Genomic DNA, 133442 nt, shown 5'->3' on the forward strand with positions numbered 1-133442 from the left:
TTCTCTCTCTCTCTCGCTCTCTCTTTCTCTCGCTCTTTCTCTCGCTCTTTCTCTCTCTCTCTCACTCTGTCTCCCTCTTTTCCTCCCTAGCAAGTTTATCCAGGTGCAACTTTTCTTGCCAAACCCCTCGTAAAAATCTCTGCAACGCTTGTTCAAGTGCTACCTCACCCAAGCTGTTCCTCCACAGCAATTACGCCAAAACAGTTAATGTTGTTCAATGTGACGCACACTATATATACAAAAGTATGTGTACACCCCTTCAAATTAGTGGATTCGGCTATTTCAGCCACACCCATTGCTGACAGGTGTGTAAAATTGAACACACAGCAATGCAATCTCCAAAGACAAACATTGGCAGTAGAATGGACTTACTGAAGAGGTCAGTGACATTCAACGTGGCACCATCATAGGATGCCACCTTTCCAACAAGTCAGTTTGTCAAATTTCTGCACCGCTAGAGCTGCCCCGGTCAACTGTAAGTGCTGTTATTGTGAAGAAGAAACATCTAGGAGCAACAACAGCTCAGCTGCGAAGTGGTAGGCCACAGAAGCTCACAGAACGGGGACCGCCGAGCTCGCTGCCAGGAACACTACCTGCCCGAATGCATAGTGCCAACTGTAAAGTTTGGTGGAGGAGGAACAATGGTCTGGGGCTAATGGTCTAGTTCCAGTGAAAGGAAATCTTAACGCAACAGCATACAATGACATTCTAGACGATTGTCACAACTTCCACCGAAGTCGGCTCCTCTCCTTGTTCGGGCGGTGTTCGGCGGTCGACGTCACCAGCTTTCTAGCCATCGCCGCTCCATTTTTCATGTATCCATTTGTTTTGTCTTGTTCCCTGCACACCTGGTTTTCATTCCCCAATCAATTCATATGTATTTATTCCTCTGTTTCCCATCATGTCTTTGTGTAAGATTGTTTTGTGTTACATTTATTTTGATATTGTGGATATTGTTACGTGCATTCTTTTTTTTCTATGTTCCGTGTTTTGGGCACATTTTATGTTACTTTGTGCTGGCATTTTGACCGGAATAAAAAGTGCGCCTGTTCACTACACTCTGCTCTCCTGCACCTGACTTCACCTCCAATACACAATCCTAACAACGATTCTGTGCTTCCAACTTTGTGGCAACAGTTTGGGGAAGGGCCTTTCCTGTTTCAGCATGACAATGCCCCAGTGCACAAAGCGAGGTAGATACAGAAATGGTTTGTCGAGATCGGTGTGGAAGAACTTGACTAGCCTGCACAGAACCCTGACCTCAATCCCATCGAACACCTTAGGGATGAATTGGAATGCCGATTGCGAGCCAGGTCTAATCGCCCTACATCAGTGCCCGACCTCACTAATGCTCTTGTGGCTGAATGGAAGCAAGTCCACGCAGCAATTTTCCAACATCTAGTGGAAAGCCTTCCCAGAAGAGTGGAGGCTGTTATAGCAGCAAAGGGGGGACCAACTCCATATTAATGCCCATGATTTTGGAATGAGATGTTCGACGATACTTTTGGTCACGTAGTGTATTTATATCACAGGAGGTAGGTGGCACCTTAATTGTGGAGGACGTGCTCGTGGTAATGCCTGGAGCCGAATCAGTGGAATGGTATCAAATACATAATTCACATGGTTTCCATGTGTTTGATGCCATTCCATTCGCTCCATTCCAGCCATTATTATGAGCCGTCCTCCCCTCAGCAGCGTCCTGTGATTCATATCTTGCCAGTTTTCTGTATTTCAGATCCAAGGAACATCCTTCTACTCAGAGCACCCAGCCGTGAGTGAGAGCAGTGTTCTTCAGGTGGCACACAGAGAACGCTGGCCACCGACCATTACCTAATACCCCAAGTCTACACCTGTGAAACGCATTAACTTGACCCAACACTGAAACTAGGTGGTGTTCTTTTTGTCTTCGTTATGTCTGACAGTGGCGGGACAGCTAAAGCCATTTGAAGGCAATGCTATAACCATCGGTTCAAAAGGGATCATTCAAGCAAAGCCACAACTATTATGGGCCTACTATTCATATCTTCACATGAAGCCATCAGAATTTCCATACTGTATGTAATATGATTGCTCTCCGTTTTAAAAGCTACAGAATGGGCCTTTGTTGGGCAGATCTCATATTCTTGCAATGTTCCAGTCTCTAATGGGCAATTACACTAGGCCTGGTCATTTATTTATTTCATATCATTGCTACCATGGCAATGACGTGTTCATTAATACTAGCATGCTGTCGTTTACCATTTTGATCTCTGTTCCTAAGCTGCTGCTTCACAAAGGAAAATGAGAGGGTCTTCAATGAAAACATGTATCATGGGCATGGAAATAAACAACACCATCAAGGCGGCAATTTTCTGTGCATTAAGTTTAGCCGTCAATTTGGAAAGATACGGTCCATAGCATTGGTTCCTCCTGGCCAAATCCAACATGCTGCGCTATGTAGATGATAATGGTAAATGGTAGCCGTGTTGGCGCCATTGGCCAAGCTGGTTAATCTAACAGACAGTTAGTGTAATAGGTTAGGAGCCAGACTTGGGGTAGAACAACAGAAGCGAGACCAGCACAAGCAAACAGGCCATGCCAAAGGGGAGCTGCTCAGTGTCTGAGAGAGAGAAGCCATCTTAGCAGCGCTGCTCATTGTCACTTTGTGACTCAACCTTTATACTCAACCAAAGCCCTTGTGACTCCAGAAACTTTTATTCTACAAAATCTGTCTTTGACGTGAACATAGACAATCAGACTGAGGAGAAGACTGCATTGAATGATGGTGAATAATAAGTTACCCATGTGTCTGCCACAGAGTTCAAAGGACATAGATTCTAAAGCATGCTGTACTTGAATCCCTGGCCTTTGAGAGGACAAATCATTTCCACAGAGGTGAATATTTCTAGCAAAATACTTTCTAGATGTCTACATGTCCAGAGCGCTTATTCATGTTTTTTGATTGAATATGTTCTGTTAAGCTATTAGTCGCTATTGTTCCATTCCTCTTTGACAATAAGAAAGAAGTATAGTTGAAGTCAGAAGTTCACATACACTTAGGTTGGAGTCATTAAAACTCATTTTTCAACCACTACACAAATTTCTTGTTAACAAACTATAGTTTTGGCAAGTCGGTTAGGACATCTACTCATTTTTCCAACAATTGTTTTCAGACAGATTATTTCACTTATAATTTACTATATCACAATTCCAGTGGGTCAGAAGTTTATATACACGAAGTTGACTGTGCCTTTAACTTTTTATGGCTGCAGGGGCAGTATTGAGTAGCTTGGATGAAAGGTGCACAGAGGTGCCCAGAGTAAACGGCCTGCTCCTCAGTCATAGTTGCTAATATATGCATATTATTATTAGTATTGGATAGGAAACACTCTGAAGTTTCTAAAACTGTTTGAATTATGTCTGTGAGTATAACAGAACTAATATGGCAGGCAAAAACCTGAGAAGTTCCACTTCATGTTTGGATTTTTTCTGAGGCTGCTAGATTTTCAACCAAGCTCCCATTGAAATTACAGCGAGATATGGATGAGTTTTCACTTCCTACGGCTTCCACGAGATGTCAACAGTCAATAGAACTTTGTCTGATGACTCTAATATGAAGGGGGGCCGAAGGAGACAGGAATGATTCACCACTGCCATGAGGTGACCACGCATTGAACACGCGCGTTCATGTGAGAGGCAGCTCCGTTCCATCGCTCAACTGAAGTCAATGTATTTCTCCGGTTGGAACGTTATTCAAGATGTATGTTAACAACATTCTAAAGATTGATTCAGTACATCGTTTGACATGTTTCTACTGACTGTTACGGAACTTTTGGACATTTCGTCACGTTATAGTGGACGCGCTTTGTGACTTTGGAATTGTTTACCAAACGCTCTAACCAAAGTAGCTATTTGGACATAAATAACGGACATGATCAAACAAATCAAGCATTTATTGTGGACCTGGGATTCCTAGGACTGCATTCTGATGAAGTTCATCAAAGGTAAGGAAACATTTATCATGTATTTTCTGGTTTCTGTTGAGTCCAACATGGCGGCTAATTTGGCTATTGTTCTGAGCTCCGTCTCAGATTATTGCATGGTTTATTTTTCCATAAAGTTTTTTTGAAATCTGACACAGCGGTTGCATTAAGGAGAGGTATATCTATAATTCCATGTGTATAACTTGTATTATCATCTACATTTATGATGAGTATTTCTGTTGAAACAATGTGGCTATGCACTATCACTGGATGTTTTTGGAACTAGTGAATGTAACGCGCCAATGTAAACTCAGATTTTTTGATATAAATATAAACTTTATCAAACAAAACATGCATGCATTGTGTAACATGAAGTCCTATGAGTGTCATCTGATGAAGATAATCAAAGGTTAGTGATTAATTTTATTAATGGAAAAATGGCTGTGCTTATTGTGGTTTTGTGGTGACCTAACATAATCGTTTGTAGTGCTTTCGCTGAAAAGCATATTTGAAATCGGACACTTTGGTGGGATTGACAACAAGATTACCTTTAAAATGATATAAGACACATGAATGTCTGAGGAATTTTAATTATGAGATTTCTCTTGTTTGAATTTGGCGCCCTGCACTTTCACTGGCTGTTGTCATATCATCCTGGTGACGGGATTGCAGCCATAAGAAGTTAAGGAGAGGTATGTCTATAATTCCATGTGTATAACTTGTATTATCATCTACATTTATGATGAGTATTTCTGTTGAAACGATGTGGCTATGCAAAATCACTTGATGTTTTTGGAACTAGTGAATGTAACGCGCCAATGTAAACTCCGATTTTTTGATATAAATATGAACTTCATCAAACAAAACATGCATTTATTGTGTAACATGAAGTCCTATGTCATCTGATGAAGATCATCAAAGGTTAGTGATTAATTTTATCTCTATTTCTGCTTTTTGTGACTGCTTTCTTTCGCTGGAAAAATGGCTGTGCTTATTGTGGTTTGGTGGTGACCTAACATAATCGTTTGTAGTGCTTTCGCTGAAAAGTATATTTGAAATCGGACACTTTGGTGGGATTAACAACAATATTACCTTTAAAATTATATAAGAAACATGTATGTCTGAGGAATTTTAATTATGAGATTTCTGTTGTTTGAATTTGGCGCCCTGCACTTTCACTGGCTGTTGTCATATCGATCCCGTTAGCGGGATTGCAGCCATAATTAAACAGCTTGGAAAATTCCAGAAAATGTCATGGCTTCAGAAGCTTCTGATAGGCTAATTGACATAATTTGATCAATTGGAGATATACCTGTGGATGTATTTCGAGGCCTACCTTCAAACTCAGTGCCTCTTTGCTTGACATCATGGGAAAATCAAAAGAAATCAGCCAAGACCTCAGAAAAAAAATTGTTGACCTCCACAAGTCTGGTTCATCCTTGGGAGCAATTTCCAAACGCCTGAAGGTACCACATTCATCTGTACAAACAATAATACGCAAGTATAAACACCATGGGACCATGCAGCCGTCATACCCCTCAGGAAGGAGACGCGTTCTGTCTCCTAGAGATGAACGTACTTTGGTACAAAAAGTGCAAATCAATCCCAGAACAACAGCAAAGGACCTTGTGACAATGCTGGAGGAAACAGGTACAAAGTATCTATATCCACAGTAAAAACGAGTCCTATATCGACATAACCTGAAAAAGCCGCTCAGCAAGGAAGAAGCCACTGCTCCAAAACCACCATAAAAAAGCCAGACTACGGTTTGCAACTCCACATGGGGACAAAGATCGTACTTTTTGGAGAAACGTCCTCTTGTCTGATGAAACAAAAATATAACTGTTTGGCCATAATTACCATCGTTATGTTAGGAGGAAAAAGGGGGAGGCTTGCAAGCCGAAGAACACCATCCCAACCATGACGCATGGGGGTGGCAGCATCATGTTGTGGGGGTGCTTTGCTGCAGGAGGAACTGGTGCACTTCACAAACTAGATGGCATCATGAGGAAGGACAATTATGTGGATATATTGTAGCAACATCTCAAAACATCAGTCAGGAAGTTAAAGCTTGTCGCAAATGGGTCTTCCAAATAGACAATGACCCCAAGCATACTTCCAAAGTTGAGGCAAAATGGCTTAAGGACAACAAAGTCAAGGTATTGCAGTGGCCATCACAAAGCCCTTACCTCAATCCCATAGAAAATGTGTGGGCTGTCACGTCTTCCACCGAAGTCGGTTCCTCTCCTTGTTCGGGCGGCGCTCGCCGGTCTTCTAGCCATCGCCGATCCACTTTTCATTTTCCATTGGTTTTGTCTTTGTTTCCCACACACCTGCTTTTCATTTCCCTATTACTGGTCATGTATTTAACCCTCTGTTTCCCCCGTGTCTTTGTGTGATAGTTTGTTGTTCCGGGTCGATACGTTTCCGGCTGTTTTTTTCCGGGTGCTGTTTTCACCCGTGCTTTGTGGCAACCGTTATTGTTCGCACATTGGTATTGGTACTTTGTGCTATTTCTTAAGTAAAGTGCGTTGTTCACTCATCTCTGCTCTCCTGCGCCTGACTTCATGCACCAGCTACACCCACCGCCTGACAGAATCACACACCCAGAAACGTCATGGAGTCAGCAGGAGCAGGTACCCCTGTTATTGGGGTCGAGGAGCGTGTCTAGGAGCAAGCGATGATGCTCCATCATCTCGGCGCCACCATGGACCACGTCCTACAGACAATGGATCGCTGGGAGAGAAAGGGAGGTCCTCCAGCGCCTCCGCCAGCTCAACCAAGGTCTCCACTACTCGCCCCTCTTTCACTTGGTCCCAGTGGGATTCGTCTTGCCCTCCCTAGAGAGTATGATGGGACGGCTGCACAATGTCAGGTCTTCCTATTACAGCTGGAGCTCTACCTAGCAACCATCCACCCGGCGCCTTCGGACCGAGAGAGGGTGTCCGCCCTCGTCTCATGCCTCTCAGGGAGAGCCCTGGAGTGGGCCAACGCCATGTGGGGAGAAGGAGATGCGGCGCTGGACCACTTCGAAGATTTCACCCGCCGCTTCCGGGCAGTTTTCGATCACCCGCCTGAGGGTAGAGCGGCGGGTGAACGTCTCGTACATCTGAGGCAAGGGACGAGGAGCGCCCAGGAGTTTACTCTGGACTTGCGGACCCTGGCCACTTGCGTGGGATGGAACGACAGGGCCCTGATCGACCACTATCGTTGCAGTTTGCACGAGGACGTCCGTCGGGAGTTGGCTTGCAGGGACACCACCCTCACTTTCGACCAGCTGGAGGACCTGTCCATTCGGTTGGATAACCTGCTGGCTACCGCGGACGTCCAGATCGAGGTCTGTCGTTCCATCCCCAAGCACCACCGCTCCGACGCCCATGGAGCTGGGAGGTGTTGCGCTTAGGGAGACCGGAGGAGGTTCCGTTTCATGCACCATCTGTGGCCGCAGAGGGCACACTGCCGGTCGGTGCTGGGGAGGTTCCTCTGGGAGTTGAGGCAGCAGGCAGGGCACACTCGCGTCACCCCAGGTGAGCCGGCACCATGCTCACCCAGAGCTCTCTGTTGCCCACATGTTTTTGAACATTACTTTTCCTGAGTTTTCCCCGCATTCCCAGCATAAGGCGCTCGTCGATTCAGGCGCAGCTGGGAATTTCATTGACAGATCATTTGCCCATAAATTAGGGATCCCCATTATTCCAGTGGATATGCCCTTCCCAGTTCACGCCCTAGACAGTCGACCATTAGGGTCCGTTTTGATTAGGAAGGTCACCGCGCCCCTGGTCACGAGAGTGCTCGGGGAGGTGTCTAGGGGTTTCCGTTGGTGCTACTACGGTGGAAAGTCCAGACCAGGTCTCCACCGTGCGCATTCCCCCTGAATATGCCGATTTGGCTCTCGATTTGGCTCTCGCCTTCTGTAAGAAGAACGTGACTCAATTACCACCCCCATCGAAAGTGGGATTGTGCGATAAATCTCCTGGTAGATGCCGCACTTCCCAGGAGTCACGTGTATCCCCTGTCACAAGCGGAGACGGCGGCTATGGAGACATATGTCTCAGAATCCCTGCGTCAGGGGTACATTCGGTCTTCCACTTCACCCGCCTCCTCGAGTTTCTTTTTTGTGAAGAAGGAGGGAGGTCTGCGCCCGTGTATTGACTATCGAGGTCTAAATCAAATCACGGTGAGGTACAGTTACCCGCTACCTCTCATCGCCACAGCGGTTGAGTCAATGCACGGGGCGTGCTTCTTCACCAAACTAGATCTCAGGAGTGCTTACAACCTGGTGCGTATCCGGGAGGGAGACGAGTGGAAGACAGCATTCAGTACCACCTCAGGGCATTATGAGTATCTCGTCATGCCGTACGGGTTGATGAATGTTCCATCAGTTTTCCAAGCCTTTGTAGACAAGATTTTCAGGGACCTGCACGGGCAGGGTGTAGGACATTGAGCAGACGTTACGTACAGAGCCCGCTCCCCTCCAGTGTCCAGCTGGGCGTCTGTATGTTCCGTCTGCTGTCTGCGACCGGCTAATCTATTGGGCCCACACGTCACCCTCCTCTGGTCATCCTGGTATCAGTCGGACGGTGCGCTGTCTTAGTGGGATGTACTGGTGGCCCACTTTGGCTAAGGACGTGAGCGTTTATGTTTCCTCCTGCTCAGTGTGCGCTCAGTGCAAGTCTCCTAGGCACCTGCCCAGAGGTAAGTTACAACCCTTACCCGTTCCACAACGGCTGTGGTCGCACCTGTCGGTGGATTTCTTGACCGATCTTCTTCCCTCACAGGGTAACACCACGATCCTGGTCGTTGTGGATAGTTTTTCTAAGTCCTGTCCTCTCCTCCCTTTGCCCGGTCTCCCTACGGACCTACAGACTGCGGAGGCCCTGTTTACACACGTCTTCCGATACTACGGGGTGCCTGAGGATATAGTGTCTGATCGGGGTCCCCAGTTCACGTATAGGGTCTGGAGGGCGTTCATGGAACGTCTGGGGGTCTCGGTCAGCCTTACCTCGGGTTTTCACCCCAAGAGTAACGGGCAGGTGGAGAGAGTGAACCAGGATGTGGGTAGCGACCTGAACAACAAAGAAAACTATACTACACACTTATATACCTCGTTAATGTGTAGTACTTACTATAGAATGGTGTAGTATACTGTAGAATACCATAGTAAATACTACAGTTTAATATAGACAACAAAAACATTACAGTAAATACTACAGTAATGTCATCAAAAACACTACAGTAATTACTTTAGTATATACTACAGTGTTTTCGTACTACAGTATTTATACCAAAGTAAACTGTGAAAACTACAGTATAACGACAGTATTCACAACAATATTGACGACAGTAGGGTGGATATGGTGGGTGGAAATGGTTTCATGGCTGGTCTGACTGTTTGAATTAATGTGTCTGAAATGGGCATCGTCTGCTAACGCTCTGACATGGTGTTGCTCTGCCCCCCCCCCCCCCCCCCCCCCGGTATACCCACTGCAAACCCTCCTCCTCCTTCTCCCTGTGCCATGGCACCCATGATACTCAGCCCCTCAGGCTATGTACTGTCTCACTGGTGGAGGGTGGCTAGACTGACATCTGAGAACATGACAGAACCAAGTGTGTCTTGCTCTCGTCAAACAAAGAAACAAAAGAAAGACACCTACTGTAAACTTATTTCAGCTGTCACAGCTACTGGAACAACTTGATTTACACCTAGCATTAAATAAGTAAGGAGGTGGATGAAATGTCTGTTTTCTACTGGCCAGAGTAGGAATGATCCAATGATACAGCAGCTCACGGGAAGGGCTTGGAAATTCACATGTAGAACGTTTGGTCAGAATTGATGTTGAAATTCCACAGAGAGTATTTTCTATTGTAAGAACCCGTAGGTTCTGACTGTAGTTGTAGAATGAGCACTATCCTGCTGAGCCTCTGTTTCTGACAAGCTGTCGTCGGGCAGAGCGGCTCAGCTCGCAGCCCAGCTCAGCCTAAACCTGGCCCAGACTGTCCAGGCCTCTGGACCACACATCCACACATCAGCCCTTTATTCTTCCTTCCACTGGGGTAATGGAAACTACGGCGCGGTGTGGAGGGGGAGGATGTGGCCGTGGGCCCTGGGCCCCATCGTGGTTGGCACCCCCCTAACACCACTACACCGAGAGGTCTGGGCAGGCAGGCCACACTGAAAGAATTACAGTGGAAACACTGCAGCGCCCATGCTGCATGCCTTCAAATGGAAGGAAATCCTGGACATGTAGAGCCCATTAGAAAAATACTTGAGGTTTTAGAGAAATTGGGATAACCTCGGCCCTGGGTAATGCCATGCTGTTTATTAAAAAATTAAGCGGGGTCCATATGGAAACCATCGCAGACTTCATGCACAAACCAATCAAAAGGGCTGCTCTCCCTGCTAATAAGGGTGACCATGACGTTTTTATAATGTTATCCTACTGTGCGGCTTGGTAATGACTGAATGACGGGGATATTTTATCCGTGAACGCACAGGGGGGTCCTGCTGGTATTGTTAGAGCAGAAAAGACATTTGGGGTGAGATGTTTTGCCTTTGAATTATCAGCCCAACAAGTGGAAGGTACTTTTTACTAGTTGGTTAGCAAACTTGTTTTCAAAACTCCACTGCAAGCTTGTTTAATGAAGACAGGAATATCAGCCAGGCTGTCTAATTTGGAAGCATCTAAAAACCTTAGACAAGGTTCAATTGAGGCCAACAATTAGTTATATATTTTTTAGAAATGCAGTATGTAAGGGGCATTTCTAAAAGCTGGACCTGTTTTATTTGAGCATGAGCACTGACTGACATTACATGTCCGTTGTATAGTATGTGTTTTGACTTGTATGCTGTGGCCACTGTTTCCACAATCTTTGGCTCAATCGCCTTTTGCCAGCTCTTGGCCCTTTTACCACACTCATACAAAGCTCTGTAGCCCTGATAATCACACCTTACTTCGCAAAGCGCTACTCTGTGAGCTATGCAAACAAACCCTTAAACACACTTGGCTGGGCTGCTACAGGAGATAGGCTCTAATCCCTGTAGTGTAGGCCTTGTTAACCTGAAACACTGCTATAAATTACCTTTATTTATCTGACCCGATCCTCCACCGTGAAGCAAATTTTGAGGGGGAAGGGATGGGGGACAGGTTGTCTTGATGTTATCTGTCTGGGTGTGGGTCTGGGTGTAGGTGCTATCGGCCTTGGTCCATGTGAAGACTGGCTCCCTGTGTTTCCTTTGCCTCCGTGTGTAGTCAGGGTATTCATTAGAAACTGTTTGTCCTCTATCTGAGATGGGCGCCAAGCCCAGTGTTGCTGTCAAAGTCCTGGCTGGTCTGTGTGTCTAAACTATAGTACGTCATCTCACCACGGCTACTATCACAGCACAGTGGCACAGACAAAAACAGGAAATCCATCCAAGACCTCAGGTGCAATCTATAGAATGGATCATTTCTGCAGAAGTATAAAAACAAGGTCTTACAAAGATGTGAAATAGTTGGATTTGTCTTACGGCTTGGCACATTTCTTCCCTGTATCATCATGACATATGAAAAACATTTGTCACCAAAGGCCCAGCCTAAGACTGTGTGAGAACACATCTCACATTATCATGGCTGGTGTCCGAGGGCCCCACTATGGCATCAGGCACTGGGATCTGATGTTTGTCCCTCTTAGAGACATCACCATGGGCATCCCCCCATCAGAGCCACTTGTGAAATGTGTCTGTTTGAGAAGGAGCGACTGCAGCATCTGGCACAGTGATATTGCTGCCAAAGGCCTCTTCCATGTGTCACAAGGGGTCAGGGGTCATTACGTCAGACTCCCTGAGGGTTAGTGATAGGACCTCAGAAGATGACTTCAGAGACTGTGTCTTTGCTAGCGAAAATGTAAGATGTAGATTGTATTGTTTGCCTCATATTATATTCTACCTGGCTATGATAAAAATGTGAAGCTATAATATGGACAGTGTTTGATCGTGTATGACCTTACTGATGTCCTGTTTCTTTTTCAATAACATCCATGAAGACCAGATAAAAATCTAATTTTTGCTAAACAAATCAAATTTTATGTCAATACTGAGAGGAAATGTAAAGGATTGGGGTACGAATAAAAGTCCATAAAGGCTATACACTCATTCTACAGTGCCTTTGAATTTACTTTTAAAACACGAGTTTGGCTCATGCGCTGAGCTATGCATGCCTAGTTTGTTAATTTAGCCTAGCAGATGCACTCATATTCCCATGCCCTGATCACAGTCAACACAAATCTATTTTGTAACATCATGGAATAAAATATAATCAATTAGAAAATTATAGATTCCCTAAGGAAAAGTTACAAGTGCATATACAGTAGGCCTACCCGATGATATGTGACTTGTGTTAAACAACAAATGGCTTTTTCTCTAATTCATTGATGATCAGATACTTCAGTTGTAACTGGTTCTGTTGAGCTCAATTTTTACAGTTGATAGACAACTTTATCACTGTTCCAAACTTAGATTATCCTCTTTTTTAACAAAAGCCTGTACGTCTCTGGTGCTGCAGCATGCGCTCATTCGTTGTCATGCTCTGTTGTGGGATTAAAAAAGATTCTGCTTGTCTCCAGTCATGTGAAATGACATAGAATTGCATGAAATGCATTTATAAAAGGACATTTTTGTCTAGGACCGCAAAAAAGATAGATTCATGCAGTGCTTTTATTAAATTGGAAATCTTTTCACCCCTACCCTTGTCGGCGGTGTTATCACGATCGTTATAAGGAGTGGACCAAGATGCAGCGTGGTATGTTTCCATCCTTTTACTTGGAAGAGAAAACTTAAAGCACAAAACAATCAAGCGAATAAACAAAACTAGACACTACATGCAGTGCAGAACGCAACTACACACAAACATAGTCAAGATCCCACAAATATAATGGGGAAATGGCTACCTAAATATGATCCCCAATCAGAGACAACGATAAACAGCTGCCTCTGATTGGGAACCATATCAGGCCAACATAGATATACAATTCCCCTAGATAACTCACTCTTAATCACACCCCGACCCAACCAACATAGAGAATAAACAGCTCTCTATGGTCAGGGCGTGACAGGTGTTCTGCGAATCCAACACCTTCTGGCTACTTTGTCACTTAATGTTTACAAAACAAAGACCTGTTTCTAAAACTCCATATCTGGTCTGTGCTAGGAGTGAGGGTAAGCATGTTCATTGCTATCCACTTTATGTTTTAATGATTGTTTTGGGTATAGGGGAGGATCACTTGTTTTTTTTCAAGTGTTCAAGGAGGGTCGAATAAAAATATATTTTACTCCAGGTGTCCCTCATTATAAATAACGTACAGTCCCTTACTGAGTGGAAATGTAAAGGATTGGGGTACGAATAAAAATCCAATAAAATGAAACCATAGAGAATAATTTCTACTGGAACCACATAAGAGTTAATAAAGAGCTAAATCTCTTTTGGTTTTCAAAAAAAGATCCAGAATTCATATTTTGTGGGAACAGTTTTCCAAGGAAGCATTTTGAAGATGAGGTAAGACATTTGGTAGTGCTTGTTGCTAGATTCAAAGCAGAAATGTTTCAGTTTCTCATCTTGAAAATCTAAAATTGGCAATGCAGTTGACTACATTAATTATCAACTAGCAACGTCCCCCTGTGGGTTTCTCCACTTTGAAGATTCCTCCACATCAGAGAGCAGATTTAACCATTCAGCAGACGAACAATCCCATGATCTGATCACAATGCCACACGCTGTCTGATGGCAAAGAGAGATAATAGCATAAAAACAAAACCGCTTCATGGGAAAAATCCAGAGGAAGAAATGTGGCCAACTTGTCCGACTCTTCTCCAGTGATTGGAACAGATTTTTTTCCTCCTTTGCTCTGAGACAGAGCGCTGTTCTAATCCTCTGCTCCCATTGTTAGGCCGTGTGTGGGACTTGTATAGGGAAATGACTTTTTGATGGCGGTGGTGGGGACAGTGAGCTTTGCCAGAGAAGGTTTCAGAAGTTAACGGGCCGGTTTCTATGTTGACGTAAAATCTTGGCTGGAACACCAGGCTGCTGACTATAAGGGTTATCTATTTCAGTGGTTTTAAAGATTATGTCTTAAAGGAAAAAGGAGAAAGCACAATATCAAGAGCTAGTGAGATTGTTAAAAGGAAAAGGTTTAACCAAGACTTACACACGATGTAATTCTCATACATCTAAAGCTGATTTATGTTGGCAGAAAAGAATGGTTTGGAATCATCTGTAAGCTGTAATCATTTCAGTATCAAGGCCTATTCTCAGTGTCCATTTCAACAAGAGTTCAAGTGCTAAAAGAAACTACTTGTTTTGAATTGTACAGTCAAATAGAAACTGTTGGTCCATATAATAATGTCATCATAACCTAATGTAACCTGATGACGTCCGTTTACCCAACACTCTCCTTACCGTACAGAGGCAGGGAAAAGGAAGGCGAGAGCAGCATGGTCAGTCTGGGCTGAGCCACACGGCTCTTTTTATTTCATAGAGTGCGTAAACACTGAGGCTGAACTTAACAATGCTGAGAAGGATTCAGACAGGACAGGCAGGCAGGCAGGCAGGCCTCAGGCACACTGGCTGGACAGTCAACAGCCATGGGACCTGAAGTGTGTGTGTGTGTGTGTGTGTGTGTGTGTGTGTGTGTGTGTGTGTGTGTGTGTGTGTGTGTGTGTGTGTGTGTGTGTGTGTGTGTGTGTGTGTGTGTGTGTGTGTGTGTGTGTGTGTGTGTGTGTGTGTGTGTGTGTGTGTGCAGTGGGTATTGTGGGGCATAGGGTGACCCTGTCTTTCCCAGACATGTTATGGGGGCAATAAGGGGAGGGGGTATCGGTCTTCAGCCAATCTCACACCTATCTTAATTAATCACTAATTGTCATTGTGGAGTATGAAATGATCAGACAGTGGAGGCAGAGAAAGAAGAAGCAACACGGGTGTGTGTGTGTGAGATCTGCTGCACCAGAAAGAGAGTGAGTCCCACCAGCTAGCTACAGCCAGGTCAGATAACTGCTATGTCGTTGGCCTTTGCGCTGATAATCCTGCAATGACTGGCATTTCCCCACCACCTCACCTCAACCTTCTCACACTTGTCAGCTGTGGCCACCAGCAGGCTGATAGGGCCTGTCAATTAGCAGATAATGGTAGGAGGGACTGGATGTCAGAGCGGCCGGGGATCCCGGCAGAGATACATCAGACATTCGTCTCTTTACCCTGGGCTATGATGTTTTGTTAGTGAAGAAGCTCTGAGGGGGAAAACAGCCGTGAGGACTGAGGAAACTTGACAAAGACTGGCACATTAGTTAGGGGCTCCCTATAGCTCCTCTTAATTCAAAGAGACATCGCAGCCCAACTCTCTATGAGGACATCAACGAGACCAGAGAGATGTCGGCCGATGAAGGCATGAGACAATATGCCCAGCATAAACTCCAGAATTAGGACCGGCCAGGTTGACATTTTGAAAAACGTCCTGTCAACACAACCTGTCAGTCTTTCTTATGCATCGTTTCAGGAAGCTGCTGCAAACGTCATTCAAATTGTCCAAAATTGCAGCAACGTCAGTGCTGTCATTCACTCTCCAAAATTACTCACCAAAATCACCAAAATTATGAAATTAACTCTTCTTCTAGGACACAATATCCTCAGGGGTTACATTTCGGTATTACCTCTGTATGGTTGTGGTTAGGGTTATGGTTAGGGTTAAAACAGAAAAACTATACAAACTACTGTACTAGAAATGTGAGAAAATGTCTTTAGTCGTCCTCTCAAACAAAATTCTTGACTTTGAGATGTACTCTGGCTGAACATTCTCAGTCATATTAAGTGAGCTGACCAAAGTCACAGATGTACTCTGGCTAAACATTCTCAGTCATATTAAGTGAGCTGACCAAAGTCACAGATGTACTCTGGCTAAACATTCTCAGTCATATTAAGTGAGCTGACCAAAGTCACAGTTAGGTGTCTTTGACAACATTGTTCTGCAAAGATGCTTTGCCTCTTCCCCAATCACTATTTCATAACAGCCTTATCAACTTAAAAATAACACTAATTACCTTTTTCTTTGGGCAACGGAGACAAATAGTCCCCTGGAGATGATTAGTCATGTCAACACACATCACTTCAACCTGAGTGAGACTGAGCCATGTTTAACATTACCTTTAAATTCAATCCAGACTACCAGAACTGGCAGAACTGCTTATTGGACTGCCAACACCAGTAACTTATGATCAGCAAAAAAAAATTAAGGAGTTTTGCAGAAATATTAATGTCACATTCAATCAGTAATAATTAGGGGTAGAGGTATTAGTGCTTTGAGCTTTGGGAAAAGCAGGATATACCTTATTAAAAATGTGCCACGTCTTTGGCTGTCTTGGCTGTGATATCCCCCCAATTCACTATGCTCCTCCTGCACTAGTTTTGTCAATGCCACTTTACAAAACAGCAATGTCTCCCTCTAGAGGTATGCATGTAACATAACAGTCTACATATTGCCCTCCGCATCACACATACACATAGCATATTACAGATAGTTGGCATGTAGCTTTTCAATAGTAAAACATTTCATATGATACTTATTTAAACAGTGTACCCTAGACACTGTGCTGACAGAGGCTGTACCCTACACATGATTTGGTCCTCTGTTTAAATAAGTATCATAAGAAAAGTTTTACTATTGAAAAGCTTCCAGGCCTTTAATGAGTAACAGTGAAGTACAAGCTGATGATAAACTTCCTATTTGCACAGGCAGAAAAGGCCATCAGAATAGTGTATTCACACCTTGCCACCTTTATAGCTAACACCATTAATATTTGTATTACATTATAAAAACGAACAAGTTGTACAAGACATGGCAAACACATGATTTAAAACTATACATCATTGGGGAATCGACATCATGGGTTCATTGGGTTGAATTGGTGCATGGGTGCATTGCAAAATGTGACATCAGCTATAACTGGCCTAGAGCAGCATGTGTAAATGTAGCCAGGTCTGCAGCGAGTTTTCTGCTCAGGTAAGCCAGTAATACATGCTCTCTAAACAGAACAGGTCAAATAACGACAGTGAATAAATAAATCATTAAACATCCCTATGAACTACATTTGTTCTTGGTTTACTTCCCAGTAAACAACAGTTTGGTGGAGTAAGACAGTTGAACTGAGCTCATGACACATTTATAACCTATATTCTTCAATATTCAATGGCTATATATCATTATCTTTAAAAACCAAAAATGGACGTAGATTGCCCCTTTAAACGACATGTTGCCATGTTTTAAATTAGGAAAAACAAAACAAGATTATTGTTCATCCTAAATACACTAGTCCTGAGTGGCTCAGTAAGCAATGATGACGCTAAAATACGAACTAATAGATCTGCTTTAAAAAACGTGGTTGAACGAGATGCAGGCTATGTTAGCTGCTATTGTTCATTTATTGGTGGTTATTTCATTTTTAAATGAACAGTTTTTTATAACTGTATTTTCTTTCTGCTTTAATTTTTGAATTTCTGTAATTTCTGTTATTCAGGGCTCTTGGTCTCAGTATGACTCCCTGATCAAATAAAGGTTAAAATAAATACAATTAAAGTAAATCTGAGGTTCCAAAAATATTCCTGGCTGCTCTACCTGAATATTGTACTTCTGACAAACAATTCTTAAAAATTCTCTGCCGTCTTTTGATCTCATCAATCATTATTCTCTTGTCTGTGTTCTGTTATGCATGGGCTGGGAAATGTGGGTTAGAATTTAAATTTCAGTGCCCTTATCACAGTTTAATTATTCCTGGTATTACAGTCTAAAAAGTATTGCACTTACCCAGTATTACACTTGAATAATGTACGATAGGATTGGTTAGGTTTAGGAGTTATGGATAGGGTTACTCCTGTAAGTAACATTGTAACACATTGTAGCAATGAGTAATTACAACACTGCTATCTTCTCATGTCCTAATGTATTTGGACAGTTGCCTAACATTTGTGTGATGCACCAGTTGGCGGCAGAGACCTTATGTGTGTATTATATCTCTCAGACACTACAGAGAGTCACTTACAGACAGTCCCCTACACCAGGGTTTCCCAACTCCATTCCTCCAGTACCCCTACCAGTAAACATTGTTGTTGCCCCAAACAAGCACACCTGATTCTACTTGTCAACTAATCATCAGGCCATCAATGAGTTGAATCAGGTGAGTTTGTCTGGGGCTACAACAAAAATGTTTGCTGTTGGGGGTACTCGTGAACTGGTGTTGGGAAACACTGACCTACACACCGACGCATCATTCTATACATTGGAAGATGTTTACCACTGCTACTCTTTGGAAATACCGACACAAAGCAAACAGCAGCAGCATAAAACCCCCATAGCAATACAGAAATGAGCACTACATGTTGATATGTGAATTATCATTAGTGAAGACTGACCCCTTTATTGATCCTCCCCACTACATTTGCATGCTAGTCATACAGTGGAGGCTGGTGAGATGAGCTATAGGAGGATGGGCTCATTATAATAGAATGGAATAAATGGAACGGAGTCAAACATGAGGTTTCCATATGGTTGATGTGTTTGATACCATTCCATTAATTCCATTCCAGCCATTACAATAAGCCCGTCCTCCTATAGCTCCTCCCATCAGCCTCCTCTGTCCTCACAGTGAGCTACTGACTGGAGCCATTCTCTGCTTGACAAAGTTAAGTGCTAGGAGTAGAAAAAATACCCTTGGTTTTGAGCTGAAGTTACCTGAACCATTTTCCCTGTCAAGTGGTTCCAGTTAAAAATGCATTACCCTCATGTCTGCCGTATATAGTCACATGAGAACATTTTCGTTGAGGAGGAGAAGACCAACTACGAGAGACTGAGGTGGGGGTTACATGTTTAACAGGAGATCATCCTAGACAATGAGTTTTGCCGGACCATGTTATTATCACAGAATATGAGAATGACTACAAGAGGTAGACCTGTCTAAGGCAGGAGGATGATGAGGTCGCTGGTTTGTGGCACGGAGTCTTGATCAGTTATGACAATGTTCAGTGTTGAATCTGAAGCGAGAAGACATTATCATTCATTGTGAAAAAGGTCTCATGCTTTGAGTTGTTGCAGACTCTGGCCCTTATCTTCAAGACATTTCTCTTTGACACAAAACTATGATAAATACACCTACTGTACATTAAACAAAGCCATAGGTTTGCTGTCCACTAGTTCTTGTGTTCAAACTTAGTCTGTCAATCAGGCAAATTACCAGTTATCTTCGTTTTGAGGCAAGTATTGGACAGACAGTCTTTAACTGCAGTGCTGTTTCGTCATTTGGTGTGGAGCTTCCAACATTTCCGTGAGGAATGTGTCAACGGGTGTATCCCCTATCAGTTTGAAGAAGAACAGGTGCTCCAGAAACTTGAGGCCAATGGAACGTAGGGCTGGCAATCGAAGTAACAGTTTGGCAAATCTGTAAAAGACAAGAACATGTAAAGAGTGACTATGATGATAACAAAACTATTATACATCTGGATGAAATGACATATGTCACTAAGTACCGTAGAAGTAGGTTCATCAAATATTTGGTGATGACCAAACAATGACCAGTACCTTCCTGGTTGGTCGGGGTATTTGTGTTTACAGTATGCCTCCAGTGAAGCATACACCCCTTCTCTGAGAGTCTCAACCTCCCCTGGGTTTGACAAGCCTTTGGAGTCTACACATATGGAAACAAAACAGAACGTGTTATTGGTGACAAGGAAACCAACTCTGTGTTCCATATCACTTTTAGACCAACACACAACACACATTAAAACTCCTGTGTAATAGAAATGTCTGCCCAGGAGAGGGCAGTAGTAAACTACTTAACACTGTACTGGTCCAACCCAAACAATGGTTAACTTTCCAAACTGATATTAGCTTTAAGGTTCTGTTGTCAATAAGCACACTGAGCGTGTAGCGTTTGAGGTCAATGACGTGGACTTTGAAGGCAAATATTATCAGACTTATGAACAGTCTTATGTACAGAGAAACCAGCAAGAAAATTTAAACTGAAGATGTTCGTTTGACAATGGCCTATAAATGAATTCTTCACAGCAACTAAACGGAGTTAATATAGGCTTCTGCTTCTATTAATCCAAACCATTTGAGGTGTAAGTCATTGAGATCAAGTCTTAAGTACCGAACTGAATACAGTATATTAGAAAACGGTTGCCTTTCACACACACATACTAATGATGGCCTATACAGTGCATTCGGAAAGTATTCAGACCCCATTACTTTTCCCACATTGTTACGTGACAGCCTTATTCTAAAATGGATTAACTCACCAATCTACACACAACACCCTATAATGACATAGCAAAAATGTTATTTTTTTTATTTAATTTGTGTAAATTTATAAGAAATAATCAACTTAAATATCCCATTTACATAAGTATTCAGACCCTTTACTCAGTACTTTTTTGAAGCACCTTTGGCAGCGATTACAGCCTCGAGTATTCTTGGGTATGACGCTACAAGCTTGGCACAACTGTATTTGGGGAGTTTCTCCCATTCTTCTCTGCAGATCCTCTTAAGCTCTGTCAGGTTGGATGGGGAGCGTCACTGCACAGCTATTTTCAGGTCTCTCCAGAGATGATCGATCGATTTCAAGTCCGGGCTCTGGCTGGGCCACTCAAGGGCATTCAGAGACTTGTCCCGAAGCCACTCCTGCGTTGTCTTGGCTGTGTGCTTAGGGTAGTTGTCCTGTTGGAAGGTGAACCTTCGCCCCAGTCTGAGGTCCTGAGCGCTCTGGAGCAGATTTTCATCAAGTATCTCTGTACTTTGCTCCGTTCATCTTTCCCACGATCCTAACTAGTCTCCCAGTCCCTGCAGCTGGAAAAACATCCCCACAGCATGATGCTGCCACCACCATGCTTCCCCGTAGGGATGGTGCCAGGTTTCCTACAGACGTGACACTTGGCATTCAGGCCAAAGAGTTCAATCTTGGTTTCATCAGACCAGAGAATCTTGTTTCTCATGGTTTGAGAGTCCTTTAGGTACCTTTTGGCAAACTCACAAGCGGGCTGTCATGTGCCTTTTACTGAGGAGTGGCTTCCATCTGGCCACTCTACCATAAAGGCCCGATTGGTGGAGTGCTGCAACGATGGTTGTCCTTCTGGAAGGTTCTCCCATCTCCACAGAGGAACTCTGGTGCTCTGTCAGAGTGACCATCGAGTTCTTGGTCACCTCCCTGACCAAGGCCTTTCTCCCCCGATTGCTCAGTTTGGCCGGATGGCCAGCTCTAAGAAGAGTCTTGGTGGTTCCAAACTTCTTCCATTTAAGAATGATGGAGGTCGCTGTGTTCGTGGGGACCTCCAATGCTGCAGAAATGTTTTGGTACCCTTTCCCAGATGTGTGCCTCGACACAATCCTGTCTCGGAGCTCTACGGACAATTCCTTCAACCTAATCACTTAGTTTTTGCTCTGACATGCACTGGCAACTCTGGGACCTTATATAGACAGGTGTGTGCCTTTCCAAATCATGTCCAATCAATTGAATTTACCAAAGGTGGACTCCAATCAAGTTGTAGAAACTTGATTGTAGATGATCAATGGAAACAGTACCTGAGTTCAATTTCGAGTCTCATATCAAATTGTCTGAATACTTATGTAAATATGGTATTTCTTTATTTTTAATACATTTGCAACAATGTCTAAAAACCTGCTTTCAGTTTGTCATTATGGGGTATTGTGTGTAGATTGAAGAGGAAAAACAGTTGTTAAATCCATTTCAGAATAAGGCTGTAACGTAACAAAATGTGGAAAAAGTCAAGGGATCTGAATACTTCCCGAATGCACTGTATTGTTGATAGTTTAGGAGGAAAGCAAAACATTAAAATGGTTCAGGCTTTACATAACACACTACATTTGGAAAGTAGGCCATCAAAATCTATTCCTCTTAACAACCTGATTAAAATGTGTTAAACAGAGACCAGGCATTAACTTCATATAACACACACACACACACACACACACACACACACACACACACACACACACACACACACACACACACACACACACACACACACACACACACACACACACACACACACACACACACACACACACACACACACACACACACACACGAGGCTACTGGATTTGTATTAGAGAGCCTGGTTTATACTAGGATGTTGGTGTGGTGAATTAACATTAAATATAACCTTGCTCTATTCACCTCATTTTATATAGGTCTTTATATATTTTATATAGTGCTCTGTAACACAAGTCATACTGTCTTCAAATTCCTCCTCTTCACATTTACAAATGAATATGCATTGAACAGGTATATACTATATCAGTATTACTACTGTATGTAAACAACACAAAGCAACCTTGACTAAGAATAGGCTTGAAATAACAGTCTTTGTCCCATTCATGTACAGTACAGCTTGATGAGTTGCTATCCGGGATGGAGTGTGTGATGTACAGTAGACCTACCTGGGTTGAAGAGAACGATGGCTCGAAGGCACCCTAACTCAGACTTGTCCATCTGCATGTCTCGCATTTTAGACACCAGCTCAGTCAGCACTCTGTGCAAGTAAAACAAGCTACTTTAATATACTGACAACATTCCTCTGATAGCCTTGGATGTATCGCTGTTTAGAATTCATGGCCCCAACAACTCTTCAGAGACAAAATATTCATAGATTAATTCATCACTCTGCAAGCATCACAAATGCACAAAATGTTGCATGTCAGATGAAATCTGAGGGAAATATTCATGATCCTACATCAAACCTTCTCAAAAGATTTGGATTCGAAAGCATGCAAGCATAATTAGGCCAGATTTTGTGATAATAAGGCAATGAGCAATGAGCATGTAATGAGCTTGAAAAACCCATGGAATATTTATCAGGAATTTTGAGTAAAATTGGGTTTGTTAACAGTTACACTTTAAATCTTACTTTAACTGTAATTATATGATAGTACTCAATCCACTATGAGGTAGATTATTCAAGTATCCAATGGTACCAATGAATGGACTAACTGTGATGATGAGGATCTGTGAGCCAGGCTGTTAGTGTTTACCTGTCAAAGATGGCCCCCACCCCTGCACTGTGGGCGCTGTTGCGATGCACTTGGAGTCCGTTTGCCAGCAGAATGCTGTCGTTCACAGTGATGGAGCGATGGGAGAAAGAAGCTATGAGGAGCTCATTCCACCCTGAGGGGTAGAGAGGGACACCTCTAACTGGGTCGTATTCATTAAGGCATGCAATGGGAAACGTTACAAAACATTTTCCAATGGAAAATGTAAATGAGCATTTCTTGTTGGATAAGTTCAAACATCCCCTCCTTGTTCAGGTCCGTTTGGAGCCTAATGAATATGGCCTTGGTAAATGGTGGGACATCAAGTAAAAGGCGAGTAAATCCCAGTTGTCAGAGCTGCTCAGTTTGGATAAATTATTTCCCCTTACAGGTTTGACCACAGCAGATGAGATCAGACGATACCTGCTCTTAGGAGGATGACCTGGTCGTCCAGGGCCAGCTCTGAGAAGTGGGGGATCATCTTGGCCCACTCCACCAAGGTAAATAGCTGCTTGTCTGTTGCCTGGCATATATTGGTCACAGGGTCATTGGGCTGGGGAGACAGAGTGGAAGTCAGGGGGTCAAGAGTTCATCAGAGACCTGAGCTGGAGGGATACAATGAGCTTGAGTTAAATATGGCCTCTACCAAGGGGACTTTTCTGTGGTGGTTTCTAAAGCAAATTTGAAGAACATTCAGCTTGTGTCTCAGCTATACCTCCCCCCTAGGCAGTTAGCATAAGATGGGGGAATGAGGTTGTTTTGCCAGTATGTGATATACAGTGTATGCTAATATATAGTCATAGAGTCTATATAGTAAGTGATCAGTAATACGTTATATAGTGTGCAGTGAACTCACTGAGTTGGTGGGCACGCCCAGGCTCCCCTTGATGTATGTCTTGGTCTTTGGCTCCACGGCGAGCTCTGCCTCCTCTATCCTCTCCACAGACATGTCCTCATTAGCACAACCTAACGAGTCCGCCTCACTCTCGCGCCTCTCCTTAGCTCTCTGGCGCTCATCCTGCACAGCTGGGGTGAAAGCATTGAATGTAGCTTCTGTTATAGCCAGCCCCATAAAACACTGTCCAGGGCCATCTCAGAGAAGTGGGGAATGCTCTTAGCCTACTCCACCAAGGTGAAGATCTCCTTTTATAGCATGACATTTGATATGAATGGTCTCATGAAGAGTTTATGAAGGGTTCAGTAAGCTTTAAAAGTTATATTTTGTTTACAGAGGAACCAAAGTGTTAATCAGTGGTGGCTCAGTATATGAAACTATTGGCTAAGATCCAATTAAACATCAAACATTATAAACAGTACAATAAGCAGGGAAAGCGTCCGTATTCCAAAACGAGAGATAATTTCTTCACCAGCCATGCCCTGAGGGTAGATACAGGAACTGTGCTGACAGACGCTGAACCCCAGACACCGTGGTAACAGATGCTGTATCCTAGACACTGCGGTGACAGAGGCTGTATCCTAGACACTGCGGTGACAGAGGCTGTATCCTAGACACTGCGGTGACAGAGGCTGTACCCTTGACACCACGGTGACAGAGGCTGTATCCTAGACACCGTGGTAACAAATGCTGTATCCTAGACACCGCGGTGACAGATGGTGTACCCTAGACGCTGTGCTGAAAGATGGTGTACCCTATAAAGTATGCTGTCTGTGTGTGTGTGTGTGTGTGTGTGTGTGTGTGTGTGTGTGTGTGTGTGTGTGTGTGTGTGTGTGTGTGTGTGTGTGTGTGTGTGTGTGTGTGTGTGTGTGTGTGTGTGTGTGTGTGTGTGTGTGTGTGTGTGTGTGTGTGTGTGTGTGTGTGTGTGTGTGTGTGTAAATGAGGGCCCAGTATAGGGCTGAGAGAACAACAAGCCCTTTTACTAGACACACACTGCCTTTGCGGTGGTGTCTAGTGTGGTGGGTTCCTATTCGGTAGCACAGCAGAGGAGTATCCTATGGAGAAAGCTAAATCTACTCAGGGTTTTCTAAAGCTAATTAGCTTCCGTTAGCTTCATAGTCCAAATCAAATCAAATCAAATTTTATTTGTCACATACACATGGTTAGCAGATGTTAATGCGAGTGTAGCGAAATGCTTGTGCTTCTAGTTCCGACAATGCAGTAATAACCAACAAGTAATCTAACCTAACAATTCCACAACTACTACCTTATACACACAAGTGTAAAGGGATAAAGAATATGTACATAAAGATATATGAATGAGTGATGGTACAGAAAGGCATAGGCAAGATGCAGTAGATGGTATAGAGTACAGTATATACATATGAGATGAGTAATGTAGGGTATGTAAACATAAAGTGGCATAGTTTAAAGTGGCTAGTGATACATGTATTACATAAAGATGGCAAGATGCAGTAGATGATATAGAGTACAGTATATACATATACATATGAGATGAGTAGGGTATGTAAACATTATATTAAGTGGCATTGTTTAAAGTGGCTAGTGGTAAATTTTTATATAATTTCCATCAATTCCCATTATTAAAGTGGCTGGAGTTGAGTCAGTATGTTGGCAGCGGCCGCTAAATGTTAGTGGTGGCTGTTTAACAGTCTGATGGCCTTGAGATAGAAGCTGTTTTTCAGTCTCTCGGTCCCTGCTTTGATGCACCTGTACTGACCTCGCCTTCTGGATGATAGCGGGGTGAACAGGCAGTGGCTTGGGTGGTTGTTGTCCTTGATGATCTTTATGGCCTTCCTGTGACATCGGGTGGTGTAGGTGTCCTGGAGGGCAGGTAGTTTGCCCCCGGTGATGCGTTGTGCAGACCTCACTACCCTCTGGAGAGCCTTACGGTTGTGGGCGGAGCAGTTGCCGTACCAGGCGGTGATACAGCCCGACAGGATGCTCTCGATTGTGCATCTGTAGAAGTTTGTGAGTGCTTTTGGTGACAAGCCGAATTTCTTTAGCCTCCTGAGGTTGAAGAGGCGCTGCTGCGCCTTCTTCACAACGCTGTCTGTGTGGGTGGACCAATTCAGTTTGTCCGTGATGTGTACACCGAGGAACTTAAAACGTTCCACCTTCTCCACTACTGTCCCGTCGATGTGGATAGGGGGGTGCTCCCTCTGCTGTTTCCTGAAGTCCACAATCATCTCCTTTGTTTTGTTGACGTTGAGTGTAAGGTTATTTTCCTGACACCACACTCCGAGGGCCCTCACCTCCTCCCTGTAGGCCGTCTCGTCGTTGTTGGTAATCAAGCCTACCACTGTAGTGTCATCCGCAAACTTGATGATTGAGTTGGAGGCGTGCATGGCCACTCAGTCGTGGGTGAACAGGGAGTACAGGAGAGGGCTCAGAACGCACCCTTGTGGGGCCCCAGTGTTGAGGATCAGCGGGGTGGAGATGTTGTTACCTACCCTCACCACCTGGGGGCGGCCCGTCAGGAAGTCCAGGACCCAGTTGCACAGGGCGGGGTCGAGACCCAGGGTCTCGAGCTTGATGACGAGTTTGGAGGGTACTATGGTGTTAAATGCTGAGCTGTAGTCGATGAACAGCATTCTCACATAGGTATTCCTCTTGTCCAGATGGGTTAGGGCAGTGTGCAGTGTGGTTGCGATTGCGTCGTCTGTGGACCTATTGGGTCGGTAAGCAAATTGGAGTGGGTCTAGGGTGTCCGGTAGGGTGGAGGTGATATGGTCCTTGACTAGTCTCTCAAAGCACTTCATGATGACGGAAGTGAGTGCTACGGGGCGGTAGTCGTTTAGCTCAGTTACCTTAGCTTTCTTGGGAACAGGAACAATGGTGGCCCTCTTGAAGCATGTGGGAACAGCAGACTGGGATAAGGATTGATTGAATATGTCCGTAAACACACCAGCCAGCTGGTCTGCGCATGCTCTGAGGACGCGGCTGGGAATGCCGTCTGGGCCTGCAGCCTTGCGAGGGTTAACACGTTTAAATGTTTTACTCACCTCGGATGCAGTGAAGGAGAGCCCGCAGGTTTTGGTAGCGTGTCTGGGAGCAAGACATCCTGGTCCGCGACGGGGCTGGTTTTCTTTTTGTAATCCGTGATTGACTGTAGACCCTGCCACATACCTCTTGTGTCTGAGCTGTTGAATTGCGACTCTATTTTGTCTCTATACTGGGACTTAGCTTGTTTGATTGCCTTGCGGAGAGAATAGCTACACTGTTTGTATTCGGTCATGTTTCCGGTCACCTTGCCCTGGTTAAAAGCAGTGGTTCGCGCTTTCAGTTTCACGCGAATGCTGCCGTCAATCCACGGTTTCTGGTTTGGGAATGTTTTAATCGTTGCTGTGGGTACGACATCGTCAATGCACTTTCTAATGAACTCGCTCACCGAATCAGCGTATTCGTCAATATTGTTGTTGGACGCAATGCGGAACATATTCCAATCCACGTGATCGAAGCAGTCTTGAAGCGTGGAATCAGATTGGTCGGACCAGCGTTGAACAGACCTGAGCGAGGGAGCTTGTTGTTTTAGTTTGTGTTTGTAGGCTGGAAGCAACAAAATGGAGTCGTGGTCAGCTTTTCCGAACGGAGGGCGGGGGAGGGCCTTATATGCATCGCGGAAGTTAGTATAACAATGATCCAAGGTTTTACCAGCCCTGGTAGCACAATCGATATGCTGATAGAATTTAGGGAGTTTTGTTTTCAGATTAGCCTTGTTAAAATCCCCAGCTACGATGAATGCAGCCTCAGGGTGTGTGGTTTCCAGTTTACAAAGAGTCAGATAAAGTTCGTTCAGGGCCATCGATGTGTCTGCTTGGGGGGGAATATATACGGCTGTGATTATAATCGAAGAGAATTCCCTTGGTATATAATGCGGTCGACATTTGATTGTGAGGAATTCTAGATCAGGTGAACAGAATGACTTGAGTTCCTGTATGTTGTTATGATCACACCACGTCTCGTTAATCATAAGGCATACACCCCCGCCCCTCTTCTTACCAGAAAGATGTATGTTTCTGTCGGCGCGATGCGTGAAGAAACCAGCTGGCTGCACCGACTCCGTTAGCGTCTCTTGAGTTAGCCATGTTTCCGTGAAGCAGAGAACGTTACAATCTCTGATGTCTCTCTGGAATGTTACCCTTGCTCGGATTTCATCAACCTTATTGTCAAGAGACTGGACATTGGCGAGTAGTATGCTAGGGAGTGGAGCGCGATGTGCCCGTCTCTGAAGCCTGACCAGGAGACCGCTACGTTTGCCCCTTTTACGGCGTCGCATAGGGTCGCCGGCTGGGATCAGATCCATTGTATTGGGTGGAAGGCAAAACACTGGATCCGTTTCAGGAAAGTCATATTCCTGGTTGTAACGGTGGTGAGTTGACGTTGCTCTTATATTCAGTAGTTCCTCCCGACTGTATGTAATGAAACCTAAGATTACCTGGGGTACCAATGTAAGGAATAACACATAAAAAAACAAAATACTGCATATTTTCCAAGGAACGCGAAGCGAGGCGGCCATCTCGGTCGGCGCCGGAATCTTGTCCAGCTCAAGCTTCATCCGTATGACGGTGGATATTGCTCATCCGCCTGCTGCGAACTCTAGCAGGCTTGTAACTGCGCGTGGCTAGTCGAATGCCGAACTCTTCATTGAGACAATGCTGAAACATCAATCCATGGGCAAGTCACTTTTTAAACATTTTTAACACACAAAAAAGCATTTGATTAATAAAATATTTAATCAGTCTTCTTCCTCAAATGAAGGGGATGATGTCGCAATCTTTGCGAGAGGGAGGGAATCTGATTTCATTGGTCCTCAACCTGTGGTTCAGACACTTCATTCAGGATAAATGGAGTTAGCCCTGAGTTAGCCTTCCCTGGATCAAGTTAGTTCTTAAGGATTCGTTGCCATAGACATCTACCTGACAAAAATGTACATGACTGGTTATCCCGAGTTGAACTCAGAGTTGACCAATGCTACCTCGCTAACTCCTCAAACCTGCTTCGTAGGATACACTTTTGGTTGGTACATTGTGGAGGAAGTCAGTCACGTGTGTTTGAGAGGGCACAGGGACAGTGGAGGAAGTCAGTCACGTGTGTTTGAGAGGGGACAGGGACAGTGGAGGAAGTCAGTCACGTGTGTTTGAGAGGGGACAGGGACAGTGGAGGAAGTCAGTCACGTGTGTTTACGAGGGGACAGGGACAGTGGAGGAAGTCAGTCACGTGTGTTTGAGAGGGGACAGGGACAGTGGAGGAAGTCAGTCACGTGTGTTTGAGAGGGGACAGGGACAGTGGAGGAAGTCAGTCACGTGTGTTTGAGAGGGGACAGGGACAGTGGAGGAAGTCAGTCACGTGTGTTTGAGAGGGGACAGGGACAGTGGAGGAAGTCAGTCACGTGTGTTTACGAGGGGACAGGGACAGTGGAGGAAGTCAGTCACGTGTGTTTGAGAGGGGACAGGGACAGTGGAGGAAGTCAGTCACGTGTGTTTGAGAGGGGACAGGGACAGTGGAGGAAGTCAGTCACGTGTGTTTGAGAGGGGACAGGGACAGTGGAGGAAGTCAGTCACGTGTGTTTGAGAGGGGACAGGGACAGTGGAGGAAGTCAGTCACGTGTGTTTGAGAGGGGACAGGGACAGTGGAGGAAGTCAGTCACGTGTGTTTGAGAGGGGACAGGGACAGTGGAGGAAGTCAGTCACGTGTGTTTGCGAGGGGACAGGGACAGTGGAGGAAGTCAGTCACGTGTGTTTGCGAGGGGACAGGGACAGTGGAGGAAGTCAGTCACTTGTGTTTGCGAGGGGACAGGGACAGTGCAGGAAGTCAGTCACGTGTGTTTGCGAGGGGACAGGGACAGTGGAGGAAGTCAGTCACGTGTGTTTGAGAGGGGACAGGGACAGTGGAGGAAGTCAGTCACGTGTGTTTGCGAGGGGACAGGGACAGTGCAGGAAGTCAGTCACGTGTGTTTGCGAGGGGACAGGGACAGTGGAGGAAGTCAGTCACGTGTGTTTGAGAGGGGACAGGGACAGTGGAGGAAGTCAGTCACGTGTGTTTGCGAGGGGACAGGGACAGTGCAGGAAGTCAGTCACGTGTGTTTGAGAGGGGACAGGGACAGTGGAGGAAGTCAGTCACGTGTGTTTGAGAGGGGACAGGGACAGTGGAGGAAGTCAGTCACGTGTGTTTGCGAGGGGACAGGGACAGTGGAGGAAGTCAGTCACGTGTGTTTGCGAGGGGACAGGGACAGTGGAGGAAGTCAGTCACGTGTGTTTGCGAGGGGACAGGGACAGTGGAGGAAGTCAGTCACGTGTGTTTGAGAGGGGACAGGGACAGTGGAGGAAGCAAAGCAGCACGCTGACGTTGGTTTCACATGAGTGTCTGTCTGTGCTCACTCTTTCAGGTAATTTCCTGGAGCATACCTTCTCTCTTCATGCCCATGGCCAGACACTTCTGGTAGCGGCAGTACTGACATCGGTTGCGTTGGCGCTTGTCAATCAGACAGTCCTTGTTGTCTCGACAGGTATACATCAGCTCTTTCCTCACTGTTCTCTTGAAGAAGCCCTTGCAACCTTCACAGCTATATACTCCATAGTGTTTACCTGCCAGAACAATACATACAACGGTTTAGTTCTTCCCTTCATGCTTGTACAGTAGAATGACAGTGATCCGCATTTTTAGATGAGGGACCCCCCAGCCTGTAGGGCCCTGTATTGGGGATCAGGGAGATGTTGTGGGGCTGTCGTGGGGACGTTTGGGGTGCTGACCTGAGGCGCGGTCTCCACAGATGGCACAGATGTGTTTGTTAAGGGAGAGACAGGTGCATGTGGGCTGAGCAGGAACCTTTAGCACTCTGTTTGGGCCCAGTGGGGGTTTGATGTCCTCTGTGCTGATAATGCTGCTGCCACTGGAGATCACTGGGAAGCTGAGCTAGAAACAAGCAACAAAGAGAAGAGACAAGAGGATTAGACTGTCAAAGTGGAGACAAAGACGCTCATCTCTCTCATTCTTCGCACACACACGCACACACACACACACACACACACACACACACACACACACACACACACACAGCTGACACGCAATCACACACAGTCTTGAGATCTTGTACCACAGTGATAGACAGACACCCTTTAGAGAAAACTGTGTTGTGGTGATTCACATTGCATTCCCACGTTGCCAACATCCTAATTTTAGACTGGAGAATATGTTTTTCTTATTTTGGCTGAGTCCAACCCTAACAGGTAGAAAGAACCACCACATACATAAAGCCAACTCAAATATTTGTAATGAGGGTTTATTCAGGCCTCCTCTTAGACCTTAGATGCCAAATATGAACATTTGTTTTCGGATGTCTTGGATTTTGGGGGAGAAGTTGGACATATTGAAGTGCTTTGTTAGTGCGTGGAAGGACCTTGTGAAGATGCTGGAGGATACAGGTACAAAAGTATCTATATCCACAGTAAAACGAGTCCTATATCGACATAACCTGAAAGGCCGCTCAGCAAGGAAGAAGCCACTGCTCCAAAACCGCCATAAAAAAAGCCAGATTACAGTTTTCAACTGCACATGGGGACAAAGATCGTACTTTTTGGAGAAATGTCCTCTGGTCTGATGAAACAAAAATATAACTTTTGGGCCATAATGACCATTGTTATGTTTGGAGGAAAAAGGGGGATGCTTGCAAGCCGAAGAACACCATCCCAACCGTGACGCACGGGAATGGCAGCATCATGTTGTGGGGGTGCATTGCTGCAGGAGGGACTGGTGCACTTCACAAAATAGATGGCATCATGAGGGAGGAAAATGATGTGGATATATTGTAGCAACATCTCAAGACATCAGTCAGGAAGTTAAAGCTTGGTAGCAAATAGGTCTTCCAAATGGACAATGACCCCAAGCATACTTCCAAAGTTATGGCAAAATGGCTCAAGGATAACAAAGTAAAGGTATTGGAGTGGCAATCACAAAGCCCTGACCTCAATCCTGTAGAAAATGTGTGGGCAGAACTGAAAAAGTGTGTGCGAACAAGGAGGCCCACAAACCTGACTCAGTTACACCAGCTCTGTCAGGAGGAATGGGCCAAATTTTACCCAACTTATTGTTGGAAGCTTGTGGAAGGCTACCCGAAACATTTGACCCAAGTTAAACAATTTAAAAGGCAATGCTACAAAATACTAATTGAGTGTATGTCAACTTCTGACCCACTGGGAATGTGATGAAATAAATAAAAGCTCAAATAAATCATTCTCTACAATTATTCTGACATTTCACATTATTAAAATAAAGTGGTAATCCTAACTTATCTAAAACAGGGAATTTTTACCAGGATTAAATCTCAGGAATTGTGAAAAACTGAGTTTAAATGTATTTGGCTAAGGTGTATGTAAACTTCCGACTTCAACTGTATTTATTTTTTCAATTATTAAAGCATATATAAATGATTCAACCATTTTCCATCCTGCAAATTAGGAATAAGCAAATGCTTTGATTTCTGGTCAAACAGATGGAAAAGGGGTCTTAGAAAAGTAGATTATGGTTTAGTTACAGTAGAGTAGAGTAGACAGTACAGTAGAGTAGACTCGAGAAGAGTACAGTTCAGTACAGTACAGCGGAGTAGGGTAGAGTAGAGTACAGTTCAGTAGAGTAGAGATGAGTACAGTAGAGTAGAGTTTTGTACAGTACGAGTAGACTAGTGTATAGTACAGTACGGTAGAGTAGATTATAGCATAGTTCAGTACCACAATGTAGAGTAGAGTACAGTACAGTACAGTAGACTAGAGTAGAGTAAAGCACTGTACTGTAGAGTACAGTAGAGTAGAGTACAGTAGAGTTCAGTAGACTAGAGTTCAGTCCAGTACAGTACTGTAGAGTATAGTTCAGTAATGTACAGTACAGTAGAGAAGACTAGAGTATTTTATTTTATTTTGTATTTAACCTTTTATTTACAGTACATTAAAGAAGACTAGAGTAAAGTACAGGAGAGTATAGTACAGTACTGTAGAGTAGAGTAGACTAGACTAAAGTACAGTAATATAGAGTAGAGTAGAGTGCAGTACTGTAGAGTACAGTAGAGTAGAGTAGAGTAAAGTACAGTACAGTGCAATAGAGTATAGTAGAGTAAAGTAAGGTAAAGTACAGTAGAGTAGACTAGAGTAGAGTAAAGTACAGTACTGTAGAGTACAGTAGAGTAGACCAGAGTACAGTACAGTGTAGTAGAGTACAGAACTGTAGAGTAGAGTACAGTACAGTACAGTAGAGTAGAGTTCAAAACAGTAAAGTTTAGTTCAGTAGAGTAAAGTACAGTACTGTAGAGTACAGTAGAGTAGACTAGAGTTCAATAAAAAACTATTTTTTTTATGTTACCTTTATTCAGAACGACACATTTTACCTTGTCAACTCAGGGATTCAATCCAGCAACCTTTCGGTTAATGGCCCAACGCTCTAACCACTAGGCTACCTGCCGCCCCACAAGATTAGAGTAGACTAGAGTTCAGTACAGTACAGTACAGTAGACTAGAGTTCAGTACTGTACAGTACAGTAGAGTAGACTAGCGTTAAGTGCAGTACAGTACAGTACAGTAGAGTTAAGTTAAATACAGTAGAGTAGAGTAGAGTTCAATACAGTAAAGAACAGTACCGTACTTTAAAGTATAGTTCAGTACAGTACAGTCCAGTACAGTAGACTAGAGTTAAGTACAGTACTGTACAGTACAGTAGAGTTCAGTTAAATACAGTACAGTAGAGCAGAGTTCTGCAGAGTACAGTACAGTAGAGTACAGTACAGTAGAGTATAGTACAGTAGAGTATAGTACAGTAGAGTAGAGTTTAGTACAGTAGAGTAGAGTTTAGTACAGTAGAGTAGAGTTCAAAACAGTAAAGAACAGTACTGTACCTTAGAGTACCTTAGAGTACAGTAGAGTAGAGTAGACTAGAGTTAAGTACAGTACAGTAGACTAGAGTTCAGTACAGTACAGTACAGTAGACTAGAGTTCAGTACAGTACAGTAGACTAGAGTTCAGTACTGTACAGTAGAGTAGAATAAAGTTCAGTACAGTACAGCAGACTAGAGTTAAGTACAGTACGGTAGACTAGAGTTCAGTACTGTACAGTAGAGTAGAATAGAGTTCAGTACATCACAGTACAGTAGAGCAGACTAGAGTTCAGTACAGTACAGTAGACTAGAGTTCAGTAGTGTACAATAGAACAGACTAGAGTTCAGTACAGTACAGTAGACTAGAGTTCAGTACTGTACAGTAGTGTAGAATAGAGTTAAGTACAGTACAGCAGAGCAGACTAGAGTTCAGTACAGTACAGTAGACTAGAGTTCAGTACTGTACAGTAGAGCAGACTAGAGTTAAGTACAGTACAGTAGACTAGAGTTCAGTACTGTACAGTAGCGTAGAATAGAGTTAAGTACAGTACAGTACAGTAGACTAGAGTTAAGTACAGTACAGTAGACTAGAGTTCAGTACAGTACAGTACAGTAGACTAGAGTTCAGTACTGTACAGTACAGTAGACTAGAGTTCAGTACTGTACAGTAGTGTAGAATAGAGTGCAGTACAGCACAGTACAGTAGAGCAGACTAGAGTTCAGTACAGTACAGTACAGTAGACTAGAGTTCAGTACAGTACAGTACAGTAGACTAGAGTTCAGTACAGTACAGTACAGTAGACTAGAGTTCAGTACAGTACAGTAGACTAGAGTTCAGTACAGCACAGTACAGTAGACTAAAGTTCAGTACTGTACAGTACAGTACAGTAGACTAGAGTTGAGTACAGTACAGTACAGTAGACTAGAGTTCAGTACTGTACAGTAGAGTAGAATAGAGTTCAGTACTGTACAGTAGTGTAGAATAGAGTTCAGTACAGCACAGTACAGTAGAGCAGACTAGAGGTCAGTACAGTACAGTAGACTAGAGTTCAGTACAGTACAGTACAGTAGACTAGAGTTCAGTACAGCACAGTACAGTACAGTAGACTAGAGTTCAGTACAGCACAGTACAGTACAGTAGACTAGAGTTCAGTACTGTACAGTAGAGTAGAATAGAGTTCAGTACTGTACAGTAGTGTAGAATAGAGTTCAGTACAGCACAGTACAGTAGACTAGAGTTCAGTACAGTACAGTAGACTAGAGTTCAGTACAGCACAGTACAGTACAGTAGACTAGAGTTCAGTACAGTACAGTACAGTAGACTAGAGTTCAGTACTGTACAGTACAGTAGACTAGAGTTCAGTACAGTACAGTACAGTAGACTAGAGTTCAGTACTGTACAGTAGAGTAGAATAGAGTTCAGTACTGTACAGTAGAGTAGAATAGAGTTCAGTACTGTACAGTAGTGTAGAATAGAGTTCAGTACAGCACAGTACAGTAGAGAGGACTAGAGTTCAGTACAGTACAGTACAGTAGACTAGAGTTCAGTACTGTACAGTAGAGCAGACTAGAGTTCAGTACTGTACAGTACAGTAGACTAGAGTTCAGTACTGTACAGTAGAGTAGAATAGAGTTCAGTACAGCACAGTACAGTAGAGCAGACTAGAGTTCAGTACAGTACAGTAGACTAGAGTTCAGTACTGTACAGTAGAGTAGACTAGCGTTAAGTACAGTACAGTACTGTAGAGTATTGTTCAGTAGAGTAGAGTTCAGTTATATACAGTACAGTAGAGTAGAGTTCAGTACAGTACAGTAGAGTGCAGTAGAGTAGAGTTCAGTACAGTAGAGTAGAGTTCAGTACAGTACAGTAGAGTGCAGTAGAGTAGAGTTCAGTACTGTACAGTCGAGTAGAGTTCAATACAGTAAAGAACAGTACTGTACTTTAAAGTAGAGTTCAGTACAGTACAGTAGACTAGAGTTAAGTACAGTACTGTACAGTACAGTAGAGTGTAGTTCAGTAGAGTACAGTAGAGTACAATATAATTGACTGTATTGTACTTTACTGTACTCTACTCTACTGTGCTGTACTGTGCTCTATGATGCTTTATTGTGATGTCCAAACCTGTGAAACATAGACATCTATGATTGGTACAGATTTGGTCCAGTCCATACCAACCAAATTTGGTCTTGTTTGGGGGCAGAGCTCATTAGAATAATAGCCAGTGTGTAGAATAATACCCAAACATGAAAAGGAGGATTCTACGTTTTTGTACCTTGTGTACCTATTCAGGATACATCACCATGAAGAGAATGACATCAATAATTATGCATTTCTGTTTAGCAGAGATCAGGGACCCATGATGTAATTCTGTTACCTTGAAATTACCCACAACCAACCACACATTTTTTTTTATAATGGAGTTGATTGTGACAACCAACCCCACATTCCATGTGACAACCAACCCCTGAGACAACCAACCCTGGTCTCCCCTACTGTACATACAGTACATTACATATATTGTTCCCCATTCCGGCATGGTCAGAGTGATGTCATCCAACTTTGACCTTAGAAGTTTATTTTAACAGTGACTGAGTTAGACCACGGTAACATAACCCATATACAGCCTGCAAAACATAACCCAACCCCTTTTATCCAGTTTGTCAAGGCCATTACTATATCATATTAATTTGCATACCACAAAACCTCTTGAGACCTTTTCAAATATAAAATGGGCAACCCTGGCATTTCTCAGTTTCACATAAAAGCACCCAGGCCTCAGCTTGTGGTTTGTGAAAAGGTTATCCTCACATTTGGCCGTCCTTTTACACAACGCACATGTTGCCATCCTGAATCCTTACAGACGAGCTTGTAAAGAGTTTCATTTGGCAACATTTGGTTTTACTGAATTTATAATGGAAACCTAGCAGGCCAGCCATACACCAAGTCAGCTCTTCTCAAGACCCCAACTAAGGAAGGAAAACCAAGTCCAAGGAGCAGGGGATTGAGTGTGGTGTCTGGGTGTTGTAGGTTGCGTTGGAGGCCTTACCTGCGGGCTGATGCCCATGCTGGAGGAGGTAGAGTGGTGTCCCGCTGGACGGCTGCTGACAGAAAAGGGCAAAGCCAGGCTGGTGATGGGTGAGCTCAGCGTGCAGATTGGTGAGTGTGGAGGGCCTGAGGAGCTCACAGAGGACGGGATGAGCAGAGATGGGTGCAAGGGGTGAGCACCCATTCCCCTATGGGCGTGTTGTGAGCTGAGCGATGGTGAGGACAGCTGACCGGAGGGGTCTGTGAGAGAGAGGGAGGACAGGAACAAGGTTGATGTACACCTGATACACACATCTCCAACATATTTTCATCAGTATCGCTAAATTCAAAGCAGCCCTCTTCGGGTGGACAAGCTGGTGAACCAACATTTAATGAATCATTATATTGTATAACAGACATGAATCCACTCACTTTATTTGATCCCATTAAAACACAGGGTTCAAATTGTTTCTGTATTTGAAATCTGGTCTGAAATGTATATTCAAAACCTTACATTGCTGATACGCAAGGGGGGAAATTAGCGTGAAGTGTGTCCTGAGCTGGTTGTGTTAAATCATTCTAAAGCCTTCTGTAGGATTTCCCTCCATATATCCAACAACAGAATAGGAGACTGCCCACTTCAACTAGCCTCCTGTACAGGATAGTATTACCTGCCACAGAAAGACTGAACTATGTGGAATGAGACACCTTCTGAGAAAAGTGGACAAGAGGACATGGACAGGGCTACACTTTCAACATTATATTATCTGTGTGGTGTAAAATGTTTGCAGTTTTTTTAATGATATCTGAGCGAGATTGACTAACAAAAATAATTCCCCCCCAAAAACTGTTTTAATAATAATATTAATTGGTTTATTTTATTGTATTTATCCGAGAGGCTTCAAAAGGATATCTGAGTGATACTGACAAACAAAATCAATGGGGGGCCCCCTGCCGGTAATTCGACCATGATAACAAGGTAGATAGATACTGTAACTGGCTCTACTATCAGTGACTGACATAACAAGAGGAAAAACTGATGATGCACAACCAAGTTTCGAAATTGCACCTTGTGGATTCTATTATTCCAACTCGGAACAGCAAGTTGAGACCACGACTGAGAACCCCCCCCTCAATTTAAACAAATGTTTATTTTATTTTATTTATCCGAGGGCCTTCAAAAGAGGGTCGTGGGCTGCCAGTTGCCCATCCCTGATGTTAAACATTCTTAAGCAGGATTTAGTGAAAGGCAAATCTATATGTGTGTGTAATCTTAAAACAATAAATTGACACATTTATTATACATACTCGCACTACAATGGCGTATCAATTTAGCCTGTAGTTAATAAAACTACCATTTGTACTGCAAAAACCAACCAGTCTAAACCTATTGAAATTCCAATCCATCAAATAGAAATGTCAACACCTCAATTCAAAGTTAATTTAATAGGCTTTGTTACATTTGTTAAATTCATGGCACAAATGCTATACACACCAACATAAAAAACATATGAGCTTTACAAAAACAATAAAACATGGGTAGACAAACAGCATAAATGTCATTTGTGTCAACATGAACTTTGGTCACATAAATCACTGTGTTAAGAGAGTTTACAAGCTAGAGTGTCCCTGGTCCTTTTTAGTAAGACTGTTATGTAACTGGTAGTGTCCTTCTGTGAGAATTCTGTGGTTGGTTTGAGTTGTCCAGCTTGGCATGGTGCCCATGTGTGACAGACAGGTTTGGGCTGGGTTTCCCACCCTCACTACATTCCCCAGTTATTCAGTGTGGGAGATGTGGAAGCTGGAATTGTGAGACCCTGTGAATGCCTGGCAGTGCAGCAACTGGATCCTATTCTCTATCTCTGTATTCATTCCCATATGGCACTGTCCTGGCTCTCTGCCAGCATCACAGCTGGCTTCAAATAGCATTGGTGTCCTTCTCAAATACTTCAACTGCGCTCAATTGCACTTGCGTGAATAAATTCAACCAATGGGAATGTCCCAGAAGTGCAAAGACTGCACATCTGGCACTTACAGGTAGGCTCAATCAAACACTCAACCAATTTGAAAAATAATAATACTATTTAAACTCAGGTCTGTCCAGCAAAGGCCTGCAATCAGCACTACTCTTAAGGCACAGGTAAAGAAAAATAAGTCATTACATACACCGGATAGGTGCAGTGAAATGTGTTGTTTTACAGGGTCAGCCATAGTAGTATGGCACCCCTGGAGAAATGATGGTTAAGTGCCTTGCTCAAGGGCACATCAAAAGATTTTTCACATTGGTTGTCTCGGATATTCGAAACAAACACCTTTTGGTTACTGGTCCAACGCTCTAACCACTAGGCTGCCAGGACATGCACACACAGGTAAACCTGGGTAGGCAAACAGAGAGTCAGGGTGGGAAGGCAATGGTGGCACCAACTGCAAGTGCAACCAAAACCTTCATAGAACTGCAACAGCTGTAACATATCTAATGACCCGTATTTGAGAGAAATTGCACTACAATACAGATTCAATGCTGTGACAGTCTAATACTACGTTCCTCTAACATTGATGTCATTAGAGATTCAGTATGATGTGGGCAGATGGATCCCATGGCAACTATGCATTCTGGATCACCAGTAAATATGATGTAGTCACTGAGTCCACAGATCTGACTTATTTAGTTATTTATGCCAAGTCTTGTTATTTTAATGTTAACACTGTGTTGAGGAATTTATGACTTCATTTCAATGTGTATCCAGGACTTGGGGCTATGGGCTATTCTAGGAGGGATGATGGGATGGAGGGAAGGAAGGAGAGTGCTGTCTTCTTTGTGTAGTAGTCTAGGCTGGGATTCAAACAAAACGTAATACGCTGACATCCCACTGGACTTGACTTTTAAAGTAGTGATGAGGGGAAAATCGATAAGGTTACATATTATTTTTGACGATATATCGTATCGTGTTGTTTTGACAATATCGCAATATTATTTGTGCGCTAGTTTGCTGTACCTGCACCAAAACTACAGTATTTTTCCTTTATAGCTTGTTCTCCATCTTCTTTTTAAATAGGGAGACAATTTGTTTTCAGCACTTTTATTTCCATTTAGTTTTTTGAATGGCTTCCCTCTGCAACAGACATATGGTGAGAAATATGTTTGGAACATCTAAACGCAATACATATTGAATTGTGAGAATCGCAATAGATATCGTATCGGTACCTAAGTACTGTGATAATATCGTATTGTGAGGTCCCTAGCAATTCCCAGCCCTATTTTAAAGGTGATTTCCCTGACGTGTGTGTTCAATAAGAAAATGCCTAAAGAAAGGATTCCATCCTCTCTCTCTCTCAGTGTACAGCATCTGAACATCTATCTCACGTGATGTCAAGAACATTTTAGTATTTTATTAGGATCCCCAGTAGCTGTTGCTGAAGCAGCACAAAAATATTAAAATCCACACTATGAGGTCGAAAGAACATTCTGAAATGGTGAAAATTATCATAATGCTATTTTTGTGTAAGAGCTGTTGGTATAAAAAATGCCTGGAATTTCAGCCTGTTTAGGTGGGATGGACATGTTGGCCCACATCATGCCATCACAATGTGATCTGATTATATTAGACCAATGACTGTTCGTCTGGGGAAGGGGTGGGCCCTCCTATCAACCAATCAGGGCTGTGTATGTAAAAATCTTCAAATTTGTTTCCTAATGACCACATGATAAGACTGGTCATTTAAAAGGCCAAAGGAGGCTCAGGGAAATAAATAGTTATTTTCATGAAACAAACACATACAAACACACACAGTGATTTATTACAATCACAAAGACTGCACGGGGGCTTTAATGATATGTTCCTAAAAAAACATTAATGGACCCAAAAGGAGTTGAATAAATGGGCATGGCAGAAATGTGTTTGGTGTAAAATGTTTGCAGTTTTTTTAATGATATCTGAACGAGATTGACTAACAAAAATAATTCCCCCCCAAAAACTGTTTTAATAATAATATTAATTGGTTTATTTTATTGTATTTATCCGAGAGCCTTCAAAAGGATATCTGAGTGATACTGACAAACAAAATCAATGGGGGGCCCCCTGCCGGTAATTCGACCATGATAACAAGGTAGATAGATACTGTAACTGGCTCTACTATCAGTGACTGACATAACAAGAGGAAAAACTGATGATGCACAACCAAGTTTCGAAATTGCACCTTGTGGATTCTATTATTCCAACTCGGAACAGCAAGTTGAGACCACGACTGAGAACCCCCCCCCCCCTGTTTATCCAAAATGTGTTTATCCAGAAATGTGGATAAACAAACTATTTCTTTGAATAATGTACTAAAAGGGAGAGATGGCAGCCAGTGAATGGTTTCGGAAAGAGATATCATTTCAGTGGAGAGATTGAGCTTAACTGTGACATGATTCGTCCCTAATGACTCCTGGGACTGAAAATAGGGAGGGACTACATGAACTTGTCCAATATGTTGCAAAACAGTAAAAAAAATAAAGATGTCTGATAGAGGTCGGATAGAGGTCTGATAAAGACCTGGGATAGATACAGTAGAGGCATCTCTCCAACAATACTCTGCTGTAAGCAGCACAGACAGACACTACTACATGAAACCTGACCCCCTGACATCACCATAGCAGTCTAAAGAGGGACATTGTACTGTAATTGTTGTTGTACCCACATAATCCAATAGAACATCTATTGTTATATGCCGCTTATACCACATAGACTTGCCTCAGTGTTTCCCCTTGGAAACATTAGTGTGGGGGTGGGGGTGGCAATGCTGCAGTTGTAGAGGCCCTCTTGGCCGCAGAGACAAAATGCTTCTGTTTTAAAGCTAATTTCCTGCAATTGTACACTTTTTGCCATGGGGCTGATAGAAAATGTGCAGTTTTAAACACATTTTACCATGGCTTATGCAGTGTTCTTATGGTATCTGAGTGACTCAAACATTATAACAAAATCAATGGGGGCCCAATGCCATGCAAATGTTTGAATTTTAGATTCTCCCTGACTGTCTAGTTGTTATTTTGGGGATTGTTAGTTCTCAAAGATTCTCTTATTTAAAAATATATAGGTCCACTATCTTTTCTACATACTGTATATCTGCATTTAGTCTTTTAAGTTTACACTGAAAACTATTTACCATCCCAAAAATGATATATAAACAAATAATAATAATGATGATTATTATTTATGTAACTTTTTGCAGTGGCGACCACGATTTAGCATTGGCAGTGAGCCTCTGCTAAATGCATATAGGGGAAACACTGTCTCACAAAATCACTTGTCTCCCTCTCCTGTAAAGATGTGTTTCTCTAAGAAGGCATGTAGAAAGCTATCCCCGCGCTGCCAGTCTGCTTTCACTATAGCCCAGGCAGCAGCAGTCATCATCAGGAAAACATAAGCCCTGTGCTGGGAAGAAACCCTCTTCCATTGGCTTCCTCTCCCATCCAATCATACAGTGCATTCGGAAAGTATTCAGACACCTTCACTTTTTCCAAATGTTGTTACATTACAGCCTTATTCTAAAATGTATTAAATCGTTTTTTGCCTCATCAATCTACACACAATACCTCATAATGAAGAAGCAAAAATATTTTTTCCCGAAATGTTTTGCAAATGTATAAAAAAAAGAAGTATTCAGACACTTCACTCAGGACTTTGTTGAAGCACTTTTGGCAGCGATTACAACCTTCAGTTTTCTTGGGTATGATGCTACAAGCTTGGCACACCTGTATTTGGGGAGTTTCTCAAATTTTTCTCTGCAGGTCCTCTCAAACTCTGTCAGATTGGATGGGAGTGTTGCTGCACAGCTATTTTCAGGTCTCTCCAGAGATGTTCGAATAGGTTCAAGTCCGAGCTCTGGCTGGGCCACTCAAGGACATTTAGAGACTTTTCCTGAAGCCACTCCTGCATTGTCCAGGCTGTGTGGTTAAGGTCGTTGTCCTGTTGGAATATTAACCTTCGCCCCAGTTTGAGGTCCTGAGCGCTCTGGAACAGATTTTCATCAAGGATCTCTCTGTAATTTGCTCCGTTCATCATTCCCTCAATCCTGACTAGTCTCCCAGTCCCTGTCGCTGAAAAACATCCCCACAGTATGATTCTGACACCACCATGCTTCACCATAGGGATGGTGCCAGGTTTCCTCCAGACGTGGCGCTTAGCATTCAGGCCAAAGAGTTCAATCTTGGTTTCCTCAAACCAGAGAATCTTGTTTCTCATGGTCTGAGAGTCCTTTAGGTGACTTTTGGCAAACTCCAAGCGGGCGGTCATGTGCCTTATACTGAGGAGTGGCTTCCTTATGGCCACTCTACCATAAAGGCATGATTGGTGGAGTGCTGCAGAGATGGTTGACTTTCCAGAAGGTTCTCCCATTTCCCCAGAGGAACTCTGGACCTCTGTCAGAGTGACCATCGGGTTATTGGTCACCTCCCCCGATTGCTCAGTTTGGCAGTGAGGTCAGCTATAGGAAGAGTCTTGATGGTTCCAAACTTCTTCCATTTAAGAATGATGGAGGCCACTGTGTTCTTGGGGACCTTCAATGCCAGACATTTTTTGGTACCATTCCCCAGATCTTTGCTTCGACACAATCCTATCTCGGAGCTCTACTGACAATTTTTTCAACCTCATAGCTTGGTTTTTGCTCTGACATGCTCTGTCAATTTCAAACAACCTGTTTTTGTTTTGTCATGATAGGGTATTATGTGTAGATTGATGAGGAAAATTGTTTATTTAATAAATTTTAGAATAAGGCTCTAATGTAACAAAATGTGGAAAAAGTCAAGGCGTCTGAATACTCCGAATGCACTGTAGGTCAGTCCTGATATTCCACAGGATAATCTCTTCCATTCGCCCATTCTGCTTTACCCAGTACTGAAACATTGCATTAAACCTTCTGGTTTGTGCAGACCTTTCTCATGTGCATGTGCATGTAATGTAGTCTCCCCTCCCCGGGGCTTTGTTTGGTTTCAGGAGACAAAAGTACTTCCAAGTTTGGATTGCTGCACTATTCTCAGTCTTCGGAGACAGAATCCTCTCCAGGCTATGTGTGAGACATGTCAACCCACCACATCACAGAGAAGTGTTAAAGTCATCTGCATGCCCTCTGGAGGTTCCCATCATCCTCTTGTCTATTCTGAACCGCAGATAGCATGTTATCATTGGGACTTTCCGTAGCAAATGAACACCTCAGGAACTTTAACAAGGCAATAGAAGCGATTCAGTTCTGTACAACCCGTTTAAACGCAGTTCAACAAACCAATGATTAGATTAAACTCTAATCAAGGCTCATGACTAGTTTTATCTGTTATTTAGATGTCAGATAAGTGTTTATGTTGATGAATATGTTTTACTGAATCAAAATTCTACCAGTTGCATATGATAGGTAGTCACTGGATTTTTTCACACACCAGATGGGAACTGTGAGGGCTGTGGAAGAGAACTCAGCTCAGGCTGTATTGTAACATCCCACTGGGAACAGATGTCAATTCAACATCTATTCCACGTTGGTTCAACATAATTTCATATAAATTGTGTGGAAAAACGTTGATTCAACTAGTGTGTGCCCTTTGGGATGTCGACATAGGAAAATATTATTTGCAGTTGACACAGTTTTCAGGCAAAGACAAAAGAAAATGTCCACCAAGAGGTTGAATATTAAAAATCAGGTGTCCTAAAAATATAAGGTAGTTGATACCACCACGCTTCACTAGAATACCCTGCCAGTCATGTTTTTTGTGTTGTTTTTCTGGAAAATTGTATTGATTTTGGTTTAACAGTGACTCAATTGTCAGTTCCATGTAAAGTAATTGAATGATTACGTTTCCAATCATGTTTACATTGTCACGCCCTGACCATAGTAAGCTGTTTTTCTCTGTGTTGGTTGGGGCGTGATAGTGACTAGGGTGGGTCATCTAGGTGTTTGTATGTCTATGTTGGCCTGATATGGTTCCCAATCAGAGACAGCTGTTTATCGTTGTCTCTGATTGGGGATCATATTTAGGTAGCCATTTTCCCCATTGTTAGTTGTGGGATCTTGTCTACAGTAAGTTGCCTTTGTGCACTCCAGTAGCTTCACGTTTAGTTTGTGCTTTTGTTGTTTTGTTTAGTGAGTTTCTCTTTATTAAAATGATGTGGAACTCTATGCACGCTGCGCCTTGGTCTCATCATTACAACGATCGTGACATACATACTGTTGTCATTATTAACCATGTACAATAAGAAACCAAAAATGCCCAATGCAGACACTATTTTACATTATATCATATACATGTATATAAAACAGTAACTGGTTGATACAGGTGAGACAAACAGAAATTGTATAGGTGATGCACAGGTGTGTTCCTGCTCGGGGGTTTATCACAGGTGATCCTGCTCGGGGGTTTATCACAGGTGTGTTCCTGCTAGGGGGTTTATCACAGGTGTGTTCCTGCTAGGGGGTTTATCACAGGTGTGTTCCTGCTAGGGGGTTTATCACAGGTGTGTTCCTGCTAGGTGGTTTATCACAGGTGTGTTCCTGCTAGGGGGTTTATCACAGGTGTGTTCCTGCTAGGGGGATTATCACAGGTATTTTCCTGCTAGGGGGATTATCACAGGTGTGTTCCTGCTAGGGGGTTTATCACAGGTGTGTTCCTTTACCTGTGGGTCTCCTGTGCTGGTGAAGTGGGCAAATGCCTGTGAAGCACAAGCATGCTGTGGGCGAGCCGCCCGTCTCCCCCGGACACCATCGCCGAGGAGGTGGGGCTATCGAGCACTGGCTCTTGAGGAAGCCTGTACGGGCATATCACATGGGAAAGGACTATTAAACCCACTGGATGAGGAATTCTCTTTAGAACACAGCAGAGCTCACATGCACAATGAAAACAGAAATCTCACAACAGCTGATGAGTCCTTGGATACATACCTTTATCAAGTGGAAGGTAGTTCAATCATGCATAAGCCAATTATATTTACATACATTGTACATACATTTCAAGTAACATACTTTAGTCCATACATTGAGAATAAAACAAGAACAAAGACCAGTGGGTGCAGTAAAACAAAACAAATAGATGAAAAAGGTAACCTTTTTTATAGGGATCTAGGGATTGGAAGCACTTCAAAGACGTTCTTATCAGTGATAGGTGTGCTACTGAAATGGCCTCTAGACACAAGGAAAACACTCAGTGGTGTAAAGTACTGTAAAGTACATATTCTGGTCTGAGGCCTAATTAGAAAGATGCAACAATGAGCATACCCATAAAAAATCTTTAAACAATTATCTTAAAAAAAATAAAAAAGTATCTTTGGCACAGTCAAGACGGAGTGCATACTGGTGATGCTGACAATGCAGCTCTTTGAATGTAATAGGTCATTCACCAGCTTTAAACCTCATGCTATACTATCTACACTTTTAGGCAAAAGGGTTCCCAAACGGTTCTTCGGCTGTCTCCATAGGATAACCCTTTTTGGTTCCAGGTTAAACCCTTTTTGGTTCCAGGTAGAACTATTTTGGGTTCCATGTAGAACCCTCTGGGGAAACGGTTTTACATGGAATCCAATAAAGTTCTTCCTGGAACCAAACGTGCTCTACTTGGAACCAAAAGGTGTTCTTCAAAGGGTTATTCTATGGGGACAGCCAACCATTTCAGTTCTAGATAGCACCTTTTTTCTAAGAGTGTACTGCCAAATTCTCTTGAATGACATTGGAGGCACTATATCCAAGCTGTGAAATCTGAGCTGATGCAGCATGAGAGAGAGTGGAAAAAATGGTGTGTGCGCGCGTGCCTATACCCCGTAGCATGTGATCCAGGCAGGGGAAGTTTTGACCCCAGGTTCAACTTCATGGTCAGGGTTTATTCCTCAACTCATTCTTCGAGTCAGCTCTGCTCTGAATAGCCCCGCCCTCTCTGCCTTTCTCAGGGCCCGACCCGTATACACAAGGCATCTCAGGGAAGGAGTGTTGATCTAGGATCAGGTTCCACCCTGTACATACTGTATAATCTTATTCATTATGATATAAAAGGCAAAACAGATCCTAGGTTTCGGCCATGCCTCACGTAACACACAAGTCTCTGAGACAATGTTCTCTCTCTGTTTTTTGCCAAACAACGTAATCAAATGAGTGAGATTTCATTTTTTTAAAGACACAAAGTTCCTTTGACATAGACTGAGACAAGGAATCATTTAATACACAGTGTCCAGACTTCCCTCTCTCCTGATCCTCTCATTAATGAATTTCATGGCCAAAACAATTCCCCTTCTACTGCCTTCTAGTACAATATTAGGGAGAAGCTGTTAGGTCATTTACAGTAATACAGCTCATTTACAGTTAATACATACTGTAGCAAAGCAGCTTATACCATTGGATAACAAATATGCCTCATGAGAGTATATCAATTTGACTCTCTTTGGTAATACGGAACAATAACAATAATTCTAAAACAGGAACACAAGCAATTGCACACACACACACACACACACACACACACACACACACACACACACACACACACACACACACACACACACACGCAGACACACAGTTGATTGGTGTACAGTGCGTATTCCCTGAGCCAGATTCCATCACAGGTTGAACCTCAGGTGCACCAGAAGAAATATTGAGCTCTGAGTTCATGATCGAATATCTTGACAAGGGATCTCAGAGCATACCCAATCACCACAGTAGTGCTTTCATCCTGAGGCCATTACAGAAGAACAGCCAGGTTAATATCTGTCGGCTGAGCCTGGCTGGTCCTCACTCACTTTTACCAGAGATGGAGAAAACCATCTAGTCTGTGCAGTCAGACACTGACAGAGGAATGCTCACTGCACTGATGTCAGACACATATTGTTATGCTGGTGAATGAGGACCCAAAAGCGACGTAATAGAAACAGAGTCTTTATTCCAGTATTAAACAAACAATGATTCTCCTGGATATTATCAAAGGTAAATCCAAAACAGGAAACTGAAATCCTCTCGTCAGTAGAGAGGAACGACTGGAGACGCGACCACAGACTGCAGGTCGCTTCAGGAAGGCACAGGCCGTAGCTGACATAGACACCTGCTCACACGCAGCATCTGAAGAAGGCAAAAACACGACAGGGCGGAACAAGGACACAGAACAGCAAACATCAAACAAGAATCCGACAAGGACAGAAGCGGAAAACAGAGGAAGAAATAGGGACTCTAATCAGAGGGCAAAATAGGGGACAGGTGTGAAAGAGTAAATGAGGTCGTTAGGAGAATGAGAAACAGCTGGGAGCAGGAACGGAACGATAGAGAGAGAGAGCGAGAGAGGGAGAGAGGGAGGGGGAGAGAGAGGGATAGAAAGAGGGAAAGAACCTAATAAGACCAGCAGAGGGAAGCACAGGGACAAGACATGATGATCAAAGACAAAACATGACAGTACCCCCCCACTCACCGAGCGCCTCCTGGCGCACTCGAGGAGGAACCCTGGCGGCAACGAAGGAAATCATCAATCAACGAACGGTCCAGCACGTCCCGAGATGGAACCCAACTCCTCTCCTCAGGACCGTAACCCTCCCAATCCACTAAGTACTGGTGACCACGTCCCCGAGAACGCATGTCCATGATCCTCCGTACCTTGTAAATAGGTGCGCCCTCGACAAGGACGGGGGGGGGGGAGGGAAGACGAACGGGGGCGCGAAGAAAAGGCTTGACACAGGAGACATGGAAGACAGGGTGGACGCGACGAAGATGTCGCGGAAGAAGCAGTCGCACAGCGACAGGATTGACGACCTGAGAGACACGGAACGGACCAATGAACCGCGGAGTCAACTTGCGAGAAGCTGTCGTAAGGGGAAGGTTACGAGTGGAAAGCCACACTCTCTGACCGCGACAATACCTAGGACTCTTAATCCTACGTTTATTGGCGGCTCTCACAGTCTGCGCCCTGTAACGGCAAAGTGCAGACCTGACCCTCCTCCAGGTGCGCTCACAACGTTGGACAAAAGCCTGAGCGGAGGGAACACTGGACTCGGCGAGCTGGGACGAGAACAGAGGAGGCTGGTACCCAAGACTACTCTGAAACGGAGATAGCCCGGTAGCAGACGAAGGAAGCGAGTTGTGAGCGTACTCAGCCCAGGGGAGCTGTTCTGCCCAAGACGCAGGGTTTCGAAACGAAAGGCTGCGTAATATGCGACCAATCGACTGATTGGCCCTTTCTGCTTGACCGTTAGACTGGGGATGAAACCCGGAAGAGAGACTGACGGAAGCACCAATCAAACGACAGAACTCCCTCCAAAACTGTGACGTGAATTGCGGGCCTCTGTCTGAAACGGCGTCTAACGGGAGGCCATGAATTCTGAACACATTCTCAATGATGATTTGTGCCGTCTCCTTAGCGGAAGGAAGCTTAGCGAGGGGAATGAAATGTGCCGCCTTAGAGAACCTATCGATAACCGTAAGAATCACTGTCTTCCCCGCAGACGAAGGCAGACCGGTAATAAAGTCTAAGGCGATGTGAGACCATGGTCGAGAAGGAATGGGAAGCGGTCTGAGACGACCGGCAGGAGGAGAGTTACCTGACTTAGTCTGCGCGCAGTCCGAACAAGCAGCCACGAAACGGCGCGTGTCCCGCTCCTGAGCAGGCCACCAAAACCGCTGGCGAATAGAAGCAAGCGTACCCCGAACGCCGGGGTGGCCAGCTAACTTGGCAGAATGAGCCCACTGAAGAACAGCCAGACGAGTAGAGACAGGAACGAACAGAAGGTTACTAGGACAAGCGCGCGGCGACGCAGTGTGAGTGAGTGCTTGCTTTACCTGTCTCTCAATTCCCCAGACAGTCAACCCGACAACACGCCCTTCAGGGAGAATCCCCTCGGGGTCGGTAGAAGCCACAGAAGAACTAAAGAGACGAGATAAGGCATCAGGCTTGGTGTTCTTATTTCCCGGGCGATAGGAAATCACGAACTCGAAACGAGCGAAAAACAACGCCCAACGAGCTTGACGTGCATTAAGTCGTTTGGCAGAACGGATGTACTCAAGGTTCTTATGGTCAGTCCAAACGACAAAAGGGACGGTCGCCCCCTCCAACCACTGTCGCCATTCGCCTATGGCTAAGCGGATGGCGAGCAGTTCGCGGTTACCCACATCATAGTTGCGTTCCGATGGCGACAGGCGATGAGAAAAGTAAGCGCAAGGATGGACCTTATCGTCAGAATGGAAGCGCTGGGACAGAATGGCTCCCACGCCCACCTCTGAAGCGTCAACCTCTACAATGAATTGTTTAGTGACGTCAGGAGTAACAAGGATAGGGGCGGATGTAAAACGCTTCTTGAGGAGATCAAAAGCTCCCTGGGCGGAACCGGACCACTTAAAGCAAGTCTTGACAGAAGTCAGAGCTGTGAGAGGGGCAGCCACTTGACCGAAATTACGAATGAAACGCCGATAGAAATTAGCGAAACCGAGAAAGCGCTGCAACTCGACACGTGACTTAGGAACGGGCCAATCGCTGACAGCCTGGACCTTAGCGGGATCCATCTGAATGCCTTCAGCGGAAATAACAGAACCGAGAAATGTGACAGAGGAGACATGAAAGGCGCACTTCTCAGCCTTCACGTAGAGACAATTCTCTAAAAGGCGCTGGAGTACACGTCGAACGTGCTGAACATGAATCTCGAGTGACGGTGAAAAAATCAGGATATCGTCAAGGTAAACGAAAACAAAGATGTTCAGCATGTCTCTCAGTACATCATTAACTAATGCCTGAAAGACAGCTGGAGCATTAGCGAGACCGAACGGCAGAACCCGGTATTCAAAATGCCCTAACGGAGTGTTAAACGCCGTTTTCCACTCGTCCCCCTCTCTGATGCGTACGAGATGGTAAGCGTTACGAAGGTCCAACTTAGTAAAGCACCTGGCTCCCTGCAGAATCTCGAAGGCTGACGACATAAGGGGAAGCGGATAACGATTCTTAACCGTTATGTCATTCAGCCCTCGATAATCCACGCAGGGGCGCAGAGTACCGTCCTTCTTCTTAACAAAGAAAAACCCCGCTCCGGCGGGAGAGGAAGAAGGCACCACGGTACCGGCGTCGAGAGAAACAGACAGATAATCCTCGAGAGCCTTACGTTCGGGAGCCGACAGAGAGTATAGTCTACCCCGAGGGGGAGTGGTCCCCGGAAGGAGATCAATACAACAATCATACGACCGGTGAGGAGGAAGAGAGTTGGCTCTGGACCGACTGAAGACCGTGCGTAGATCATGATATTCCTCCGGCACTCCTGTCAAATCACCAGGTTCCTCCTGAGTAGAGGGGACAGAAGAAACAGGAGGGATAGCAGACATTAAACACTTCACATGACAAGAAACGTTCCAGGATAGGATAGAATTACTAGACCAATTAATAGAAGGATTATGACATACTAGCCAGGGATGACCCAAAACAACAGGTGTAAAAGGTGAACGAAAAATCAAAAAGGAAATGGTCTCACTGTGGTTACCAGATACTGTGAGGGTTAAAGGTAGTGTCTCACATCTGATACTGGGGAGAAGACTACCATCTAAGGCGAACATGGGCGTGGGCTTCCCTAACTGTCTGAGAGGAATGTCATGTTTCCGAGCCCATGCTTCGTCCATAAAACAACCCTCAGCCCCAGAGTCTATCAAAGCACTGCAGGAAGCAGCCGAACCAGTCCAGCGTAGATGGACCGACAAGGTAGTACAGGATCTTGATGGAGAGACTTGAGTAGTAGCGCTCACCAGTAGCCCTCCGCTTACTGATGAGCTCTGGCTTTTACTGGACATGACATGACAAAATGTCCAGCAGAACCGCAATAGAGGCAAAGGCGGTTGGTGATTCTCCGTTCCCTCTCCTTAGTCGAGATGCGAATACCTCCCAGCTGCATGGGCTCAGTCTCTGAGCCGGTGGGAGGAGATGGTTGAGATGCGGAGAGGGGAAGCACCGTTAACGCGAGCTCTCTTCCACGAGCTCGGTGACGAAGATCTATCCGTCGTTCTATGCGGATGGCGAGTGCAATCAAAGAGTCCACGCTGGAAGGAACCTCCCGGGAGAGAATCTCATCCTTAACCTCAGCGTGAAGTCCCTCCAGAAAACGAGCGAGCAACGCCGGCTCGTTCCAGTCACTGGAGGCAGCAAGAGTGCGAAACTCTATAGAGTAATCCGTTATGGATCGATCACCTTGACATAGGGAAGCCAGGGCCCTGGAAGCCTCCTTCCCAAAAACTGAACGATCAAAAACCCGTATCATCTCCTCTTTAAAGTTCTGATAATCGTTAGAACACTCAGCCCTTGCCTCCCAGATAGCTGTGCCCCACTCCCGAGCCCGACCAGTAAGGAGTGATATGACGTAAGCGATCCGAGCTCTCTCTCTTGAGTACGTGTTGGGCTGGAGAGAGAACACAATATCACACTGGGTGAGAAAGGAGCGACACTCAGTGGGCTGCCCAGAGTAACATGGTGGGTTATTAACCCTAGGTTCCGGAGACTCGGAAGACCAGGAAGTAGCTGGTGGCACGAGACGAAGACTCTGAAACTGTCCAGAGAGATCGGAGACCTGAGCGGCCAGGGTCTCAACGGCATGACGAGCAGCAAACAATTCCTGCTCGTGTCTGCCGAGCATTGCTCCCTGGAACTCGACGGCAGTGTTGAGAGAATCCATAGTCGCTGGGTCCATCTTGGTCGGATTCTTCTGTTATGCTGGTGAATGAGGACCCAAAAGCGACGTAATAGAAACAGAGTCTTTATTCCAGTATTAAACAAACAATGATTCTCCTGGATATTATCAAAGGTAAATCCAAAACAGGAAACTGAAATCCTCTCGTCAGTAGAGAGGAACGACTGGAGACGCGACCACAGACTGCAGGTCGCTTCAGGAAGGCACAGGCCGTAGCTGACATAGACACCTGCTCACACGCAGCATCTGAAGAAGGCAAAAACACGACAGGGCGGAACAAGGACACAGAACAGCAAACATCAAACAAGAATCCGACAAGGACAGAAGCGGAAAACAGAGGAAGAAATAGGGACTCTAATCAGAGGGCAAAATAGGGGACAGGTGTGAAAGAGTAAATGAGGTCGTTAGGAGAATGAGAAACAGCTGGGAGCAGGAACGGAACGATAGAGAGAGAGAGCGAGAGAGGGAGAGAGGGAGGGGGAGAGAGAGGGATAGAAAGAGGGAAAGAACCTAATAAGACCAGCAGAGGGAAGCACAGGGACAAGACATGATGATCAAAGACAAAACATGACACATATATCACCTCAACTAGCTGTTCAACTGTCTCTTGTTTATAGGTTGACAATAAACGAGCAAAATGCAGTGAGCAATGAGCAAAATAATCCGAATATTGCAATTAATATTCAGGAAGGTGAGTTCCAATGTGAGTCCCCAATACTGCCACCTGCAATCCACTTGCAATATCATGTTCATGACATATATTGTGCAGTTTACCGGTAAACTTCATGACAAAATACACCCATAATAAAACAGAACTCAGATATCTTATTCAAGCTCTTATTTTGAAATGACCAGCAAACCATCCATCGTCTGTAGTTTGCCTCTGAGTATACTGTAGGCTACAGTGCAATGAGGAGCATGCTGCTGGTGCTGGCATTGTTTTTGTAGACGGACTAGCCTGGGACTTGGGGTTGTCTGTGAAACATTGACCTGAAGCAATTAAGTTCCCCTTTAAACCTCAACAAAATAAAAGGGACAGCTGCAGACCTTCACAATGGACCAAACTTCAACTTAGACACAGACCTGCCATGCTGTAAAACATAATTGTTCTCTTTAAATGGTGGGCTCTTGACTGACTAAATACGCCCTTCAACCTGGAAGGGCGTATTTAGTCAGTCAAGACCCCACCATTTAAAGAGAACAATTATGTTTAGCAACGACCATGGACTTGGGAGGATATGGACTAGGTGTGTGGCTTCCTTGTGGAAATCTAGCTAGGGCTCTCGCAGCCTGTAAAAATGAAATAGCTATAACATGGAGTCCACCTAGGAATGGTCTTCCATGTAGGCAACACTGTGAAAGATAAGCTCTGTCCAGTCAACTGGGAAGAGGGTTCAAGAAAAACATCTGACACACACAAACAGCTGAATTAATAGACATAAAAGAGAATAGTGGTGATGAAACAATATTGTACTTGTAGAATAAGTTCATATTTCTAGGGAAATAGTATAGCCTAGTGTATACTGTTTCTAAATTGATAGCAGAGGAGTGAACAACTCTCAACAGCAGCAACAACAACTTCTCACCCGAGCGTTCTGTCAAAAAGAAGTATCAGAATGCCAGTTAATAACCTTCCTAAATATTCTGAAATAAAAACAAGATATATATGTATATATCAAGCTAGAGATGTTTTTATTTTGTATTGTTGAGAATACATTATAACAGGGTACGTTTTTCTGAATGGATTATCTAAATAAAGTTAGCCTGAAAAAACGAAATGCTGAATGATCATTGCTGGCTTAAGCAATAATCAGTTTGCCAAATCTTCATATTCACACTCATATTCACGCGTTATTATTGCACGTCCTGGATTTAAATGTCTTCCTGCCGAGCATGTATTACTTAAACGTTTCAATGTGTCCTCTATGTTGTAATCATCATCAGCTGTTCATACCATAATGTATTACAAATTGGTTACAAAGTATCTCGCGTAAAAGTTTATCCTTGAACGATAATCGACTCGCCTATTAGGCTACTTTCTCTATGTCATGATGATGTCATGATGACTGATGTTTTCAAACATGCCACAACAACAGTGTTCGAGAAGTCTTTGCAATGGAAGGACCAGTGGCAATTACAAATTGTAATGTCACATTTTATATCGGATGAAACTTACCAAAAGAAAGGAATGGTTTGGTTTCCATGTTAGCTCATACCAGCGGATCTTCCCAACAGCAATACCGGCCTATCACAGATCAAGAAGCCAAACGTATGCTCTAGTGAAAGTGACAGTTCTAGCCTTGGTCGAAATCCAGCGATGTCACCGCCGACTTCGTGAAATCCGGACGTGAATTCAGATTCACAATACCTTCCGTTTACTGTGTTTTGTCCCACAACCATTGCTCGTGTGCTTACCACAACCTATGATGTGGACCCTCCAAGGGGGATTCCCAGTATGGCTTAAAGAATCAGCGACAGCCTATTGTGTAGACCTATTATTATGCCCCCATCCTTGAGCCCTAAATGCTGATTGGCAGAAAGCTGTTGTATATAAGACCTTGTACCACTGGTATGACCAAAGGTTTATTTTTACTGCTGTAATTAGGCTGGTAACCAGTTTATAATAGCAATAAGGCACCTCGGGGGTTTGTGGTATATTGCCAATATACCACGGTAAAGGGCTATGTCCAGGTACTCTGCGTTGCGTGGTGCATAAGAACACCCATTAGCGGTGGTATATTGGCCATATACCACAACCCCTCTGCCTTATTGCTTAATCATAGTACAATAACTTTATTTTCCTCTACACACAATATTGAGTAGGCTATTACATTCACATAGACCTAGTATATAACACATTTTACAATGATATTTAACTTTGAAAAAGGAAACAATTTTGCATTGTTGGTTTATATACCGTTGGCTAGTATATTATTTTAGAGATTATATGTTTTAAAAATGCTCAATGTTCAACAAACTTGGAGACAGCGTATACTTTCTTGGTGAAGTGTTTCCAGCGAATAGGAACGAGGAAAAGCATTTGGTAAAATAACAGGCTGAGGGCTGAGATAGTGAGATCTGAGCTTGACTGTTCAGACACCCTCCTCTCAGGGAAAAATGCCCCAGCAGAATGATGACTTTTCCTGTTGTGTTTAACTCTCTCCACAGAGACACCTAGCCAGCCAATCCATCAGCTGTTGGAGTCCGTGTTGAGTGGAGTGTGTTTTCGCAAAAAACAGATCAACTCCCTAACACCTACTCTGTGTCCAAAATGGCACCCTATTCCCCATATAGTGTGCTACTTTTAACCAGAGCCCTGGCAAAAAAAGACCAAATAAGTGTGCAATGCATTTCCTGTCACACATATCGGTATGTTCCAGATTAATATAATTACATTCATTATCTGATATGTTTGATCTCGTCTTAATGAATAGACCAAGAAATGTCATCCTGTTCCTTCTCACATTCTTAATATATACAAATATACACATGTTGTACAAAAAGACTGCCATAAATCTCCACACTTCCTTCCCCTGTCTCCCACTTCAAGGAAAACCCTCCCAGTGCACACACATCATTAAATTATCTTTCCCCCAGACCTGCACCTCTCCCTCCCTCCCTAGACCTGCTCCCCTCCCACCCTAGACCTACTCCCCTCCCACCCTCGACCCTAGACCTGCTCCACTCCCTCCCTTGCTCCTTCAGCCCTAGACCTGCTTCACTCCCTCCATCCATCACCCATAGACCTGCTCCCCTCCCTCCATCCATCACCCATAGACCTGCTCCACTCCCTCCATCCATCACCCATAGACCTGCTCCACTCCCTCCCTCCCCCCCTCACTTTCTAGACCTGCTCCTCTCCCTCCCTCCCTAGACCTGCTCCCTCCCTCCATCCATCACCCATAGACCTGCTCCACTCCCTCCCTCCCTCCCTCACTTTCTAGACCTGCTCCTCTCCCTCCCTCCCTAGACCTGCTCCCTCCCTCCATCCATCACCCATAGACCTGCTCCACTCCCTCCCTCCCTCCCTCACTTTCTAGACCTGCTCCACTCCCTCCCTCACTTCCTAGAAACGCTCCCCTCCCTCCCTCAACCCTAGACCTGCTCCACTGTCATATTGGATTGCTTGGAGAAGGAACAAGTCATAATTGTTCATTGCTGTCATAGTAGACAGCTTGGAGAAGGAACAAGTCATAATTGTTCATTTCTGTCATTGTAGACAGCTTGGAGAAGGAACAAGTCATAATTGTTCCTTGCTTGATGCAACAATGTTACACCTGGCATACCTTTCTTTATACTGATACTTATTGTTCCTCCAGAAGACGTCTAGAGGGGCCATCCTTCCAGCTGTCGTCTCGAGGATAATCCAGACGGTACACCCAGCATGAACTCCCAGGGAAAGCTGTAACTGGGGACATTGTATTGTTTACTTACAGATGTAGTAGCCTGAGAGACAACAAACACCCAGCGGTTATGCAGTAACATGAGCAATGGCTGATACATCCCAAAAACTACATCTGCTCGTTAATGCTTAGGGACATACACACACACGCGTGCACACACACAAATAGCCTACGCACACACACACACACACATACACACATACACAGACATGTTTTTGTTATGTGTCAGGACTTATTGGGTAGTAACAATGTATTCCCATTCAAAATCCTATTTTCCCAAACCCCTAACCCTAACCTTTACCCTAACCCTAACCCCAAACACTAAATCTATCCCTTAATTAAACCTAAAATAGCATTTTTAAATGTCGTGACTTTTTAAATACTTTTTCTTGTTTCATATCTTGTCAGGACATTTTTGTCGACAAGACAGGAAAACAAGTCCAGACACACATACACAATAACTATAGCCATCAGATAGTCGTCATCCGACTCAAATAGAGTTGTTCAAGCCAAGACATTCTCAAGATGTCAAACGTCAAGGTTAACAGAAGGACACCATAATGAACTCTGATCTGTTTCGCGTGTCTTTGTGATTGTCTCCACCCCCCTCCATGTGTCGCCCATCTTCCCCATTATCCCCTGTGTACTTATACCTGTGTTCTCTGTTAGTCTGTTGCCAGTTCGTCTTGTTTGTCAAGCTGAACCAGCGTTTGTCCTTTCAGCTCCTGTTTTTTCCCAGCTTCTCTTTTTCTCGCCCTCCTGGTTTTGACCCTCGCCTGTCCCGTCTCTGTACCCGCCTGCCTGACCACTCTGCCTGCCCCTGACCCTGAGCCTGCCCGCCGACCGGTACCCTTGCCCCTTCTCTGGATTATTGACCCCTGCCTGCCTTGACCTGTCTCTTGCCTGCCCCTTGGACTATTAAACCATTGTTTATTCAACATGTCTGCATCTGTGTCTTACCTTGATTCCTGATAGTACTTAGCAAACTCACAAATATGTCACACTCTATACAAGACTATGTAGATATACTACAAATACAGTACACCAGCAAACCATTCACAAGGAAAACACTAGCACAACAGTCTAAACTGAATGAAATGATTACTGATTTCCATATTTATACAAATGAACCATTCAATAAACGGACAAAGTCATACTACTCACCCCTTAGAGCTCAGAACACCTGCTGTATTGCCTCTACCACAAAGTGAATAGGGAGACACCAGAAGTAAGGATTGGTAACATCTTGAGCTTACTTTGTTATGGTCTCATCGCACATCTCCCTGCTGTCATGACTGTGTGTGTCCATCTCAGGCTACAGCGAGGCACCTCCGGAACATCACCGGCAGGCTAACTCCATGGTGTTTTTTTGTTGTTGGGTCACAGTCAAGTCAACTCTAAAGCAGGCACCCCACTGACATGAGGCCTGGAGTTGGCCTTTAGTGACCTGGCAGGGTGCTGTAAGCTCACCAGTGATGGAGACACAGAGCTAAAAAGGGAAAGGCCATGAGTAGTACTGTTCTGTTGTAGATGGCACTGTGAGACATTAGGAATTCAGGCATAATGGGTATCATTCTCCATAAAAATGAAGTAAACCTGCAAAATGTCTCGCTGCATCCAGGGTGTTCTAACAGAAAAATAACATACAGTTCCTTCGGAAAGTACTCAGACCCCTTGATTTTGTTACATTACAGCCTTATTTAAAAATGTATTAAATATTTTTTTTCTTCTCAGCAATCTACACACAATACCCCATAATGACTAAGTGAAAAAAGGGTTTTAGAATATTTGTATTAAAAATTAAAAACAAACTTATTTACAGAAGTATTCAGAACCTTTGCTTTGAGACTTTGCTTTGAGATATTGAGCTCAGGTGCATCCTGTTTCCATTGATCATCCTTGAGGTGTTTCTACAAATTAGAGTCCACCTGTAGTAAATTCAATTGATTGGACATGATTTGGAAAGGCACACACCTGTCTATATAAGGTCCCACAGTTGACAGTGCATGTCAAAGCCCTGTAGAGCCCTGAGTCAGGATTGTGTCAAGGCACAGATCTGGGGAAGGGTACCAAAACAATTCTGCAGCATTGGGGCCAACACAGTGGCCTCCATCATTCATAAACTGAAGAAGTTTGGAACCACCAAGACTCTTCCTAGAGCTGGCCGCCCGGCCAAACTGAGCAATCAGGGGAGAAAGGCTTTGGTCATGGAGGTGACCAAGAACCCGATAGCTCCAGAGTTCCTCTGTGGCGATGGGAGAACCTTTCAGAAGGACAACCATCTATGCAGAACTCCACCAATTAGGCCTTTATGGTAGCTTGGCCAGATGGAAGCCACTCCTCAGTAAAATACACATGATAATCCACTTGGAGTTTGCCAAAAGGCCCCTAAAGGATCTCAGACCATGATAAACAAGATTCTCTGGCCTGATGAAACCAAGATTGAACTCTTTGGATGTTTTTCAGCAGCAGGGACTGGGAGACTAGTCAGGATCGAGGGAAAGATGAACGGAGCAAAGTACAGACAGAGCCTTGATGGAAACCTGCTCCAGAGCGCTCAGACTGGGGCCAAGGTTCACCTTCCAACAGGATAATGACCCTGAGCACATAGCCAAGACAACACAGCAGTGGCTTCAGGACAAGTCTCTGAATGTCTGGCCCAGCCAGAGCACAGACTTGAACCCGATCGAACATCTCTGGAGAGACCTGAAAATAGCTGTGCAGTGACGCTCCCCATCCAACCTGACAGAGTTTGAGAGGATCTGCAGAGAAGAACTCAGGTGTACAGGTATGCCAAGCTTGTAGCATCATACCCAAGAAGACTTGAGGCTGTAAACGCTGACAAAGATACTTAAACAAAGTACAAAGTATGTAAACGTGATATTTCAGTTGTTTTTAAAAAATAAATTAGCAAAAAGTTCTAAACCTGTGCTTGCTTTGTCATTATGGGGTATTGTTTGTAAATTGATCAGGGTAAAAAACGATTTAATCCATTTTAGAATAAGGCTGTAATGTAACAAAATGTGGAAAAAGTCAAGGGGTCTGAATAATTTGGTTGTGTCTTGGCCAGGTCACTGTCTGACCTAACTTAGACCTTCTGGTCCAAAACATTTGGTTTGTGATTTTAGTTGAACTTGGGTTTTTGTTTTTGGTTAAGACATTAGTTATGTCCAGCAGGATTTTAGAAACAAGATTAATCTAATTTTCTACAGTGGGATGTAAAGTAGAGAAGAAACATTTTAAACAGCTTCCCCTCACTGTGTTAATGAAATACACATACACTACTGTTATTTGGACAGTGAAGCTAAAACTTTTAATTTGGCTCGATACTCCAGCAATTTGGATTTGAGATCAAATATTTTATGAGGTGACAGAACAGAATTTCACCTTTTATTTTAGGGTATTTTCATGCAAATCAGTTTTACCATTTAGAAATGAATGCATTTCATGTATCTAGTTCCCCTGTTTGAAGGTATCATAAGTATTTGGACGAATTCATTTAACTTTTAGTTTAGTATTTGAACCCATATTCGTTGCACCGAATGACTACATCAAGCTTGTGACTCTACAAACTTGTTGGATGCATTTGCAATTTGATTGTGTTTCAGATTATAATGTGCCCAATATAAATGAATGCTAAATAATGTATCTTTGGAGTCACTTTTATTGTAAATGGGGAATATAATGTTTCTGTACACTTCTACAATAATGTGGATGCTACTATGATTACGGATAATCATGAATGAATTGTAAATAATGATAAGGGACAAAGGTACAGATACACAAAGATCATGGCCCCAAAGCATGCTAACCTCTCACCATTAACACGGAGGTGAGTGTTTATTTTATTTTTTACTTTACATAGCAGGGGGAAATGTTAAAGGGAAAGTTCAGGATGTTACAGCTTGATAGATGGTTCCTCACCCTGAAAGTAATCTATGGGCCAGAAGAAACAGTAATACATGGTTTGGTTTTCTCTAAACAGACACTACAAACTTCAGTTAACTTTAGCCACCGGCTACCAATCAATGGGTGCATGTTCAGTTGCTACACTTCAAATGTAGTCCTACTGTACAGTCTAGTCTTGAAGTGGTTACTTCAGATATCCCCATTCTATTCCACCACAACCATACTACACAGTCATTTCACACATACTATCCTATGACGTCATCACACCGCCAGTTATGTCAGAACCAACCCTGTATGGCTTTCTGAACAAAATTAACCCCACTGTGACTCCTCTAATCCATTACTGTGAAATTCGTTAGTTGAGGAGCTATGTGCTGCTGACTGTGTCAACTCTGTCAGTGGCACTGTGCATAATTAAAGCTAGCTGAATGAAGGGGCGTTTCATTCCCTCTCCCTGCCTGCCGTAATCAGATGAATGTTTCCCTGTGATGATGAACGGCACACTGTGATGGAAGACTAGCCAGGCATTAATCCCTAGGGAGTTAAAGGCTTTAAGAGCCAAAATTTAGGCTTTTTATTTATTTTATTTCACCCTTATTTAACCAGGTAGGCAAGTTGAGTACAAGTTCTCATTTACAACTGTTACCTGGACAAGATAAAGCAAAGCAGTACGACACAAACAACAACACAGAGTTACACATGGAATAAACAAACACAGTCAATAATACAATAGGAAAAGTCTATATACAGTGTGTGCAAATGAGGTAGGATAAGGGAGGTAAGGCAATAAATAGGCCATTGTGGCGAAATAATTACAATATAGCAATTAAACACTGATAGATGTGCAGAAGATGAGTGTGCAAGTAGAGATACTGGGGTGCAAAGGAGCAAATTAAATAACAGTATGGGGATGAGGTAGTTGGATGGGCTATTTACAGATGGGCTATGTACAGGTGCAGTGATCTGTGAGCTGCTTTAATGTGATGTTCCGAAAGTTTTGTATAATTTCAGCCAGTAGTTTTGAATTTGGTGTTCACGAGCCAAAACGGGTCCCCAAACATTGTGCACAATCAAATAATATTACATTTTATTCATCACATGCGCCAAATACAACTGGTGTAGAATTTACAGTGAAATGCTTGCTCCAAACAATTGTGCACTACGTAGTCTGTTTCGTATGATATGTTAAGAATTCCAATTTGCACAATATGTTACGAATTTGTAAGTGTTTAAGATCCCTGACTGCGTCTTTAAGTTTCAAAGTCACCCCAGCCTTGAATAACACTGGACTTGCAACTTTCCTATAGCTATGCAGTCCATGATCACAGTTTCTGTCTTTTGGGGATATTAAATAATATTTTCTGGGTGATAAAATATGTTGTTATAGTCTTTTACACTCACTTTTTGAGCACAGACTAGTGCCCAAAACATTCCATTTAGGAATAGACCAACGAAGGCAGCAGTATCACTCGAAGGCTTTCAATGATACTATCCATTTATTTTTTTGGTATCCAATGATATCAGGCCATGACTACAGACACCCGTGTGTGTCTTTTGACACTATATAAACGAGTCACATCGCAGTGTTTGTCATTATACCCTGATGAAGACAGCCTGTCTGTTGAAACGTTGGACATTAGGGTATTACATTTTTGCATCTGAACTCCTAGTGTGCGGCTCTCCTTTATTTTTTTAAGTGTTCTAATCCGCTAGCCAGCACCTCGCCTAAATAGGTGTGTGTTTCTTTCGCCTCTAGCACTTTGGAGTCTATTCAAATATAAAAGCAGTGCGAACTGTCATAATGTCATAACTGTCATAATTGCAATTTCGCATTTGAAAACAGTTTAAAAATATTGTTTTTCCACACAGTCTTTTATATTTACATTTTGAAAATGTAATCCCTCCTTCTTCCCCTCTCTTGGATGTGTCTGTTTTAAACTGAGGATTTGCATACCTACCATATTCCTGCTGTTCTCTGTTTCCTGAATGTATGGAAAGAAGCATTATTCTGAGATGGAAATAGACAACGCCTCGGCTGGAGTTTCCCTGGTGGTTTGGATGAATGGATCTTTTTTCAGTGAGAGGAAACAACCAGGAGTAGCACTCAGTCGCTTTTCCTTTACTAACTTTTTTGTAAGATTCAAACCATCTAGAATAAACCTGAGAGAAAAACCAGATGTGGATCACAGATGTAGGATCTTCATTTGACCACTATTGTCACAGCGAAATAATCCTACAGCAACAGGATTTGAATGTTTATTCCTTAATGTTGTTTGATCGGTGGTTAGGCTATTAGCTTGGCCAAAAGTAGGCTACATGAAAAGTGCAGTACTGTTAATGTAACCATGTGTTAGTTTGGGTTTTCAGTGAATTGATCTTTATCACAAAGTTCATCTGCATTTCCTGTTTAGCAGGAAAATTGTCAGCAACAAAAGAGTAATCAAATCAAAATCTTACACCTGTAGGTTCAATCAACACATGGTAGGTGGAATTATCTAAAATATAGTGGAGCAGTGGTACATTCTGAAAACAGAAAACACATTTTGGTTCATTGCTTGCAGTTGTAGTCACTTTAAACCACTAGAGTAATAGGGATAGGAAAACCCACCATTCCTGGGGTCAGCTACTAGGCTGATCAAATACTCAGATTACTGAAAATTGATGGATGCTTGCCTTTCCTCTGATCCCAACAGTTTCATGGCCATATCAAATACACATGAACTCTCTTAATTCCCTTGGTTCAAGCTTCTGATGTTTAATTCTGCAAACGCACAACAATGCAATTTTCACAATACCGTGCTTACCCGAGCAGTGTTGTGCTGGCTCTGATCAATTGTTTTCACATGATCCTTTCTGGCACGGTTACAGCAACTATGGTGCTCGGATCGTCTCAGTGTGAAAAGCGTCAGTGACCAGCAGGTTGAACAAGCAGCTTTCTGCTTTCATACATTTTCCTAACTATCAATGCTAAACACATAATTACTTACATTTTTTGACTATAATTTTGCTATAAGTAGAGAAGCATTGTCAACTGTTGAAGTGTTTACATTTAAGAGGGGAGTAGACAGCGCTCAACCAACAAGAGTTGAGGTGCTGCCATAATCACAAGAAGATCAAGAAAAATAAGTCCATTGATGCCGGCCCAACCATCATGAAACAATGACTTGAATTGGCATGTCCGTAATCAATCACTTGAATTCGCATGTCCGTAATCAATGACTTGAATTGGCATGTCCGTAATCAATGACTTGAATCGGCATGTCCGTAATCAATGACTTGAATCGGCATGTCCGTAATCAATGACTTGAATTGGCATGTCCGTAATCAATGACTTGAATTTAATTAAATTTTATCTCAATAAATATGTTACATCATGGAGGTAATCAGGCCTGCTGGGATCATACTCTGCTGAGATGCAGCTAAGACTTGAAGTGACGTTTTACTTCCAGTTGGGAGAATTAACATAGCAGGTTAGGAGAATTAGGTTTGGAAAAGGGTCATGGTCAGGGTTAGCTAAAATGCTCTCCTAACCTGCTACGAAAAGTCACTTCCGGTCGTAGCTGTACTCCATCTAGTCACCACCACTGATTAAGACGCCAGTCCCTACTGTAGTGACAGGCAGTTCAATACTGAATGGACTTTGTTCTACAAATCCTTCATGAATCAACTGTACGTACCAATTAGTCTGCTGAATGAAATCAAAATCCTTGTCAGATGTAGCTAAATAAGGGTAGGATCCGAGAATATAAGAGTTTCCTTTATGCGAGAAATGCGTTATTGACATTGTTTGACAGTGGCAAATTAAAGTGGCCTCCAGAGTACATTGGTTGCTCAAGGGAAGGCATGCACACCACAAGAAGTGGTGGTGAGGTACAGGGGCGCAACTTTCACTAGGGACGGGGGGACATTCTACCCCCCCCCAACCACATTCTGAAATTGCATTTTTGTACCACCAGTTGTATCGTTGGAATGTGATACAAAACGAGGTAACGGTGTTCTTTAGGACCATGCGGACGCCTCCGAGCAGTCGGGTAGGATGTTTGGAGTGTTTATCCGACTAGATAAAAAATAATAATAAATAAAAAACAAAATTGCGCCCCTGGTGAGGTATACATATGATGCTGGCCAAGTTTGTGTTTGTTTATTTGTGTGGTGGCCTCCATGCCTGTTGGTGCCCTTATTTAAGTTGACATAAAAGCTGTGCCTGTTCCTAAGCGTCATTGCAGATGGTCAAGCCTCTCCGTCCATGGGGCAAGTCATTATTCCGGGGTTCTATGCGCATTGCATTTTTCAGACACTGTTTCACACATTATGAAACTGTCCTCCTGAAGCTGTGTATTGTTTTGCCTTCAGAACAGCATGTGTGTGTGTGCGCGTGTGTGTGTATGCTTGTGTGTCGGCGCGTGTGCATGCGTGTGCAGAGCCTTGACTTCAGCTTGATTAGCAGTGACAGCTCCTGTGGTTCCTGCCTGTTTGACTCATGTGTCTGAAGCCTGGGGCTGTGATTATCTCATGCCCGGCTACATGAAAGGCCTCTCCCTCCCAACAGTGTGAAACCAGACACTCCTGTAATCTACATCAACATCTAGATAGCCTGATTGGTACAGTAATCGCTCCATCCAATCCCTACCTCCTTTTCTCTCTACTGTTATTTCTGACTAGTCAATTCGATCTTGTCTAGATGAGTTAATTTGTTTTGTGTGTGTCGTGACAGACCAAAGTAGGAGAAAGTACAATGTGTTTGTCAAGTTGCAGTTTGCCATAATCAGCTTTTTCATATCCAGCCCTTTGTTGTCATTTAGCCTAAAATCGGGTAGACTTGAATATCCTGCAACTTGCAACTATTAGTAAATATGTGTTAATGTAAAACAATTACACCGAGTTATCATTGTATCTTCACAGTACAATACAATGTACCTTTCATCCATATGATAGACTGTCATTGCTGTAGTATTGAACTACAATGTAATGGTACTACCCACGCTTTTCCAACAGTGACGTTGATCCAGTGCATTTACCAAGTCCTACGCAGCATTACAGTAAAACCTGTAAAAGAGGCCCACGATAATCCCCTCACCTCATGTCCACTCTTTCCCAGCCCACACAACCTAACCTTGATACAGTATTAAGCTGTAAGTTATTTGAGTGGTGCCACAGTCTTGGAATAGGGCTCCAATAAAACAAAGAAAAGCAATTAGGGCTTGGGCATTACTGTAATCACATAGTGCCTGGGCTTGAACTGCTGCCCCAGCATAAAACCTGTTACAGATCCCTGGGAAATAGAGACGTGAAGTTCACAATAACACACCTGCATCATTTTTATAACCCTCCACATTGATACCTTTTCCACATGTTGCTGTGATTTCTAATTGCTGCTCGGGCTCCCAGAATGCTCTGCCTGCCTGCTGCCAACAGGTTTGGCTCTGTGCTCGCCACTACCTCCCTTCTTCTCACATGTTTTTTTCATGCCACTCATGTAACTCAAATAAACCATGAATGAACACCCTGCCTGGCTGTGTCTGAAATGGCACATTGTTCCCTATGCAGTATAGTGCACTACTTCTAACCAGGGCCCAAAGGTAGTGCCTTCTATAGGGCATGGTTCCCTAATAGGCGGCCGATGGGCCAAATTCCATTTTATTTGATACCCAGCTTTCTGAGAAAAAATTACTACATTTCATTGTTGGTCATAAAAGACTCCAAAATCGTCAATAAATCAGCTCATAGGTTATTTTAATTCAAGAAATCTGTTCCCAATCATTCCCATGCATTAATAGAGAGGCATAGGCCTATGTGATCGCATCCAAATTGAATCAATGTTTGAAATAATTATGTTTTTGTCAAATACTATATTCGTTCAGGATTCTTGCGCTCAAGGAAAAATCTGCCCACGGCTGAATGAAATTGGGGACCCTGGTATAGGGAATAGGGTTGCATCTCTTCACCTTCTCGCAGACCTGCCTGACCATCATTAATGTGGAAACCACGTTGGAACAGGACTCCACACACAAGCTGATTCCTAATTGAGCTGCACTCCGCCAGCCACGACTCTACTCATTAGGTTAGTATGTACAGTATGTAGAACATGCATGGGTTTGACAGTCAGCCAGAAGAGCACTTCAGTTGGGATATTATTTAAAAATATGTTTCACTTCTCCTTATTAATGAAGGCATGTTAAGTCCTCTGTTTCCTCCGTTTTTTGGCCTATGGTTTTGATGGCATCAGGAAAGAATGGATGAATTCAAGATGAGACAGGCAGCGTGTGAGGAAATGGATGTGCAAAGCTTTTTCCTATACTGTGTAGAAGAGGCTCTCCCACCTCTCTCCCTTTTTCTCCTCCCCCCACATCTCTCTCTCACTCACCCCTCTCTCTCTCTGTTTTTCCATTGAAACCTGATTTGCCAGACAAAAGAAAAAACTAAAACAAAAGAGAGAAAAGCCAAAGACAAGCTCATTTTAGACATTTGTATGCATTTAGAAGACCTTTCTGAAGAGGAAAATGTAAACTTTTTACATCAAATCAGTATCAAGAAACTGAAGAGGTTGTCTTCTTGTTAACCTAAGTTGTCCATTTGTTGTAAACAATGCATTAACCCATCATTTCAACAATGCATCCTCCTAATTTCACAGATGCATCCCATCTGCTACGGAATATCAGGAACTGATACTATGTTGAATACATACTGTACAGCTCAGGCTTTCAAAATACTTTTCATAATTTAAAGCTGTCCCAAACCGCACTGTGCTTGCTTGGATATTTTTCTTTCACGTAGTCCTTTCCAGCACAGTTTCAGCAAATGTGTCTGGATATATGAACAAAAGCATGTGGACACCCCTTCAAATTAGAGGATTCGGCTTTTTCAGCCACACCCGTTGCTGGCAGGTGTATAAAATCGAGCACACTTTATAGACAAACATTGGCAGTAGAATGGCCTTACTGAAGAGCTGTGACTTTCAACATGGCACTGTCACAGGATGCCACCTTTCCAACAAGTCACTGTGTCAAATTTCTGCCCTGCTATCGCTGTCCCGGTCAACTGTAAGTGCTGCTATTGAAAAGTGCAAATGTCTAGGAGTAACAACGGCTCACACAAGCTCATAGAACAGAACCGCAGAGTGCTGAAGCACATAGCAACACTCACTACCAAATTCCAAACTGTCTCTGGAAGCAACGTCAGCAGAATAACTGTTTGTCAGGAGCTTCGTGAAATGGGTTTCCATAGCCGAGCAGCCGCCCACAAGCCTACGATCAGAGTGGTGTGGAGTAAAGCTTGCCGCCATTGGACTCTGGAGCAGTGGAAACGCATTCTCTAGAGTGATGAATAACTCTTCACCATCTGGCAGTCCAACGAACAAATCTGGGTTTGGTGGATGCCAGGAGTACACTACCTGCCTGAATGCATAGTGCCAACTGTAAAGTTTGATGGAGGAGGAATAATGGTCTGGGGCTCTTAACGCTACAGCATACAATGACATTCTAGACGATTCTGTGCTTCCAACTTTGTGGCAACAGTTTGTGGAAGGCCATTTCCTGTTTCCTGTTTCAACATGACAATGCCCCTGTCCACAAAGCAAGGTCCATACAGAAAAAGGGTCTGTGAAGATCGGTGTGGAAGAACTTGACTAGCCTGCACAAAGCCCTGACCTCAACCACATCGAACACCTTAGAGATGAATTAGAATGCCGACCGCGAGCCAGGCCTAATCGCCCAACATCAGTGCTTTACCTCACTAATGCTCTTGTGGCTAAATGGAAGCAATTCCCTGCAGCAATGTTATAACGTCTTGTGGAAAGCCTTCCCAGAAGAGTGGAGGCTGTTATAGCAGCAAAAGTGGGACAAACTCCATAGTAATGCCTATGATTTTGGACAAGCAGGTGTCCACGTACTTTTGGTCATGTAGTGTGTGTCAAACAATTAGAAGATGCTGCTCTCTAGTGGAGACACAGAGTAGTGGAGACACAGCATACCTAACTGGCTGACCAAACAGGCCAATGTCTTAAACAACCAAAATTAAAATCATCTAACAAATCATGTACTTCTTGCAGAGAGAAACATAATATTTAGCCCTTTCAACATTACATTTTTCTCCAAGACATCTCCCAATCTCCATTCCATTCTGTCTCCCCCACCCCACCCCTACCTCATGACCCCTCCCCCCAACATATGATCCCCCTGAGTACAACATATCTACACATCATTACTGACACCTATTCACCACAAAAACCCTTATTTGACTAGCTACCTTCATAATCAAATTTTAGCCTTGTAAGGGAAATAACAATATTCACAGGCTTGCCGATCGTTAAACAATCTATCGTCATCCACTATTTATCCGTGCAGATGCCTGCCTCTCATTGATCATTCTCCTCCAATGGCTTTTCTCTAGGACAATGGTTTCCAACCTTTTTTGGTTACCGTACCACCAACCGAATGTTGCTCTGCTCTGGAGTACCTCTGAAGTATATTTTACCAGTAGGTCTACTGTCTAATGAGTCTTCTCAAGTACACCCTGTGGATAGCCAAGTACCCCCAGGAGTCCTAGTTCCCCTGGTTGGAAACCACTGATCTAGGACACAGCCACAGGATTGACCAGTAGGGCAGAAGTGGGCCCTAGTCAGTGTGATTCTGCTCAGCGACTCTCTCTCAAAATTGCAGCCAGAGTATGAGCAGCAGTGTAGCCACCGAGCACAGCCAGTGTGATGTCGTTCTGCTCCAGTCGGGGGTGCTGTTGCAGAGGTCTGAGCCGCAGCAGTGGATCAGCACCCCAGGTAGCTCCTGTTGTTGGCAGTGTCGAGACGTGGCACAACCACTGGTCAGCACGATGCCCAGGGCACCTGCAGTGATAACACGCATGCACATACACACACATACACATAATAAAGATGTACAGACAGTGAGAGATTCTGTAACTGAAAAAGACAAGTATTTGAGACAAGCAGGGGACACACTGAACTGAGGACTGGGCACTGAGGAGGGGAGATAGTGGATAGGTAGAAGGAGACGGGAGGGATGCTATAAGCATATTATGAGAGAGCAGCTGCCCGGACAGGGATGAGAGAGTTACTGTGCAGGATTAGACCTGGGGCTCAGGGAGCAATCCCCTCTAATCTCTCCAGCAATGCTTCCTGCTTAACACAGTCCAGGATTTATCATATCACAGCCCCTTACTTATCCATGACCCCAGGTCTCCCTGGAAAAATGTCAATCAGATGGGGGCTTTCTGGGTCACTGCAATCTTGTTATCATGGTCTATGTTATTGTCATTGACCCAGATTAAGATTTCTTGACCCAGAATAAGATTCCTTGACCCAGATTAAGATTCCTTTACCCAGATTAAGATTCCTTGACCCAGATTAAGATGATTTGACCCTGATTAAGACAGCTTGATTCAGATTAAGATTCCTTGACCCAGATTAAGATTCCTTGACCCAGATTGGGCCACTATGGCCTATTTATTGCCTTACCTCCCTAATCTTACTACATTTGCACACACTGTACATATACTTTTCTATTGTGTTATTGACTGTACGTTTGTTTATCCCATGTGTAACTCTGTGTTGTTTGTGTCGCACTGCTTTGCTCTATCTTGGCCAGGTCGCAGTTGTAAATGAGAACTTGTTCTCAACTGGCCTTCCTGGTTAAATAAAGGTGAAATAAAAATAAAAATAAAATAAGATTCCTTGACAGAGGAGAGCTATAGAATGTAATTCTTCTACTATTTTAACCCAGGTCTGGAACTCTATGCATGTAGGGTGTATCCTAAATGAACACGTGATAGTGAATGGCCGTGGGGTAAACCATATAAGGGTGAGGGAGAGGTCGGGGGGGAGAGGGTGAGGAGGAGTGTACTCACTGCTCTTTGTCCTAATGCAGAAGCGGTGCTTGAAGCCTTTGTGGGAATGGGAGCAAGTGATGACCTCTGGGCTGGAGCAGCCCACGTCCACGTACCTCTGGCCCTGGAGGATGTTACAGCCATAGCACTGCAGAGCCTCGCCTTCCACAACACACAAGGAACATTAGCACAACATTGTAATAACATGCTGCAAGAAAATAATCCTGAGTTCAGCAAGGATAACACTATCAATCCCCTTGTGAGAACATTTGAATTCATGGATTTCATGTTGCCTCACTCCTGTGTTGAATGTTTTATGACTCCAAACTGGACTGGGCTTCCCACTTCTTCTCATCATTAACATTAAGGCTGGGATAAAATGTTATAAATTATAGAAAGAAATAAGGTCAAGAGGAATGTTTTTTAACTCAACAAGCCTGAGGATGGTAGTGAGAAAGGTAAGCAACAGAAAAACTGCTGAAATTAGAAATAGGATGTAGCTCTGTGTAAATACTGTATTCACAATAAAAAAGCGGTATTGTTATATATAACATTATTTATATATAAAATATGACAGTCATAGAGCATACTTTTAAAGGAATTGTAACATCAATACTAAGATCAACGCAGCCTGTCTTATGTTCTCAATGCTGCTCATAGACATCTGCAACACATGCTAGTGTTCTGTCTGTAGGTCTTTCTGTCTGTCTTTCTATCTGTGTTTCTGTATCTCTCTCTCTCTCTTTTGCTCACACACACACACACACACACACACACACTCTACACACTCTAAACGCTCTACACACTTTCCGGTACACACTTACCATGTGAAAATATTAGAGGCAGTGTTAACAAACAGTACAGTCCAAATCCATATCCATGTACTAGCCCGGTTAGTGGAGTCATGGGTGCTGTCCTGTCAATGGTTAGACAGAACTGTGAGCTGAGTGGCGAGAGAGAGAGAGCGAGAGAGAGAAAAGGCCGCTGCTCACCCGTAATACCCTGGAGAGTAAGTCCCTCTAGTAAGTCTCTCTGGAAACTTAAGACATAAACCACTTCTCTCAGAAAAAACACACACACAAAAAAAAGTTCCATAAAAGTTCCAACGTACAGGTATACAGTTGAAGTCGGAAGTTTACATACACTTAGGTTGGAGTCATTAAATCTCGTTTTTCAACCACTCCACACATTCTTTGTTAACAAACTATAGTTTTGGCAAGTCAGTTAGGACATCTACTTTGTGCATGACACAAGTAATTTATCCAACAATTGTTTACAGACAGATTATTTCACTTATAATTCACTGTATAACAATTCCTGTGGGTCAGAAGTTTACATACACTAAGTTGACTGTGCCTTTAAGCAGCTTGGAAAGTTCCAGAAAATGATGGCATGGCTTTAGAAGCTTCTGATAGGCTAATTGACATAATTTGAGTTAATTAGAGGTGTACCTGTGGATGTATTTCAAGGCCTACCTTCAAACTCAGTGCCTCTTTGCTTGACATCATGGGGAAACCAAAAGATATCAGCCAAGACCTCAGATAAAAAATTGTAGACCTCCACAAGTCTGGTTCATCCTTGGGAGCCATTCCAAACGCCTGAAGGTATGACATTCATCTGTACAAACAATAATACGCAAGTATAAACACCATGAGACCACACAGCCATCATACAGCTCAGGAAGGAGACGCGTTCTGTCTCCTAGAGATGAACGTACTTTGGTGCGAAAAGTGCAAATCAATCCCAGAACAACAGCAAAGGACCTTGTGAAGATGCTGGAGGAAACAGGTACAAAAGTATCTATATCCACAGTAATATCGACATAACCTGAAAGGCCGCTCAGCAAGGAAGAAGCCACTGCTCCAAAACCGCCATAAAAAAGTCTGACTACGGTTTGCAACTGCACATGGGGACAAAGATTGTACTTTTTGGAGAAATGTCCTCTGGTCTGATGAAACAAAAATAGAACTGTTTGGCCATAATGACCATCGTTATGTTTGGAGGAAAAAGGAGGATGCTTGCAAGCCGAAGAACACCATCCCAACCGTGAAGCACGGGGGTGGCAGCATCATGTTGTGGGGGTGCTTTGCTGCAGGAGGGACTGGTGCACTTCACAGAATAGATGGCATCATGAGGGAGGAAAATTATGTGGATATATTGAAGCAACATCTGTAGACATCAGTCAGGAAGTTAAAGCTTGGTCGCAAATGGGTCTTCCAAATGGACAATGACCCCAAGCATACTTCCAAAGTTGTGGCAAAATGGCTTAAGGACAACAAAGTCAAGGTATTGGAGTGGCCATCACAAAGCCCTGACCTCAATCCTATAGAAAATTTGTGGGAAGAACTGAAACAGCGTGTGCGAGCAAGGAGGCCCACAAACCTGACTCAGTTACACCAGCTCTGTCAGGAGGAATGGGCCAAAATTCACTCAACTTATTGTGGGAAGCTTGTAGAAGGTTACCCAAAACATTTGACCAAGTTAAACAATTTAAAGGCAATGCTACCAAATACTAATTGAGTGTATGTAAACTTCTGACCCACTGGGAATGTGATGAAAGAAATTAAAGCTGAAATAAATCACTCTCTACTATTATTCTGACATTTAACATTCTTAAAATAAAGTGGTGATCCTAACTGACCTAAGACAGGGAATTTTTTTGCTAGGATTAAAAGTCAGGAATTGTGAAAAACTGAGTTTAAATGTATTTGGCTATGGTGTATGTAAACTTCCGACTTCAACTGTATATTACATTATAGCGGATACATTGGAAACTGGATACTTGAACTTGAAGCATACATGTGACCTAGAGACTACCAGCTATTTTGAAAATGTGGGAAACCAATCATATTCAAAAATGTGATACAAATGTTAAATTCCTCTACCATATAAAATATACAGTCAGAGCAAAAATGATTGGCACCCTTGATAAATAAAGAAATACTGTATGAAATAAATAATACAAATACTGTGCTTCTGTTGGGTCATTGTCCTGTTGAAAAACAAATTATGGTCCCACTAAGCCCAAACCAGATGGGATGGCGTATTGCTGCAAAATGCTGTGGTAGCCATGCTGGTTAAGTGGGCCTTGAATTCTAAATAAATCACAGACAGTGTCACCAGCAAAAAACAACACACCATAACACCTCCTCCTCCATGCTTCACGGTGGGAACCACTCATGTGGAGATCATCCGTTATTTTGATTTGTTTAACATTTTTTTGGTTACTACATAATTCCATATGTGTTATTTCATAGTTTTGATACCTTCACTATTATTATACAATGTAGAAAATAGTAAAAATAAAGAAAAACCCTTGAATGAGTAGATGCTCTAAAACTTTTGACCGGGAGTGCATTTTATAGTAGGTAAGGGGGTTATTTTCTGCATATAATTTCTATTTTCCATGCCAAACCCACCACCGGTGTGCGTTGCCAAAGAGCTCTATTTTCATGTCGTCTGACCATAGCACTGGTTCCAATCCAGGTGCCAATGCCATTTAGCAAACTCCAGGCATTTACATTTGTTGGATGACATAAACATAGAGCTCTTTGGCCACACACCAGAGGTGGGTTTGACATTGAAAAGAGGAATCATGTGAAGAAAATAAATTACTCAGGTGACATTCTTGAGATGTTGGCTTTGAGAGAGAAATGGAAACCAGAAGGCGAGGAATCGTTTCAGTAGGCAAACATCAATTAAAGGGAGTCTTTCCCTGACAGAAATGAGCTCCTATCTAATCTATATTTCACACAATAGCACTGCATGGGGTTTGAAATTCCCTCTTTAGATGTAGAGGTCAGGCTACTTCAGCACCACACTGAGACTGATCCTTGATGTGTCAGTTTTGTGTGATATGGAGGAGACAGGGATAGAGACAGAGACAAGGACAGGGAACTGTGGCAAGGACAGGGTCGGAGACAGGGGGCAGGGACAGTAGCAGGGACAGTAGCAGGGACAGTGGCAGAGGCAGAGAAAAGCACAGCGACAGAGGACAGGGAAAGAGGACAGGGGCAGAGGACACAGGACAGGGACAGGGACAGTGGCAGGAACAGAGGACAGGGAAAGTAGCAGGGACACAGGACAGGGAGAGGGACAGGGACCATTGAATCTACTCACTCATAAGTTGAAAACATTTTCTGAGCCTGTTTTTCCAACACGACTGAAAAGAAAACTTGAACTGCTGTGAAACTTTAGGACATGCTGCATCAGATTCTAGCCTTGTTCTGTTGCTGTCAAGAGTGAGAATGTCTGACACTGCCTGCTGTGAGCTCCTCTGTACAACACAACTTTGTTGTCCTAGTTTTCCTTCCTACCTCGTTCTAACTCCGGAAAGCAGATCCCTTGAAGAGCAGAATTACTGAGTCATCCTGTTGGGAAACATGACAAACAACAACACAAAGACAATAAGCTCTCTAAGTCTGCTCCTGCCTGCTCACTTAACACCACATGTTGGACTGTGTGAAAAGAACTCTGTTTAAAGCCCGCTCTTTAAACAGAGTGCCATACATATAAACATAACTCTTTAAACATGTAAAAATTACCGTTCCAACCATTTTTGTTTACAGGCAAATACCTTTCCAAGAGCTTTCTGTGGTGAAATGATACAGAATAAATGGAGGCAGTACCATCAACTGTCCAGAAGAGGTCAGATATGACATGTCTAAATTCGATGAGCTGTTTGTGGCTGCAGTGTTTTTTGACTAGCATCGGGCATATCCACACACACACACACACACACGCACACGCACACGCGCGCACGGGCACACACACACACGCACACACTTCTTCACTTCTGTGTTTGGCAAAGTGATGACTCAAAGGTGAAATCATCTGACTGCATACAAATCAGTTTTTCCCCCACATTGCCTCTGTTGTGTAATAGGACTATTCTATCACTAATTTAATTGTTATATTCATCACTTAGACGCTTGTACTACAATACATTGTACTTCGTTATAATATAATGTATTGTACTAACTTGTACTTAACGGTCAGTCATAATGTAAGTAACCTAATTTATGTTCCTCTAAATGCCTCTGTTAACCTACCGTCCGCAGTAATCATGTGTCTATGAACCTGAGTTATTTTTTTATTTTTTTTCACCTTTATTTAACCAGGTAGGCTAGTTGAGAACAAATTCTCATTTACAACTGCGACCTGGCCAAGATAAAGCAAAGCAGTGCAACAACACAGAGTTACACATGGAATAAACAAGCGTACAGTCATTATACTTTTAGCACTGAGAAGGTTTGCCCTAGTAGGAAGCTCACTGTGAACAATTCACCCTGCACTAGCGGCTCAATTATAAATATCACTGTCATGTCTACTTCTGATAAGCCTCCCGATAAAAAAGTGCTAAAAATAGCCCACATTAACAAATGTAGCCTAAGAAACAAGGTTTATGAAATCGATAACTTGCTAGAAACAGAAAGCATTCTTATACCGGCTATCTCTGAATATCACTTAGATAATTATTTTGATGATACTGTACAGTGGTAGCAATATATGTTTATAACATCTACAGAAGAGACAGAATTGCCACTGGATGAGGTATTGCTGTTTATATTTAGAGTCATATTCCTGTAAGCAAATGCTGTTGAAGTAATATGGCTACAGGTTCACCTGCCTCACCTAAAGCCTATACTTGTGGGAAGCTGCTATAGACCACCAAGTGTTAACAGTCAGTATTTGGATAATATTTGTGAAATGCTTGATAATGTATGTGATAGCAACAGAGAGGTATAATTTCTGGCTGACCTAAATATTGACAGGCTTTCATGAGAAAAAAAAGCTTCAAACTATAGCCAGCATCTCCAATCTGGTTCAGGTTATCATTCAACCTACCAGGGTATTTACAAACAGCACAGGATTGAAATCATCCACATGTATTGATCACATCTTTACTAATGCTGCAGAAATCTGCTGTAAAGCGGTATCCAAATCCATCGGATGTAGTGATCATACTATAGTAGCCATATCTAGGAAAACCATAGTTCCTAAGGCTGGGCCTAAAATGGTGTATAAGAGATCATAGATTAGGTTTTGTAGGGATTCCTATGTTGAAGATGTAAAGAATATTTGCTGGTCTGTTGTGTGTAATGAGGACAAACCAGACACTGCACTTGACACATTTATGAAATAAGAAGAAACTGTACTATGAAACAAAGATAAATGATATAAAGAATGATAGTAAAAAGTTTTGGAGCACCTTAAATTATATTTTGGCCAAAAAGGCAAACTCAATTCCGTGCTTTATTGAATCAGATGGCACATTCACTAAAAAACCCTTTAATATTTTTTTTATTGGAAAGATTAGTAAACTTAGACATGACATGTCAACAACAACTCTGAACCTACACATCTATTCATAACTGACCAAATTATGAAAGACAAGCATTGTAATTTTTTATCATGTAAAGCGAGTGTGGAAGAGGTGAAAAAATTATTGTTGTCTATCAACCATGACAAGCCACCTGGGTCTGACAACTTGGATAGAAAATTACTAGATTTCCACTCCTATTTTCTATCTCTTCAATCTAAGCCTACAGCAAAGTGTGTCCTCAGGCCTGGAGGGAAGCAAAAGTAATTCTGATACGCAATAATGGCAAAGCACCCTTTACTGGCTCAAACATTCAACCAACCAGCCTGCTACCAATTGTGTTTGACCAGATACAATGCTCTTTCACAGTAACCAAATTAACATCTGACTTTCAGCATGTTTATAGGGAAGGGCACTCACAAATGACTGATGATTGGCTGAAAGAAATTGATAATAAGAAGATTGAGTTTAACCTTAACCCTTTAACCTAACTCCTAAACTTAACCCTAACCTTATTCCTAACCCCTAATCTATAGCCTAGATCAGTGATTCACAAACTTTTAAAAGTTTAAACCCCTTCAAACATTCAACTTCCAGCTGCGTACCTCCTCTAGCACCAGATTCAGCACACTCTCAAATGTTGTTTCTGCCGTCATTGTAAGCCTGCCACACACACACTATGCGATACATTTATTAAACATAAGAACGAGTGTGAGTTTGTCACAACCCAGCTCGTGGGAAGTGACAAAGTGCTCTTATAGGACCAGGGCACAAATAATATAATAATCAATAATTTTGCTCTTTATTTAACTATCTTACATATAAAACCTTATTTGTATTAATATCCAAGGGGCAGGCAAGAGAATGGTCGTGGACAGGCAAAAAGATCATAACAAGGTCAGAGTCCAGGAGGTACAGAGTGGCTGGCAGGCTCGAGGTCAGGGCAGGCAGAATAGTCAGGCTGGCGGGTACAGAGTCAGGCAAGGTTCAAAACCGGGGGGGCTAGAAAAAGAGAGATAAGAAAAAGCAGGAGCGGGGGAAAAATACGGCGGTTGACTTGACAAGGAATAAATACACCAGGGAAAATAAGTGACACCTGAAGGGGGAGGAGACATTCACAAGGACAGGTGAAAGATCAGGGCGTGACAGTACCCCCCCCCCCCCCCTTCTAGGGACGCCACGTGGCGTCCTACCTGTGCACATACCTGGCTGACCGGGGTGTCGGCAGTGAAAATCGGCGATGAGGGACGGGTCCAGGATGTCTTTAGCAGGAACCCAGCACCTCTCCTCCGGGTCATAACCATCCCAGTCAACCAGGTACTGGAAACCCCTGCCACGTGGTCGAACCCTCAGGAGGCGTCTCACCATATACGCTGGCTGGCCGTCGATGACAGGGGGGAGGGATGGGCCTAGAAACAGAAGACATAGGACTGTGAGGCAAGGGCTTAATCCTGGGAACATGAAAAGTAGGCTGAACACGGAGGGTACGGGGCAACAGTAGGTGGACAGCAGTGGGACTAATGACTCTAGAAATGGGGAAAGGACCAATGAAACGGGGGGAAAGTTTGCGGGATTCTACCCGGAGGGGTAGGTCCCGAGTGGACAACCATACCCTCTGCCCAATACGATAGCGGGGAGCCAGAGTCCGGTGGCGGTCCGCTTGTCGACGATACCTGAAAGTGGTCTTGAGAAGAGCCGCCCGAGCTCTTTTCCAGGTACGCCGACAGCGGCGTACGAACATCTGGGCTGAAGGTATGTTGACCTCAACTTCTTGCTCTGGGAAGAGCGGAGGCTAATACCCCATGGAACATTCGAAGGGGGAGAGTCCAGTGGCCGAGCAGGGGAGAGTGTTCCTGGCATATTCTACCCAGACCAGATGCTAACTCCAGGTGGTGGGGTTACTGGCAACGAGACACCAGAGTGCCGTCTCCATGTCCTGATTGGCTCGCTCTGACTGGCTGTTGCATTGGGGATGAAACCCGGAGGACAGGCTGGCCCGGCGACCCGATAAGGGTACAGAACGCCTTCCAGAATCGGGATGAAAACTGAGGACCCCGATCTGAGACAATGTCGGCTGGGAGTCCATGGATTCGGAAGACGTGCTGCACCATGAGCTGGGCTGTCTCCTTGGCTGAAGGTAACTTAGGAAGAGGGATGAAATGGGCGGCCTTGGAGAACCTGTCAACCACCGTCAGGATGGTGGTGTTGCCATCTGACGGAGGAAGCCCAGTGACAAAATTCAGGGAAATATGGGACCAGGGGCGATGAGTAACAGGAAGTGGCTGAAGGAGGCCAGATGGAGCTTGCCGCGGAGTCTTGCTTTGAGCACATACCATGCATGCGGCAACTAAGGCCGAAACATCAGGAGCCATGGTGGGCCACCAGAAGCGTTGTCAGAGGAAAGCCAGGGTACGACGAGCACCAGGATGACAGGTAAGCCTGGAGGAAGGAGCCCATTCCAGGACTGAGGCCAAGCCGAATCAAGAACAAATATCAAGCCCCCCCCCCCCTCCCCCCAGGATCCTGCTGGGAATGTTGTGCTTTGTGGACCAGAGCCTCAATACACCAGACAACCGAAGCCGCCAAACATGAGGCAGGGAGCATGGTCTCTGATTCCGAGGGTGTGTCAGCGGAACTGTACAGGCGGGAAAGCACATCCCGCTTCACATTTTTGGACCCTAGGCGGTAGGAAATGGTGAAATTAAACCTGGTAAATATCAGGGCCCAACGGGCTTGCCTTGAGTTAAGGCGCTTGGCAGTGCAGAGGTATTCTAAATTCTTATGATCAGTCCAAACCCCAAAAATATTTTCCGCTCCTTCCAGCCAATGCCTCCACTCCTCCAGAGCCATCTTAACAGCTGGAGGCAGACGTTATGGGGAAGACTGCGCCACCTTTAGGCAGAGTGAATGGCAGAATGGGCTTCAACCGAGGATTGAACCCGTGGTCCAGTCAATATCAGGATTGTGCTTCTGGAGCAAAGAAAATCCCAAAACAACAGGTATTTGAGGAGACTCAATGAGGAGAAGCTGTATTGACTCACTGTGATTACCAGATATCCACAGATTAATGGGAATTGTGCTGTGCATGACAATGGAACGGCCGTCCAGTGCTCTGGCATCCATGGGAACGGAGAGGAGTTGAGTGGGAATACCTAGTTCCGATACCAGGGTAGCAGCCATGAAACTCTCATCAGCCCCAGAGTAAACGAGCACCTGAAGAGACTTTAACTGGTCTCCCCACAGCAGCATAACAGCAAAAGGGATATGGATAATAGGAATTAGAGGATTCCCAGTCTGGCTCACCAGTGTACTTGTACCTACTAATGATTTAGGTCTCTTCACAGGGCAGGTAGCTATGACATGCCCCGCAGCACCACAATACAGACAACTGTTGGAGCTTAGCCTATGTTCACTTGGCGATAATCTAGCTCTTCCCAGTTGCATAGGTTCCGGTGTAGCTGACTCACCCGTCGTCGGTGATTCGAGGGAGCTCGGGTGGCTTCAGATCCTCTCGGAAAAACAGTCTTCAGGGACATCCAGATTCCCTCGGAGGTGAGCGAGCCACAGCGGATGAATGAGTGTGACCTATGCCAGACCTCCTCTCACCCCTGTGTTCCCGTAGATGTCCATCAATCCTAATCGTGAGAGTGATGAGGGAATCGAGATCAACCAGTAATTCCCGAGCAGCTAGGTCATCTTTTATTACCTCTGATAATCCGTGGAGGAAGGTATCAAAAAGGGACTCCGGATTCCAGGCACTATCGTTGCTTAACGTACGAAATTCTACAGCGTAGTCTGCCACACTACGGGAGTCTTGGCATAATTCAAGAAGTTTTCGGGCCGCCTCTCTCCCGGATACCAGAGAATCGAACACCTTCCTCGCCTCTGCCAAGAAATCCTCTAGATGACGACAAATGGCGGATTGTTGCTCCCAAACTGCCATAGCCCAGGAGAGCACCCTTCCCGACATTAGCATAATAATATACGCTATCTTCAATCGGTCCGAAGGGAACGAAGATGGCTGTAGCTCAAAAATAAAGGAGCACTGAGAAAGAAAACCCCGGCAGGTTCCAGGATCCCCAGAATATCGCACCGGAGGAGGTAAGCGGGGTTCTCGGGGAGCCGGGGTAGGCTGTACAAACTCACCACTAATAGAAAAAAAGGTTACTGGGTGGTTGGGGGTTCTCAGAGGTGGCAGGCTGCCTATGAGCTAACTCCCTGATTTGCTCCATAATAGCCTTAAACCCTTGGTCGTGGCGTTCCGTCAGGGAATGAAGCCCTTCCAAAAGGTCCTGTAGTAGCTCCTCATGCCTCCCAATGGTGGCTCCCTGCAGGGAGACAGTGTGGCAGAGCTGGTTCAAGTCTGCTGGGTCTGTCATGGCCAGTTCGTACTATAAGGGCACAGGGCGAGACCCAGATGCAGACACGGAAGGCAGATGGTTTGAGTCTCTGATATGTATTAGTATCCAAGGGGCAGGCAAGAGAATGGTCGTGGACAGGCAAAAATATCATAACAAGGTCCAGGAGGTAGAGAGTGGCAGGCAGGCTCGAGGTCATGGCAGGCAGAATAGTCAGGCTGGCGGGTACAGAGTCAGGGCAGGTGAGGGTCAAAACCAGGGGAACTAGAAAAAGAGAAAAACAAGCTGGTTGACTTGACAAGACAAGATGAACTGGCACAGAGAGACAGGAAACACTGGGATAAATACACCGGGGGAAATAAGCGACACCTGGAGGGGGTGGAGACAATCACAAGGACAGGTGAAACATATGGACTGTTAGTGGAATTCCTGCGAGAGAGTAACTGTTAATGTGATTTCGCTGAACACTAGATGGTTTAATTTAATTTTTGGCAGTGAAACGAGGCTACTCAGGCGAGAAAAAAAACTCACCCAAATGTATAGCCCCGTTGGAAAATATAAATGTACTGTTTGAAAATGTGAAGAATATATATATATATATTTTTAACTCAAATTTTTATTTGGCGTATCCCCTATGACATTGCGTGTACCCCAGTTTGGGAATACCTGGCCTAGATAATGTTAGCCAGCTAACTAACATTAGCGATCTAGCCACCTAGCTAGAATTCGTAACATAATTAGTGACATATTGTACATTTTGCCAATTCGTGACATGTAATACGAATTGTAATTCATAACATATCATACAAAATGGTCGATGGACAACCACAAATGAATAAATACCATACATATCATACTAAATGGAGTGTCTTGGATTTACATACAGTATAATATGAAATGCTATGAGACCAGGTTGATGACATGCAGGTCAATCTCTCCTGGCTCAGGAGAGGAGAGGAGAAAGAGGAGTAGAGGAGAAATTGACTGCATCACTACTGGTCTTTGTGAGAGGTATTGACATGTTGAAAACACCAAGATGTCTGTTCAAACGACTAGAGCTTAGACACTCACACATTCCACACAAGACATGCCACCAGGGGTCCCTTCACAGTCGCCAAGTCTCCCGGAAACGCACAGTACTACACAGAGCCACGACTTCATGGAACTCTATTGCATATCAAGTAACTCATGCAGGCAGTAAAATCAGATTTTTTAAAAAAACAGATAAGACTACACCTTATGGAACAACGCAGACTGTGAGGAGACACACACACAGGCACACACACACGCTAGCACAAGCACTCTACACACACATGCACTGTGGTAATGTTGTATGGTGATATTGTATTTGTTGTGTTGTGGATAAGTAGTGGTGCAGTAATGTTATTTGATGTACTGATTTAGTTTTTAATTGTAGTTTTGTATGATGTGCCTTAATGTGTTTGGACCCCTGGAAGAGTACAGTAACTGCTGCCTTGGCAACAGCTAATGAGGATCCCTAATAAAATACTAAAATACGGGTAACTGTTCGGCTATACCAATGTGAAGGATTTAGCAAATATGCTAGATCAACACTTAAATGGCCTGATACAATCCGTATCGCCGAAGTATCGCGGAAGATCTGCCTAAAAATGTAAAGTTTTTTTCCAATTGATCCGACATATGGAGCATTTAGCGTGAAAGCAGTCTATGTGACCGCTGGAACATTGCATTTAATTGTCAATGATGTTATAAAGCGGATCTCCAGCGCTATGGAAGGAATAGAGCCCTTATACTCTGATATACTTTTTGAAAATGGGCCCAGGTCTGAGCCACTCATTCTCCTGGAGCCCTCTCCTCTCCTCTCTACTCTGCTCCTTTCATCTCCTCTCTTTCCCCTCTTCTCTCCTCTCCTCTATTACACCTCTCTCCTTTCCCCCCCTCTCCTCTCCTACAGATCTCCTCTCCTCTGCTCTCCTCAATACTGGAGTTGTTCTGTTGGTCAGCCATGCATGTTAATACACCTTATCTCTGGCATGGAGCCCAGTTGGTTGCCAAGAGTGTGCGCACGCCATCTGTAACACGAGGGCTATTATTTATATAATGGTTCTTGCTGCCACATTTTTTCATCAGAAATATTGATCCACACAAAAGTCAATGGCAAAGCGTTAGCCTATAGTGTACAGAGGAGCAGCTGCTCAATGCGCTGTTGATTGTGTCAGATCGGAGAGGGCCACGCAGTGAGTTGGTTTAAAAATTAATAAGGTATCTGCAATGTTTCTCAAACTGGTGAAACAGTCTTATTACTTTTCCTGCAGTAATCAATTATACACCTACCGCACATGTCAATAGCAAACCAAGGAATCGAGTTTCCTAACATTTACTTTGGGATAGATGATGTGGTTTGTGATTCAACAGGCTATTCTTCCCAGTGGGAATTAAACAAATAAATGTAGCAGAGGGCTTACACAACAGGAGGCAGGAGGTTGGGGTGCTAATATTTTCTATCTTATTAACAGTTGGTGGTAGAGTGGATAGCAGACAAAGCGTGGGGAAAGTTCTCATTAACAATGCAATAGCATGTTGATAGGTGCAGCTCCAAGAAAATGGTAAGGAATACTAATAGAAAAAATAAATGTGGGTCCGTTTGTATACAGGAAGTAATGATTTACCAGTAACCTGCCCTGACCTGTTTTGGCCTGGACCAATGTCCAATGAGAAATGCTAATTTTCTCTTTTCGTTGCCAAAAGTTTTAAAACATTCTCAGTGACATACACGTCCCGTGCCCTACACGATTGCAGTGTATACCAAATCGTGAGACTCCTCATTGATTCCAGTCCAGTGTGTGAAAGGAAGAGACTTTGTCCTTGCACTGATCACAGTTGAACATCCACATTTTGTATTTTCACACCCAATTACCACCTAAGAGTGGCTGTCTCTGTCTCAAGCCCATATAATTTCTAAAAAGTGAAAAGGGCTAGCAATCTGCCATCCCTAAAACCTTGTTAGAGATTCAATTAGCAGTTAAATCGAAGGCCCGAGATTCTGGGAAGACAGCGTTCTGCCCATTACATCAAACAAGAGCTGTAATCCTTAGTTAGCTATGTCTAGGAATGGCGATGAAAGGGAGAAAAAGTCGATACATGACTAAATCCGCTTCGAAATAGTCTCTCTTAAGTGTGGTGACTTCTGGGATGGCCAGACACATTTTGTGATGACATCTCCATCTTATTTACACATGCATCTGATTTACAAGGACTTTACTAAGGTGCAAAATGTTATGAATGATAAATCCAAGGCAGAAGCACTAGTACTATTCCAAGCCACCGGGGTCTGACAAATTGGATAGAAAATTACTGTGGATAATAGCAGATGATATTGCCACTCCTATTTTCCATATCTTAAATCTAAGCTTACTAAAAAGTGTGTGCCCCCTAGCCTGGAGGGAAGCAAAAGTAATTCCGCTACCCAAGAATAGTAAAGCCCCCTTTACTGGCTCAAATGTCCGACCAATCAACCTGTTACCAACCCTTAGTAAACTTTTGGAAAAAATTGTGTTTGACCAGATACAATGCTATTTTACTGTAAACAAATTGACAAGACTTTCAGGACGCTTATAAGGAAGGACATTCAACAAGCACACTTACACAAATGACTGATGATTGGCTGAGAGAAATTGATGATAAAAAGATTGTGTGAACGGTTTTGTTACACTTCAGTGTGGCTTTTGACATTATCGATCATAGTCTGCTGCTGGAAAAACGTATGTGTTATGGCTTTCCCCCCCGTGCTTAATTGTGGATAAAGAGTTACCTGTCTAACAGAACATAGAGGGTGTTCTTTAATGGAAGCCTCTCCAACATAATCCAGGTAGAATCAGGAATTCCCCAGGGCAGTTGTCTAGGCCCCTTAATTTTTTCAATCTTTACTAATGACATGCCACTGGCTTTGAGTAAAGTCAGTGTGTCTATGTATGAGGATGACTCAACACTATACACGTTAGCTACTACAGTGAGTGAAATCACTGCAACACTTAACAAAGAGCTGCAGGCAGTTTCAGAATGAGTGGCAAGGAATAAGTTAGTCCTAAATATTTAAAACGCTTAAATAATTGTATTTGGAACAAATCATTCACTAAACCCTAAACCTCAATTAAATCTTGTAATAAATCATGTGGAAACTGCTTGGAGTGACGCTAGATTGTAAACTGTCATGGTCAAAACATGTTGATACAACAGTAGCTAATACAAAGAGAAGTCTGTCCATCATAAAGCACTGCCTCTTTAACAATACTATCAACAAGGCAAGTCCTACAGGGCCTAGTTTTGTCGCACCTGGACTACTGTTCAGAAGTATGGTCAGGTGGCACATAATTACAATTGGCTCAGAACAGGGCAGCACAGCTGGCCCTTAAATGAACACTGAAAGCTAACATTAATAATATCCATTTAAATCTCTCATGACTCAAAGTGGAGGAGAGATTGACTTCCTCACTACTTGTTTTTGTAAAAAAGTGTTGACATGCTGAATGCACCGATGTGTCTGTTTAAACTACTAGCACACAGTTCGGACACCCATGCATAACCCCACAAGACATGCCACCAGAGGTGTCTTCACAATCCCCAAGTCAAGAACAGTACTATGTAGAACCATGTCTACATGGAAATCTAGTCCACATCAGGTAACAGCAGTAGAATCAGATTTAGAAAACATAAAAATGCAACTTATGGAACAGCAGGAACTGTGAAGAGACACACACACAGGCACAGACACACGCCGACTCATGCCTACGTAACTGCTGTCTTGGCAGGAACTAATGGGGATCCATAATAAACCCAAGGAAGAGTAGCTGCTGTCTTGGCAGGAACTAATGGGGATCCATAATAAACCCAAGGAAGAGTAGCTGCTGTCTTGGCAGGAACTAATGGGGATCCATAATAAACCCAAGGAAGAGTAGCTGCTGTCTTGGCAGGAACTAATGGGGATCCATAATAAACCCCAGGAAGAGTAGCTGCTGTCTTGGCAGGAACTAATGGGGATCCATAATAAACCCCAGGAAGAGTAGCTGCTGTCTTGGCAGGAACTAATGGGGATCCATAATACACCCCAGGAAGAGTAGCTGCTGTCTTGGCAGGAACTAATGGGGATCCATAATAAACCCCAGGATGAGTAGCTGTTGTCTTGGTAGGAACTAATGGAGATCCATAATAAATACAAATATACATGTTAGAGACAGTTTTTACCTGAAAGGTGAGGGTATGAAATAAACAAGTGGATAATGAGTGGAGCACACTGCTATTCCCCACTGGGCACAAACTGGTTGAATCAATGTTGTTTCAATGTAATTTGTCAACATATTATGTGGAATCTACGTGGAAAATACATTGGATTTGAAAAAGTCATCAACATAAACTTTTTTTTTGAGGGTGAAATTTCAACCACAGAATTATGTAATCATGGCAACCAAATGTCAACATAGACAAAGCTAATATAAAATATGTTGAATATGTACCTTTAAAACAAGGTCAGATCTTCAACGTTATTTCCACTATCAGAAGAGAAAATAAAAGATAAGCTGGGCAACACTTCCTACTGGAGAATTTATCTATCTACGGCTACCCTCTGGATTTTAACCAAACCCAGCCCTGCTTAGCTATGATATTTGTCACTGACGATTACCAATGTGCAATCGTGAGGATGATTATTGAGAGTTCTCCCCTTAAAAACGAAATAGATTCACTGTTTTTATCGAAGTAATTCCAAAGGGTAGATTTAACAGAGCTAATTAAATTATGGCCTGTACAATACCAGTGTCATGACACTTGTTAGTATCGTGGCAAGGAAACAAAACACAAAGAGGATTTAACTTCTTTAGGAAAACAACCCTAATGTTGTCACCCAGAGTCACATGTATTTATTTTCCCAGCTATAGCACACAATATTTGACATACAGCAGGTTTTTAACCCCCTAGAGTCAATCCACCCCATCCGCCGATGTCGCACATCCGCAGGGTGAAAGGTGATAGAGCTAGAGCGGTGTTTGTCAGACCCTGAGACAACCCAAAAATCGTCCTTCTCACAAAATCGTCTGTAGCGTTCAAACAGCCTTCAAAATACTGGTGACACTTCTATGAAAAGATGAGACTCTCGCGAACACTATGGTGTTCTGTTTTGCTTTACAACCCCCCACACGCGTGTTGGTACAGCCGATCTGCCAACTTCTGTCTGAAGCATCCGAACAGTTAGAGCTACACACTGATCCCTCTTTGGAAAGGTGAGACGATTACGAACACATACAGTGGGCTCCAAAATGACTGGCACCCCTGACTGGCAATGCACAAACAATACTTGTTAATAATAATTAATTGATTTAATTAAAAATCAATGTCTTCCAAATCAAGGTTTCAAAATGAATGGCACCCTTAAATATTATTGTAAATAACATCTACCAAAATTAAACCAGGAATTAAATTCCACTTATTTAAGTGTATCTAAGTGTTAAGGAACTATATTGAGCCATTACATCACTTCCTTTTTTGCTAGGGTATAAAAATGAGGTAACACGCATGCAATATCCCTTTGTCATCCAACACCATGAAGAAAAGAAAATAACTGGCAGTTCAAAAGGGACAGATAGTCATAGACCTTCATAAATCTGGTAATGGCTACAAGAAGATCCACAAACGATTGAATATACCACTGAGCACTGTCGGGGCAATTATTAAAAAAATTCAAAAGATATGGAACAGTTGAAAACCTCACGGGTAGAAGACGAAAATGTATTTTGACCCCCAGGATAGGGAGGGGGATCGTGAGAGAAGCAACAAAATCCCCAAGAATCACTGTGAAAGAATTGCTGGCCCAGATTTAAAAAAGCACCATCAGATGCCACCTCCACAACCACAGGCTCTTTGGAAGGGTTGCCAGAAGAAAGCCCTTAATGACCCCAAGACACAGATGCAAGCGCTTGGAGTTTGCCAAACGTAATTTAAATTATGATTGGAAGGTGCTCTGGTCAGATGAGACCAAAATTGAACGTTTTGGTCAGATACAGCATCGGCATGTTTGGCGTGTCACGGTTTTCTAACGTAGAACCCAGAAGCAGACCAGGACAAGGAGAGTAAGACGAAGGTGAGTATTTATTTACAAGTTTAAGTGTAGAGATAGAAAGATCCAGGTAGCGGAGCGGGCAGCGGAGTTGAGTAGATGGGATTGAATTGGCAGATCCAAGGGAGTAACAGAAGCCACCGACGACCAGGTAGGGATGGAATGAGTGTTCCGGGTGAATGACTGTAGACAGAGAGAACGGAGGTAAGTTCAAGGCAAGCAAGACGTACAAAACAACAAAACAAACTATCAAATTGGAGGCTGATACGCTGGCACAACATACTGTTCATGGCTAACGATCCGGCAGGGAATGGATGTCAGGTCAGTGCTTATGAAGTGGAGGGGTGATGAGCAGGACCAGGTGTGCAGATAGCTGATGGGATACAGGTGCGGTAAATCAGAGATCTCCCAACTAGCTACGTCGCCCGGCAACCAGACAGGGTGCGTTCCAGGACACCGGAAAAAACACTCCAGGACAGAACACAGGCAAAAACAGACTCAGGAAGCGGGATTCGTGACAGTACCCCCCCTCCGACGAACGCCACCGGGCGTACTACCCGGAGCGCCAGGGTGGAGGCGGTAGAAGTCACGAAGCAGGTCAGCATCAAGGATCTGACGCCGAGGAATCCAACTCCTCTCCTCTGGACCATATCCTTCCCAATCCACGAGATACTGGAACCCTCGACCCCGCCGTCTGGAGTCCATGATGCGGCGCACCGTGTAGACAGGACCACCTCCGATCATCCGAGGAGGAGGAGGACGAGGACGAGGGGGCAACAGAGGACTGAGGAGAACCGGCTTGAGGCAGGAGACATGAAAGGTGGGGTGTACTCTAAGCGTTGCAGGCAACTTGAGTCGAACCACAACAGGATTAATGATTCTCTCCACCACAAACGGACCAATGAACTTCTGTGACAGTTTCCTCGACTCAGTCCGTAGAGGAAGATCCCGTGTAGCCAACCAAACCTTATCTCCGACGGTATAAGCGGGGGCAGGAATACGGCGACGATTCGCCTGGATCTGATACCGGTCAGAAACTCTAAGGAGGGCCTTCCTGGCCCGATGCCAGGTCCGGTGGCAACGACGAATGTGGGCCTGGACAGAGGGAACCGAGAGATCCCTCTCCTGAGAAGGAAACAAGGGAGGTTGGTAACCATACAGGCACTGGAAGGGAGACATCCCAGTGGCAGATGAAGGGAGAGTATTATGGGCATACTCGACCCAGGGTAACTGAGAGGACCAAGAGGTGGGATCAGAGGAGACAAGACAGCGCAGCGTGGACTCCATCTTCTGGTTGGCTCTCTCCGCCTGACCATTAGATTGGGGGTGAAAACCCGATGTGAGACTGACTGTAGCTCCAATGGCCAAACAGAAGGATCTCCAGACAGCAGAGGTAAACTGAGGACCACGGTCAGAAACAATGTCACTGGGCAATCCGTGGACCCTGAAAACCTCCCTAACAAGGATCTCGGACGTCTCAGTGGCAGATGGAAGCTTGGAGATGGGGACAAAGTGAGCGAACTTGCTGAATCTGTCCACAATGGTCAGAATGACCGTGTTCCCACCAGAAGAGGGCAACCCCGTGACAAAGTCCAGGGCCAGATGCGACCAAGGTCGCCGGGGAATAGGTAGGGGGTGAAGAAGCCCAGAGCTGGGCCGATTGGTACTCTTATTCTGCGCACAAACAGGACAAGCGGCAACAAACCTCCGGGTATCTTCTCCCATGGCAGGCCACCAAAAACGTCTGCGCAGTAGCGCCATAGTCCGGGCAACGCCAGGGTGACAAGCTATCTTGCTGGCGTGGGACCACTGAAGGACATCAGAACGGACCGACTCAGGCACGAACAACCGACCGGGTGGACCGTTACCGGGGCCGGGCTGCGTCCGAAGGGCCGCCATCACATCCTCCTCAATCCTCCATGTAACGGCTCCCACGACAAGGTTCTGGGGAAGAATCGTCTCAGTCTTGGCCCCACTCTCCTCCGTCTTGGAGAACATCCGGAACAAGGCGTCCGCCTTGCCGTTCTTCGACCCAGGTCGGAACGTCAGGGAAAAATTGAAACGTCCAAAAGACAAAGCCCACCTGGCCTGACGGGAGTTGAGACGTTTAGCCGATTGCACGTAAGCCAGATTCTTGTGGTCAGTCCAGACCACAAACGGTTTCTCCGCTCCCTCCAACCAGTGACGCCACTCCTCCAAGGCAAGCTTCACAGCGAGAAGCTCCCGGTTACCCACATCGTAGTTTCTCTCAGCTGGTGAAAGACGACAAGAGTAGAAGGCGCAGGGATGGAGTTTACCGTCAGTGGAGCTACGCTGGGACAGGATGGCGCCCACCCCCACATCAGACGCGTCCACCTCAACAACAAACTGACGGGAAGTGTCAGGTTGAGAGAGAATCGGGGCGTTGGTGAATCGGCTCTTCAAGTTCAGAAATGCTCGGTCTGCCTCAGGAGTCCAACAGAAAGTTCTGGTGCAAGACGTCAGAGCAGTTAAAGGGGCGGCCACCCGGCTGTAATCACGGATAAACCTCCGATAGAAGTTGGCAAACCCCAGGAATCTCTGGAGCTGCAATCTCGTACCGGGCTGGGCCCAATCCCGAACCGCCCGAACCTTCTCTTGGTCCATCTTGATCTCTCCCCTGGAGATGATGTACCCGAGGAAGGACGTAGTGTGGGCGTGAAAATCACACTTTTCAACCTTCACGAACAGGCGGTTCTCCAATAACCGCTGCAGGACCTGCTTAACATGCTGGATGTGGCTGGAAAGCTCCTTGGAGAAAATAAGGATGTCATCCAGGTAAACGAACACAAACAGACCGATCATATCCCTCAGCACGTCATTCACCAAACTTTGGAACACTGCTGGCGCGTTGGAAAGTCCAAACGGCATCACCTGATACTCGAAATGTCCCATAGGTGTATTGAACCCAGTCAACCACTCGTCCCCCTCTTTGATCCGAACCAGATGATACGCATTGCGTAGATCAAGCTTCGTAAACACAGTAGCACCCTGTAAAGAGTCGAAAGCGGAGCTCATCAAGGGCAAGGGGTACTTGTTCTTGACCGTAATATCATTCAACCCCCGATAATCAATACACGGTCGAAGAGAGCCATCCTTCTTACTCACAAAAAAAAAATCCGGCTCCCAGGGGTGATGACGAGGGACGAATGAGACCTGCAGCCAGAGACTCCTTTATGTAGGTCTCCAGGGCTTCCCGCTCAGGTCGAGAGATACTGTATAACCGTCCCTTGGGAAAGGCAGCTCCAGGGAACAGATTAATCGCACAATCATAAGGTCGGTGGGGAGGAAGTGACTGAGCCTTCTGCTTACTGAACACCTCACCCAACTCGTGATATGTTTCAGGAACCAGAGACAAATCAGGAGGAGCAGACTCACTGACCCGACTGGGGACAGCCTGAGAACAGGCAGTCCTGAGGCAGTTAGCATGGCACTCAATGCTCCAACTAGTTACCTTTCCAGTCACCCAATCGAATGAGGGATTGTGTTCTCTTAGCCAGGGGTATCCAAGAACCAGAGGAACATGGGGGGAAGGCAAAATGAAAAAAGAAATAACCTCTGAATGATTCCCCGACAACATCTTAACCGGTTCAGTCCTCATAGTGATCCGTGCCAGACTACTGCCGTTCAGAGTGGTTGCTTCAATGGCTTCCGGTAATTGCTCCTTGGAAAGCCCCAGCTGTTCCACTAAGTCGGCATCAATGAAGCTGTCATCGGCACCTGAATCGATGAAAGCGTTAATCGCTAAACTCTGATTCTTATTTATGAGGGTAGCAGGAAAATGAGGTCTGACAGGGCTCTTGAGGTTGAAACTGGCTCGCTAACAAACCTCCCAAACTTAACGAGCAGTTTAACGGGCGCTGAGGACAAACTGAGATGTAATGTTCCGAGCTACCACAGTAGAGGCAGCTGTTGGTCTCATGTCTACGTAGGCACTCGTCCTTAGTTAACCCGTGCCGCCCCACTTGCATAGGTTCAGGATCTGGCGGCAGGACTCCTCCACTAATCCCGTGTGGGGAAACATGATTAACACCTTCTGGTCCACCTCCTGACCCGAATGGTAACCGAGTAGCTGATTGATTGGACGGAACCCACTGCTTCTCCCTCCTCTCTCGAACTCTGTTATCCACCCTAATAGCTAATGCGACCAAACTGTCCAGGTCACCAGGCTCCGGATAGGAGATCAGCTCATCCTTGAGTTGCTCCGACAACCCCTGGTAAAAAGCCGCTTGTAGTGCCTCCTCATTCCACCCACTCTCCACAGCCAATGTCCGGAACTCAATCACAAAGTCTGCCACGTAACGAGCTCCTTGGCGAAGAGAGAACAAACGCTTAGCTGCGTCCTTACCTCGGACTGGATGGTCAAAAAGTTCTCTCATCTCTGCCGTGAACTCTGGAAACAGAGTTCTGGAAACACCTACTGGAAACACCCATCTCCCTCACTAGCTTTAAGCACCAGCTGTCAGAGCAGCTCATAGATTACTGCACCTGTACATAACCCATCTACAATTTAGCCCAAACAACTACCTCTTTACCTACTGTATTTATTTATTAATTTATTTTGCTCCTTTGCACCCCATTATTTCTGTCTCTACTTTGCACTTTCTTCCAATGCAAACCAACCATTCCAGTGTTTTTTTTCGTTTTTATTTTACTTGCTGTGTTGTACTCACTTCGCCTCCATGGCCTTTTTATATTTTTATTTATTTATACATATATCTGTTTGCCTTCACCTCCCTTATCTCACCTCACTTGCTCACATTGTATATAGACTTATTTTTTTATTTTTTTCACTGTATTATTGACTATATGTTTGTTTTTACTCCATGTGTAACTATGTGTTGTTGTATGTGTCGAACTGCTTTGCTTTATCTTGGCCAGGTCGCAATTGTAAATGAGAACGTGTTCTCAATTTGCCTACCTGGTTAAATAAAGGTTAAATAAAAAAAATAAAAAAAATAAAAACTCCTGGTATGACGCCATGCAGGTGTCCTGTTGTTCCCAAACAGCTGAAGCCCACTCCAAAGCTCTACCACGCAGCAGTTCAATAACAAAAGCTATCCTAGCCTTGTCTGTGGCGTAAGAGTGGGGCTGCAGATCAAACACTAAACCACACTGCATAAGAAATGAACGGCATCTTCCCAAATCCCCTTCGTACTTATCAGGCGTCGGTACCTTGGGCTCACGGAAGGAAACCGCTCCAGAAGCGGCAGGTGAGAGGGGTGAAACAGGTGGTGGAGAATCCGTCGGCAAACTGAGCTGATCCTGGATACTCGTCAAGCTAGCAGAGAAGTTCCGGACTGAAATCGCTATCTCCTGTAGCGCCGTGCTGTGTTGTCCCAATATCTTCTCCTGATGGGTAATGGCATGGCGAACGGATTCCAGGTCCGCTGGGTTCATTCCTGGCCGGATCGTTCTGTCACGGTTTTCTAACGTAGAACCCAGAAGCAGACCAGGACAAGGAGAGTAAGACGAAGGTGAGTATTTATTTACAAGTTTAAGTGTAGAGATAGAAAGATCCAGGTAGCGGAGCGGGCAGCGGAGTTGAGTAGATGGGATTGAATTGGCAGATCCAAGGGAGTAACAGAAGCCACCGACGACCAGGTAGGGATGGAATGAGTGTTCCGGGTGAATGACTGTAGACAGAGAGAACGGAGGTAAGTTCAAGGCAAGCAAGACGTACAAAACAACAAAACAAACTCTATCAAATTGGAGGCTGATACGCTGGCACAACATACTGTTCATGGCTAACGATCCGGCAGGGAATGGATGTCAGGTCAGCGCTTATGAAGTGGAGGGGTGATGAGCAGGACCAGGTGTGCAGATAGCTGATGGGATACAGGTGCGGTAAATCAGAGATCTCCCAACTAGCTACGTCGCCCGGCAACCAGACAGGGTGCGTTCCAGGACACCGGAAAAAACACTCCAGGACAGAACACAGGCAAAAACAGACTCAGGAAGCGGGATTCGTGACATGGCGTCGAAACAGAGATGCATACAAGGAGAGGCACCTCATACTCACAGTGAAATATGGTGGTGGGTCAGTGATGTTTTGGGGCTGTTTTAATTCCAGAGGTCCAGGGGCACTGGTTAAGACGGATGGCATAATGAATTCCACCAAGTACCAGGCAATTTTGGCTGACTATCTGGTTGACTCTGCCAGAAGGCTGGAACTTGGCCATATGTGGACTTTCCAACAAGACAATGACCCAAAACATACCTCAAGATCCACACAGAAATGGTTCTGTGACAACAAAATCAATGTTCTGCCATGGCCATCTCAGTCGCCGGACCTCAATCCAATCGAAAACCTGTGGGCTGAGTTGAAGAGGGCAGTTGATATGCGCAAACCCAAGAATGTGAAGGATCTTGAAAGGATCTGCATAGAGGAATGGTCCAAAATCCCTCCAAATGTGTTCCTTAACCTTGTCAAACATTACAGGAAAAGACCATGCTGTTATCCTTGCCAGAGGTGGTGGCACTAAGTACTAAATGAGGAGTGCCAATAATTATGAAACCTTGATTTTGGTGAAATGTATTTTGTATTAAATAATTTTATGATTTTGGTGGGTTCCATTGAAACATTAAAAAAGTACAGTATTTCTCACATGTTGGTATTTTGAGTTTATCTCTATAATTATATTGTTTATATTTTTTTAAGTATTGTTTGTGCATTGCCAGTCAGCGGTGCCAGTAATTTTGGAGCCCACTTTGCATGCCCACAGGCCTCACAAGACTCGTTTGATGGTCCTCCGATACCAGTTGAAAAAAATGTGTTGAAGTATATATAGAGACTGTTTAGTGCCAAAATAAGGGGTTAAGTACATGTTAAAAAAATCTCTCAGATATAGGACAGACTATCATGTTTCAGGTAAGACCCAAATGCAGACTGTTGAAGTAACAATGTCTATTACAGAAACAGGGGCAGGCAAACAACAGGTCAAGACAGACAGAGGTCGATAATCCAGAGTAGTGGAGCAAAGGTACAGGACAGCAGGCAGGCTCAGGTCAGGCAGAGGTCGGTAATCCAGAGTAGGGGCAAAGGTACAGGATGGCAGGCAGGCTCAGGGTCAGGGGCAGGCAGAGTGGTCAGGCAGGCGGGCTCCGAGTCAGGACAGACAAGGGTCAAAACCAGGAGGGCGAGAAAAAGAGAGACTTGGGAAAAGCAGGAGCTAAGACAAAATGCTGGTTGACTTGACAAACAAGACTAACTGGCCACAGACAAACATAGAACACAGGTATGAGTACCCAGGGGATAATGGGGAAGATGGGCCACACCCGGAGGGGGGCGGAGACAAGCACAAGGACAGGTGAAACAGATCAGGGCGTGACAGTACCCCCCACCCCTCTAGGGACACCACCTGGCGTCCTACCTGGGCGCATACCTGGTTGAGCGGGGTCCCGGCTTTGAAATTCAGAGATGAGGCCTGGGTCCAGGTTGTTCCTAGAGGAGACCCAGCACGTCTCCTGTGAGCCATAACCGTCCCAGTCAACCAGGTACTGGAATCCCCTGCCCCGAGGTCGAACCTTCAGGAGACGTCTCACCCTTTTATGCCAGTTGGACGGGGGAGAGGGGTGGGCCTGGAAACAGGAGACAAAGGGCTGTGAGACATGGGTTTACATCTAGACACATGACAAGTAGGAAGTACATGGAGGGTACGGGCAACAGAGGACGAACAGCAGAGGAGCTAATGATCTTGGAGCAGGGGGGAAAGATCTTGGCTTCCGGGAGTGTAGCCGTGGGGCTATAGTGGCGTGCCAGCGCATCCGGCTTAACATCTTTGGGTTCCCGGTCGGTGTTGCGAAAGCGAATGTGGCCCGGGCCTTACTGAACCCCTCCCGGAGGTTCTGGTACTCCGCGGGAATGGCGGAGAGGTTCGGGGCAATTTCCAAGCCCCCAGGAAGACGTCCCGGGGCAGGCAGAGCTGACTTCAGGCAATAAGTGTGGGAGAATGGGTACCAGCCCACGGTGGCACCAGTAGACCAGTCAATCGAGGGATTGTATCGCTGGAGCCAAGAGAATCCCAATACCACAGGAACCTGTGGAGACTCAATTAGCAGGAATTGGATAATCTCGCTGTGGTTCCCCGACACTCGTAGGTTGATGGTGGTGGTATGGTGGGTGACCTGGCCTATAGAGCGCCCGTCCAGCGCTCTAATATTATGGGTATGGAGAGGGGTTGAGTAGGGAGCTCGGACGCCAGGGTAACGCCCAGCTCGGACGCCAGGGTAACGTCCATGAGACTCATATCGGCTCCCCAAGTCAATGAGTATCTGGAGAGACATGGACTGGTCGACCCACAGCAGGGTGGCATGGAGGAGGGGGCGAGTAGGGGGAGAAGCAAAATTGTCCTTAAGACCCACCAGAGTACTCATTCCTACAAATGAGCTAGGTCTCTTGAAGGGACAGGTAGACACATAATGACCAGCAGTACCGCAATACAGAGAGCTCTGGGTGTTAAGTCTGCGTACGTGTTTGGCTGGAGACAGCCCAGCCCTGCCGAGCTGCATCGGCTCGGAAAGAGGTAAATCGGCAGTTTTCGGAGGCTCTTGGAGGAATTCGGGTAAGCTTGGATCCTCTCAGGGACGTAGATACCGGGGACTTCTGGAGTTCATCAGATGCAAGGTGGAATCCTTGAGTGAGCGATTGGGACCACAATCAGACCTCTTCTCCCTCCTACGTTCCCGTAGCCGACCATCGATCCGGATGGTTAAAGCAATGAGCGAGTCGAGATCCGTCGGTAGTCCCCGGGCTGCAAGCTCGTCCTTTACTTCCTCCTTTACTCTGTGCAGGAACATGTCGATCAGCGCTTCCGGGTTACAGGCACCCTCCGCTGCTGGCGTGCGGATATCCACACTGAGGGAGTCCTGCCGAAGTTGGAGAAACTTCCCGGCAGCCTCTTTCCCGGACACCGGAGCCTCAAACTTTTCTCACCTCCGCCACGAATACCTCCAGACTGAGGCAGACGGCGGATTGTTGCTCCCACACCGCCATGGCCCAGGTAAGTGCCCTGCCCTCCCGGGCGTGACACAGACACTTCAGAATAAACTTCCTTATGATTTTTTGGGGGGACTGTCTGTTCTTTCATTTAGTGAACCTGTTATTCAATGCGCTTGTGTGGGTTAATAGCAGTATGGCCAAATAAACATTCTCATGAAATTATTTATTTTATATACAGTACCAGTCAAAAGTTTGGACACACCTACTCATTCAAGGGTTTTTCTTTACTTGTACTATTTTCTACATTGTAGAATAATAGTGAAGACATCAAAACTATGAAATAACATATGGAATCATGTAGTAATCAAAAAAAGTGTTAAACAAATCAAAATAGATTTAAGATTTTATATTCTTCAAAGTAGCCACCCTTTGCCTTGATGACAGCTTTGCACACTCTTGGCATTCTCTCAACCAGCTTCATGAGGTAGTCACCTGGAATGCATTTCAATGTGTGCCTTATTAAAAGTTAATCTGTGGAATGTCTTTCCTTCTTAATGTGTTTGAGCCAATCAGTTGTGTTGTGACAAGGTAGGGGTGGTATACAGAAGATAGCCCTATTTGGTAAAATACCAAGTCCATATTGTGTCAAGAACAGCTCAAATAAGCAAAGAGAAACGACAGTCCATCATTACTTTAAGACACGAATGTCAGTCAATCAGAAAAATGTTAAGAACTTTTAAAGTTTCTTTTAAAGTTTTAAAGTTTCTTTAGTTTAGAACTTTTAAAGTTTCTTTAGTTTCTTCAAGTGCAGTCGCAAAACCATCAAGCGCTATGATGAAACTGGCTCTCATGAGGACTGCCACAGGAAAGGAAGACCCAGAGTTACCTCTGCTGCAGAGGATAAGTTCATTAGAGTTAACTGCACCTCAGATTGCAGCCCAAATAAATGCTCCACAGAGTTCAAGTAACAGACACATCTCAACATCAACTGTTCAGAGGAGACTGCGTGAATCAGGCCTTCAATTGCTGCAAAGAAACCACTACTAAAAGGACAACAATAAGAAGAAGAGACTAGCTTGGAACAAGAAACACGAGCAATGGACATTAGACCAGTGGAAATCTGTACTTTGGTCTGATGAGTCCAAATTTGAGATTTTTGGTTCCAACTGCTGTGTCTTCGTGAGACGCAGAGTAGGTGAGCGAATGATGTCCGCATGTGTGGTTCCCACCGTGAAGCATGGAGGAGGAAGTGTGATGGTGCTTTGATGGTGACACTGTCAGTGATGAATTTAGAATTCAAGGCACACTTAACCAGCATGGCTACCACAGCATTCTGCAGTGATACGCCATCCCCATTTGGTGTTCACTTAGTTGGACTATCATTTGTTTTCAACAGTACAATTACACAAATACACCTCCACGCTGTATAAGGGCTATTTGACCAAGGAGAGTGATGGTGCTGCATCAGATGACCTGGCCTCCACAATCACCCGACCTCAACCCAATTGAGATGGTTTGGGATGAGTTTGCCCGCAGAGTGAAGGAAAAGCAGCCAACAAGTGCTCAGCATATGCTCAGCAGAACTCCATTAAGACTGTTGGAAAAGCATTCCTCATGAAGCTGGTTGAGAGAATGCCAAGAGTGTGCAAAGCTGTCGTCAAGGCAAAGGGTGACTACTTTGAAGAATATAAAATATACTTTCATTTGTTTAACACTTTTTTGGTTACTATATGATTCCATGTGTTTACTTTGAAGTATTTTTACTTAAGTACTTTACACCACTGGCAATGAGCTTAGTGTCTATCATTTCTTCAAACCTTCCAAATGCTTTTTATACACTGCAGCATTGTCTTACTTCAGGTGGGGTCACTCCTACGCCACACTCATTCCTCAACCGACAATTGCAGGCGTAATCTGACATAATGACACTGCAGTTAATACTTAAAAGTCTGCAGTCCAGAGACCGTTATAAGACTGTTTGGGGGGTTTACCATGTGTCCCTGAAGTTGTTGCTTTTCAGTTTGCAGGAACAACACTAACGCAACATAAATCTATACGCCAGCCCAGTGAAAACTTTAGTGCCAGCTAGGGTGCCAAAACAACTGTATATCAATGCACACTGCTTTCTTTTTTTGTTTTGATACCCTTTTATGGCACCGGTTCACCAGTATTATCAAAATATATTTGGGTTTACAATGAATCCTGTGCTTTTCGATGCCAGACAAGCGTTGATCTCAATATAGCAATGTTGTGCATCACTATCGGGTGGGTGATTTGGAATTTTACTAAAACACATTTATCTTTGGCTATGGATGCAAGATGGATCTTGTTGATGTGCTAAGATATTTCTACTTCAAGCTGCATTTTCTATGCATGTGCACAGCTTCCACCTCTGCAAGCTAGTGTTGCTAATGTTAATGGAGGTCAGGTTAATGTTCAGTTTCAGGCACTGTCAATCTGACAATGGGAGAGAGAGGCTTGAGCCATGGACATGTTCTCATACCTGTACTAGCGGTTGGGGAGTAACTGATGACATGTAATCCGTTACGTGTAAGGAATTACTTAAAACTGTAACTGTAATCCATTACGTTACCAGCAAAAATATTGTAATTAGATAACAGATACTTTTGAAAAACTAGATGATTACTTTGTGGATTACTTTTAAATTTAGAAAGGATGTTTGCTAAAAAAATCTTTGACACTTCTATGTTTTCTCAATGACTTTCAAATCGGCATTGAAGAAAGGCACACATTTAAATTTGTTCAACGTGAGCGAGTCTGACCATAAGTCAGACACCACAGTGATGACACACCAAATGTGTTTGATGGATTGTGGGAAAAGAGCAGGAATAGGCTTTTGTAGGCTGCAGTCCAAGCTATATCTTCCAATGGTGCGACTGCTGTCGGCATCCAAAGATTATCCAACTTGAAGAAACGCTTGGAGGTAAGGATGAGAGAAGTGATGTAGTCTACGGCAATACGGATATCACTTATGATTGATATCTACATAGCGCATTGATGTGAATCACACTGCTGCTCTCATTTAGCTATTTGCGCCTGACGGTTTGTGGTTGTTGTGGATGGCTGCTCACAAATCTAAATGTATATTTGAACCCAATAATGGTTGAAGCTGTCTATCAATCATTGTTTTTGAAACCAGTTGACAGCCAGTGAAAAATTAGCTCTTGCAACAGCTGCATAGTGTGGATCCCAGCCTATGGAACAACAGCTGCATAGTGTGGATCCCAGCCTATGGAACAACAGCTGCATAGTGTGGATCCCAGCCTATGGAATAAAAGTGTGGCTTTTATTGCTCAATCTAATTCAAGCTGTTAAAAAAAATCCATAGGCCTAATGGACACTTTTGCTAGACTTAATGGCAGTGGTGGAAAATTACCCAATTTTCATACTTGAGTAAAAGTAAAGATACCCGAAAAGAAAATGACTCAAGTAAAAGTGAAAGTCACCCAGTAAAATACTACTTGAGTTAAAGTCTAAAAGTATTTGGTTTTAAATGTCTCAAGTATCGAAAGTAAATGTATAAATCATTTAAAATTCCTCATATTAAGCAAACCTGACAACACAATTTTCTTGTTTTTTAAATTTACAGATAGCCAGGGGCACAGTTCAACACTTAGACATAATTTAAAACTAAGCATTTGTGTTTAGTGAGTCTGCCAGATCAGAGGCAGTAGGGATGACCAGGGATGTTCTCTTGAGAAGTGAGTGAATTAGACAATTTTACTGTCCTGCTAAGCATTCAAAATGTAAAGAGGACTTTGTGTGTCAGGGAAAATATAACGAGTAAAAAGTACATTATTTTCTTTACGAATGTAGTGGAGTAAAAGTAAAAGTCAAAAATATGAGTAGTAAAGTACAGATACCCCAAAAAACGACTTAAGTAGTTGTAATGATGTGTGCTGAGAGTCGGGAAGCAAGTTCAGGGAGTGAGTGTTTTAATAAATAAACACAACATAATGCAAAATAAGAAACACGAACAACGCACAGACATGACACGGAAACAGAAACAATAACGCCTGGGGAAGGAACCAAAGGGAATGACACATATAGGGAATGTAGTCAGGGAAGTGATGGAGTCCAGGTGAGTCTGACGACACGCAGGTGCGCGTAACAATGATGACAGGTGTGTGACCTATGAGCAGCCTCGTGACCTAGAGGCCGGAGAGGGAGCACGTGACTTTAAAGTAAAGTAGTACTTTAAAGTATTTTTACTTAAGTACTTTACACCACTGTTTAATGGGACAATCTGTAGTTGCTACATCCATTCTTGGACTTATAAATTATATATACACTACTGTTCAAAAGTTTGGGGTCTATTAGAAATGTCCTTGTTCTTGAAAGAAAAGCACTTTTTGTCCATTAAAATAACATCAAATTTATCAAATTCTGTTAGCTAATCCAAGTTTATAATTTTAAAAGGCTAATTGATCATTAAAAAAACATTTGGCAAATATGTTAGCACAGCTGAAAACTGTTGTTCTGATTAAATGAGCAATAAAACTGGCCTTCTTTAGACTAGTTGAGTATCTGGAGCATCAGCATTTGTGGGTTCGATTACAGGCTCAAAATGGCCAGAAACAAATAACTTTCTTCTGAAACTCCTCAGTCTATTCTTGTTCTGAGAAACTAAGGCTATTCCATGCGAGAAATTGCCAAGAAACTGAAGATCTTGTACAACGCTGTGTACTACTCCCTTCACAGAACAGGGCAAACTGGCTCTAACCAGAACAGAAAGAGGAGTGGGAGGCCCCGGTGCACAACTGAGCAAGAGGTCAAGTACATTAAAGTGTCTAGTTTGAGAAACAGACGCCTCACAAGTCCTCAACTGGCAGCTTCATTAAATAGTACCTGCAAAACACCAGTCTCAACGTCAACAGTGAAGAGGTGACTCCGGGATGCTGGCCTTCTAGGCAGAGTTGCAAAGAAAAAGCCATATCTCAGACTGGCCAATAAAAACAAAAGTTTAAGATGGCCAAAAGAACACAGACACTGGACAGAGGAACTCTGCCTAGAAGGCCAGCATCCCAGGGGTGCCAAAGCCAGCTCGTCGGCCTGTCAAGCCCTAGCTGACTTGAGAGGTGTCTTGCCCCGGTTGGCTCGGAAGGCGCCCATCACACGTCAGACCTCAGCCTGATCGTCAGGTTTTTACACCCAGCCGGCTCATCAGGCTGCTACTCCTCCGCCAGATCACGGGGCTCCCACGCCTCAGCAGGATCGTCAGGCTCCTATTACTCGGCCAGCTCGCCAGGCTCTCATGCCTCTGCCGATTCGTCGGGATTTCACGCCCAGTCGGCTTGTCCAGCATTACGCACTCCTGCCTTCCCCCGTCACGCGCATCAGAGATTATTGGACTCACCTGGACTGGACTCAATCACCTCTGTCATTACCTCCCTTATATCTGTCTGTTCCCCCGCTCTGTTCCCCGCTTCAGCATTGATTGTCATATGTCCTTGTATACCCGTGTGCTGATGCTGTTCCTGTCTTGTTCCATGTCTGTTCCGATTAAATGTTTGACTCCCCGTACCTGTTTCTCTACTCCAGCATCGGTCCTCACAAACTGAATGTAATCAGATTACGTTACTGAGGTTGGGTAATCCAAAAGTTACGTTACTGATTACAAATTTGGACAGGTAACTAGTAACTGTAACGGATTACATTTAGAAAGTAACCTAGCCAACCCTGCCTGTACTGAAGATCTTACAACGTCTATGGTACAGGTACAGTCTAAGAAAACCTCTGGAGTTAAAGGAATACTTCAGAATTTTGGCTGTGAGGCCCCAGGACTGAGTTTTTGAAACGCTGCGTTAAGGGTTCTTAAGCTTTCACACAGATGTAATAACACACAGTTATCATCTGGTATAAAACAATTAAACAGAACATCAAGTAGCCTAAATGTTGAGAAATGATTCTGCTTTGGATTCTGCAAGTAGCCTCATTGCTAATATTGTTTGAGCAGCATGTTTTGCCCATACATAATGGTTTCTAAAGAATTCTTGTGTGGCATGTCACACCATTTTAATTCAGGAAGAATGTATAGGGTATTTCCTGTAGGATCTGTAGGACCTGAATGCAACAGATACTACCCACCTCCCACACGCACCCACACACACATCGCAACAACCCAACCCCCCCCTTCTTCCCATCCACACACACACACAACCCAAACCCCACCACGACCCCCTCACATGCGCACACTCACGTACACACACACACATACACACACACACTACAGCCCCCCTACACGTTAGCCATCTGCTTGTAAAAGGAGGAGGAGGAGCTGAGGCAAAGACACTGGAATTGTATAGTTCAAAATAAATAAAACAGACACCTTCATCGCTCGCCTATGGAATCAAACCTCCTTTGTGACGATCAAACCATCTATTAAATGAACCATGATGGACCATTTTCATCAATTTAATATTTAATTTAAAAAAAAATCCCATCTTTGAAAATCACCTTGACCTACCTGCCGTAGCCATGCACTATAAATACCCGTACCTGTTATCAAGAGGCACTATGGCCTTCTCTTATGACTCATTTATTAAGTCCAGGTCTTGCAGGTAAATCACATTTATATAACTCAAGCCCTTTATAGAAGGAATGAACACCGGTTCTGGAAACCCTGCCGTATTCCATGATAAATGAGTGGGAAGCATTAACACAGAGCACAATGACAGCTCAATCTATAAAAGAGCATGTTGGAGTAGCTGTACAGTAATGATCCGACTGGAACTCACTGTGGGACACACTTTAGGAAGGTTGAATTATGCTTCAGTCAACCTACTCATTAAACCAATGTCTTTTCTGGCTGGAAATAACCTCTGGATGTAACAGACCATACAGTGTGACCCTGTCTTAAGGAGCCATGTTGTCAATGGAGGTTAGAGTAGCTAAACACTTGGCTGTAATTCTATACAACATCATGCTACTGTAATAACCAAAATGCAATGCAGTTATTGAAAGCAGCAATTGATACACTGACTGGATATACAAAGATTTTCTACAACTTACAACGTCACTATGCTTTTCAGTAAGCTCAGCCAAACAGCATCTTGCTCCTACTTCTACATGCATGTACACACACACACACACACACACACACACACACACACACACACACACACACACACACACACACACACACACACACACACACACACACACACACACACACACACACACACACACAAACACAGTTCTCCCTGGCAGCCATACATGGCTGATGTCACCTCGTCATGACTCCAAGGCTTTTACACTCCTCAGTGGGCAGCCTGACCAGTGACAGTCGGAGGAACACTCCCGTTCCATCCACTACTACCACCTGCATGCAGATGAAATGTGTGATCCTCCTCTCTCGATCAGAGGATGAGGGAACCCAACAAAAATACATATCTGTATCTATCTGTGCGACAAATGACATGTTTGATTTCCTTTACTACATTTCTGAGCTAAATGTATCCTAGAAAAAACGGTAATGCATTTCTCAGTCACCAGTCCACACAAGACAAACAGGAGATATATAGTAATGAGATGCTTCTGACACGTTTCAGAGAGTGCGTAAAATAGGAATATTCTACGACACAGGCTTCAAGCTAAAAAATGCAGTGTGGTCCAGTGGAAGTGCTTATGGGAATACATCAAAAGGTTGCTCTCTGAGGGACTTGGCCATGATGCTTCTGTCTGTGACTGACCATGCTGTGCATGAGTGGGTGGGAACCCGGGTGTGTGCTTGGTATGTTTGTTCCCAAACGTCCCATGGCTCATGAGTCAGACAGATGGTCTCCCCAGTGAGGCCCTGCTGGTCACCATGGGTGGGCACGGAGTACATGGAGGTTGGCACATCACACTACAACTTCCTGTCACAAGCCCCTCCCCTTCCTCCACTCACACTTCTATCACCAGTCATAAATCACATCCTACCCCTTTCCCTGGCACTAACCCTTCAGTGTTTGCAGATCTGTAAGGTGGAAGCGATATGGTGGAAGCTCTATCAGTACACTGCCGATACCTATCCAGACCCTACAGATCTGCCAACATCGGATTATTAGGGCCAAGGGGGAGGAGTAAGGAGCAATTTGGAATCGGTCATCACACTCCAATCAAGCATAGCCTAGTTCTCATTGCGGAGGTCAGCAGGCACCCCCAGGAAAGACCTCATTATTGAGTAGTTTTTCCAATTGGATAGTTGTTATTGAAAAGCAAACAGAGGACTAGATTGTGATGGAAGGGATCATTCTCTTGTTTTTCGTTTAATCAGCCTCAGTTCCAGATGCAAAGCTGTTTCTTTTCGTTCTGCTGTTCTAGTAGAAGGGAAGTGACTGACACAAAGTAGATGGAAAGTGCTGTAAATTAGAACAAACAGATTTGTTCTGAAGGAGTAGATTAGACTCTACAGAATACTATGTATCTCTTGAGTGTAGACATTGCTGTTGCTTTTTTGTTTGGTGTGGTTATCACTAATAATCTTGCTACTTCAAAGTAAAAATAATTGTGTTGTTAGGGACCACCTCTGCAGACGTTTGATTGAGGTACTGCTCTTGCCTAAGGGATGTCAATGAATTCTCAAGCCTTTCTGTCTATACTCTGAAAACAATCTTCTCTCTCTCTCTCTCTCTCTCTCTCTCTCTCTCTCTCTCTCTCTCTCTCTCTCTCTCTCTCTCTCAATAATTATTCACACCATTAAAGATTAGAGCAGAGCAGTACATCCCATATAGTGCTTGACCTTTGAAAGGAAAAACATCCTCTGCTGCCAAGGCCCATGTAAAAAGGAATCAATGGCAGTTTAGAGAAGTCCATCTCTCCTGCCGTTTTGGCACACTGCCGCAGTGGATCCAAGCCAATTAAACCCTCATCCCATTCAGTCCTAAAAGAGACAGTCGAAACCTTACAAGTAGTTAAAGAAAACTGGTAGACCGGTCTATATCATGTTTTTCAAAACACACATATGTTATTTGTCTGTAGGATTCATATGATAGACTATAAACCTGCATAGCCTATGAAGACCCAGTGTAGCGTGGTGCGTAATTGGCGGCAGAGAAGTCGGGCGCAGGAGAGCAGAACTGGGTAATAACCGGAGATTTATTAAGAAAAACCAACGGCATCCAGAACAACAAGAGAAATGGGCACAAAAATAACCCGTTGTGCGCTCACGGGGAACGTGCACAAGCACTACAATAAACAATCCCACACAAAGACATGGGGGGGAACAGAGGGTAAAATAAACAAAAAGTAAATGAGGGAATTGAAACCAGTTGTGTGGAAAAACAAGACAAAACAAATGGAAAATGAAAAGTGGATTGACGATGGCTAGAAGACCGGCGACGCCAACCGCCAAGCGCCGCCCGAACAAGGAGAGAACCCGACTTCGGCGGAAGTCGTGACACCCAGGCCTAACATGTTGAAGGGTTTGATGGAGAGCAGTGGTGTAAAGTAGTGTAAAGTACTTAAGTAGAAATGCCTTAAAGTAATACTTAAGTCGTTTTGGGGGGTATCTGTACTTTACTTTACTATTTATATTGTTGGCAACTTTTACTTTTACTTCACTACATTCCTGAAGAAAATAACGTACTTTTTACATTTTCCATGACACCCAAAAGTACTTGTTACATTTTGACAGGAAAATGGTCCAATTCACACACTTATCAAGAGAACATCCCTGGTCATCCCTACTGCCTCTGATCTGGCGGACTCACTAAACACAAATGCTTTGTTTATAAATTATGTCTGAGTGTTGGAGTGTGCCCCTGGCTATCCGTCAATAAAAAAAAACTCGAAAATTGTGTTGCCTGGTTTGCTTCATATAAGGAACTTGATATGATTTATACTTTTACTTTTGAAACTTAAGTACATTTTAGCAATTCCATTTACTTTTGATACTTAAGTATGACAAACGAATACTTTTTCCACCAGAGAGCCAGCATTTCCAGACACATTAACCAAGTGGATGTGGGCTCTGGTTAAATGTAATTCTCTACATAGGGGATAGGGAGCCTTTTCAGATGCAAAACCAATTGTTTCCCATTAAGTCTCCACAATGTGTTTGTACACTACCGTTCAAAAGTTTGGAGTCACTTAGAAATGTCCTTGTTTTTGAAAGAAAAGCAAAAATAATTGTCCATAAAAATAACATCAAATTGATCAGAAATACAGTGTATACATTGTTAATTTAGCATGTTTACAGGAAACCTTAAAGGCCAAGTGCAGTATAAAACCTGATTTACCTTTTGTTTTATAAACAGTTGAAGTTGGAAGTTTACATACACCTTAGCCAAATACATTTAAACTCAGTTTTTCACAATTCCTGACATTTAATACTAGTAACAATTCCCTGTCTTAGGTCAATTAAGATCACCACTTTATTTTAAGAATGTGAAATGTCAGAATAATAGCAGAGAGAATGATTTATTTCAGCTTTTATTTATTTCATCACATTCCCAGTGGGTCAGAAGTTTAATACACTCAATTAGTATTTGGTTGCATTGCCTTTAAATTGTTTAAATTGGGTCAAACATTTCGGGTAGCCTTCCACAAACTTCCCACAATAAGTTGGGTGAATTTTTGCCAATTCCTCCTGACAGAGCTGGTGTAACTGTGTCAGGTTTGTAGGGCTCCTTGCTTGCACACGCTTTTTCAGTTCTGCCCACAAATTTCCTATAGGATTGAGGTCAGGCCTTTGTGATGGCCACTCCAATACCTTGACTTTGTTGTCCTTAAGCCATTTTGCCACAACTTTGGAAGTATGCTTGGGGTCATTGTCCATTTGGAAAACCCATTTGCAACCAAGCTTTAACTTCCTGACCGATGTCTTGAGATGTTGCTTCAATATATCTACATAATTTTCCATCCTCATGATGCCATCTATTTTGTGAAGTGCACCAGTCCCTCCTGCAGCAAAGCACCCCCACAACATGATGCTGCCACCCCAGTGCTTCACGGTTGGGATGGTGTTCTTCGGCTCGCAAGCCTCCCCCTTTTTCCTCCAAACATAACGATGGTCATTATGGCCAAACAGTTCTATTTTTGTTTCTGTTTCATCAGACCAGAGGACATTTCTCCAAAAAGTACGATCTTTGTCCCCATGTGCAGTTGCAAACCATAGTCCGGCTTTTTTATGGCGATTTTGGAGCAGTGGCTTCTTCCTTGCTGAGGGGCCTTTCAGGTTATGTCGATATAGGACTCATTTTACTGTGGATATAGAGACTTTTGTACCTGTTTCCTCCAGCATCTTCACAAGGTCCTTTGCTGTTGTTCTGGGATTGATTTGCACTTTTCGCACCAAAGTACGTTCGTCACTAGGAGACAGAACGCGTTTCCTTCCTGAGCGGTATGACGGCTGCGTGGTCCCATGGTGTTTATACTTGCGTATTATTGTTTGTACAGATGAACGTGGTACCTTCAGGCGTTTGGAAATTGCTCCCAAGGATGAACCAGACTTGTGGAGGTCTTGGCTGATTTCTTTTGATTTTCCCATGATGGCAAGCAAAGAGGCACTGAGTTTGAAGGTAGGCCTTGAAATACATCCACAGGTACACCTCCAATTGACTCAAATTATGTCAATTAGCCTATCAGAAGCTTCTAAAGCCATGACATAATTTTCTGGAATTTTCCAATCTGTTTAAAGACACAATCAACCTAGTGTATGTAAACTTCTGACCCACTGGAATTGTGATACAGTGAATTATAAGTGAAATAATCTGTCTGTAAACAATTGTTGGAAAAATGACTTGTGTCATACACAAAGTAGATGTCCTAACCGACTTCTCAAAACTATAGTTTGTTAACAAGAAATTTGTGGAGTGGTTGAAAAATGAGTTTTAATGACTCCAACCTAAGTGTATGTAAACTTCCGACTTCAACTGTATATTTCCACACTAGGAGGTAGGAATCATTTGAAGAGGCAAGGGAGGAGGATGGTCCATGTGATCTGCATAACATACCAATACCAATTGGCATACTTTGTACCTTGGCATACCTTTGGAACATTGGCTAATTGATCATTAAAAAAACCTTTTGCAATTATGTTAGCACAGCTGAAAACTGTTGTGCTGATTAAATAAGCAATAAAACTGGCCTTCTTTAGACTAGTTGAGTATCTGAAGCATCAGCATTTGCGGGTTCGATTATGGGCTCCAAATGGCCAGAAACAAATAACTTTCTTCTGAAACTAGTCAGTCTATTATTGTTCTGAGTATTTAAGGCTATTCCATGCGAGAACTTGCCAAGAAACTGAAGATCTCGTACAACGCTGTGTACTCTCCCTTCACAGAACAGTGCAAACTGGCACTAACCAGAATAGAAAGTGGAGTGAGAGGCCCCGGTGCACAACTGAGCAAGAGGACAAGTACATTAGAGTGTTTAGTTTGAGAAACAGACGCCTCACAAGTCCTCAACTGGCAGCTTCATTAAGTAGTACCCGCAAAACACCAGTCTCAACGTTAACAGTGAAGAGGTGACTCCGGGATGCTGGCCTTCTAGGTAGAGTTGCAAAGAAAAATACATATCTCAGACTGGCCAATAAAACAAAAGATTAAGATGGGCAAAATAACACTGACACTGGAGAGAGGAAGATTGGAAAAAAAGTGTTATGGACAGACTAATCTAAGTTTGAGCTATTCGGCTCACAAAGAAGAACATTTGTGAGACGCAGAAAAAATGAAAAGATGCTGGAGGAGTGCTTGACGCCATCTGTTAAGCATGGTGGAGGCAATGTGATGGTCTGGGGGTGCTTTGGTGATGGTAAAGTGGGAGATTTGTACAGGGTAAAATGGATCTTGAAGAAGGAAGGCTATCACTCCATTTTGCAATGCCATGCCATACCCTGTGGATGGCGCTTAATTGGAGCCAATTTCCTCCTACAACAGGACAATGACCCAAAGCACATCTCCAACTTATGCAATAACTATTTAGGGAAGAAGTCAGCTGGTATTCTGTCTACAATGGAGTGGCCAGCACAGTCACCAGATATCAAACCTATTGAGCTGTTGTGGGAGCCGTATGGTACATAAGAAGTGCCCATCAAGCCAATCCAACTTGTCGGAAGTGCTTCAGGAAGCATGGGGTGAAATCTCTTCAGATTACCTCAACAAATTGACAACTAGAATGCCAAAGGTCTGCAAGGCTGTAATTGCTGCAAATGGAGGATTCTTTGACGAAAGCAACGTTTTAAGGACACAATTATTATTTCAATTAAAAATCATTATTTAATACCTTGTCAACATCTTAACTATATTTCCTATTCATTTTGCAACTCAGTTCATGTATGTTTTCATGGAAAACAAGGACATTTCTAAGTGACCCCCAAACTTTGGAACGGTAGTGTATGTCAATGGGATGTTGTCACCACCCGGGTCTTGTCTGAATCCTGCTTTTGGTCTCAACCAAAATCTAGGCTTTTAAGTTAGGCTTTTTTTAAATGTAACCTTTATTTAACTAGGCATGTCGGTTAAGAACAAATTCTTATTTACAATGACAGCCTAGGAACAGTGGGTTAACTGCCTTGTTCAGATTTTCACATTGTCAGCTCGAGGATTCGATCCACCAACCTTTCGGTTACTGGCCCAACGCTCTAAGCGCTAGTCTACCTGCCGGCTTGATCCAACTGTCATTAGTCTGTTAATACTGATACTTTGTAAAGATATTATCCACATGTGTTGAAAGTAACATATTATGTTTTGAGAAATTAGTGTGCAGAGTTTGCGCAAACTAAACTCATAAGATGTTAGGGTACCAATGACGGACGTTGCGAAACAATAGTTCTGAGGTAAAAAAATATCCTTTATTATATTACTACCCCCAAGCCAGATCACGGTGAGCAAATTTATTCAGGAAAAGACAGCAGAGGCCCTTGAATAAATGATAAGCTTTCCTGATTTAGTACATGTGTGGAGCTCTGTGCTATCACCAAGGAAATGGGTTAATTTAACACCTCAGGTTCAAAGAGCAGGCTCGCCAAGCCAAAGGCCAGACTAGAATGAATAGTGTCATGCTTTGTTGATTTCAGTATAGTCATTAACTTTAAAGCATCTTGGTTCCCTCTGCTTCCCATTTTCAATGGACACTGCCGTTTGATTCATAATGCAGCTCACCACTTCTGGGTGGAGATATTGACAAGGCTCGACAAAAGCAAATGGTATCTTTTTCAGAAAGAGGAAATTGGTGCTCATTGCAATCGTGGCCAGTACATTATTAGAACATGAGTCTTTTGAAATGGGGACACAGCTACAGTGACCCCATTTAGTTCAGAATACTATTCAGAATGTCTTCGGAATCCAGTCTCTCGGTTGGATAATGTACTGGCGATTACTTTAAGTGAAACTGCAAATCGTCTTGAAATGAGTGGTGAGCTCAGCCGGAGGAAGCATAGTTGATTTAAATGGCCATCTCTTCCACTGAAACACACGTCATAGAGACCTATAGTGCAAATAATTCAAGTAATATTTAATCCTATGAAGTCCAGGAAAGTCCTTGTTTAACAAAGGTAGGCTGATAAATATTTCGCTCAACAACCTCTAAGTTTTTAATTTATACATTTTTTTATACATTTATACATTTTGAAAACTTCTTATTGAACAATCTAATCTGTAAAGTATTACCATAACGCTAAAAATAGCAGTACTGTAGCAGAGCTCAAATTAACCATTACTCTAATCAGTGTTTTCTCTGCTATCAGGCAGGATATGGAGCTGGATAAAAAATAACTCCAAGGCCAGAAATGTCCAAATAAACCACTGATGGAGAAATTGCTCGACACGTTCACTGAGTCCGTCTGAACGTATTCCATTGTGTTTCTGCCGATCATACTCAGTATGGGTCAGAACACAGCCTACTCAGCTCATCTGGAAACATCATCACTACTGATCAGATCCACATCAAATGAAATCATTCCACTTCGCTTCAAAACTCAAAGACATTTGAACATTGGACATATCAAACATTTACACATTACATTTGAAACCATTTCAAGCCAAAGGCTTTGAAAAGCACTCCTGGTCAAATATGCTGTGTTGCGCATTTAGTTGAAGAGTACAATAAAACACAAAATGTGCATGCTTTTCCTGGAGAACATTCTGTTGAAGCGTAATTTGAACGCTGTTATACAGTACAAACTTCATGTTATACAGTACAAGCTATACAGAGTACTATCCTATCTGTTAGAAGCACAGTTACCGAAGAGAAATACCCGTGTAAATTAATTTGTAGCATGCAAAATACATCTTCTCCATGGACTGAAAGGCTTTATTCTGTCATATGACACAGGATGTCGAGGCCACCAGGAAATGATAGCGAAGAGTGATTGGATGACAGGCAGCCGGTCAAAAAAATCTGCGGTGAGCTAAATGAGGCTATAACAGCTGGGAAGCAACACCATGGCAGAATGATCACCCAGATGTGAAAACTGCCGAGCTGGTTTAAAATGACTCAGCAAAAAAGAAAAGCCAATTTCAGCTTTGATACCTAAAAGTGCTGTATAATTTATTGATTTTAAGATGTGTTTGGCCTCTGTCGCCTTTTCCACCTGCAATTAAACGGGGGGAAATGTACGTGTGAGAATTGACTGATATAAGGATGTGTCAAACAATCTGGCACGAGGATCCTCATAGCAGCACAATCCCCATTAATTGACCTTTAAAATGGCACAGCTGAGGTTTTAATAGATGTTTCTCACCGGAGATGACCTGCTACACACTTTGGTGGGAAAATGAAAAGTAAGCTGTTACTTGGAAGTAACTTCTCACAACAACACGCATTGGCCGAAGGAGGGGGAGAGCTATTTCAGATGTGCCCCAAAATACAGCGTGCATGCTTAGAATATAAATAAGATACAGTTTGAACTATACATAGGTGGTGTTCTCTTATGATGATGGTACACTGGCAATCTCTACTATGGCTACCATTATCTGAAAGCTGAGCTAAATCAGTGTAGAAAAGAAAGAGACAACGAACATAAAGAGAGTGAGAAAAAATGTGAATGTGTAGAAGTGAACCACGGAGACAAATGGAATTCAAAAAGGCATGTACACAAATCACAACCATCAAAATGGTGTTTAAAGCAGGGTATTGGGGAGGGTGAGTGAAATAGGAGGTGCAAGCACGTAGGGGCATTGTATTGGATGTTCCTATGGTAGGCTGTTTTAAGCAGGCTCATACTTCAAAGACAGCGCTGCACACCTCACTGTTCTGACTCTGGTCAAGCTGTCCTGAATTCACTCAGCGGAAATGCACAAGAGAACAAATGTATGGCTCGGCACCAGCTACCACCACTTACCAATTCTGTTAATTACCACTTGTGTTTAAACAGCAACACAGCTTTCTGTTTTTCTGACACTCACAAGGCAAAGGCAAAATGATGGTGAGCAAGATAAATTATGCAATAGTCATTTATGTATATTACAGGAATACAAGAAAAGGACGTATGAATTTAGTTGCTAACGAGAGAGAGAGAGAGAGAGAGAGAGAGAGAGAGAGAGAGAGAGAGAGAGAGAGAGAGAGACAGAGTATCTCATCCTGGAATATACAAGGTCTGAGGTCATCTGCCTTTGGCCTAAAGAGCAGGAACCCAGACTTCATCAAAGAAATTGGAAATAGACATTGTCATCCTACAAGAAACATGGTATAGAAGAGACGGACACACTGGTTGCCCTCTAGGTTACAAAGAGCTGGTAGCACCATCCACCAAACTACCAGGTGTGAAACAGGGAAGAGACTCAGGGGGTATGCTAATTTGGTATAGAGCAGACCTAACCCACTCTATTAAATTAGTCAAAACAGGAACATTTTACATCTCGCTAGAAATTAAAAGGGAAATTATCTCAACAGTGAAAAATGTCCTCATGTGTGCTACCTATATCCCCCCAATAGAATCCCCATAGTTTAACTATGACAGCTTCTCCATCCTAGAGGGGGAGATCTACCATTTCCAGGCACAGGGACATGTACTAGTGGATGGTGACCTAAATGCCAGAACTGGACAAGAACCTGACACTCTCAGCACACAGGGGGACAAACACCTACCTGGAGGTGACAGTATTCCCTCCCAAATATGCCCCTTTAGACACAACTATGACAAAATAACCTACAAAAATGGGTCACAATTCCTGCAGCTCTGTCGCACGGTGGGTCTGTACATAACCAATGGTAGGCTTCGAGGAGACTCCTATGGTAGGTACACCTACAGCTCATCCCTTGGCAGTAGTACTTTATCCCTGACCTCAACCCAGAGTCTCTCAGAGCGTTCACAGTCAGCCCATTAACACCCTTATCAGATCACAGCAAAATAACAGTCTAACTAAACAGAGCAATACTCAATCGTGACGCATCAAAGCCAAAGGAACTGCACAATTTTAAGAAATGCTATAGATGGAAGGAAAGTATTGTAGAAACCTACCAAAAAACAATTAGGCAACAACAAATTCAATCCCTTTTAGACAAAAAATGTCACTGTAATAGTGAAGGTGTAAACTTGGCAGTAGAAAGCCTAAACAGTATATTTGACCTTTCAGCTTCCCTATCAAATCAAAAAATTTAAAGCAGACAACCTAAGAAAATTAACAACAATGACAAATGGTTTGATGAAGAATGCCAAAACCTAAGAAAGAAATTGAGAAACCTTTTCAAAGAAAAACATAGAGACCCAGAAACAAAGATGTGCGGATAAACCACTTCTCCAATCCTTTTGGCTCTATTACAAAGAACAAACAGCAAAAACATATGCATAATCAATTACAAATCTTAGAATCAGCTATTAAAGACTACCAGAACCCACTGGATTCTCCAATTACATTGAATGAACTACAGGACAAAATACAAACCCTCCAACCCAAAAAGGCCTGTGGAGCTGATGGTATCCTACATGAAATGATAAAATATACAGACCACAAATTCCAATTGGCTATTCTTAAGCTCTTTAACATCATCCTCAGCTCTGGCATCTTCCCCAATATTTGGGACCAAGGACTGATAACCCCAATCCACAAAAGTGGAGACAAATTTGACACCAATAACTACCATGGGATATGCGTCAACAGCAACCTTGAGAAAATCCTCTGCATTATCATTAACAGCACAGCTGTACATTTCCTCAGTGAAAACAATGTACTGAGCAAATGTCAAATTGGCTTTTCACTAAATTACCATACGACAGACCACATATTCACCCTGCACACCCTAATTGACAAACAAACAAAGGCAAAGTCTTGTCATGCTTTGTTGACTTCAAAATAGCTTTTGACTCAATTTGGCAATGGAAAGTGGTGTTGGGGCAAAAACATACGACGTTATAAAATCCATGTACACTAACAACAAGTGTGAGGTTAAAATTGACAAAAAACACACACATTTCTTTCCACAGCTTAAGCCCCACCCTCTTCAACATATATTTCAACAAATTGGCAAGGGCAATAGAACAGTCTGCAGCACCCGGCCTCACCTTACTAGAATCTGAAGTCAAATTTCTACTGTTTGCTGATGATCTGGTGCTTCTGTTCCAAACCAAGGAGGGCCTACAGCAGCACCTAGATCTTCTGCACAGATTCTGTCAGACCTTGGCCCTGACAGTAAATCTTGCCAGGACCACAAACAAATTCCATCTAGACACCGTTGCCCTAGAGCACACAAAAAACTATACATACCTCGGCCTAAACATCAGCGCAACAGGTAACTTCCACAAAGCTGTGAACGATCTGAGAGACAAGGCAAGAAGGGCCTCCTATGCCATCCAAAGGAACATAAAAGTTGACATAGCAATTAGGATCTGGCTAAAAATACTTGAATCGGTTATAGAACCCATTGCCCTTTATTATTCTGAGGTCTGGGGTCCGCTCACCAACCAAGATTTCAAAAAATGGCAAAAACACCAAATTGAGACTCTGCATGCAGAAACCTGCAAAAAATATATTATGTGTACAACTGTCATACCCTGACCATAGAGAGCTTTTTATTCTCTATGTTGGTTAGGTCGGGGTGTGACTAGGGTGGGACATCTAGGTGATTATATTTCTATGTTGGCCTGGTATGGTTCCCAATCAGAGGCAGCTGTTTATCGTTGTCTCTGATTGGGGATCATATTTAGACAGCCATTTCCCCTTTGTGCGTTGTGGGATCTTGTCTATGTATCGTTGCCTGTGAGCACTATAGTAGCTTCACGTTTCGTTTTGCGATTTATTGTTTTCTTTGAGTTTCAGTACCTAATAAAGAGGATAGAACCATACCACGCTGCACCTTGGTCCACTCATTATAACGATCATGACAGAAGATCCCACCAACAAAGGACCAAGCAGCGTGCCCAGGAGGAGGAAGTATCCTGGACTTGGGAAGAGATTCTGGATGGGAAGGGATCCTGGACTTGGGAAGAAATCCTGTCAGGACAGGATCGCCTTCCGTGGAAGCAGACACAAGCGGTGAGGGAAGAACAGCGACGACGCCAGGGTTCGCGGCCACGACGCAAGCCGAAAAGACAGCCCAAAATGTTTTTTTGGGGGGGGAAACACAGAGTGGTCGGCGATGCTGAGGAGTGAACCAGAGACTGGCAGTGAGTTGAGGGAGAATGTGGAGGAGAGAGAAATGAGAGAGTTATTGAATTGGTGGAGGATGCACGACATTTGCCCTAAGGAGCGTGTTATCGATTTAAAGCCACCTGAGTCAGCTCTCCGTACTCATCCTGAGAAAGTGTGTTAAAGTTCCGGTACAAATATACGCACCAGGTCTCCAGTATGCCTTCCCAGCCTAGTACGTCCTGTGCCAACTCCCCGTACTCGTCGTGAGAAGTGTGTTAAAGTTCCAGTACAATTGATGCAGGCTATACGCACCAGGTCTCCAGTGCGCCTTAACAGCCCAGTACGTCCTGTGCCAACTCCTCGTACTCACCGTATGAAGAGTGTCATCGTTCCGGTACAATGTGTGCCGGTTCTACGCACCGTGTCTCCAGTGCGCCTCCACAGCCCAATACGTTCTGTTCCTGCTCCTCGCACTCTCCCTAAAGTGTGCCTTCCCAGTCAGGTACGTCCTGTACCTGCTCCCCGCACTCTCCCTGAGGTGCGTGTCACCAGCCCGGTGCCACCTGTACCGGCCCCATGCATCAGGCCTCCAGTGCGCCTCCACAGTCCAGTACGTTCTGTACCTCCTCCCTGCACTCGCCCTGAGGTGCGTGTCACCAGCCTGGTGCCACCTGTACCGGCCCCACGCATCAGGCCTCCAGTGCGCCTCCACAGTCCAGTACGTCCTGTGCCTCCTCCCCGCACTCGCCCTGAGGTGCGTGTAACCAGCCCGGTGCCACCTTTCCCGGTCCCACGCATTAGGCCTCCAGTGCGCCTCCACAGTCCAGTACGTCCTGTGCCTCCTCCCCGCACTCACCCTGAGGTGCGTGTCACCAGCCCGGTGCCACCTGTACCGGCCCCACACATCAGGCCTCCAGTGCGTCTCCACAGTCCAGTACGTCCTGTGCCTCCTTCCCGCACTCGCCCTGAGGTGCGTATCACCAGCCCGGTGCCAGCTGTACCGGCCCCACGCATCAGGCATCCAGTGCGCCTCCACAGTCCAGAGCTTCCGGCGACAGTTCCCAGTCCAGAGTTTCCGACGACAGTTCCCAGTCCAGAGCCTCCGGCGACAGTTCCCAGTCCAGAGCTTCCAGGGACAGTTCCCAGTCCAGAGCTTCCGGCGATGTTTCACAGTCCGGACCTCCAACGACTGTCCACAGTCCGGAACCTCCAACGACGGTCCACAGTCCGGAACCTCCAACGACGGTCCACATTCCGGAACTTCCTGAGACGGTCCGCCGTCCGGAACCTCCTGAGACGGTCCGCAGTCCGGAACCTCCTTGAGACGGTCCGCGGTCCGGAACCTCCTGAGACGGTCCAGGATCCGGAACCTCCTGAGATGGTCAACGGTCCGGAACCACCAGCGATGGTCGGCAGTCCAGAGCCTCTAGCGATGGTCTGCGGACCAGAGCTTCCAGCGACGGTCTGCGGTCCAGAGTCTTCAGCGACAGTCTGCGATCCAGAGTCTCCAGCGACGGTCTACGGTCCAGAGCTTCCTGCGACGGTCGGCAGTCCAGAGCCTCCAGCGACGGTCGGCAGTCCAGAACCTCCAGCGACGGTCGGTAGTCCAGAGCCTCCAGCGACGGTATGCAGTCCAGAGCCTCCTGCAAGGGTTCCCAGTCCGGAGCCTCCGGCAACGGTCTACGGTCCGGAGCATCCGGCGACGATCTACGGTCCGGAGCATCCGGCGACGATCTACGGTCCGGAGTCCCCGGCGACGATCCACGGTCCGGAGTCCCCGGCGACGATCCATGGTCTGGAGCCTCCGGCGACGGGATCTTGTTTATGTATTGTTGCCTGTGAGCACTATAGTAGCTACACGTTTCGTTTTGCGATTTATAGTTTTTTTTTGTTTCACTACCTAATAAAGAAGATGGAACCATACCACGCTGCACCTTGGTCCACTCATTATAACGATCGTGACAACAACGTAAAACACCAAATAATGTATGCAGAGCCGATACCCGCTAATTATCAAAATCCAGAAAAGAGCCATTCAATTCTACAACCACCTAAAAGGAAGCAATTCCCAAACCTTCCATAACAAAGCCATCACCTACAGAGAGATGAACCTGGAGAAGAGTCCCCTAAGCAAGCTGGTCCTGGGGCTATGTTCACAAACACAAACAGACCCCACAGAGCCCCAGGACAGCAACACAATTAGACCCAACCAAATCATGAGAAAACAAAAAGATAATTACATGACATATAAGAAAGATTTAACAAATAAACATAGCAGACTAGAATGCTTTTTGGCCCTAAACAGAGAGTACACAGTGGCAGAATACCTGACCACTGTGACTGACCCAAAATGAAGGAAAGCTTTGACTATGTACAGACTCAGTGAGCCCATGAAATTTACAAAAATGTATTGCTACTTATTGGCATTGGGCGAACCATATACACAATCGCAAATACCACTCAAATGGACGGCAGTTCATCAAAAACATATTGCAAGCGGAACATTGCAAATGCCAAGTGTCATAAACCAAAAATCCCATAGGGGCGAGCATGCTCCACCGTAAGATTTCATATGGGAAATGGTCACAAAGTCAGGTCTCCAGGGTGAAATTTTAAAACCTCATACAAAGTGCTTTTTGGATGTTTTCGAAATGTTTGTCAATTATGTAGTAACCGTATGGACATACATTTGTGTTATTTTATTGAGTTAAGGCCTATGTTTTGTCCATTTGCCATATATGATCATAGGAAGTCGGCTTCCGAACCCAAAAGTCAGTGAACCATGTCCAAATGGTATAAGAAATGTCCATATGGCATATATCAATATTGAAAGTACCACATCAGGGTGTTATGTCCATTTGTCATATTTGATCATAGGAAGTCGGACAATATAGCATATGTGTAATGGACACTGTCCAATCACTCGTTGGTGTTGATTTCAGCCTGTTCATTTGTTCATGGTAAATCCCTCATTAAATACATTGGAAATGTACAATTGTACACTGTCCATTTGCAATGTATTACAATGGGCATTTACTATCACGAATTGGACATGCTCTAATATACTGCTGAAGTGCCCAATTGTCTGGCTCGTTGAACTCGAGATGGCCTAGCATTGATAGTGGGTCCTCTCCATCGCTCGTTGGTGTTGATTTCAGCCTGTCCATTTGGTGATGATAAATCCCTCAATATATTATACTGCCAACAAGTCAGCCATCAGTCAATAACATCAATAATATTGACACCAAACTCACTTTGTCCAACTCTTTTAGAAGCCAACTATCCCATATTTCAGAGCCGGCCACAATTCATAGCGCCTTCTGTTAAAAACATTAAAAAACCTTCAAAAACATAGTTACGTTCGAGCTGCGGGTCCAGTTCTGACATTATGTGTAGGCCTAGCTGAGGCATCCCTGAATCCCGAGTTCTGGGTCAATAAGTCATTCGGAACCCAAGCAGCAACCTTAATTAGTGCTAAAAATGTACTTATTTCGGGGATTGCTACGTGGCCCCTGAACGAGCTATCAGACAGAAACGTGTAGGGTCAGTCTCTATGGGCCGAGGCGGTTTCAATGCACCTAGTCTTGTGATTCTGGGACTTTCCTAAATGTTGTCATTTTTGCGATGTTAAAAATGTATTGAATACATTGCAGAGCCACATAACTCACCATGCACTACCGACTTAAGCTCTAGAACAGGTTTATAAAGTTTCAGAGCTCTAGGTCTGACGCTTCTTTGATGATTCAAACGCCGGTATCTATTGCAGGCTCCCCACACTGTGTCACTCCATCCTGGCTGTGTGTGTGTGTGTGTGTGTGTGTGTGTGTGTGTGTGTGTGTGTGTGTGTGTGTGTGTGTGTGTGTGTGTGTGTGTGTGTGTGTGTGTGTGTGTGTGTGTGTGTGTGTGTGTGTGTGTGTGAGTGTGTGTGTGTGTAAGTTCTTTCTTGGACATCTGATGGGAGAACTGACTGATTTACAGTTCATGAGGGTTGCCTAATCACACATATTACATTTTGGAAAGATGTGACCTTTTTAAACACATATCCTCATTGGGGCAGGCTTTTACAGAATACTGAGTTTCAAGTCTTTACGTGAAAAACTAACTGATTTACAGAGGGTTGAATGCAGTGTTTTTCACTAATTGTAGGTTGTGAAATCAAAATCACTTTTAGGGTCAATTTATTCACTTCCGGTTGCTCCAGGAAGCTTAAAATCAACACAGGTAATCCTCATAGTGGCCTGATGGATTGTCATTGAAGACAGTTTGATATGGCAATCATAACCCACATAGGCATCAGGTTGAAGTTATGGGAGCAGGCAATGTATTCCTATAGGAAGAGATGTCAATGCAAACTGTTAGAAGAAAACACCCTGTTTTCACTGTTAAGGGTTAATTCCACACAGTCAAGATTATGCTTGCACAGATTTGGAGGACCTGAGGAACCTTCCTGTGGTGCTTCTAGCCTTAACGGTTCTGCCACTGTCACCCAAAAGCACCTCAAATTTAGGTCAGGTTTCATTTTGGGCCTACTTTTTTGCACAGTCGCTGCGGTCAGACCGAGCGAGCTACGGTCAATGTCCTTGAACTCGGCATGGCTATGAGGCTATGTTGATGCCATTTGTTTCCCTTTCTGTGATGATTTAGCCTACCCATTTTGGGATTTCAGCTCTATTTAATGGAAGTTCATACTTCCCCTTTAGGATATGAAGGGGACCGTTCAATCATTTCATGTTGATATCTGTAGTGGTACAGCTGATCCTGAACACATGGCAAGAGGAATTTAGAAAATTGCCTGCACAGAAGCAGAGTTAGAGCATAACCTGTAAACCCATGTTATCCTTAGGGAGAAACTCGGATGTGTCAGACTACATGAACCGGCGAGCGCAGCTAGAATAACCGTGGTTTATCCACCCCAACCTCCCCCCGATGAGCCCATCGAAAACGGCGTGTTTCTGTATGACCCAGAGGCCGCAACATGTCCAAAGCATGTTGAAAACTACTTGAAACTGAGCTGCACTTCCTAACCTCCTGCCAAATGTATGCCCATATCAGAGACACATATTTCCCTCAGATTACATAGACCACCAAAGAATTTGAAAACAAATTCAATTTTGATAAACTCCCATATCTATTGGGTGAAATACCACAGTGTGCAATGACAGCAGCAATATATGTGACCCGTTGCCACAAGAAAAGGGCAACCAGTGAAGAACAAACACCATTGTAACTACAACCCATATTATTGTTAATTTCCCTTCTGTACTTTAACTATTTGCACATAGTCACTATAACAGAGCTCCAGAGTTCCTCTGTGGAGATGGGAGAACCTTCCAGAAAGACAACCATCTCTGCAGCACTCCACCAATCAGGCTTTTATGGTAGAGTGGCCAGACGGAAGCCACTCCTGCTTGGAGTTTGCCAAAAGGCACCTAAAGGACTCTTAGACCATGAGAAACAAGATTATCTGGTCTGATGAAACCAAGATCAAACTCTTTGGACTGAATGCCAAGCATCAAGTCTGGAGGAAAACTGGCACCATCCCTATGGTGAAGCATGGTGGTGGCAGCATCATGTTGTGGGGATGTTTTTCAGCAGCAGGGACTGGGAAACTAGTCAGGACTGAGGGAAAGATTAATGGAGCAAAGTACAGAGAGATCCTTGAAGAAAACCTGCTCCAGGGCGCTCAGAACCTCAGACTGGGGCGAAGGTTCACCTTCCAAAAGGACAACGACCCTAAGCACACAGCAAAGACAACGCAGGAGTGGCCTCGGGACAAGTCTCTGAATGTCCTTGAGTGGACCAGCCAGAGCCAGGACTTGAACCCGATCGAACATCTCTGGAAAGACCTGAAAATAGCTTTGAAGCGACGCTCCCCATCCAACCTGACAGAGCTTGAGTGGTTCTGAGCTTATATCAACATTACCCAGGTAAGCTAACAGTTACAGAAATCAGGAATGCAAACAGGCTCTATCTATCTGAGCTACTGTGTCCAACACACTACGACCTGTTATGTTGGGCGCCTACTGACCAATGATATGTATTGTTAAAATAAAGGTTTAAGGAATTACAGGCATGCACCACATTACTACAAGACTTAACAGCTCACATAATCAAGCCTGGTGGTCTTGTAAGTATAAAAGCAAAGCTTGCTTTCATTTAATGGGATACTATCTTATTGTGGTGTGTGAAGAATCCAATACTTTTCCTTGTATGTGGTACAAATTACATTATTATGGGAGCACCTCCTCTCAGACTATGAACTTGCAAAAATAAATATGACAACCTATCACGTTTCAGGTAAGACCCAGACGCACACAACGTCAAAGTAACAACAGTTTATTATTAACCCAACAGGGGCAGGCAAAAGACAGGTCAAGAGCAGGCAGGGGTCAGTAATCCAGATAGGTGGGGCAAAGGTACAGGACGGCAGGCAGGCTCAGGGTAAGGCCAGGCAGAAAAGGTCAAAACCGGGAAAACTAGAAAACAGGAACAATCGAGAGACAGAACAAAGGGAAAAACGCTGGTAGGTTTGACGAAACAAAACAAACTGGCAACAGACAAACAGAGAACACAGGTATAAATACACAGGGGATAATGAGGAAGATGGGCGACACCAGGAGGGGGGTGGAGACAATCATAAAGGCAGGTGAAACAGATCAGGGTGTGACACAACCGAATTCAAAAATATCAGTTGCTGAAAACATCTGGTCAAACAAGAAACATGTGGGAGGATTTGACAGCTTTAGCGGAGGAGGGGACAGGAGAAATTAATGTTCATCACTCAACATGCTAGGTCATCAGATGCTCCCAAAAAAATATGTCCCTGCAAAAACAATTTACGCTAACTAGCTATGTTTTTTCCTCATTGGACCTGGGTTTACAATGTATCAAATTTCAGTTTGTGTGTAGTTGTTGGTTTAGCTTTCTGTACCTTTGTAGAAAGTAAGGTCTGCATGTGTAGACGCTTATTGCGTCATGATTGCAAGGTGTCACAATATTTTCCAACTGTTCCAACTGTTGTCCCAACTGCCTACCAACTGTCCCGTTATCAATCAAATCAATCAAATGTATTTAAAAAGCCCTTCTTACATCAGCTGATGTCACAAAGTGCTGTACAGAAACCCAGCCTAAAACCCCAAACAGCAAGCAATGCAGGTGTAGAAGCACGGTGGCTAGGAAAAACTAGGCCAGAACCTAGGAAGAAACCTAGAAAGGAACCAGGCTATGAGGGGTGGCCAGTCCTCTTCTAGCTGTGCCGGGTGGAGATTATAACAGAACATGGCCAAGATGTTCAAATGTTCATAGATGACCAGCAGGTTCAGATAATAATAATCACAGTGGTTGTAGAGGGTACAACAGGTCAGCACCTCAGGAGTAAATGTCAGTTGGCTTTTCATAGCCGATCATTCAGAGTATCTCTACCACACCTGCTGTCTCTAGAGAGTTGAAAACAGCAGGTCTGGGACAAGGTAGCACGTCTGGTGAACAGGTCAGGGTTCCATAACCACAGGCAGAACAGTTGAAACTGGAGCAACAGCACGAGCAGGTGGACTGGGGTGTTGGGGATGAATCAGAATTAGTTGGGTAACATAGATAAGATGTTTTATTTTCATAATATGCTTGTGAGATACTTGTCATTCAAATATTTCCCTTTGGACTATAGGGTTGGCAGCTGCAGTTATCACTTTTCAGCTAGGGCTTAGTCACTTGGGGCCCAGAGAGGGGAGAGGTCAGGCTTGTCTTCATAGGTCAATGTATCTGTTAAACAATGTCTGTACGCCAGTCACTCCCTCCTTTTCTCATTGGGGGGAGGAGTATGGCAGTGTCTGGAACCATTGTATGTCCCCTCTGAGGTTGCCCTTATCTTGACCTAGTATATGACCTAAGAGGCTCACTGTCTTCAGTGAGTTTGTGCAGGTTTGGGTGTATTTGAGATGGGAGTATCTGGAATTGACAATTGATATATGCCATTGGATGAGGTAATGTTTTAGTACTATAAAGTACCAAGAATGAGATAAGAACCTTGTTTAGGAGACCAAACTGAACGATAATTTATAGCGAATGCTGTCTAGCTATGGGATACTACTCTCTCAAGTAAAATTCTTTCTTTGTGAAGCAGTTCCTATTATCTGTGGTTTGTCATGTCGACTAGGGGGTGGATCTTTGCTATAAAAGATCTCAGTTGCCATTATGTTGGCCACTCTCAACTTTTCATTAGAGATACTGAAATGTTGAAAGTCAAAATGCTATTGCAAAAGCTTAATTATTATTAAAGGTGAAGTTTAAGTATAACTCTGACTGGTGTGTGGTTTGCTCTCTCATCATTTGGTAATACAGGAAATTGCCACGACAGGGGACAGCAAGGAGTCATCAGGCCATGTAGTCCTGAGGCATGGTCCTAGGGCTCAGGTCCTCCGAGAGAGAGAGAGAGAGAGAGAGAGAGAGAGTGTTAGGGGAATTTTATAATTCCTTTATGTACACATTAATTAAAATCAATCTGTCTATTTCTAAGAATTTGTAAGATACTTATTAACATAAAATAAACAGGGTCCAGTCTTATTAAAATTAGATAATAGTATTTATTCTCGTGAGCGCGCTCCCATTTAACCACAAACAACAGATTATATACAAAACATGACGTCATTGGTTACAGAATAAAGCTCCTCCTCTTGACCAAGACAAAACAGGTTCAAAAGTTCATTCCAACTCACCATTCCATGACACACAATATCACTAGATCATTAACTCTAGAAGGTTCACTATAATTTATTACCACTTTAGCAGACAGCTCGAGATAATGGAAGACCTAAGAAGTTACTCACTGCCTTATCTAAACATCTCAGGGCTAAGTTGAGTCGGTTCAACCATAGTTTAACGATCCTTTTTGCTTACTTTATAACCCTCACCACATACCTCTCCAACTAAGTTGGAATGGTGTTTATTATGTTTTAATTACTCCTTGTTCATGCTACATAATCCCTTCCTTATGAATTAACATTATTAATCAGATATAATAATAAGACAGGGTAGAGTTCAATTAGTTATAGTTTTATCTAAATGTAAACATTGTTTAGTCATTATTCAGAGAGAGAGAGAGAGAGAGAGAGAGAGAGAGAGAGAGAGAGAGAGAGAGAGAGAGAGAGAGAGAGAGAGAGAGAGAGAGAGAGAGAGAGAGAGAGAGAGAGAGAGAAAGAAAGAAAGAGAGAATTAGAGAGAGCGTACTTAAATTCACACAGGACACTGGATAAGACAGGAGAAATACTCCAGATATAACAGACTGACCCTAGCCCCCCAACACATAAACTATTGCAGCATAAATACTGGAGGCTGAGACAGGAGGGGTCGGGAGACACTGTGGCCCCGTCCGACGATACCCCGGGACAGGGCCAAACAAGCAGGATATAATCCCACCCACTTTGCCAAAGCACAGCCCCCACACCACTTGAGGGATATCTTCAACTACCAACTCACTATCCTGAGACAAGGCCGAGTATAGCCCACGAAAATCCCACGAAAATCAGCCCTATCCTTAACAGGAAGCCAGTGTAGAGAGGCTAGAGTAATGTGATCTATTTTTTGGGTGCTAATCAAGATTCTAGCAGCCGTGTTTAGCACTAACTGAAGTTTATTTTGTGCTTTACCCGGGTACTCGGAAAGTAGAGCATTGCAGTATTCTAATCTAGAAGTGACAAAAGCATGGATGAATTTTTCAGCATAATTTTTGGACAGAAAGTTCCTGATTTTTGCAATGTTACGTAGATGGAAAAAAGCTGTTCTTGACACAGTCTTGATATGTTCGTCAAAAGAGAGATCATGGTCCAGAGTAACGCATAGGTCCTTCACAGTTTTATTTGAGACGACTGTACAACCATCAAGATTAATTGTCGGATTCAACAGAAGGTCTCTTTGTTTCTTGGGACCTAGAACTAGCATCTCTGTTTTGTCCGAGTTTAAAAGTAGAAAATTTGCCGCCATCCACTTCCTTATGTCTGAAACACAGGCTTCCAGGGAGGGCAATTTTGGGGCTTCACCATGTTTCATCGAAATGTACAGCTGTGTGTCGTCCGCATAGCAGTGAAAGTTGACATTGTGTTTCCGAATGACATCACCAAGAGGTAAAATATATAGTGAAAACAATAGTGGTCCTAAAACAGAGCCTTGAAGAACACCGAAATGTACAGTTGATTTGTCAGAAGATAAACCATCTACAGACACAAACTGATATCTTTCTGACAGATAAGATCTAAACCAGGCCATAACTTGTTCGTGTAGACCAATTTGGGTTTCCAATCTCTCTAAAAGAATGTGGTGATCGGTGGTATCAAAAGCAGCACTAAGGTCTAGGAGCACGAAGACAGATGCAGAGCCTCGTCTGACGCCATTAAAAGGTAATTTACCACCTTCACAAGTGCAGTCTCAGTGCTATGATGGGGTCTAAAACCAGATAGAAGCGTTTAGTATACATTGTTTGTCTTCAGGAAGGCAGTGAGTTGCTGCGCAACAGATTTTTCTAAAAGTTTTGAGAGGAATGGGTGAATCGATATAGGCCGATAGTTTTTTAAATATTTTCTGGGTCAAGGTTTGGCTTTATCAAGAAAGGCTTTATTACTGCCACTTTTAGTGAGTTTGGTACACATCCGGTGGATAGGTAGCCGTTTATTATGTTCAACATAGAAGGGCAAAGTACAGGTGTCACGGCTTCAATAAGTAGTGAGTGCAGGAGTCAGGCGCAGAGAGCAGGGTAGTTCAAAAGATGTGGATCTTTAATATTCCAACACAACCAGAGAGACGGTCACGCCACACACACAACGGCGCGTAAAGTCCCAGTCCAACAAACAGGACGAAAACTGATCAGGAAAAGAAACCACAAGAATAATCAAACACCACAAACAGAAAAACAAGCCCGCACAAAAGCCGGCGGGCCTACTGGGTTTAAATAGCCCACAACCAAACCTAAACACGAAACAGGTGCAACAAATCAGACACAACTAAATGAAACAGAAAAGGGGATCGGTGGCAGCTAGTAGGCCGGCGACGACGACCGCCGAGCGCCGCCCAAACAGGAAGAGGCACCATCTTCGGCGGGATTCGTGACAACAGGAAGCAGCGCTTTCAGTAGTTTAGTTGGAATAGGGTCCAGTATGTAGCATGAAGGTTTAGAGGCCATGACTATTTTCATGTGTCAAGAGATATAGTGTTAAAAAAACTTGAGTGTCTCCCTTGATCCTAGGTCCTGGCAGTGTTGTGCAGACTCAGGACAACTTAGCTTTGGAGAAATACGCAGATTAAAACACTCCGTGATTTTCTTTCTAATGATCATGATCTTTTCGTCAAGGAAGTTCATGAATTTATTACTGCTGAAGTTAAAGCCATCTGTCACGTCCTGACCAGAGTTCTTATGTGTTGTGCTTGTTTTAGTGTTGGTCAGGACGTGAGCTGGGTGGGCATTCTATGTTGTGTGTCTAGTTTGTCTGTTTCTGTGTTCAGCCTAATATGGTTCTCAATCAGAGGCAGCTGTCAATCGTTGTCCCTGATTGAGAATCATATATAGGTGGCTTGTTTTGTGTTGCGATTTTGTGGGTGGTTGTTTTCTGTGTCAGTGTTTGTGCCACACGGGACTGTGACGGTTAGTTCTTTTGTTGTTTTGTATCTTGCCACACGGGACTGTGACGGTTAGTTCTTTTGTTGTTTTGTATCTTGTCTAGTTTTCGTGTATATTAAATCATGGAAACTTACCACGCTGCACATTGGTCCTCCGATCCTTCTCGCCTCTCCTCGTCCGATGAGGAGGATGACTTAGACTGCCGTTACAGAACCACCCACCATACCCGGACCAAGCAGCGTGGCTACGGACAGCAGCAGCAGCGGCCAACTACACAGGACTCCTGGACATGGGAGGAAATGTTGGAGGGAAAAGGACACTGGGCCCACATTGGAGAATATCGCTGCTCTCGGGAAGAGATGGAGGCAGCTAAAGCCCAGGAGCGGTGGTATGAGGAGGCAGCACGGAAGCGTGGCTGGAAGCCCGAGAGGCTCACCCAAACATTTCTTGGGGGGGAGCTAAAGGGGAGTGTGGCGAAGTCAGGTAGGAGACCTGCGCCAACTTCCCGGGCTTACCGTGGAGTGAGAGGGCGTCGTACTGGTCAGGCACCGTGTTATGCGGTGGAGCGCACGGTGTCCCCAGTATGCGTGCTTAGCCCAGAGCGGGCTATTCCACCTCGCCACACTGGCCGGGCTAGGTTGGGCATCGAGCCGGGTGCCATGAAGCCGGCTCAACGCATCTGGTCTCCAGTGCGTCTCCTCGGGCCGGTGTACATGGCACCAGCCTTACGTATGGTGTCCCCGGTTCGCCAGCATAGCCCAGTGCGGGCTATTCCACCTCGCCGCACTGGCAGGGCTACAGGAAACACTGAACCAGGTAAGGTTGGGCAGGCTCGGTGCTCACGAGCTCGTGTACTCCTTCACGGTCCGGTATATCCGGCGCCACCTTCCCGCCCCAGCCCAGTACCACCAGTGCCTACACCACGCACCAGGCTTCCAGTGCGTCTCCAGAACTCTGTTCCTCCTCCACGCACTCTCCCTGTGGTGCGTGTCTCCAGCCCAGTACCTCCAGTTCCGGCACCACGCACCAAGCCTCCTGTGCGTCTCCAGAGCCCTGTATGCACTGTTCCTTCTCCCCGCACTCGCCCTGAGGTGCGTGCCCTCAGCCCGGTACCACCAGTGCCGGTACCACGCACCAGGCCTATAGTGCGCCTCGAGAATCCAGTGTGCCCTGTTCCTGCTCCCCGCACGAGCTTTGAGGTGCGTGTCTCTAGTCCGGTACCACCAGTTCCGGCACCACGCACCAGGCCTACTGTGTGCCTCAGCAGGTCAGAGTCGGCCGTCTGCCCAACGCCGCCTGCACTGCTCGTCTGCCCAGTGCCGTCTGAGCTGCCTGCCTGCCCAGCGCCGTCTGAGGCATCCGTCTGCCCAGCGCCGTCTGAGCCATCCGTCTGCCCAGCACCATCTGAGCCATCCGTCTGCCCAGCGCCATCTGAGCCGCCCGTCTGTCCCGAGCCGTCAGAGCCGCCCGTCTGTCCCGAGCCATTAGAGCCGTCCGTCAGTCAGGAGCCGCTAGAGCCGTCAGTCAGTCAGGAGCTGCCAGAGCCATCAGTCAGTCAGGAGCTGCCAGAGCCGCCAGCCAGTCAGGAGCTGCCAGAGCCGCCAGCCAGTCAGGAGCTGCCAGAGCCGCCAGCCAGTCAGGAGCTGCCAGAGCCGCCAGCCAGTCAGGAGCTGCCAGAGCCGCCAGCCAGTCAGGAGCTGCCAGAGCCGCCAGCCAGTCAGGAGCTGCCAGAGCCGCCAACCAGTCATGAGCTGCCTTCCAGTCATGAGCTGCCCTCCAGTCATGAGCTGCCCTCCAGTCATGAGCGGTCCTCCAGTCATGAGCTGCCCCTCAGCCCGGAGCTGCCCCTCAGTCCGGAGCTGCCATTAGTCCGGAGCTGCCCTTCAGTCCAGAGCTGCCTCTCTGTCCAGAGCTGCCCTTCAGTCCGGAGTTGCCCCTCTGTCCTGAGCTACCTCTCTGTCCTGAGCTACCTCTCTGTCCTGAGCTACCTCTCTGTCCTGAGCTGTCTCCTAAATGTAGGGGGGACCTTTGTGAAGGTTCCTAGACCAGGGTCGGGGGCGAGGGTCGCCACTCAAAGGACGCTAAGGAGGGGGACAAAGACAATGGTGGAGTGGTGTCCTCGTCCTGCGCCGGAGCCGCCACCGCAGACAGATGCCCACCCAGACCCTCCTCTTGAGTTTTAGGGGTGCGTTCGGAGTCCGCACCTCAGGAGGGGGGTACTGTCACGTCCTGACCAGAGTTCTTATGTGTTGTGCTTGTTTTAGTGTTGGTCAGGACGTGAGCTGGGTGGGCATTCTATGTTGTGTGTCTAGTTTGTCTGTTTCTGTGTTCAGCCTAATATGGTTCTCAATCAGAGGCAGCTGTCAATCGTTGTCCCTGATTGAGAATCATATATAGGTGGCTTGTTTTGTGTTGCGATTTTGTGGGTGGTTGTTTTCTGTGTCAGTGTTTGTGCCACACGGGACTGTGACGGTTAGTTCTTTTGTTGTTTTGTATCTTGTCTAGTTTTCGTGTATATTAAATCATGGAAACTTACCACGCTGCACATTGGTCCTCCGATCCTTCTCGCCTCTCCTCGTCCGATGAGGAGGACGACTTAGACTGCCGTTACACCATCTTCTCTTGGGGAATTCTGCTTTTTAGTTAGCTTTGCAACCGTATCAAAAGTACATTTTGGATTGTTCTTATTTTCCTCAATTAGGTTGTAAAAATAGGATGATCGAGCAGCAGTGAGGGCTCTTCAATACTGCACGGTACTGTCTTTCCAAGCTAGTCGGAAGACTTCCAGTTTGATGTAGAGCCATTTCTGTTCCAATTTTCTGGAAGCTTGCTTCAGGTCTCGGATATTTTCTGTATACCAGGGAGCTAGTTTCTTATGACAAATGTTTTTTGTTTTTAGGGGTGCGGCTGCATCATATTAGGCAAGGTTAAATTGAGTTCCTCAGTTAGGTGGTTAACTGATTTTTGTACTCTGACGTCCTTGGGTAGGTGGAGGGAGTCTGGAAGGGCATCTAGGAATCTTTGGGTTATCCGAGAATTTATAGCACGGCTTTTGATGATCCTTGGTTGGGGTCTGAGCAGATTAGTTGTTGCAATTGCAAACGTAATAAAATGGTGGTCCGATAGTCCAGGATTATGAGGAAAAACATTAAGATCCACAACATTTATTCCATGAGACAAAACTAGGTCCAGAGTATGACTGTGGCAGTGAGTAGGTCCGGAGACATGTTGGACAAAACCCACTGAGTCGATGGTGGCTCCAAAAGCCTTTTGGAGTAGTCTGTGGACTTTTCCATGTGAATATTAAAGTCACCAAAATGTTTAATATTATCTGGTTTTAATGTCCATTCTAGAATGCCCTTCTTGCCAATCAGAAATGAGTATTCAACAATGCTGTGGTATAACATAATAAAAGAAGTTAGCGGCAGGTGGACGTGCAAAATCCACCGTCATAGTTTGGATGAAGCCTGAGCTGGAATGTGAAGCTAACTGAAGCTGATTAGCTTTATAAAGGCCTGAGTAGATCCAGCTTGCATTGTAGTATACCACTCTGAGATTTTTAAAGTGTTAATCATTAGTTGAAACGATAACAAAGCATTCTACCCACCACTGTTTCACTAAAAAGCTGAGGGATGAGACTAGGGAAATGTAACCACTCTCAAATTCAATTGTAACCACTCTCAAATTCATAGACAGAGCTATGGATGCAATAACTGACCATCCATGATATCACAATTATAGTTTTAACCATGCTTTGAGGCTATACAGTGTTTGTTTACATTTAATTTGTTTACAAACATTGTAGTAAAACAAGCTTATATTTTGGGTTGTGATGGGGTACGACAGTTGAACTAAGCTCACGAGGCATTTATATATATATATTTATATATTTATTTATATTCGTCAAGAAACATCATTAGTTTACAAGTCCAAATATGGATGTAGGTACTGCAGATTGCCACTTTAAATGATCAAATATGATCAATGCCTCAAGGGTCTTTAATAGCCTGGGTTACTGTCTGAAATACTGTACGAACACAAACAGTGGTGTCCCCATACTACTAGGACTATTGGGAGAACAGAAAGAAGTGTCAGAAAGTGGGCCACCTCATCCCTAGGCTATTCTCTTTTGTCTTTGAGGCTCCTTCTTGGATTAGGGAAAAGGCACTGCTTGTTCAGTACAATTTCTGGGTAGGCACAGCACCGTGCTTGCTTAAAAATCGCTTCAAGATTTTTACACAGCACGGCAACAGATGTGGAAGCACACAGTACTGTGTGCATGTGTGTGTATCAATTAGCCATGATTTGCAGGCTGCTCTGAAAGTGTGATTGAATTATATATCTCATGCCCCTTGGAATTGATCCCCAACCCTGTAGGAGGATGATGTAGGAAGGAAAACACCAAAGAACAAAATGTCTGTGCTTTATTAATTCAGCTTTGATAGTTTGCCGGAAGGATTTGAAACACTTGAAATATTCCAGAGACTTAAACAAAACCCCAATCTCCATATCCTAGTTTCATTAAAGCAAGACTCCCATCTAGTAACAGAAATACAACTGTTTCCTTATAGCAAGAATCTCATCTAGTAACATAAATAACATTGTTTCCTTATAGCAAGACTCCCATCTAGTAACAGAAATATCACTATGTTTCATTATAGCAAGACTCCCATCTAGTAACAGAAATACAACTGTTTACTCATAGCAAGACTTCCATCTAGTAACACAAATACTACTGTTTCCTTATAGCAAGACTCCCATCTAGTAACACAAATAGCACTGTGTTTCAGGTTGACATGGTTAGATAGAGGAGCTATTTACACTAGCCTACAGTTCATAGGGGAAATAAAATCCCAGCAGGGCTACTATTCAGTTTCTGAACTGGGTGCAAAAAGACAAACTGCTTTCCTTGACTTGTGTCTTCTTTGTGACATTGGCTGGTTATACCACACATTCTTCTGCACCCCACTTTCCATTACATCCCCTCCTTTTCTTGTT

General features: G+C 44.1%; 1 protein-coding gene across 1 annotated transcript; it reads right to left on the reverse strand.

Annotated features, from left to right (window-relative positions):
• Window positions 1–19250: 19250 nt before the first annotated feature.
• LOC120050470 (retinoic acid receptor RXR-alpha-A-like) lies at window positions 19251–97385 on the reverse strand. Its single transcript, XM_038997062.1, has 15 exons — window positions 97326–97385; window positions 95764–95971; window positions 78945–79139; window positions 78133–78336; window positions 70627–70767; window positions 69463–69607; window positions 36841–37120; window positions 30687–30849; window positions 30342–30521; window positions 23875–24044; window positions 23442–23571; window positions 23022–23154; window positions 22431–22522; window positions 19554–19659; window positions 19251–19413 (listed from the first exon to the last, which is right to left on the reverse strand). The coding sequence occupies exons 1-15, from the start codon at window positions 97383–97385 to the stop codon at window positions 19251–19253; spliced, it is 2370 nt and encodes a 789-aa protein (XP_038852990.1).
• Window positions 97386–133442: the final 36057 nt, after the last annotated feature.

Source organism: Salvelinus namaycush, chromosome 1 (genome assembly GCF_016432855.1).
Source record: "Salvelinus namaycush isolate Seneca chromosome 1, SaNama_1.0, whole genome shotgun sequence".
NCBI classification, from domain to species: Eukaryota; Metazoa; Chordata; class Actinopteri; order Salmoniformes; family Salmonidae; genus Salvelinus; species Salvelinus namaycush.

What these genes read in the sequence shown, in the direction of transcription:
- LOC120050470 (XM_038997062.1), bottom strand. Translation starts at nt 97,385, where the DNA reads ATGGCGGTGTGGGAGCAACAATCCGCCGTCTGCCTCAGTCTGGAGGTA. An exon ending in TGGAGGTATTCGTGGCGGAG is followed by an intron (nt 95,972 to 97,325) that starts GTGAGAAAAGTT and finishes TCCTGTTTCCAG; the next exon opens with GCCCACCCCTCTCCCCCGTC. An exon ending in CCGATTCTGGAAGGCGTTCT is followed by an intron (nt 78,337 to 78,944) that starts GTACCCTTATCG and finishes TTCTGTTTCTAG; the next exon opens with GCCCATCCCTCCCCCCTGTC.